Raw genomic sequence first — 141,549 nt, 5'->3', positions numbered from 1 at the left:
TATATTAGTTTTTTATGAAAAGTATGAAATAGAATTGTCCTTTTTGTCTTTTTTTGTCTTCTTTTTATAAAAAAAGATTTGTTGAAAGATGTTGAAGGAAATGGACCTATCAAATGCTTCGTCCAATAGATTCCTCCCTTTTTCAACCGAGATCTATATCTCCTCCTCTTTGGCCAATGAAAATTGTGGGATAATAGATTCCGATTAAAAAAAGATTGACTTATCTTATCCCTCAAATTCAGGGATTATGTGTGGCTCTCTCCATTATACCATTCTCTTTGACCCAATTGGTCTTATGAGACCTCACCTATCGAACCCAGCCCCGACGACCTACTGAGCTCTTTGATGAATACATTGTGAATCAAAACTTATTCCGTCACCTCATAATGGGTTCGGGTCCATGTAGGGTTGCACCCACTAGCTAGTCCAAATCCAACTCAACCAACCATCGTCCTAGGTGCATGTACACAATAAAATCTTTTTGGCCATTAATCTCATCTAAATTATCTTTACCTGGAAATTATAGCAAGGCTGGTCATGGGGCTAGTTGTATGCTCTCAACACATAATATTAGCATTAGCATGCATCTTTATACTCTCATCGATAATAATATACCATCCAACGTAGCATACCAAGAGCACAATAAAATTTATTATCAAATAAGTTTCGGTTGCTCACCATGAACCAATTCTACCATCTTTAGCAGCACAATATAATTTATGGCGCACATTTTCATAATGATGTCTCTTGAGAACCTTATGGTTACCAAAAACTCTCACTCCAATTTGACAATAACTCGGTAAACAAATTAACCATCAAATTTATACATAGTTTGATATTAAATCGAAACTCTCAAGTTCCACATTATTTGTGAAATTGCGCGCCACCATGTCAAAATAAAAGAAAAGAAACAAGAGTAGTAAGCCTTCTAAAATTAGGTGTTTTTAAGTGAAATAGAAAATTACCATGCAGCATGCTTGTCCGTTGCCAAACTGTAGTTAGAAATTAATTTCAACAACTTCAAATTTAAACTGGCATGATCCAAATCCAAGCTAGTGGACTAAAATACCCTCATTGTAGCAGCCAAATCCACACAACTAACCTGGCTATCTACAGGGAGAATGCAAGTAAAAAATGGCCACCTTTTACATTTTTTTTTTGTTTCCTTCTGAAAACCTAATTCTGAGGTCTGTATTTATGAGCTTTGGGGAGGGATGATGGTGGAAAAGGCAAAGCTTACCTCCTTTTGTCATTAGTGCTGGAGTCGGCAACTAGTGGCAACAGAGGAACAGCACATGCCACTAAGCCCCCCATCACAGAGAGGGAAGCCTATCACTTGCCATCGTTGCTTCCCATTGCACCCCTTCTTCGCCCACCTTTACTTCTCTCCCAGTTTCTATAGCTTTAATCCTCTGCGGCGATCTTCCGGTGGCTCCCAAGAGGAAATCCGCCGGCTTCGGATTGAGGTCAGGACCCATTTCCCCTTTCCTTTGACTCTCCTTCTCCTTCTTCGAGCTCTGATCTGAGGGGGTTGCTGGGTTGTTTCCGTTGTTCCGGGAGACTTATTGATGGGTTCTTTGATTCAAAGATGCTTTTTTTATCTTTTTTTTTTTTTTTTGGTGGGGGGGGGGGCATGGTTTCAGACTGATTTGGCAAGGTTGTGAATGTTAGATTTGGAATTTTTTTGTGAATTTGGAGCGTTTCGGGTTTGGATTATTGATTGGATTTTGTTAAATTTGATTTTTTTTTTTTGCTGTTGTTGTTGGTGAAATTTTCTTGGGGGGAGTCTTTTTTGATTATTTAAATTGTAGACAAGGTAACTTTTCTTTTTAATTTTATTTGATGGGGGTGTTTCTTTGAGGTGGGGAGTTCACTCCATGTCCCCTTTGCATTGCTTTATTCAGAGCTTTTTCTGAAGTCTCATGATGATCTACGAGCTCTTAAAGTTTCTTTATCGTATAAAATACGGCTTTAGAGTACTGTTTGCCCATTTCAAAATTGGCTTTTTTTCCTCCTCAGAGATTTTCTTTTCCGTCTGCTATATTTGTCCTGTACTAATTAATTCTAAAAGTACCCACTGGTTACTTTGAGACCTTTAGTACACAATTTGTTATCGGAATGGCTATTTTTTTTCCTGTCGTCATATGAGCTTAATCTCTTGAAACTAATACATGTATTTACATTATGGGTGTATGTTGTTTGCTTATTGGGTGCAGGCATGTATAAGAACCAGTTGCAGGAGCTTGCTCAGAGAAGCTGTTTCAACTTACCATCTTATGCATGTATCCGGGAGGGGCCGGATCATGCTCCAAGGTTCAAGGCGACAGTTAATTTTAATGGAGAGATCTTTGAGAGCCCGGCCTTCTGTTCCACGCTGAGGCAGGCAGAGCATGCCGCTGCCGAGGTAGCTCTGAATACCCTTTCAAAGAGGGGCCCTTCTAGATCGCTCGCTGCAAAAGTTCTGGTACACAAGAGATCTTATCCATTCTGTGAAACATTAAATGTTTTGGTGGCCTTTATCTTTCAGACTTTACCAAGGCTAGGTTGTTTCATGTATTGGAGAAGCAAAGTACCTATATCTATTTGGATTAATGGGAAAGTGGAGAGGCATAAGCATTAAATTTGGCTAATATCTTATGTTGTGCCATTCATGTTAAAATACACATGCAAATCAGAGATGCTTTTCTTTGATGACTATTTGTTACGAAACTTCCACCAATTCCCTTCTCGTTTCCCCCCTTGGTTGACATGAGTGCAGAGTTCAGTGAATCATACACTGTATACCTTCATTATCTGACTTGAGAGTGTCTTGAGATGCCATTGCTAGTTCATATTTATACTTGCTACTGCCATTTAAAAGGTGATGGAGATGCTTGGTTAGTCCATAAAGTCTCCCAGAGTCAGGCTATTTGTTTCTGTGGAAACCTGATTGTACCTGCAGGATAGAACATCTTGCCTTAGGCTAAAAATTTTCAGTGTAATGAAAACATATGGAGACAAAATGTAGTCAAGATGGATAAAATAGCCAAACTGAACTAAAATGTACTTTACTATTAGTTTCTTTCTGTCTCATACTGCTTAGGTAAACATTTCTGGTTTAAGTCAATGTTATCCATTTCATGTATTTAGATGCATTGTATTCATAAGATCTACAATCAAGATGCTTTCTTGCTATTCCAATTTGTGTTTTGTACCATGGAAGCTTTGATTCCCATTCAGAATACACTGCTTATTCTTGCTTCGGGCACACTTTGTTGATCTTTAGAATGTTTAGTTGATCTTTTAGGTCTGGAATGAAAACATGTTAGGTTTCTAGTGAGGCATATGGCCTAGACCTAATCTGTTAGATGATTGACCCAAATTCAGGGCTGATTTAAAACATGAATTGATTTGAAGGTGGCAAGTGTTTTGACTTTTGCAAAGAGTGGACTTAAAAAAAGAAAAAGAAAATGATTTGAAGATATATGAGGCCTATACATTTCATGGCAAGAACCTAATTTGATTAGTAAAATTGATTAGACACCTGGACCTGGACTTGACCTAGATCAACTCTAAATTAGGCTTGAATATGCCTAATGAGAGAGCATTTTGACAAATCTAACAGAAGATCAGGTTTTTTGAGATCATAATTGCATAATTATGGGTGTTGTCAGTTGCAAGCCATCCTCTTTGACTGGGTATGGATTGGTAGCAAATGTATGAGAAAACTTCATTTTTGTGGATTCCCTAAATGGACTAGCCACTAGTTGGCTAACTTATCCGAATATGAGTTTTTGTGGTAGACCTAGGGAACTAATTTCGGTATCAGCATTTGGGGACTGGTTAAAGAATATGGAAGGAGTAGTTCTGGTGTTTTCAGGTCGTTTTGACTATGGTGCTTGAAAGATCACAAATGGTCAAGCTTAGCAACTAGGCTTGAGCTCAGACATGGTTGATAGTTTTAACTGATTCAAGTTCACTTAGCTGAATTAAGATCCTAACTGGCTGGTGATGTAATAGGAAAGAACTAGAAAATGCTTAGATGGTTTGGGTTGCACTAGGAATACGATCAGGTTGTGTTGACTGTTAGGAAGGTGAGATCAGACTAAGAGGAAAACAGGATGGTTGCTTTTTGTGTCGTTGCATTCTTCATGATGCAACTAGGGTTTTTCTTATGTGGAACACATATTACATCTAACATCTTGTCCTTAGTGTGGCAGCAATGTTAAGTTACATGGTAACCATGTTTTTGAAGTTTCTTAGCAGGTGTTAGTAATTAATGGGGAATCCTGAAATCACACATGTTGAGGAAATGATGTTTGTTGCCTTATTGATTAGTCCATAAGAACAAATATGCTGTTTCATACCTGCAAATATATGAAGCCCATGGGACACCATACCTGTCCATAAGGTGCATATCATGTTGTACTGATACCCAACTAGTATGCAGGATGGGGAGTATCAAGTACCAGTAAACTGAACCAACCCCGGTATCAGGTGTACCAATATTATACCAAGATGGGACCGGTACAAGGTTCGGCAATAATTTTATGAACCTTGATAAAACCACTAATTTATGCTATCAGTTTATTCAGTTGATAGTTTGTGATGTCTGTGAGTGCATTTACATGTTTAGCTGCTGGTCTGAACATCCCTAATGTCAATTTTGCTGAATGTTTCTCAATGTGAGAGTGCCTTTCATTAAATAGAAAACTGTATAGAGATACATCCCTGATTTTGTGCTTCTACCAGCTATCATATCTCTCTAAATATGGGAAGATACATCCCTGATTTTATGCTATCATATCTCTCTAAATTTGGAAAGACACATCCCTGACTTTGTGCTCCTACTAGCTATCATATCTCTCTAAATATAAGAAGCTATTTACGGTAATTATTATACAGATGTGCACAGCTCTTACTTTACAAATATATGGATGTTTTGTGCGGCTAATATGTACATATAAACTGCTAACATGCGTGTGTCTAAAACCCTAATGGGCTGGGCCAGCACACACCCTAATGGGCTGGGCTAGCACACATGTCTATCATACTGACATCCCCCCTCAAATTGATGCTGGTTGATCAAGAAGCATCAATTTGCCAACTAGAAACTGATGACGTTGCCAGGTTATAGCCTTGGTAAACACATCAGCAATCTGAAGGTCAGTGGAAACATGCGGAAGAGAAATGACATGAGTATCCATAGCTTTCCGAATAGAATGGCAATTCACTTCGATGTGCTTGGTACGCTCATGTAAAACAGGATGTGTAGCAATCTGAATGACACTCGTGTTATCGGCATGGAGAGGAGTGGGATCAGAATGAGAAAATCCAAGCTCAGTTAGGAGCCCATGAAGCCATTCAATTTCGGATCAAGCAACAGACAGACATGATACTTTGACTCAGTCGAAGATTTGAAAACATGATCCTGCTTCTTACTTTTCAAAGATATTAAGAAATCTCTAAGAAACATACACCAACGCGTGACAGAGCAACGAGTATCAGGACATCCTGCCCAATCAAAATTATTAAAAGCAATAAGATGAATAGGAGAACCAGCAGGAAAGAACAATCGGCGATTAGGAGAGCCTCGAAGATACCGAATGATATGACGAACAGCGCCAAATGTGAATGTCGTGGGGATTGCATAAACTGCCTAACTTGCTGGACAATAAAAGAGATATTTGGCCGTGTAATAGTCAAATAATTCAAGTTGCCAACTAACGGCTGAAATCGAGTAGGATCAGGAAAAAGATCGCCCTCCTCACGACGATACTTAACATTTACTTCCATAGGAGTGTCCATAGAGGAAGAGTCCTGAAGACTAGCCAAAGCAACCAAATCCTACATATATTTGTGTTGATGCAAGAACACACTAGAAGGATCAGTATGAACCTCCAATCTCAAGAAGTATGTAAGAGGACCAAGGTCCTTCATATGAAAAGAGTCCTGGAGATGTTGCTGAAGGCGGGTAATCAACAAGGAATCTGTCCCTGTAATAACAATGTCATCTACATAAACAAAGAGGAGAACAATACCAAAGGATGTGTTGCAAAGAAACAAGGAGTCATATTGACTCTGCACAAAAGAGAAGCAAAGAAAGGTAGACCGGAACTTTTCAAACCATGCTCGGGGAGCCTTTTTCAAGCCATACAAAGACCTCTTCAACTTACAGACGTCGGAAGTAGATGTGGAGAGCAAACTAGGTGGAGGTGTCATGTAAATATCCTTCTTGAGATCACAATGGAGAAAAACATTTTTTACGTCCATTTGATGTAATGGCTAACCCTGTAAAGCAGCAATGGCAATAACTGCATGCATCGTAGTCATTTTCGCCACAGGAGCAAATGTCTCCTCATAGTCCATCCCATACTTCTGCTTGTTACCAAGAGCAACCAACTGTACCTTATAGCGATCCAGAGTCCCATCTGAACAAAACTTAACCGCATAAGCCCATTTACATCCAATGGGCTTAACAGTAGAGGGACAAGGAACAATGTCTTATGTATGATTCTCCTGAAGAGCCCAAAGTTTCTCTTGCATTGCCTTCTGCCAGCACTCATGCTTCACAGCCTATGAGTAACACGATGGAACTGAAATAGTGGATAAGCGTAGCATTGAGAGATGTTTGAGGAAAACCATACCAATCAGGAGGATGAGAGACTCTGGTAGTCGAGGAGCAGCCTGAACAGGGTGAGGTGGCGGATTGGTCTTGAGAAGGGGCAAAATCAGTCGACGTCGTTCATACACAAATTTAGGCTTGAACTGCTTAGGAGGAGGGGTCAAGTCATCAAAACTAGGAATAATAGAAACTGCAGGAGATGACTCAACATGAGTGGAAAAGAAATACTGAGTCTCAAAGAAGACAACATTTCGAGAAACACGAATTCTGTTAGAGCGTGGATCATAACAAACAAATTTTTTTTAAGAAACACTATAACCCATAAAGGCGCATTTTACAGATGGAGCAGAAAGTTTGTGGCCTTCATGAGAAGGCAAATGCACAAAACAAACACAGCCAAAAGTATGCAAATCATGATAACTAGGATGTTGATGGTAAAGACGATAATATGGAGAGTCGAGTTTTAACACCTGAGATAGCAATCTATTAATTAAATAAACTGCAATAGACAAAACCTCAACCCAGAATTTAGATGGAACAGAGACTCAAGTAATAAAGCTCGAACGACATCCAAAAGATGACGGTTCTTCCGTTCAGCCACGCTATTTTGCTGTGTATAAGGGCATGAGCGTTGTGAGACAATACATTTCTGATGCAAAAAATTATGAAACTCGCGAGACATATTTTTCACCAGAATCAGATTTGAACACTTTAATACTAGTAGAAAAGTGAGTTTCAACATATGGCAAAAAGGTCTGAAAAACAGAGAAGACCTCAGATTTAGAATGTAGAAAATAGGTGTAATGAACGTCACAAAGTACTTATAGTGAGCATGAGAAATAATAGGTGTAATGCCCCAAACATCACTATGAATAATATCAAAACATCTTTCTGCACGATTACCAAGAGAAGGAAAAGGACAAGTTTTACTCTTTCCTAATTTACATGTAGAACAATCAAAGAAAAGGCTATGAGAAGAAAATTGATCTGTATTGCCCAACAAATCAGAGTTCAACAAATGAGACAAAACAGTAGAATTTGGATGGCCTAAAAGTTTATGCCATACTTCACTGTTATTTTTAACAGTGGTACAAGCCAAAGATATGAAAGTAGGAACGGAAAAGTGTAGCGGAAACAGTCTCCCAACTTTAGGCCCCTTCGCAATTATCGTCTCCGACATCTGATCCTGCACAAGACAACCATTACGAGAAAAATGGACGTCACAGTTGTTATCCACCAATTAACCAAGCGAAATAAGACTAGAAGAAAGTCCAGGCGATACAAAAACATTTTGGAAAGATGAAGTAATATCCCTAACAATAGTAATAGGTAAATTGCTTCCATTAGCAATCTAAATATGTGATGAACTATGATGCGGACAAACATTTCTAAGCATATCAGATGAACTTGTCATATGATTTGATGCACCAGAATTAACAAACCAAGGCTGAAATGGTGTAGTACCCTTACCTTGCAACCCTAAGGCTGAAAAGGCCGAAACAATCATCTGCCACACTATTTCAGAAGTAAAAACAGCTGGTCCAGCAATCGTAGAAGTGCTGGTAGGCAATGTAGGAGTAAACTGATTGCTGGTCCCTGCTGAAGACTAACCATTTGGAGAAGAAGTGCTAGCCGTAGCCCGAAAAGTATTGGCTTGGCGGTTTTGAGGGCGAGTGGGGCACTCCTTGATGATGTGTCCTTGCTATTTACAGTAGTTGCAGAACCTTTTGTCACTATTGATAGCAATGTGTCCGTATTCTTTGTAGCTGTAGCACTGCACCATGCCCATATCCCTACCCTTCCCCTTCCCTTGAGCCGCATAAGCAACCGTAATAGCATTAGATGGCATCCTCTCTTGCTCGAAAGTAGCCTGTGTGAGAATACGCTGCTCTTCACGAAGTAATTCTCCAAAACAAACATCTAAGGATGGAGGAGGGTCATGGTTCATCAAATTGGAGCGAATAACCCCAAATTCAGGTCGCAACTTCATCAAAAACTGATCTCTCTTGCTTTGCTCGTGAACTACCTGAATAGTAGAGAGAGATTCGGCGGGTACCTTAGCATATACAATGTCAAAAAATTCTGTCTATAAGTTCTGAAAGCCAAGTAGTCCTGGATGGGAGATTGCCCTTGAGAGTAACTAGCAATCTCATACTCCAACTAAAAGCGTCTTGTTGTATTGTCCTGATTGTAAACCATTTTAAATAATCCCATATGGTTTTGGCAGTCTTATATGGCCTCAGATTAAGAACAATAAGAGGGTCAACAGATCCTAATATCCAGGTCATCGCCCGACCATCTTTGATCTTCCATTGAGCCAGCTTTGTAGGATCTGTAGGGGTTGGATCACTTCCATCTATATGACCGCACAAAACCTTCCTTATGACAAATATTTGAAACTGAAATTCTCAGGCAGAATAGTTCTTATCAGTGAATCGAACACTGAAAGCATCAGAATTGCTTGCAGACATGGTGAAAGAATGTCGTCAATTCACAACACAGCAGCACAGGAATAACACAAGGATTTTCAAACAGCACAACACCAAGAAAACCAGAAAATCCGAAAGACCAAGAGCACCAGAAAACACGTTGCAATAGATCCAGAAATCTAGAAAACACGCTGCAGAGAAAGCCGAAACTCAAGAGCCCTAGATATCTAGGACTAAACACCAAAGAAAGCCAAGAAAACCAGAAAACTTAAAGAGCACAAATGGCTCTGATACCATATCAATTTTGCTGAATGTCTCTCAATGTGAGAGTGCCTTTCATTAATTAGAAAACTGTATAGAGATACATCCCTGATTTTGTGCTCCTACCAGCTATCATATCTCTCTAAATATGGGAAGCTATTTACGGTAATTATTATACAGATGTGTACAGCTCTTACTTTACAAATATATGGCTGTTTTTTGTGGCTAATATGTGCATGTAAACTGCTAACATGCGCGTGTCTAAAACCCTAATGGGCTGGGCTAGCACACACCCTAACCGACTGGGTTAGCACACACGTCTATCATACTGACACCTAACAGTAAAAAAATCTCATATTTTCATATTGATATATGTTTTGCATGAGCCTGCATGCACAGTTGCACATGATTCTGTTGCTTAAATGGAAGCTGGTGTCTTAGGCAAAAATTAGTCATATGGTATTTCTTGGATGGGAAGAGATGGAATGGTCTTGTGATGTTTATTAGAAGCAAAGACAAACTTTTCCTTGGTAAGAATTTTGTGTGAGCCATGAAAATTAACAAGGTGGTATGGTAAGAGAAGCACTCTTTTTCAGATTTCAATAGATTGGTGACAGAGTTCTCATCACTTATATAATACTAGTGCACATTAATATAACTTTTCTGTGAATGCATATCATTGACAAAAAACAATATTTGGTATAACTTAAACAATTGATAAATTTTGATTTACTAGTAAATGGAGCTGTTGCATTAAACAAAGAAATGTGGTTCTTTTGTGTTGATTGTTTTGTAGGTCTTAGGCATTATATAAGTTTATTTTGGCTGAAAAGATGGCCCTTGTTTGCAAAATTAATTATTAATCAGCTCAGAACAGATGAACTTTGATAATTATAGGACACCCTCCTACCTCTCTCTCAATATTAGAAAGTCTGAATTGTGTGCATATGGGAAATGTTCTGTAGAGGAGGCAGACATTACTGTGAAAATTCAGAAAAATAAAAAAATAAACTTTTGCATCTTTATACATTTCCAATTGATAGAAAGGTTTGAATATGTTGAACTTTTGTAGTGATAGTAGAATGGCTTGGAGTATTTGGTATAAGGTTGGTATAACACAAATAACACTTGCTCTCTTCTTTCATGTGACTCATTACCTGTGTGGTCACATGGCATGCTTCTGGAGTAATTAATCCTTACGGTTTTAAATTGATGGTAAATTATGTGCTGTAACTTTAATGCTGTCTTACTTGAGGAGTTAAAAATGAATTATGATTGTCTATCAATGTTAGCATGGTGGTTTTTCTTTTGCTTTAAACATTTTAAAATATGGTCTAAAATGGTGAGGGTTATTAAACTTTTACACTAAAAAATAAATTACGTAAAAGCTTTATCTTGGTTTCTTGATAAACAATTAAAAGAAGGAAAAGAAAACTAGTCGCCAACGTCTCATCTTGAGTAAGATGGGGTAGAATCACCTCTCAAAGAATAGTTATTGAATAAGATTCATATATACTCAACATTTAGCATGTTTTTCTGGCTTGCTTTAAATTCCTGGGTTAGTGAATGTGTTGCTGGTCATATATGCTGTATATTCACCGATATTTCCCTTTAGCTGACTTTAGCACTCTTTGTAATGTTATTGTTCTTCTGGACATCATTTTTCATAAAGCGCCTACTTTCTTCTGCTGGTATTGCATGTTTTTTGTTGTGCTTGGTTTTTTAGAAATCTAATGTTCTATATTTAGGCATTCAATGATAAAGAATGGAAATACTGATGAGATTATTAGTCATGTCATGAGGCCTCTGCTTGAAAATTTCACACTAATATCATTCTTCATGGTTGATGGTCCATTCATTTTGTTGCTTTGATTACAGGATGAGACTGGTATTTACAAGAATTTACTTCAAGAAACAGCTCATAGAGCTGGGTTGAAATTGCCTGTTTATACCACTATTCGATCTGGACCGGGTCATACACCTGTCTTCACATGCACAGTCGAGCTTGCAGGAATGAGCTTCACTGGCGATCCTGCCAAGACTAAGAAGCAGGCTCAGAAGAATGCTGCCATGGCTGCCTGGTCTGCATTGAAGAAATGTGAGGATACCTCTCCTTTCTCATATTACTCTTTTATTTCCTTGTGACACTAACATTCATATGCCTCCGAATATTTATGCAAATAATAACAGAATCAACCAAGCTATATGAAAGGTAATAGCAATAGCTTGTGACAATAATTTAAATTTATCTGAAAAAATGGTTGATATTTGATAAGCTTTTTTTGCCTTGTGAACAGCTGGACCACTGTTGCTAGTCTCACTCTAAGACATTATTATACTTACAAAGTCTTACCATATTATATTGTGACGTGCATCAACGTTTCTATGCATTACTATTTTTGGAGTATGTGGGCTCATGAGTTTTTGGTTTGATTTATTTCTACACTTCGTCTTTCTTTTTGGTTTGAGTTTTTCTCGTGAGGATACCAACTTAAAGCTCTTATTTTGATTCGTTTTATGCAGAAATATCTCAAAACTGCTCAGAGTACAGATATCATTATCCATTATCTCACCACCACCAAAACAATGTCCATTTGTTCTGTCATTTTATTTCACTTGCACGCACAAATATTTCATATTTAAACACTCAATTAGTTTTTCTTCCTGTTACTAATTTTTCTAGTTTATATTTTCTTATTCAATTGTCATCAAGAATAGGCTTATGTTTAATTGTACAAAGTGTCAGGTCCGTTATGCCTATTGACGCTGACCTGACCTTAATTAGTTTTGTTGTTCAAAACAACAGCAACAATATATATATATATATATATATATATATATATATATATATATATATATATATATATATATATCAATTTTACTATAAAACCTGAAAACTTTGAGTGGCTGCATTTGTAAGGCTTCTGGTCATCTTTGTATCCGTCTCCACATTGTTTGACTCCCTCCCTCCTCTCTTTTAAATCCCATTAGAAGCTGCAAGCCTCAATCTGCTAGATGCAGCCCATCAAGTGGCATATCTGTGATTACTCAATGCAATCAGGACTTCTTCCATCATCCCATCATGACTAAGCTGTAATTTGCATCCAATGGACTCATTTCCTCACTTCTTTTATGCATCATACTGCAGCCTGCATCCCTCTTTTCAGCAAACGAAAACTCCTCATGGGACGATTAAAATGTTTTGTAAGCAAAAGTAAGACATGCCTGGGATAGGCTCTTTAACCATCCCTATGCTTCAACATGCATTGGATATGCTGAACCCTACTCATACAAGCAACCGCATGCTTGAGCGGTAGATAAAAACTTGTGCAGAATTGTATAATTCCAAGTGCACCTCTAAAAGCTAAAATGGGTCTGGACTCCAAGAGACTCAATTTCCACCCCTTTCAACTCATAAGATTTGCTAGCAATCCTGTTTGGATTCTAACTAGTTTTTCGCCCACCCCTTTCTAGACTAAACCTTAAATGAAAAAAGCAATTTTGTCATGCTACGTATGGCTAACCAATCTATATGACATGACGTCCCGACATCTCAAAAAGTGGTCATGTATGGGTTGATCCATCAGCAAATTTTGAAGGGATAAATCCACCTTCCATAATGGTTTTGAATTAATGGAAACATGCTTAGGTATAATCCTATTGGTATTCTTCTTTATTTGGATAATAAAAATAATCCTATGAGGATTTGGTCAGAATGTGTTCTGGTAGATAGTTAAGATTAGGAAACAGACTCTAACTAGCATTTTTACATATAATAGGTACATAATGGATTCTTCTTATTATAAATTTGAATTATACTGTCTGTAATAATTCGTCAGTCTTTATTGTTCAATTCTACTGTGCAGTGCCACATTTGGGCTCATCATCATCGTCATCATCATCGCCAACATTGGAACATGAGGGCAATGACGAACACGAACAGGTCACTATTGCTCGTGCACTTGCAAGTTTGCATCAGCCGCAAGGAAACAAGTTGAATTTTCAAAATGACCGTCGGCGTAATCGGCGGAGGCCAACTCCTATCCGAAAAGATATGCATCCAGCAGCCAATATATCTTTCTATCCGATGCCTTTTCAGGGTTGGACATACCCGAGTTTTTCACCAGAATCAGCAATGTACCAAATGTGGCAGCAAGCACAAGCATCTCAACAACAGACACACTTGTTGGCAGTACCAGCTCCCTCACATCCCATTAATCCTAGATTTATCCCAACTCTACGGTCCATATATCAGCCAACTCAAAGACAATTCTTCCCATCATTTGACCAAGATTCTGTTAGTTCTGTCCCTTGCTTCACAGAATCTGCTCCTGTCCTGCCAGCGTACTTCTCAGACTATTCTGTATCTGTTCCACCTAAAAGTCAGTCCCAGGTGACCATACAAGAGATACAGGAGGAGCAAAACCAAGGGGAAGGGAAGGAATGGCTCAATCTCCCATCGGAAGCAGCAGTGTTCTCTTCATTTGATATTTCAGATTCTAATCTTCCAGTGGATGATGCTGGTCTTGTGCCAAAAGTTCAGGAGCCACCTGAAGATAAGGAAGGAAACAGTTCTCATGGAAGCACAGAAGTAACCCCTGAGATAGAAACCAATATTGCTCCTGGCTTTAAGCCAGTCGTGACTACTTCAAACCCATCAATGATTCAAGATTCCACAGATGTTGCAAAGATTCAGGAAAGTCAGCAGGTGGAGAGAAGCCAAATGAAACCATTCGAATGGGTGCCTGGGGCATCAATCTGGCCTGGGCCATCAACTCCAAACCATCCTCCAAATTTGCAACAGAACGTCAATTCCTTCAACCCTACCCTGTCTGCCCTTGGAGTCCATCATCCGTCATCAAGGAGTTCTTCCAGTCTTCCCAGGGGAACTAGGCCGCCTCTTATCGCAGCTCCAGTGGCAGCAAGAACTGCGGTTTCGGTACGATCATCGGGTCCCAGAGCTGAAGCATTGAGACCTCGAGTCCGGTCACTGGCTGCCCCTGTGACGATCAGAACTGCTGTTCCTGTGTGTTCAGCAAGGCCTGCAGCAGTAAATCCCAGCACTGAGGTGCCTCGCGCCAGGTTCATGGCACCTGCCGTCCATGTCAGGTCTGTCATACCAGTCTGTTCGGCCCCACCATCAAGAAAACCTGACTCAAGCCAAATGGGTACCCAGGAGCCAGAAGGCATTGCAGCAGTGAATTCAGAATTTGGTAAGCTTCAGATATGAGCAAAAGTTTTGGATTATTTAGCTAGACTTTGTAGGCCTACCCATTTGGTGGGTGTCTGCCTCACCGCCTTGTAAAACTTTTTAATAGATAGCTTGGTCTATGGGAATGTTATGGGGTTGTGCTACCAATCTGTGAGCTCAATGCATTCATTTGCACTACTAGAGTTAAGAAAATAAACAAACAATTCCATTTAGAGTGTATCAAAAATATTTTCTTTTGTGATTAAGGAAAGATGTCTGATTGGACGGGGCCATTCACTGAAAGTTTGGTGGCCTTTGTCGCCAAGAAGGTTGTTTCTAGTTGTCAAAAATGACTATCTACTTGACAATGTTTATGAGCTTGAAATTTGATTATTCTATTTCCGAACCTCCTGAGATGATTTTATTGTACTTTCTATCTCTCACTTCACTTGATGACTACCCATAGTGGAGTATCTTAGAATTATGGTGATGGGTTTTAATTCTGATCACCAAACTTTTCATTAGTTGTAGAGTATGGAAAGATTTTGAGAAGATACCGGATGGTTGAGCAACTTTTATGTTATTTCTGTCTCTGCTGTATTACTGGGTCCTTGCAAGCCACTTTGACCTGGTTCCCTAGCTATACTTTCATTTGTTATACTGTGTAATTGTATATATTTGATTGTATGGGTAGATGTGGTCTCATCACAAGCAATATGTGTTTGATTTGGAAGCAAGAATATTTGTAACGACAATGGATGCTAGTGGCTAATCCTGGTGGAAGAATGTTTTGATGGTGCCTATCTATATCTAGATAGATAGATGTAGATAGATAGATACAGATAGATAAATATATGTATGTATGTATATATGTATTTGTATGTGGATGAATTTGATCATTTCAGCATCATTTGCTTTTTCCATTTATTACTTGCGATTAGGATTGGAAATTGGATCGAGTCAGGTTTGGGCTAGGCTCAAAAGAGTTTACACTGGGTTTGGGCTTAAATATAAAGCATGTTTATTTTTTGGGTCAGGCTCGGGTATGTCATTGAAACGGCCAGGGCCTGAGTTAGAACAAAACCCGAAACAGAGTTTGAATTTAGGCCCGAATGAATTTATTTTTATATATTGTCATTTAAAGAGAATAATGAGGAAGTAAATGATAAATTAAAATGTGTTTAGCTAAGAATAATATATCATGTATTATTTTCTTATGTTATAGGAGAGAGCCTAATTTTTAATCAGATCATTTACTTGTGAAGCAAAATTAAGAAATATTAAACTTCAATCGGGCCAGACCTATTTTTGGCTCAAATGGATAATTCGGGCTTAAACCTGAATTATCTAAAAATTTTCGACCTAAGTTCAGCACGAACCTCAAAAATATTCGGGCCGAGTTCAGGTAGGGGCATGGCCTGACGCGCCCCACTTCCAGCCTTGCAGGCGATTATGATCTGATCGCAACAATGCACCAAATTCATTCAAGTGAAAAAAGTTATTTAATGGATGGTTGTGATTTCATTGCATGCATACCACATGATGCTCTAATTGTACAATAAAACAGCCTCTATCAGATAACACCAAATAATGCCTTTCCATTTTATTAATGCTATGCACCTCCTTATTGGTTATATATACGCTGAGCATTGCTCATCCCATTCTACAGTCCAAATAGTGATTAAGTGAAACAAATTATAGCTAGGAAAAAAAGAAAAGAAAAGAAAAGAAGAGAAAAGAAACTGTGCATTAGTTAAGATGGAAGGCTCACCTCGAGAAGGAAGAAAGAGAAAAAGACCGATATCTTCCTCCAAAGACTTTGGAAAAATAAGTTTTGCTACAATTTACGTGTTCAAAGCCCAATTTTGCTGCAAGGAGTTCAGCGGCAGAAATTTTGGTAACATTTTCTTTAGTCGTGCTGTATTGGATGCCTGATAGGAATTTCCTAGGTGGGAGTTTTGAATGCAATCACAAAATTGATAATAATTCTTTTTAGCTATCAAGGGGGTTGAAAAAAATCCGTATCTCGCATAAAAGGGCTGGTTCGGTGGTTATCAATTGGATCCTTGACCTGTTTAATTATCTAAGACCACCCAAACACACACCAATATGGGGCCTAAATGCATGGGGTCCTCGCAACCACTCTCTCTCTCTCTCTCTTTTTTTCTCACAGTTTAAGATCTAGCATTGTCGAAAAAATATCAAATCAAAAATATAAACACCATGCATATTCAGATATATAGTTGTATGCAGAATTCTCAATCGCACTTTCAAAATCCTATGGGCGGAGATTGGATGAGTAGTGTGCACCATTGGATTACTATACTATGACTGAGTCAACTATTTTTTTCTAATGTCTTCTTTGTAATGATAATGATGGTAGTCAGTCAAGATTGATCTGTTAGACGAATAGTCAGCTCATGATTAGCCTTAGCAAGACATCCTCTAGCTGCATATATAGTATTTTTTTTTTTTCCTTTAACGGGTTCTTCATACAATGCGCATACGAATACACCCAAGAAAATAAAAAAACACAAGCTCGCGGAGTGCCAGTGGTAGCTCCTCCTCTCCTGACCACAGGATGTATCCTGAGTGGTGGGCCGCATAGGCAGCCACTCAGTCAGCCGCCCCGTTGGCCTCTCTAAATACATGCTTGGCCTCGAAGGCCACCCCATCCCTCACAATCATCCCAATGTCCCGGATTAGGGGGTGGTCCGTGCTCTCACCACTCGAACCCCTCCGAATTTACCCCAATGACCGTAGCCGAATCGTCCTCCAGAATGATTGAACCGGCCTGCAGCACCTGCCTGTTAGATGTATGCCTTAGAAGCCAATCTGACGGACACATTAATAATTCTGGGACATAAATTTGTACTTGACTTTATTATTATTGAATAATAAATGGGCATCTTTTCATTCATATTGTTTATGTGTCTATGAATCGTCCAAGAAATTAATAAGATGATGATACATATTCTCAAGAGTTGAGAATTTGAGCCATGTATCATTGGTGATTAATTTCTAAATGCTCCTGATCAATGGATCATCACAAGGACGGTGATCGATCCGATCAGTGCACAGATCGCTTTCCTTATGGATGGACGAGACTCGAGTCCACAGTATAGGAATACTGAAGTGATGGTACAGGTGCTTGTTAGAGAACAAGGGTACTGAGCGTGACCAAGACAAGAAGTCACTTGGATGTCTATCCACTCGTCAGTGACTTGCTTGTGTTGCAGTAGTGTGACTGGTCCTTTGACCTGCGGTGCTTCGCCTATTCACAGTGAGGTTATTGTAGTTTGACTGTACATATACATGGTCTCTAGTCATATAGGTCCTTGTTGTGTAGATTGGCTGCAGTAGGTTCACTGTAGGAGTAGGGTATGCACTTACATGGAATCTATCGACTTTGATGGAAGAGGAGTGATCCTATGTGATTTATTAGACTGAGTTCTAAGACCTTGTCCAGGGTAGTAATATAAAGTGGAGAAAGAGTTTTCCACTATCGAACTCAAGTCGAATAAATCTAGACATATGACAGACAACGGGGTTTGACGAGTTATCCATGACCTCCGGTCTGTAGGGATCCACGATAGAAGGACTGTATCATACGACAACTGCACCTAGAGGTTCATCATTCTATTCTGCTGGGTAGCCACTACATACTGCTAGGTGTCACTGGTGGATGGTGAGACTCACAGGGATCATCTCGATGGTCGATAATCCTTGGTGAGTTGAGTTGGAATTGTTTCAACCCATTGAAAGGAGTTTTCAATGATATTGTGATAGAGATTGCAATATATCTCACTACCAGTCAGAATAGAACCTATGAGGTCACACATATTAGAAGTATTGACCGATCCGATGGTTGAATTGTGATTAAGAATCACATATGATCAATTAGATTGATAAATTGAAAACCCGCTAAGAGTTAGTGGTTAGAAGATGGAATAATTACAATCGGATTGCAATTTAATTTAATTAATTGGACTTGATCATGAGTCCTACTTGGAGTGGGATTCATGAAGTTCTAATTGGATTAGGATTTCAAATTAAATTAGAGTCCTACTTGGAATAGGATTTCTAAAGTCCTAATTGTCTTAGGGCTGAAATTTGAACAAGTCCTGATTAAATTAGGATTTTCTCAAGTCCTAATTAATTTTAATTTTAATCTAATTAATTAAATGACTCCTAATTGGATTAGGATTGAAGAGTTCAATAGAGTCATGATTCAATTAAATTCTAATTGGATTAGGATTTGGAGGAATTGAATTGGGTTCATCTAATCCTTTTTAGAAAAGGATTGAGTCTCGGCTAAACCCACCCCACTTAATGTGATTAAGTGGGGTGTGAGAATAGAGGGGAGAAGAAAAGGAGGGGGGCTACGCCCCTCCTTGCTTGCCACATAAGGGATAAGAATGAGTTCCTAAAAAATAGGAACTCATCTTTATCCCTTAGCATTTCAAAAGGACCTCTTGATTTTGGCCAGCATTCATGGGTTTTTCTTGGTAATTCATGGCAGCAAGCACTCTCCTCTCATTCCTCTCTTCAGCCACAAGAACAAGGGAAGAAACCAAGGGCGACGTGATCTCTTTCTTCTTCTTCTTTTGGTTCTAGCGCAAGAAAAAGTAAAAGGCTGTGAAGAGCCTTCGTTTCTTCTTCCTTGACACTTCCTTCTTCTTCCTCCTCTCAAGGCAATCAAAGGTTGATTCAAAGGAGAGGACTTCAGCCATCCATAGCCTTCTCTGCAAGGGAGCTAGCACCCCGGGGAGATCCAAAGGCTTCGATCGACTCACCACTTCGTGTGGATACTTGTAGAGGCTGGACGCGTGTGCGGCTTCCATTGAGCCATCATCAAATACCACGTAAATCAGATTTGCGGAGACCATCTATCCGCACAAGATGAAGATTTGATCTTCTTAATCATGATTTTAAAATGATTTAATAAGAATTTAATCCTGATCTATCTACAAAAGGTTTTAAAATACGTTCATGCGATGAACGCGATATGCACATGTCTTTCCGCTGCATATCTGAAAATTTTTGAATTTTCAGCGGCATGTGACAGATCCTAACACTGCCGTGCATGGCGAAGACCTGCCCAGGAAACTCACAACTCTACCCCTAGAACTAATATGTCGAACAACTGGCAGCCGCCCGCTGCTACTGCCATGGAGTGAGGGTCCCGTATAACAAAGTCTGCACTGCCTCGCATACCTCCATTCAGCATTGACCCGTCAAAGTTGACCGTGAAAAAGCTCGGAGGTGGGGGCTTCTAGGTGAAAAACACCGTCCGAGGAGCTGTCTGAGCAGAGAGGGAACCTCAGATATCCCGAGTTATCAAGGGTATATCTGAAGGGAGGGTGGGTCTGAACTCCATCGCCAGTACTCGAGCGATCTCCACAACAAACCTCGGCGACATCCTATGCTCGCCGAAGGTGCGAGCGTTTCTTGCCAGGCCGTGCAAGTCGCTCTGATGGCCTCTTGACATGTCCAAGAACTGGCCAACCACTGTCGTATCATCTGTAGGAAAAATGGCCTCTCACGCCAAGCCTCCTCTGGGATCCCTATCCACTGCCATGTCGATCTCGCCTATGTGCACTAGAATAGCACATAGTCCACTGACTCCTCTGCACCGCAAGCCCCGCACTTCGCAGGGATCCACATATATAGTGTTCAAGGGTTGGTTTAGAAGCCATTTTATAGTAATTTAGGGCTCCACCTAAAAAAACGGATGTTAAGTTTTTCGTTGGATCTTTGGCTTTCTTTAAGCATCTAAGACGCATAAACCACCCTAATGCACAGCCATGTGGGTTTAGACTGAGGTTCCCATGGATCCTTACATCCATATAACAAAGTAAATAAATAATCATGAAAGAAAACTATTAAATTAAGATAGTTGTTACTGAAAATTATGTAAAATCAATTAAATTGATGAAGGCCTTGCAAAGCTTAAGACATACTATGTACTATCTTTCCTATTTTAAGATGCAGTACTTTTAAATTTGGAGAATATTCTATCATGATTTTATCTGTCATTTTCTTGTTGGACATACCTTTTCACTTGTCTATAATATATAATTAATTTCTTATAAAATTGTAATCCTTATTAAACTATTTCAGATATTTGAATTTCATTAATTTAGGGTGGAAAAAGAAAAACAAAATCTTGAACTTAGGTAAAAGGAAAAAGAAACTAACTGGTTCAAATTCCTATTTTTTAGAGAGGAAAGTTTTTGGTGCCTGATTTTTCACTCTCTTTTGAACCTAGAATGAGTATAATATCTCTTTATTGAGCATTATAATTAAAAAAATATGACAAATATAATATTTTTCTTTTAAATTTTTGTATATAATATAAATAAAATCTATACCTAAATATTTCTTGGACATGTATTCGGTTGCTACTCATTAAAGAAATAACAAATCATCCAAACTTTTGTACAAATTTTTCGACAGTTTTCTTAAGTTAAAACAAGCTTGAACTACTTTGTGGTATTAGCACACTAGCACCATCATAGAATTTGATCGTCTACGTAAACAGAAACTTAAAACCTATGAATTGAGAAATTTATAAGAAAAAATTAACTCTTTTTATTTCACTCTGAAAACTGGCTGCCCATAACTTCACTTGTATGCAACATATTATTCGAAATTACAAGTAACATTGCGATAAGTTTACTTGTAAGTGTATCTATCTAGTTTGTCTACAATAATCGTAGATATAGCAATCGATTTTTTTTCTAAAGTATTACAATTAAAATTGTAAATGCTGTTACTATATTTGCTTGTTTGTTGCTGAAAAAGGTGTGGTAACTATAAGTAACTAAGTTTTAGTTTATCCCCTCCTGAAACTATAAATGTGATATTCTATCATGTGATAATAGAATATCATATTATTATAATGTATATAATATACTATAATTACAATATAGCAAGGTACAAAATTATCATAAAATTATCTACCATTGTTCAATATATAGGAGAATTTATCATTGTAGTGTACTCTTCATTAAATTATGCTAATATGCTGTACCTAAATTATGCAAAATACTAATTTACTATGTACTATATAATATTATCTTTTACTTCAATAATTGGTCTTTCTCCGTTTTCCTTCTCATATCTCATTTGTATTGCCTTTCTCCTGGGCATCTGTTCCCAGAATTAGAATAGAAATAAAAATTAAAATGGAAATCAGATATTCTCGAGTGTTTCATTTATAACCGAAATAGAAATTAGAATCGGAATGAAATTTGAATATTAGGAATAGATAGTGATTAGATTTTAGAAGATTGGGCTATTCTAATTCTCTCTAGAACCGGAATTAAAATTGGGACCTTCCCAACTAAACAGCTGGAACAGAAATCACTTATTTCTATTTTTATTGCAGAGTCAGATTCTTCCCAACCAAATACACCCTAAGTGCAAACTAAATAACATAGTTAGATGCCTCTATCCAAATACAACCAAATATTTATTTGCTTTAGTTGTTGATATATATGTAATAGAATTTGAAATGCAATCATAACTTGAGAGATTGCCGTATTATTTTAATTTATGAGGGGTGGCAACTAGTGTCTAAACCTCCTCTCTATTGTATTAGCTTTCAAGAACAATCATTGTAATATAACTCCATGGCATGAGCCGGAACTCTGTATCATGAATCCACTGGAGGGGTAAATCGGATGATTTAAATTAACTGAAGGATGTCTAATTTAAGGATTTATCTGTCTTTATATATATATATATATATATATATATATATATATATGTGTGTGTGTGTGTGTGTGTGTGTGTGTGTGTGTGTGTACACACACACGTAGGGTTAACTTATTTCTCTTTAAACTAACGGTGTGATTCTCTCCTCCACACAGTATCTCTCAATCCCTGTGGCGACTCACACCTGTATATATCCTGCCGGCCGCCTCGTTCTATAAAAGCCCTCCTCCCCCACCCTCTAAAACCCTTAAACCCGACACATCCGACGCCGCCTCCTCTCTTCGCCGCTCCCACCCGACCTCCAAAGATTTTTCCCGACGAGTGGTAGGAGCTTTCTCTCTCGTCTCGATAGCCCTAAAGATCAGACCTTGATCTACTGGTTCGGCTCCAAATTTCGGATTTGTGCTATTTTTCCGCTTAGTTCACAAAATCCTTTTTTGTTCGCCCCCTTTTTCCTCGTCGGTTTCTGTTGATTGAAGAGGGCGGTGATAATTTCGTATTAAGTTTATGTTTTGGATGGAATCGATTTATTTTACCTTATTGTGCACTTTTTTTTGGTTTGTCTGATTTTTAGGTGCCAGGTGATTGAGCGGAGTAAGAAATGCTGGTGCTTTTCGAGACTCCTGCGGGCTTCGCCCTGTTCAAAGTTCTGGATGAGGGGAAGCTCTCCAAAGTTGAAGTACTGAGCCTATTTCTCCTTCCATTGTTTAATAATGTTGTTTTTCTAATGGATCATTGTTGGAGTTCAGATTTTTCATGTTGTGTTTCTGCTTCTTTTTACCTCCAGGACTTGTGGAAGGAGTTTGCGACATCTGAATCAGCTAGACAGGTCACTTATTCTGTTCATGCAATTCCTCTTGCTGCCTGTTTAATTATTTGGGCTATTTTCTTTCTGAGAAAACCCCAACACTGGGAAAGTACCAAAATTTAGAATTTGGATGACGCTGAAATTTAATTGGAGTATTATAGATCTGGCATCTCTATGATTTGTATTTTGTACTGTGCACGGATTTTAATAGGATGTAGATGTCGAATGAAATTTCATGGAATTACAAACTGCATGCTGTGGAAGAAGCTTTCTTTTTGTAATATTAACCTTTTAACGATTATTTGGTTTTAGTGTTTTTGTAGAAATTTCTTTTTTGATTAATCTCTTTATCTTTTACTTGATGAATGATGGGCATCTTTTCTTTGTACAATATATAGCTAAAATTCCTTTGTCATGCATTTCTTGTGAAGCCAATTGAGTGCTCTTAGTCTCTCTCAAAAACATAAAAGAGTTAATAGATGCTTCCATGTCTTTCGTGAAAGATATTGCTGTTGTCATCTGAAATGACATGTCCATATTTGATGGGGTGTTCGAAGTGTTGCTATACTTTCTTAATTTTCTGTAGCACCTTTGTTTCCTATACGAATCACTCTTGTCCAACGTTTCCTTGCAGTAACTTTTTTAAAATTTAGTTTTCATGCTTTATAAAAGCATGTCTTGACAATAAAAAAAATATGCCCAACAGAAACATGTGTGAAATATGTAGCCATACTAGTGACTGAAATGCAGAATTGTGGGAGATTTTGTTGAAGAATCATAGTAAGATATTTGGTACACCTGAAGTTTGTTAGTTATAATTTTATGCCCAATTGAAAGAGAACATTGAATTAGTTAAAAGTTTGAGGGGAACTATGTCACCAAGGTTCTTTAAATAGTGGCCAGGGAGGGTGGGTTTGAAGGAGAAGGGAAGGAGAAGGAGGGCAGAGTGGAAGGAAACTAAGGAGAGGAGAACATTGAATTAGTTAAAAGTTTGAGGGGAACTATGTCACACAAGTTTCTTTAAAAAGCGGCTAGGGAGGGCGGGGTTAAAGGAGAAGGGAAGGCGGGCAGAGTGTATGGAAACTAAGGAGAGGAGATGAGCTTGAGGAGGACAAGAGGAGATGGGGTGGTGAAGTTATTTATGCTGTATATATGTTGTAGTGCTTGACTTGCATATGCTGGCTGACTTGGATGTATGAGCGGCCCAATATACCTCTTTGTAGAGCAGTGACATTGCTGAATGCCTCTGGATGTTTCCCATGTTTATGAAGCCAATAATAAGCAAGCATCCTTTTCAAGAAAGGAAAATTACTTGCAAAATTTGAATGTATGTTTCAAACATGGATCACTATGCTTAAACCAAGGTTCGTCGAACTGGTACCGAGAATCATACCGATCGGCGACCAGTACGGTTCGGTACCGGTTCGAATCGGATAGAACCATTCGAACCGGATGGAACCGTTTTGTTCCGTCAATTTTCGGCCAGTTCTGGCCAGTTTCTGCTGGTTCCGGCCCTAGGGGGCCGAAATCATTTTCTATTGGAGAATCGACTCGGTTGGAGATCAGGTCCGCTCGGTGCGGGTTGAACTGGCCGGTTCGGCTCGGTTCAGCAATTATTGGCTTAAACACAAAGAGATGTTTGCATCTAAACTTTCTATAATTTGCCATAGCTCTCCTGCTAGTTATCAGGCTTGAAATTTCTGTATGTATGTCTGTATGTTTGTACTTATGTCTCTGTGTGTATGTATGTCTGTGTGTGTCTGTGCATGTATGTATGTTTGTGTGTATGTATGTATGTATGCATTTGTGTATGTATGTAGGTATGTGTATGTCTGTGTATATATGTATGTGTACGTATTTTTGTACAAGCACATATGAACCCCCTCTTGGTCTTTTTTCCCCCTCCTAACCTCCTCTTTCTAGTCTATAAAAAGATAAAAAAGGATAGTTTATCTTAAAAAGATATAAAAAAATACATCATAGGACGGAGATGCTTGCACTATTCAGCCTTGTGAAGTGCGAAGCATCCCCGTGCAAGAAGCCTAAGATGGAAGCTAAGAGACATACTCTTTATAATAGATATACTTTCTCTTGGCTTGGCTCTTGCTATGTGCTGTTACATGAATGAACGTATAGAAAGTCTATATTAAAAACTGGAGCTTATTTATGAAGTTTTCATTTTTTTTTTGTTTTTTCTGAGTTTTTACTGATTTTGATGAAATTTCTGAATATTTGCCACTATTCATATACTCCATTTTTTTTGGCAAATGTATGATGAATTTTCTTCAAAAAAAAACAATGCTTCTCCTTTTCATTGAGCACCCTCCTTTTTTTTGACTTTTGAAACTTTAATTTATTTTCTCCTAATTTGTTCCCATGTTTCAAGCTACTCTCCTTGGCGAACTAATCCAAATCCTGGATATCATGCCATGCTTTTTAATTATATTTCACTGTTGAAGTGGATACTGAAGAAAATGATTTAATGTTATCTTAAATGTCCAAAATGGTTCTGACATTGTCGTGAGATTATCTTTAATTTGTAAATGAGTTTAAATATTAGTGGGATTAGATTTATTTATGAATCATAATATAATGAATTCAGTCTTGAGCTAACTATGGTACTGACTTAAAATTAATAATGCTGCATTTAGTTTTCTAACTAAGTTGAACAGATAAGTTAATGGATCCTGTTTGTCTAAAATCAGTGCTCCATGTGGGGTTCTAGTGAGAATCTCATATAATAATTTGCCACATAGTTGCCACCATTTTTGGACTAAAGGGAATCCCCTATACTGCGTCTAATATATAACCTGTTACTTCAAGTAATCGCACGTGGAACAGCAGTAACTACCTAGATTCCCTTTTTAACCGATGTTCCTTTTATTAATTATTTAGTTGGTATGACCGAAAAAACACCTTTAGTTATCTTTATTTTGTATGACTTTTCTTTTTCCTCATTGGTATTCAATAAGATTTTGGTTATTGCATCTTCAACAGGTGGTAAAATTGAAGGCATTCAGTAAATTTGAGAACACTGCAGAAGCTCTATCAGCAGCAACCTTGTTGATTGATGGCAAGCCAAGCAAGGGTCTCCGCAAGTTTCTGCGTGCTCACTGTGATGGCGAAACGTTAGCTGTGGCCGATTCCAAACTTGGAAATGCAATAAAAGAAAAACTGGTTAGCTATATTTTAGCGACCACAGTATTTATACTTGATCTTTTTTTTAATGTATAATTGTTTTTTTTTTTTTTGAATTACAGAAAATAGATTGCCTTCACAGCAATGCTGTCATGGAGCTGATGAGGGGATTGAGAAGCCAACTGACGGAACTCATATCAGGGTTGGCTGTGCAGGATTTGGCTCCAATGAGTTTAGGGTTGTCGCACAGCCTATCTAGATACAAGCTAAAGTTCAGCCCTGATAAAGTAAATTCCTTTTTTTTATGCCTTTCAGTCTCTTTGCCATATCTCTGAGTCCAAATAAATGTGTCTGTAGTATATACTTCAGCATTTAACTTAAGAGTATAAGCTTATTGATTTATCCCACAATGGGAATGTTCGACTTGGATCCAAATATTTAAACCAACCAGATCTAGTTGCCTAAGGTGGTAGCCAACAATCAATGATTGGCCTAGTTTCACAAGTTATAACCACAGCTGAATTCATTTCCTAGCATATTAATAGAACTTCTGTTTGAACTTAGCTTGTGTTTTCAGGTAATAAAAGTTTTTTAACTGATTTATATGTAAAGATAAAAAATGACTGGTTAAGTTAGAGGTCGAGGATTTTGTGCATCAGGAAAGAAGTACCTGTAAGAAAAAGATGTGACTGCAAAAAGAGTCTGCTTTTGGGACCAGACATTATAATGGCATAATTCATGCTTGAAGGCAAAGATAACATTCAAATTTGTAAAAGAAAAATTGTAAGTTGTTTTGAGTTGTTCATTTAGTATGATGTGATTTTGAGTCATTTTATGACAGGAAAAGGCTTGGATGATGATGGTGGTGGAATTAGACTCCTATTATCATGCTTGATCCCTGCATTTGAGAAAAAATATACTTTTAAGAGAGTTTCAGCCAGACAAAGCTGTACTTTTAATAGAAAACCAATGACTTAAGCTTCTCATATTTCATTCTGGGTTTTGCTGTATTGTTCAAAATGAGTTAAGTTAGGGGCAATTCTCTCTCTCTCTCTCTCTCTCTCTCACTCACTCACTCTTGGTAAGGGGCAATCTTTTCTAAAATCTAAAAAAAAGCATGAAAATAAATATTTCAATGGAATAGGCTGGTGATAATTTGACCGAATTTTCTTTTGTTTGGCATGGTGGCCTTTATGTTCTTTTACTCCAAACTTTGGTTTTTGTTAACATCGTAAGCTTTTGAACCTTCCTAGGTCTCATCAATTCTGGATGGAAGCATGAAAATCTTCGTAGCAAGCACTGACATCCTGATGTTTTTTCATTTTGGCTGATTTACTAAAGTTGTTGAACTTATCCTATTATCCTCATCTCTGCTCCTTATTACTGCTATACATGTCTGGCACGATTTATCTTATTATCCTCATCTCTGCTCCTTATCCTTATCCTATTTTTTTTTAAAATGGGTGACTGCTGAACCATTATTCTATGAAAAGGCAAATGCTGGATCCTGGAGGATGCTTTGTTTGCATATTATATATGTATCTTTTATTTTTATTTAAATGAATTTAGGACTCTGTTATAAGGATGTAACTGGTATGTTGGTTCTCTCTCCAGGTTGATACAATGATTATTCAAGCAATTGGCTTGTTGGACGATCTTGACAAAGAGCTCAATACTTATGCCATGAGAGTTCGTGAATGGTATGGCTGGCATTTTCCTGAGCTTGCTAAAATTATACAGGACAATATTCAGTATGCAAAGGCTGTGAAGCTGATGGGCTGTCGTGCTAATGCAGTAAACCTTGATTTCTCTGAGGTATTTCATCTTGGCCTCCTACATCATCAGCAAATGATTTTTTTAACTGCCACTGATATAATATTCCTCATTTCAACAGATATTGTCAGAGGAGGTTGAGACAGAGCTGAAGGCATCTGCAGAAATATCCATGGGAACTGAAGTCAGTGACCTAGACTTAGCGAATATCAAAGACCTATGTGACCAAGTACTTTCTCTTTCAGAGTATAGAGCTCAATTGTATGACTACCTGAGAAGCAGAATGAATACCATTGCACCAAACTTGACAGCCCTTGTTGGGGAATTAGTTGGAGCTCGTCTTATAGCTCATGGTGGCAGTTTGTTGAATTTGGCAAAGCAACCTGGAAGCACAGTTCAGATTCTTGGTGCAGAGAAGGTGTGTTTTACTTTTGATTTCTTATGTGAGATGAATCTTCTTTTAAAATTTGTGTCAAGGGAATCTTTTAGATAAAATTTATCTAGTTTCTTTTATTGCATATATACAAATAGTAGGATTTGCCTCATTTGATGCTTTAGGTTATCTGAAAGTCTTATATTTATTCGATACAAAATCGTGGACTTGTACTTTTCCATTTTTACTGACAATAAATTTTATCTTTCAAGTTCAAAGATGTTACACAAAATTTTGTTGCAAGATTAACCAATATTCTACATTTATGATAAATATCTTGATGAGCATGGAAAATAAGGACCTTTAGAGTGATTATAAAGAAGGATTTGGATACCAAATACAAACACTCGCTATTTGGTTGGTAATTTAGAATTTTCCTATGAAAACTTTTATGTTTGAACTATCTCTAGAAAAGGATGGCTCAGTGCACAAGACTTCCGCTATTGTAGGTCAGATATACGCAGCCTTACCCTGTCTAGGGAGGTCAGATATGCGCAGCCTTACCCTATGTGTGGAGAAGTTGTTTTCGTGTTCCGAACCTCTGACCTCTAGATCATAATGGAGCACCTTACCATTGTGCCAAGTCTCACCCTCTACTCTTTTTGTATTTTTTATGATAACCCTAATATGGCAATAGGGTCGAAACCTTGAGTAGAAAAGCTTTGGGCAAGGACGTATGAAGATGGAATAGCAACTTGCGTTTTTTATTCAAACTTGTTAAGCTTTTCCAAAGGAGTTTTATGTGCATTACTTCCTCGATCATTTGGAAACTAGATTTCAAGTATATGTTGCAGATATTTATTTTTCAGTCTCCATGAATTGGTTATTTGCTACTGTTAATCAGAGAAACTCAAAGATATTCTTTGTTGACGCTTGCAGAGTAGAGGAGAATGTGAAGTATCTAATGGATCATTAAAAAAGGACATCAAAAATTTAGGGGAATGTTTATAAGATTTTTTAGATGTTTTAGATGTCTGGATCATTGAACACCCACTTAGATGTTGACGCTTGTGCACTTTTTCCCTTATGAGATTGCATGACATGAAAAATCTATATGTTGATGTCTCTTTTTATGGATCTCCGAGGAAGAATTTGTTACTTATTGACCCAGTGAATTAAGGCATGAAGTTGAACAGCAGCATGAGTCCAAGAATAGGTCATTAAAGTGGACAGTAGTCTGTCCTACAAATGCAGCAGCTATAAGATTGGCTTGTAAGAGGACATGATTTGAATCTTAATGCAAGATCAAGACCATTGCACGGTTCAAAGAAAGCATCAAAAGCATCCAAATTGGAATGGGGATACCATGATAAATTTATTTCTCTGCCCAATAGCGGTTTTTGGGTGCAAAAAATTATTCTATTATTTGGATTCTTACATCCTTAAATATCGGTAGAAGTTTGTTTATAGTGTTATTTGGTGTTCAGGGTTACTTCTGATCAAATAAGAACAGATGAATTTTAACCAAATTGTCCTGATTTTTCTGTTTACTTGGTACAAGACTTAATCATGTTTCTCGCTTTCACAGTATAGGTGACACCGATGTTTTGTACATTTGTCATAAACATGCTAGCAACAAAAAGCTTGGAATAGAACCTTGAGATCAACTTCAATATAATTTCTGTCATGAATGTTTGATTGGTATCTTGTGTTAGGCAGGAAGTTCAGGTTCTAAAATGGTATCCCAGCTTATTGTTTCTCCTTGTTTTGGATTCCAGTAGATAGAGCGTGGAAATTGGAGGTAATACAGAGAAACTTTTTGTGGTAAATGGAAATATGGGAAAATATAGGTGATTTCCAGCAAGGGCGTTCAAGAAAGTTGTACACATAAAGGGCTAAGGACATTTGGAATTACAAAGATGAGGAAATTAGATTTCTTTTAATTTGTTTCTTTTGAGGCGCTTAATGCTTCTTTTAGATATTGACAAGCAGAAAACACATTATTAGTGAAAGTAGTACAGCATATGGACCAAGTTAACTTGTGAGGAAACCGTTTATATTGAATTTAGATGTTGACAGAGATATTAACCTGGTTTAGTTGTGTCGAGACAACTAGTACTCTCTTTTGTCAAGTGTTCAGATTATGTATTGCAATAAGAGCTGGGAAAAGAAGAATGCATACTCTTTAGGAGCCACGACTTGTAATGAATATTTCAGTACAACGTAAAAAACAAAAGAACGCGGGCAGGTAAGGATTAAGACATTGGTTCAAGTTGGGCTTTCTTGCTGAATATTTTGGTGGGTGTAGGAACAAGGATTCTGCTGCCTGGTGCTGCATTACTGTTTCTCTGTATCTGGAGTAACATGATATCCTTTCTCCAATTATATGTCGGCAAAAAAGCAAAAGAAATTCGGTGTTTACAGGACTGTGGCTTCCAATGTCTATTTTTAATAATAGGTCAATTTTACTATGTTTTGCACATGCATCATCACAATAGACTATCATATATGTCCACTTTATCGATATGAATATGTCTGCATGATTTCAAACTCAGGCACTTTTTAGAGCTCTGAAGACAAAGCATGCTACACCAAAATATGGTCTTATCTTCCATGCATCCTTAATTGGTCAAGCAGCTCCAAGATTCAAGGGAAAGATTTCTCGTTCCCTCGCTGCAAAGACAGCACTGGCCGTGAGATATGATGCCCTTGGTGATAGTCAAGACAACACTATGGGATTAGAGAATCGTGCCAAGGTAATAAATATCTCTGATACTATTGCTACTATTTTTTCACGTGTAACCATGAAATCCCTGAAAACACTTGCATCCATATACATTTGAATAGCTTGAAGCTCGCTTGAGGGTTCTTGAGGGCAGAGAACTGGGTCGTTCTGCTGGGTCGTCAAAAGGCAAGCCCAAGATTGAAGTTTATGACAAAGACCGGAAGAAAGGTGCAGGAGCATTGATTACTGCTGCCAAGGTATGCATCATTTAGTCAGACGAATCTGTTCTTTAAATAGGTTTTCCATCATTGATGCATCAAAACTTCTGGCACCAGCTTGTTCTAATTCTTGTTTTCTGGGTTTGCAGACGTACAATCCATCATCTGATTTAGTACTTGGAGGAACCATTGAACCATCTGGTGAGCAGGAAAGAGCACCTTCAAAGAAGAGGAAGCATGAAGATGTGGAACCAACATCTGCTGGGGAGGCTCCTGTCCGAGAAGGAGAAGGGGATGATGAAGAGAAAAAGCAGAAAAAAAAGAAGAAAAGGAAAGTTGTGGTAGAGAGCACCAAGTTGGAAAATAATGACCAGGTTCCTGGAGCAGCAGCAGAAGAGCCAGCTAAGAAGAAGAAGAAAAAGAAAACTGAAGCTCAAGGCAGTGAAGTGGAGAATCAGGGTCAGACTGATGTACCAGAAGCTGATCAGGTCCCTGACACAAAAGAAAAGAAGAAGAAGAAGAAGAAGAAGCATACTGAAGCACACGAGGAACCAGAAGCTGAAATGCAAAGCAAGAAAAAGAAGAAAAAAGAGAGAAAGGGCGAGTGATGCATTGGAGGGAGAATGCTGTTCATCGTGATACTGAAGGTTAAGGCCTGATGCAGTTTTTGCCTCGTTGATATAGGTTTCATGGTGACAAGATTCAGAGTAATTGTCTTCTTTCGTTAGTTTTGTCGGCTTGAATTAGTAGTGTCTACGATGTTCATTTCAGTTCTGACCAGCATGATCTGCCAGAGATGCACCAGGCATTGTTACGCCAACTCCTTATGCACACCCATTAAATGTTCGTGAAATCAAAGTCGAGAGAGATCAGATATTGTCGGATTGTTTCTGTAGGAAGTTTGGTTCAATCATCTACTGTCTAGTTCATTCATACTCTGGGCAGGAATTGATTTTAAAGTATCTGTTTATGTTAGACATGATAAAAGTCATTTTCCAATGGACTATCCTATAAAAAACAGTTTAATTCAAACTTTGCTAATTTTGTGGAAATTTGCCCTTCAATGGGACCTGTAACTAAGAATGGAGCAGAAACACTGTTCATCATCCCTGCTGGATTTTACAATACCTGCTCTTCTAATACATGAGGTCCTGAAGGCCTTCTGTAAGCTATCATGACAAATTTTTCTCTCTTCACGCAATATCTTGGCAACATTTCCACTCACTTTTGCAGTGCTTATTACAGAGGCTAAATTTCAAAAACTAGCAATGAAGAAAAAAAGAGGAAATTTTTCATCCGCTGCCTTCTGGTTGTCGGGGCTGATCTGCTAGACTATGCTTTATTTCTCAGCTGCCCCTTAATTTGCACAGCTTGTGATCTTATCCTGCAAAATATAATTAGAATACTGCACTAATTCAAGCTTTTATCCATAACCATCTTACTAAGCCGGTACAACAAAGCAGTGTCATCTACAGATAAAGCAAAACAGAGTTTCCTTGGCAAAGGACAGTACCATGGAAGCCAAGCGGAGAAGCCAAAGCAGCATTCAGTAACAGTGGGGACGGCACGCCACGTATCTACAACGCCGTCGTGGTTTGCATGGTTTGAAGCAGACGGCCATGATCGTCAAGGCAATGACCAAAACCGCGATCAGCCATATGGGATTAAATCCTCCTCCATCATCATCGTTAGATTGCGTGCAGCAAAGACTTCCCATGATGTTTGTGTATTTGTGTGTGTGTGAGACACACACAGAGAGAGAGAGAGAGAGAGAGAGAGAGAGAGAGAGAGAGAGAGAGAGATGGTGCTTATTAAGAAGCAGAAGAAGAAGAGAGATAGATGGTGCTTATTAAGAAGAAGAAGAAGTAGAAGAAGAATCATATCGATGATGACTTCTGGTCAATCAGTTCTATAAAAATGGAAGTAGTTAAAGCATCACTATCTACTACTAGGCTGGAATAGAAGAGCATGTGGTGGTTTCAAGACTCTTACCTGGCAGTCATAGGTTTTAATCATTAATTTATTCTCCTTGTGCTTTGGATTTTCCTGCCTGATTTGCTTTCATTGCCTGTCTAAATGGATGCTGAAAAAAAATGCACTAAATTCGGCATCTGCCACCATTCCAAGTCAAGTCTACGAGGAAGCTGTGAAGCTCCTCTGGTTTCTTATTCCCGTGATTCAGAAGTTTAATCCAAGGAAGGCCTGCCACTCACCAAACTTGGAAGTCACGACGCTATGAATTCCAAGCAGACCGCACTATGTCTTCGTCCCCACTTCTCACTCACCCACCAAGCTGGTGTCAATTTGTTAATGGAGGAGCCTGTCATGCGGGCACATGGTCCTTCTCTCCCAGTCCAGTCATAATTGAAGCAATGAGTTGGTTCCATGATGAGATTATCTCCCTCATCATGGCTTCTACTTTTATTTTTGAAAAATAAAATGGGGTTTTTTAAATCCACTGCAGAGATTCAGATCTGCCTTCCATAGCAGTGAATTATCAGCTCTTGTGGTTCTGTGGATGTAGTTAGCAGCAGACTTTTTCTCATCTGCAGGAAAGTTAGACAAGGTAAATTAGCATGAAGCCAGCACATTGTTCTTCTAATTCTTCTTCTTTTTTCTTTTTTTTTTTTAACCCATCATATGTTTCTATCAAATTTTCTTTGGGTAGATTCAAAACTAGCTTTAGGAATGTTAATAAACATGGTTCTCAAGATGGAAATAGAAAATATGATGCAGCAAGAGCTTGTTCCTCCTTTTCTGAAAAAGAAATTAAGAAGATAGTGCAACCAACTTTAAAGTGTGAAGCACGCATCCATTTCTGGTGTTTTTTTGCCTATATATATATATATATTTCCAGCAATTCTATAAGATTGGCTTGCTAAAGAGGAATTATGACATCATTAGAAGGATTAGAGTCAAAAACCAGTTCCCATAATTTTTTCAAGAAAAAAAATTCATTTCATAATAATTGCCCCAGCATAATGCATGAGGAGAATGGTGCTAGTAGCTTTCAGCATCAAAAAAAAAAAAAGTTGGAATCATATTCAAACCATACAGCAATTAGCTTAATTTCCTTTCAACAGTAGAAAAGGCCCGTTTAATTGTGTACCTATAGATCACTCAAACCGAAGATTGACGACAAATTAATTAATTTCTGAAAGTTTCCTTTGCCCTCAGTAACTACACATTGGAAAAAAATAACATGAGAGGAACAAGGAACTCTTCAGAAGACTAGTATGTCTGCCCCTTCAAGTCAACATTATTTGTCTTCGACTAGGAGGTGTCCAATTGGTGAAAATTTTCTTTCAAGTGGCTGAAATCTCTTGCCAACCGAATAGATAACTCCCCCTCCAAGATTCTACAGCTGAACCAACCCCCTCTTGGGAAATAATAATCCAAGTCCATGTGAAACAAACCTAAACATACAGTTAATACAACTTACCAATGAGCTGGCCCAGAAAGGGAATCTGGAAAGGAAAACCAACAAATCTAGAACCAAAGGAGTCACTCGTGATGAGCTATTTAAAGAAATCTTTCGCTGTATGGCCTCTGAAGCTTCTGCGAATATATTTTCTTTGAGTTTTCACGGAGGAACCGTGAACAGCTCTTTGCCTTTTTGGCTTCACCTGAGGATGAAGGTAGTAGAACAGGAGCCGCAAAGATTAGATCACAGTCTTTCTATATGCGTCTTCGTTGTTCAAGCGAAACTCACTTTCTAATAGCGAATGAATGTAGCTTGGGCAGAGGCGGTCGGTGGCCTAAGAAAAACCCTACCAACGGATTAGGATGAAATCAAAAATGTTGCGCAAAGCATGTAGATCCCAAGTAAGGTCTAAGTTTGTCTAATAAGTTTGAGATAGCAAGTTTGTCTCCTAGGTAATGAAACATTTAATGTATGACCACATGCCAACCTAGTGGATGAGTCAAAGAATTCCAACTTGTTGGGCTTGTGCGGAGTCGAAGAGGTATGCATGTGGTGGTGATGGTCAAGATGCAAAACTCTTGAAGTAGTTGTTTATGCTGTTAGGGCAAAATTGGACATTGCATCAAGGGCCAACTTGAGTATTCCTGTGCTCTGCAAGCAACTTGATCTAGCCCTTTGGTTAGTGATTGGACATCATTTTTGATACAGTGTTGGTTAAATGATTGGAAGCCCTATTAGCTAATTAAATGCCAGATTCTTGATTGTTTTGATGTAATTTCTATTTTCTACCTTTGCCAAGTCTTGTTATTCTAGTGTGTGGAAATATCCGAGAGGTGGAGTAGGATGTGACATGATGGGCCTCGTTGATCCTTTTGTTTTCTTTGATTTTTGTTTTCTATGATTTTTATGAAACTATATATGCCCATAGTTAAAAAATAGGCTAGTTTCCATTTTTTTTATAAAAAAAAAAGGAATTTATGTAATGAAATAAGTATCTATAATATTGTATATGTTTTTCTAGATATAGTTACAAACCCAGCAATGTCACCTAAAATGTCAAACAATAAACAAGACTTATGATACCATATTTTCCTTCAGTGAGCAATTGTATTATTATGTTCTTTGAGATTAACAATAAGAAAGATAATAAATTTGGAGTCATTTTTTAGCTTAATTAAATTAATTCTTTGAAAGTAATATTATCTATCCAAAATTGTTTATCTTGTCATACTTTGGTAATTCGACAAAAATATCTCAATCAATATGATAATATTGCGGGAGACATTCTGGTTACTATTTGCTATTATTCTTAATTATGCTGCAATGGATAATTATAGCTATTATAGCCCAAGAAAAGGAAAATATGCTACATAAATAGATTTTTTGATGCTTCATAGGTTGATTGCAGTTCCTTACAACATTTAATGGCAAATAATAGTTTGCTCAAGAGTCATGAGAAACATGATTGCTAACTAAAATAAAATTCATGTTGAGAGGAGAATTCTTACATCATTTCGTGCCACTGTCCTTATCTTACTCACAAAACACATTCATCATAGGTACAAGGGTTGTAGATAAGGCCCAATGCTACTTGAACTTTGCTTTTGTATGATGCTTAAGGTATTTCTATAGCTTCTACATGATGTGTCTCCAGGTTTCTCAGGCATGCAGGGTCCATCTGACTAATCGAAGGTATTGGTAGCTCCCCATGCCTTCATAATCTGAGGAATCTGCATTTCATTGATGACTCCCTCTTATTCTGTGCAGGGAGGAGAGAAAGTACCATAGCCATGAAGTCCATTTTGCTTGCATTTGAGGAGGCATCAGGTTGAACATTACTTTTCATGAACGCTCGGTAATTTGCTTCAACATTGCTGAAGCTCCCTTGCCACTCTATTGAATTGCAGAAAAGGAAGTTTGCCTTTCATATATCTCCGCCTACCACTTCATGATACGAAACTACTGAAAGAGTGTTGGTTGCCGGTCTTTCTTATAGAGAAAGCGAGTAAGCGTCTTTCTTCTTGGAAAGGTAGATTACTCTCGATTGGTGGCCGAATCTATCTTATTAATGCAGTGCTCACAGCCCTTCCTTCTTATTTCATATCAGTCTTCAAATTTCCAGAGTCTTTAATTTGGAAGGGGAGAGAGAATATCAATGGCTTTCACTGCATAGCTAATTGGAATACAATATGCCAGGACAAGAGAGAAGGTGGGTTGGGCATCAAAAGCCTAAAGAATCTAAATCTCTCTCTTCTCGCTAAATGGACGTGGAAGCTGCTTGAAAGCCCTGACCGCTCTATGGCAAGTGAAACTTCTTGGAGGAGACTCACAAAGACTGCTTACTATTCTAGATGTCATCTTGGCACGCAAACTAAGAGAAGGCTTTCCGTAACGTCCCCCATCTGAAGGGACGCTTGGATCTACCTAATACCTATCGCCTCTCTTTCTTAGGATCTGTACCTCAGGGCTATGAAGTAGGAGGCCCTATTTGGGAGAGCTGTTGTTGGCAGTAAAGCTTTTAGAAGTAGAGCTTTCTGAAGTAGAACTTTTATAAAAAGCTGTTTGCTGTTTGGTAACTACATTTTTAAAGTGTTGTGGCACTTTAAAATGTGTTTGATAAACAAATTGAGAAAGCACTTTTGTATGGCAAAATTACCATAAACGACATTGCATAGTATTATACAACAGAGCATAATAAAATATAATATATATTAATATATAAATATATGATATAGTATAGTATTACTTTACTGTAATATAATATTATTATAATATAGTAATATAATATTGTATACTATAGCATAATAATTTAATATAATATTAAATTATTTAACATAACATATCAATGTATTATGATATAATGTAATATAATATTATATTTATAGTATAATACAATAATAAAGGTACAAAATATTATAATTATTAGCATACATTAATTTTCCATTATATAACATAATATTAAATTGTTTAACATAACATATTAATGTATTATAATATAATGTAATATAATATTATATTTATAGTATAATACAATAATAAATGTATAAAATATTATAATTATTAGTGTAAATTAATTTTTCATAATATAACATAATATTAAATTATTTAACATAACATATTAATGTATTATGATATAATATAATATTATATTATATTTATAGTATAATATAATAATAAAGGTATAAAATAATAATAAGAAATAAGAATACCTTTTTTTGCACAAAAGGGAGTTCTTTGTTAGGGCTTTAGCAGATTTTTAGGTTTATAAAGGGACAAAGTATGTAATTGTTATATTTTATTATGGATATTTTGGTCAAAAAAATAGCTTTCCGACAAAGCTCAAAATAGCTTTTTCGGAAAGCTCTAAAATAGAGCTTCTTCCGAAATTTTTACCAAACACCCTTTTTTATCCAAAAAGTGCTTTTGGAGGGCCAGAAAGTACTTTTTGGCCCTCCAAAAGCTCCCCCAACCGGGCCGAAGTCATCTATAACTGCCCTTTGGAGCCATGGAGGGAGGGTTCCGACGATCAGAGTCGGGGCCACTTTGTCCCGCCCAAATTTGGAGCATGATTTTATGCATGGAAAGTATGACCATTTGAAAATTAGTAAGAAGTAGAAGACTTACTCTTTCATCTTAAGCCGTCAAACTTCACTAGGCAATTCAATTACCCTATTAAAAATATCAAAAGCAGGATTAACTTCTATTCGAATTAAAATAAATAAGAAAGAAGACGGTTAGTTGGATGATAGTGTTCGGCGGTTTCGGATGGATCAGGCCTAAGTGATTCGATCAACAAATATAGGGTATGGACTCGATCGAGGCTAAGGTTAATCAATATGGTTTATGAATGAAGGTTTCAAAAACATTCAACAGGGCCTAGATGATCGGTTCAGTAGGTAGCCCGAGCACCAAGACAGATCAGGGCTCTTTACAGGGTCAACTCGAGTTCATAGATCATGTCGATAGACCCGATACTGGGTTTCTTGGACATTCTAGAGAGAGAAAATAGAGAAAAAGTGGAGAAAGAAGAGAGAAAACATGAGAGAGGAAGAGGGGGATGGTTCTCTCTCTCCTCCTCCTCTTCTTTCTTTCTTTCTTTCGTTTTTGGTAAATAGGGGAGAAAGGGAAGGTGAGAAAGTTAAATAGGCGAGGTCTTCGAGTCCTAGACAAATTCGGATTGCAAGTCGGTCAATGGACCGGGCCCTCACATTCTTTCCCTCTTAATAGAGTTTTGTCCTCAAAACTTAACGTTCCTTAATTCTTAAACAAATGGAGGTACTTAGTCTTTAATCTAACATTCCATCATGCTTTCGCTGCACAACTTTGATCTAACAAACTCTTTTCTACACTCATCCTATGCCTAACATTATGAATTCTAAACTTAAGCTTAAGTTCTATGGCTAGACTTTATGTATTACCTAGGATCAAACCTATTGCTCTAATACTATAATTGTCACACCCCAGATCCGACGCCTGATTTTATGCATGAAAGACATGATCATTCAAAAATTAGTAAGGAGTAAAAGGCTTACTTGCCGCTTTCATCTTAAGCTATCAAAATTCACTAGGCAATTCATTTACCTTATTAAAAATATGAAAAAGCAAGATTAACTTCTATTCGAATTAAAATAAATAAGAAAGGAGATGGTTGGTCGGGTGACAGTATTCGGCTTTTTCGGGTGTGAGGATGATAGTGTTATTTTGATGATTAACAAGCAATTATCTAGAGTATGTTATAAGTTAAATTGATACTTCATTTATAAGACTATTATTCTCAGGATATTTGTATAAAGTGATATAGATACATTTCATTGTTTATTTGAATGAATCTAACCTTGAGATGCAGCAAAGTGTGGATTGAGTCGACCCAAAGGATGATTGGGTCGACCCCGGCACATCAAGAAATTATTTGGCACACTTCTGCAAAAATAGCACAGATGAACAGTGAGTTGGGTCGACCCAAGGAAAGTATGAGTCGACCCAAACATCAAGATCCTCAAAACAAGACAGAACAATGGTTCTCTGGATTCACTGAGAGGGTCGACCCAACAAGTAGTTGAGTCGACCCAAGCTTGAGTCGACCCAAACCCTGAGAGGATCGACCCAAAGGCAAGACAGAAAAGAAGAGAGAAAATGGTTCTCTGGAATTACTGAGAGGGTCGACCCAAGAAGAAGTTGAGTCGACCCAAGTGAACTTTGAGTCGACCCAAAGAATGGTTGGGTCGACCCAAGGGAAGGAAGGCTGAATTTCAAGTTTCTGTGTTTTCTGAGAGAGTCGACCCAAGGAATGTTTGAGTCGACCCAAGTGAAAGTTGGGTCGACCCAAGGACAGGTTGAGCCGACCCAAGCACGGGCTGAAGCATAACGGCTAGTTCTGCAGATGTACTTTTTGTCCTTCCCAAAGTCAGTAACGGCTAGTTTTTGAATTCTAACCATTGGGGCTTGTCCAATGGATGTAGGAGACTATTTAAAGTGGCACTATTCATCAGATAGAACAACTTTTGAAAGGAATATCAAAGAGTACACAAGAAAACAAAAGTGCCCTAATCTTCTTCATCCAAGTACTTCATTCAAGAATCAAAGAAAGGGGTTGAGCAGATTCAAAGAGTCATCAAGAGCTCCATCCTCCCTTGTAGAGTGAAGCATCCTTGACAAAGAAGAGAGAAGCCACTTCAAAGCGATAAATATTTTCTATACTCTTCTTTGTAGTTTATATTGTTTCATTTGCTTATTTAGGAGTTTAAATCTTCTTTCTTTATTTGTTAAACAACTTGTAAAGGTTGGTTGGTGAGCCCGGAAAACCAACGGAGTAGGTTGATTGGTGAACCCGGAAAACCAATTGTAAAGGTTCGTTGGTGAGCCCGTAAAACCAACAAAGGTTTTTGGTGAACCCGGAAAACCAAAGTGTAAAGGTTCGTTGGTGAGCCCGTAAAACCAACAAAGGTTTTTGGATTGTGAGCCCGGAAAACAATCCAACTGTAATCCGCGAGATTATAGTGAATTTCCAAGGGGTCGCTTGGGGAGTGGACGTAGGTGCTAAGGAGAGCACCGAACCACTATACTTTGTGTTGTTTGTGTTGTGATTTGCTTTAACTTACTAACCATCTATTTGACTTGAGTAAGATAGTTTAAATTTAAAAGAAACCAATTCACCCCCCCCCCTCTTGGCTTGTCACCTTGGGTAACAAGTGGTATCAGAGCAAGGTGCTCTAATAGTACTCATTGATCTCACAATCAAGAGTTAAAGATCATGACAACCCAAGTGGGATGTTCTATGAGTGAGGGGCAATCCACAAATAGACCACCTCTATTTAATGGCACAAACTACACATATTGGAAAGTTAGAATGAGGATATTCATTCAAGCTTTAGACTATGAACTATGGCAAATCATCACTAGAGGACCTCACACACCCACACTCAACATAGAGGGCACTATCATACCCAAACCAGAAATGGATTGGAATGAAAGTGATAGAAGATTAGCACAGTTAAATGCAAAAGCTATAAATATACTTTACTGCTCATTAGATGTAAATAAATTTAATAGAATATCTACTTGCACTACTGCCAAAGAAATTTGGGACAGCCTTGAGGTCACACATGAAGGGACCAATCAAGTTAAGGAGTCAAAGATAAACATATTAGTACACAAGTATGAATTGTTTAAAATGGAATCTACTGAGTCCATAACTGATATGTTTACTCGTTTTACTGACATTATAAATGGGCTTAAGAGTTTAGGAAAGTCTTACTCTAACTCTGATTTGGTGCGAAAAATTCTCAGGTCTCTACCAAGGAATTGGGAGGCCAAGGTAACTGCTATTCAAGAAGCAAAGGACCTCAACACACTGCAGTTAGAGAAGCTTCTAGGATCACTCATGACCCATGAGTTGACAATGAGGCAAAATTCAGAAGATGAGGTCAAGAGAAGAAAGCCCATTGCCCTAAAGACTACCACCCCTAAACAACTAATTGAATCAGAAGATTCAGATGATGATGAAGAAATCGATGAAGAAGGGATGGTTGTGCTTGGGAGAAAATTCAGAAAATTTATGAGAGGTAAGAATAGGTTCCATAAAAAGAAACCCTTCCTTAAAGGTAACTCAAGCAAAGAAAAGGGTAAGGACAAAGAAAAGGAAAAAGAAACTCCCATTTGCTATGAGTGTAACAAACCCGGGCATTATAAGATAGATTGCCCAGATTTGAAGTGGATGGCAAGAAAATTGAAAAAGAAGAATTTCATGGCTGAATGGAGTGAAGTGAGGAATCAAGTTCGGAGGAGGAAGATCATCAAGAGACGGCCCAAATGTGTCATATGGCCAATGACGATGAGGTAGATTCTGAACTTGACTGTGATTTTACTGTTGATGAATTACATGATGCATTCTTAGAACTCATGGAAGAACTATAAGAAACTAATTAATAGAAATAAAGTTCTAAAAGAAGAAAATCAATCTCTTATTAAGGACAAGTTAAAACTGTCTCATACCTGTGAAACTTTGAGTAGGAAACTTACAAATGAAACCAAGGATTTAATTGCTGAAAATATCAAGCTAAAAGAAAATGTTGAAAAATATAAATCCTTGGTAGATAAATTTACACTTAGTTCTACCAAATTAAATATAATTCTTGATAGCCAAAAAAGCTGTATATGATAATGCTGGTTTAGGATATAGAACAAATAGGAAACAAAAATTCTTAAAGAATATTTTTGTAAAAGCTAAAAGTGAAAATATTACTTGTTATTGCTGCAATAAGTTAGGACATAGAGCATATGAATGTAACTTTAGAAAGTCCGGTCAAAACAAATCAAGTTATAATCAAAAGATTAAATTCAAGAAAGTTTGGGTTCCAAAAGGAACATGGAGTACTAACCCTAAAGGACCCAACTTAGTTTGGGTACCTAAAGTTTCTTCTTGATCTTGATTGCAGGTGTGTCTTACAGCTGATAAAGTGGAAAAAATGATGGTATCTAGATAGCGGCTGTTCAAGACACATGACCGGTGACGTAGATCAATTTGTTACCTTGGAATCAAAGAAAGGTGGAGTAGTAACCTATGGAGACAATGGTAAAGGGCATATCATTGGAAAGGGTAAAATTTTCATTGCTCCATCTATTTTTATAGAAAATGTCTTATTAGTTAAGGGTTTGAAACATAACCTTCTTAGTATAAGTCAATTTTGTGATAAAGGGTTTAAAGTTACATTTGAAGCATCTGTATGCATAATCACTAATCCTAAAGATAATAGCATTGTACTTGTAGGACAAAGGTAAAGAAATATTTACTTAGTAGATCTTCATGAGTTAGGCAGAAAAATGGTTTATACTTAATTACTAATGAAGAAAAGAAAAATGAAACTAGTTGGCTTTGGCATCGAAGATTAGGACATGCTAGTATGGAATTAATATCAAAACTAGTTAAGAAGGAATTAATAAAAGATGTGCCAAAATTGATCTTTGAAAAGGACAAAATATGTGGACCATGTTCATTGGGAAAACAAACTAAATCATCTTTCAAATCGAAGAATGTAGTATCAACAACTAGACCATTTGAACTCATACACATGGATTTATTTGGACCTACTAGAACTACAAGTCTAGGAGGGAAGAAATATGGACTAGTTATTGTTGATGATTTTTCAAGGTATACATGGGTTTCATTTTTGGCACATAAGAATGAAGCATTTTCAGAATTTTTGAAACTATATAATAATATCATAAATAAAAAAAACTCACCTTAGTAGCAATTCGAAGTGATCATGGTACGGAATTTGAAAATCAACACTTTGAAGAATTTTGCACTAAAAATGGAATATCACATCAATTTTCAGCACCTAGAACGCCTCAACAAAATGGGGTTGTTGAAAGATAAAATAGGACATTGGCAGAAATGGCACGCACAATGTTGTGTGAGTCAAATCTTCCAAAGTACTTTTGGGCTGAAGCTATAAACACTGCTTGCCATATTCTAAATCGAGTTTTAATACGACCTATAACCAAGAAAACTCCTTATGAACTCTGGAAGAATAAGAAACCAACTGCTAAATATCTTAAAGTTTTTGGATGTAGATGTTTCATCTTAAACAATGGCAAGGAGGATCTAAGTAAATTTGATGCCAAGTCAGATGAAGGTATCTTCTTAGGATACTCCACATCTAGCAGGGCATACAAAGTATTCAATAAAAGAACCTTAGTAGTGGAAGAGTCAGTCAATATTATATTTGATGAGTCTGATAGTGAGTCTGCTAGGAAAGAAAATATTGTTGATGATGATACAGGAATTATCGACTTTGAAAAGTTGAATATTGATGACGTGCCAAATCAAGATAAGGGAGATGATAGCGTGCCACCACAATCCCAAAACTTGCCAAAGGAATGGAGGTATGCATATGGACATCCTAAAGACTTAATCATTGGTGATCCATCTCAAGGGGTAAGAACTCGATCATCTCTTATGAATTTAAATGATTATCTTGCTTTCGTTTCACAATTAGAACCTAAGACTTATGAAGAAGCTGAAAAAGATACTAACTGGATAAATGCCATGCAAGAAGAATTAAATCAATTCAAAAGAAGTAATGTATGGACATTAACTGAAAGGCCAAAGCATAATTCAGTAATTGGAACAAAATGGATATTTAGAAATAAATTAGATGAAAATGGATTAGTTATAAGAAATAAGGCTAGACTTGTAGCTAAGGGATACAATCAAGAAGAAGGAATAGATTTTGATGAGACATTTGCTCCTGTAGCTAGATTAGAGGCTATTAGATTACTTCTAGCATTTGCATGTTTCATGGATTTCAAATTATATCAAATGGATGTGAAGAGTGCATTCTTAAATGGTTTTATTGAGGAGGAAGTATATGTAGAACAACCTCCAGGTTTTGAGAATCATGAATTGCCAAATCATGTCTTTAAACTACATAAGGCATTATATGGATTAAAGCAAGCACCTAGGGCTTGGTATGATCGATTAAGCAAATTTCTGCTTAATAATGACTTTAGTAGAGGAAATATAGATAAAACTCTATTTCTCAAAAGAAAGGACAAAAATCTATTAGTGGTACAAATATATGTAGATGACATAATCTTTGGTGCCACAAATGATACTCTTTGCAAAGAATTTGCTGATTTAATGCATGGAGAATTTGAAATGAGTTTGATGGAAGAACTAAGCTTCTTTCTAGGATTACAAATCAAACAAACTAAAGAAGACATTTTCATTCATCAAACTAAGTATACAAAGAAAATACTAAAGAAGTTTGGGAATGAAAATCATAAGGGAGTAGGCACTCCAATGAATCCTACTAGCAAGCTAGACAAGGATGAAAAAGGGAAGAGTATTGATATCAAGCTCTATAGAGGACTAATTGGATCCTTGCTCTATCTTACTGCTAGTAGACCCGACATCGTATTTAGTGTAGGAATATGTGCTAGATACCAATCGGATCCTAAGGAGTCACATTTAAGTGCTGTTAAGAGAATCCTTAGATATTTAAGAGGAACTACCAATATAGGGCTATGGTACTCAAGGGACTCCTGTCTAAATTTGCTTGCGTATTCAGATGCTGATTTTGCCGGATGCAAATTAGATAGGAAGAGCACAAGTGGCACATGTCAATTCTTAGGAAATAACTTAGTATCATGGTTTAGCAAAAAGCAGAATTCAGTGGCACTGTCCACAGCTGAAGCTGAATATATAGCTGCTGGTAGTTGTTGTGCTCAAGTATTATGGCTTAAGCAACAACTAGAGGACTATGGAGTTAAACTAGATAATATTCCTATTAAGTGTGATAATACTAGTGCCATCAATCTTACTAAAAATCCAGTTCAGCACTCTAAAGCCAAACACATAGAAATAAGGTACCATTTTATTAGGGATCATGTGCAAAATGGAAATATATGTATTGAGCATATATGCACTGAAAAACAATTAGCCGACATATTTACGAAACCATTGAGTGAAGATAGATTCTGCATGCTAAGAAGGGAATTAGGCATATGTGATCCTTTTTATTGAAGAAATATAAAAAAGGGAGCTAGTAGTCTCATGATACATTCTTCCAATTTCTAAAATCCCATGAAACATGAGTCAAATTTGTTATCTAGAGATTCCTTACTCATGTATCATTGTCCCATAAAGAGTTTACAAGGATTGGAAGCAAGAAAAATTCTTAGAAGCAAAAAGGAAGAGAAAAGAAACAATTCTGCACTTGGGTCGACCCAACCCAAAATAGGGTCGACCCAACGTTGAGTCGACCCAAGAAAAATCTTGAGTCGACCCAACGTCGGGACCCCACTGTTAAAAGGGGACCCGAGAGCATTGTTAGGGCACTGTTTGCCCTTGTCCTCTTCTGAATACTCTAATCCCCACTCTCCAAACTCCTCCAAACAGTAGATTACCTTGAGATCTTAGAGAAATGGGACCCAAAAGAGCCGTAGCCAAGAGATCCGGAAGAGTCACACGGATCCAATGGGAGGAAAGGCAACCTACGGAGCCATCTACCGTGTCTCCACGACGTGAGGCACGTGCGGAGGCCCCTCCTCCTCCTTCCCCCTCAGTGATACTTGCAAGATTTGCGGGGAGACCGGTTACAACGGGGAGAAGGATCCATTCCGAGTTCTTTGATCAAGAAGGGTTTCGGTTGAGGGAATGGATCCAAAGGCAAGGTTGGGAGTATCTTTGCTCCCTAGACGTGATGATCTACCCCGGATTGGTTCAGGAGTTCTATGCCTTCCTCAAAACTGGTATGGGAGGGCTTGTTTCGGAAGTTCGAGGGGTTCGAGTTCGAGTTTCCGAGGAGAGCTTGAGTGAGCTACTTCATCTACCCTGCGTAGGAGCCACTCCGGAAAAGCCTGAAAACAAAATGAGAGCTCTACAGTTGATCATGGAAAATGAGAACTTCGACTTTTCCGCGAAGGTAATAGCTAGTTCTCTTACTGCTGAAATGAGATTACTGCTCAGTATAATAAATAGAATCTTATTTCCAAAGACCGGGAGATTCGATCTCATCACAGAGCGAGATCTAGCAGTGATGGAGTGTATGATTCAGGGGATTCCCCTAAATCTTCCGGCCATGATACTGAGACAGATGAGGAAGGTGATGTGCAACTCCAGGGTATCACTACCTTATGGTATGATACTCGCCTTGATTTTTCGACAGCACGGTTTAGCTCTCGAGGAGGAGGCATCCAAGAGTCTGCATCATACTGACACATACACTGCACGGACACTTATACGCATGGGATATGAGAAAGTGAACGGGCAGTGGATTCACACTGGAGCAGGCATTCAGGGTGAGGCACCAGAGGGAGATGCACCAGAGGATGAGGAGCATATGGATCATCCTACTGCACCTTCAGAGGCTGGACCATCATCATCCGTTCCTCCGAGAGATACGGATGAGTTCTGGAGCAGGATGACTGAGCTCATGTCAGCTCAGGCGAGGACTATCACTGACGGGCTGACGAGCCGATTGGACGCCCGATTGGACGTCATGTCTGCTGAGATCAGTAATCTGAGGCAGCAGATAGGAGCACTCCGGAGAGAGAGAGAGACCCATGGACCATCTGTGCCACAGGCTGCTGAGTCAGAGATTTCGGCACAGAGTCATCCAGCTCGTCGTGCTCCACGCCAGACACAGTCTCACCAGGCTCGACTTCCCCTCGCCACGTACACTAGGAGGATGAGGACTAGATCCCAGCCGTTAGAGTCTCCCTAGGCTGATCTTAGCATCTATGTTTAGAGCCTAGGCTAGATATCTAGTTCTCATATGTATTTTGCTTTTATCATGTATCTTTAAACCTTGATTCAGGAACATTGTATCTGTTTTTGTTTTTGGCATGAATGTATGAAAATATTCCTATTTTGATCAATGAAGTTTGAAGTTTGGTATTTATTGCTTCTTTCCCATGTATCTTTTTGATGATAACAAAAAGGGGGAGAAGTAAAGAAAGAGTATTTATTTTAGGAGAAGTAAAGATCTTAGGGGAGAAGTAAAGATATTGTTTAGAGTAAATAAAGTAACAAAAAGGGGAGAACTAAAGATATCTTTAGAGTAAGTAAAGAAAGAATAATAAGAGCAAAAGTAAAGAAAGTTAAAGAAAGGAGAAATAAAGAAAAAGAAATAAGAAGTTATGCAAAGAAAGAGAAATAAGAACTTATGCAAAAAAAGAGAAATAATTGGGCAAACAAATTGAAAATCATATAAGAAAGCTTATACATCTAAGGGGGAGCAATTTGTAACAATGAAAATCATCAAATCAAAAATTTCTATCAAATTTCAGAATTTGGCACATATAATTTCAGAATTTGGCACGCACCTCTCGCACCCCGATACATAACCTGAAACTCATATTTTATCTCAAATTTTTGAAGTTTCATCGTTAATGAATTATAAATGAAAGGGGGAGCAATTCAAAAAGTCAAATTGGCAACATTTAAATGAAATAGGGGGAGATTTCACTCTTATATATGAAAAGCTGAAATTCAGCAAGTTAAGCCCTTTCAAAAACTGATCTTAAAGACAAGTATCAATAGGCTCATACTCTTTATTTTGTAATCATCAAAAAGGGGGAGATTGAGGATGATAGTGTTATTTTGATGATTAACAAGCAATTATCTAGAGTATGTTATAAGTTAAATTGATACTTCATTTATAAGACTATTATTCTCAGGATATTTGTATAAAGTGATATAGATACATTTCATTGTTTATTTGAATGAATCTAATCTTGAGATGCAGCAAAGTGTGGATTGAGTCGACCCAAAGGATGATTGGGTCGACCCCGGCACATCAAGAAATCATTTGGCACACTTCTGCAAAAATAGCATAGATGAACAGTGAGTTGGGTCGACCCAAGGAAAGCATGAGTCGACCCAAACATCAAGATCCTCAAAACAAGACAGAACAATGGTTCTCTGCATTCACTGAGAGGGTCGACCCAAGAAGTAGTTGAGTCGACCCAAGCTTGAGTCGACCCAAACCCTGAAAGGGTCGACCCAAAGGCAAGACAGAAAAGAAGAGAGAAAATGGTTCTCTGGAATTACTGAGAGGGTCGACCCAAGAAGAAGTTGAGTCGACCCAAGTGAACTTTGAGTCGACCCAAAGAATGGTTGGGTCGACCCAAGGGAAGGAAGGCTGAATTTCAAGTTTCTGTATTTTCTGAGAGAGTCGACCTAAGGAATGTTTGAGTCGACCCAAGTGAAAGTTGGGTCGACCCAAGGACAGGTTGAGCCGACCCAAGCACGGGCTGAAGCATAACGGCTAGTTCTGCAGATGTACTTTTTGTCCTTCCCAAAGTCAGTAACGGCTAGTTTTTGAATTCTAACCATTGGGGCTTGTCCAATGGATGTAGGAGACTATTTAAAGTGGCACTATTCATCAGATAGAACAACTTTTGAAAGGAATATCAAAGAGTATACAAGAAAACAAAAGTGCCCTAATCTTCTTCATCCAAGTGCTTCATTCAAGAATCAAAGAAAGGGGTTGAGCAGATTCAAAGAGTCATCAAGAGCTCCATCCTCCCTTGTAGAGTGAAGCATCCTTGACAAAGAAGAGAGAAGCCACTTCAAAGCGATAAATATTTTCTATACTCTTCTTTGTAGTTTATATTGTTTCATTTGCTCATTTAGGAGTTTAAATCTTCTTTCTTTATTTGTTAAACAACTTGTAAAGGTTGGTTGGTGAGCCCGGAAAACCAACGGAGTAGGTTGATTGGTGAACCCGGAAAACCAATTGTAAAGGTTCGTTGGTGAGCCCGTAAAACCAACAAAGGTTTTTGGTGAACCCGGAAAACCAAAGTGTAAAGGTTCGTTGGTGAGCCCGTAAAACCAACAAAGGTTTTTGAATTGTGAGCCCGGAAAACAATCCAACTGTAATCCGCGAGATTATAGTGAATTTCCAAGGGGTCGCTTGGGGAGTGGACGTAGGTGCTAAGGAGAGCACCGAACCACTATACTTTGTGTTGTTTGTGTTGTGATTTGCTTTAGCTTACTAACCATCCATTTGACTTGAGTAAGATAGTTTAAATTTAAAAGAAACCAATTCACCCCCCCTTCTTGGCTTGTCACCTTGGGCAACAGGGTGGATCAGGCCTAAGTGATTCGATCCACAAATCATAAGGCACGGGCTCGATCGAGGCCAAGGCTAATCAATATGGTTTATCAATCAAGGTTTCAAAAACATTTAACAGGCTAGAGTGATGGTCCAGTTGGCAGCTCGAGCACCAAGACGGATCAAGCCCCTTTACATGGGTCAACTCGAGTTCGTAGATCAGGTCGATAGGACCCGATACTGAGTTTCTTGGACATTCTAGAGAGAGAAAGTGGAGAGAAGAGAGAGAGAGAAAACGGTTGGTCGGTGACAATGTTCAGCGGTTCCAAGTGGGTCAGGCCTAAGTGATTCGATCAACAAATCATAAAAAATGAACTCGATCGAGGCCAAGGTCAATCAATATGGTTTATCAATGAAGATTTCAAGGACATTCAATAGGGCTTGGATGATCGGTCCACTAGATAGCCCAAGCACCAGAATGGATCAGGGCCCTTTACAAAGGGTCAACTTGGGTTCGTAGATCAGGTCGACATGTGCCGATACTGGGTTTCTTGGACATTCTAGAGAGAGAAAATAGAGAGACAAAGTAAGAGAGAAGAGAGAGAAATCAAGAGAGAGAGTAGAGAGAAAATATGAGAGAGAAAGAGAGGGATGGTTCTCTCTCTCCTCCTCCTCCTCTTCTTCTTCTTTCTCTCTTTCTTTCTTTCTTTCTTTCTTTCTCGGTAAATAGGGGAGAAAGGGAAGGTGGGGAGGTTAAATAGGCGAGGTCTCCACGTCTTAGATGAACTTGGTTGCCCTGGGAGTTCTCGATTCTTGCCGGATACAGAGGAGAAAGGAGTTGAGTCTTCTTCTTCTGTTGCTTCATGCCAGAGAGCCCAATGGGACCTTGGGCCTAGCCTCTTCAGGCTGGCCCATTGGCCCCGGTCAATGGACCGAGCCCTCGCACACTCTCCCTTACTTCAGCATTGATTGTTCTTCACAAGACTCACCACTCCTTTTCTATGGGGCTTACTCTATGTTTAGCTAAATGCTCTTTGGGCCATAAGGATCTTTCCTCTAGACTATCTCCCCTTCTGCTGCAGCCTTATCTTTTGCTCTATCATCCTTCTCCACATCCTTTGTAATTAGTAGTACATTCTCTATAAATAAATAGAGGGAAGTTTCTCACTTCCTCCAATTTCCATCCAAAAAAAAAATCTTCATAACTTTTTACATTCAATTTGTATTTTAAAAATGTAATGGCTGTCCATCGAAATTCTACTAGGACTCTTGAACACACTGCTGTAGCATGTGGAATCCTCAATTCCACAAGATGCTTGTTTATCTCTAAGTATAGCTTAGTGCCAAAATTATTTAGTAAACTCCACACAAACGCAGTTGGCAGCAGGATAGTGGAGCATTAACCATTGTCCTAAATTTTTTGTATCTCATAGTGGTGCTATACCACACAGATCCTATGTGAATCAGAGGCAAGACAGAATTAATTAAGAAGAAAGCATGTTTGGCTTGCACCATGCGATCCATGTAATTTTCTTCCGAACACCCGAATCTTGCAATCACTACTCCTGAAATTGGAGGCGACACTCAGAAATGTGCAATATTTACCAAGCCACAATGGTGATTTAAGTTTTTTCATGCCTACTTATGGGTCATCCAATAAAAGCATAGATCAGATCTGACTTGTGTGATATATTATGTAGTCCTTGTCTATTGCCTCTCCTTTCATGCTAGCAATGGTGGTTCATTATATATTAGATGCATAGTAGGAAAAAAGTCTCTACTAACTGAGATCAAGCATGGTGCGCTTGGCTCAAGTTCAGCTCATTTTGTAAAAGCTCGAACACATCTTATTTTTGTAAACAACTCATTTAAGAGATCCTGTAAGAACTTAATATCTTTCAAAATTATCATTTTTCATTTCCAGATGATTATACAGACTATACCTTAATTCAAGAGTTCAAATTATATAAGTTATAATATATAATAATTAATATATATATATGATAAATAAAAATATTAAATATATGATTTAATATATATTATATGTAAATTATTTATATATTTATATTGTGAGATTAATGAAGATAACTCGAGCAAGCGAAGTCTAGTCGTAGCTTGGCCCACTTGCTGATTGGTCAAGCCGGACTTGATTTGAATTCTGAGCCCAAGAGTTGGATAAGAACAACTCGCTCCGATCCTGTAGGACCAAGTGTATTTCTCTTTCTACTACGTAGGACTTGTACAAACTTACGGTGCATATGATAGAGAGATTAACACCAAGGGCTGCAGCTAAAGCTCCCTAATAAACAAACAAGAGTAATTAATTTCTCCTCGTGCTTGCATGGTAAATTAATAGATAGCCAAAGACATTAATAAACACCGAAACAAGTGCAACCCTTCGTAGAAGTTGCAAGACTTCTCCTATCAGCTACTTCTTTCACGATGAGTTTGAAGCAATTGAATTGCTATCACTGATCGCAAAGATCCAATCTAAGAGAGATCCAATATGTCTGCCTAAGATAAGATTTTCTTCTTTGATTTTCTTTTTTCTTTAAAGCAAAACAGTCGAGAAACAGCTTTTCATTTGAACAGATCCATATTAAGATAGTTTACGTCACCACAAAAAGTACCTCGATTTATCAATACAAAGCATAGCTAGTCATAGACACACTCCGAGGGGGAATAACGGTACTCTTGCTTGAGGTCACGGACAGTGACACTGGGATAGCTGGATTGGCTTGTTTGATGCTTCTTAAATGATGGATGGCCTTGCACGTCAAAGGATTGGTTCGGTAGACTAAGTCTGGTCAAGAAGAAGATAAGGAGAGCCTAATTAGTTATGATATTTAAGAAAATATTATTCTAATATTTTGCTTCTTATGCTTGTAAAGCCTTTGCTGGATCAAGCTACTGGCAGATTTAACTTCTAATCACATGCATTCTCTCAAAGAAAGGGGGCATGACTTCCGAGAAAACTGGAATTTAAACGAGCAGTTGTGATCGAGGAACATATTTTTTTTGATAAATTCCAAGGGAATGATGTTTTGAAAGAAATTTGATAAATTACCGCTTGCAATTTATCAAAAAAAAAGAAAAGAAACATAGCAAAATTCTATTTTTCATGATAAATAGCAAAGGAAAATGCAACCTAGGTGGCTTGATGGTATTGTAATGGTAGTTGCATCTTACCCACCAACTAGTGTAGAGTTAACTCCTTGATGCAATGGAACCTTCTCCAAGCTTTTGCAATCCACCAATGAAAATCAACAATAGCATGGTTTAAGTGCCAATACACATAGATATGTGTCCTGCAGATATGTAAGTTCAAGATATTTGTAGAGTATACCAAAGACATCAATAGCATCCAAGGCATGAGCAAGCATATGCATTTTCCCTTCTATCTCATGGTATACTTGCTTCTTAAGGTGCAGTTGCTGGCCATCCTAAAAGAGTATTTTACTGCGAAGCATGTATACCGTGAAGCCAATGGGGCTACGGATTGAGTGGCTGCTTATGTAGCCTGTCACTCCGGCGGCATCCTGTGGGTTGGAGATGGAGAGTTGCCCTTCGTACTCCGAGGTATCCTATTTTTTGACTTTATTGGGTGTATCCGTACTCGTCAGGTATGATCCACCCGTCCTAGCAAAAAAAAAAAAGAAGAGTATTTTACTCCTCAAAAACCACAATCCACTTTCTACCATGTTGTGTTCGAAACTGGGGAGATTGACTGCCGCACAACTGAAAAACATGTTTGTAAAAATAAATAAAAAGAACAAGAAGAAGCAATATTAACAACTACCAGAACTATGACAATAATAATTCTGACAAGTGTACCAACCGTCCAAGTCAGTAAAAATCTCTTGTTTTGGTACAGCAGATCCGAGTTTGTTCCTGCCCTCATTTTGATATTCAGCTTGGTTTCCATCCGTCCAAGTTCTCAAAAAAGTTGTAATAGTGATGACAGTAACAATAAAACAAGTGGTAAAGAAGAATGCAATCTGTGACAAGATCATAACTGTAACAAGTCTTACTAGTGAATCATCTAGGGATCAAAATTAGATGCATGGAGTGAACCCATACAAATAGGCCGCGTTGCTTGCGAGCCCATAACCTAGCTTTAAAAGATTCTCTGTTGAAGAGGCCTATTGTTTCCTCTTGTTAGGATGGTCAACTAATAATATACGTTGCGGAGTGAACTTATTGGCGTTAGTTTGTTGGCAGAATCCCAAGCAAACCGCCCTCTGGTCTTCTATTAACCATAAAATCAAAAGCCATATCGATCTCTCTTTCTCCACCTTCTTCCAAACCGTTTAAACCCGTTTTTATATTTTTCTCTCTTATATCTTCTCTTTTCACGAACGCGAATCTTTTCTCTCTTATTTGCTTCTGCTTTCAAGAGCACCATGGAGGAAACAGACCGAAAAGGAAAGAATGGCGATAACTCGAAAGCATTCGAAGACGGCGATCCTCTTGCCCTCTGCCTCTCTCCTCCGTCCTGCCGCCCTAATCCTCCAACCCCACCCCCTCCCCTTCCCCCCCCTTCCCCCGGGCCATCACAGCACTCCTTCCCTCCCCCTCCTCCCCCGCCGCCACCTCTTCTTCTCCCCGACTTCATCTCCGTCCCCTCCTCCGCCGCCTCCGCCGTCGCCGTAGCAGCCGACCCCCCTGCCCGCCCCCTCCGCGCCCGCCGCAAACACTCCCAGGGCCCCCGCGGCGCCCACAAGTCCGACACCGTCCCACCTCCCTTTTCTTGGGCAACCACTCGCCGCGCCACCGTCCACTCCCTCAACCATCTTCTCTCTCGGAACATCAAGAACATCTACGGCGACGCACAGTGCAAGCGCTGCGAGGCCTCCCAGGTCATCTCCTACGATCTTGTATCCAAGTTCAACGAGGTGGCAGCGTTCATCCGGGCGCGGAAGCATTGGATGCATGACCGCGCGCCGGCTGAGTGGATGACCCCGGCGTTCCCGGATTGCCGGTCCTGCGGGCAGCCCAACTGCATGCGCCCAGTGGTGGCGGCCAAGAAACGATCTATCAACTGGCTGTTCATGCTGTTAGGCCAAACCCTAGGATGTTGCACCCTGGATCAACTCAAGTACTTTTGCAAGCACACCAAGAACCACCGCACCGGGGCCAAGGACCGCATCCTCTACCTCACCTACCTTGGACTCTGCAAGCAGCTCGATCCTGCTGGACCCTTTGATCGGTGATCGGTCTCTCCAATCCACCAATGGATGATCATTGGCTGCTGTTTTTCGTGTTCTTTTCTTTTCTTCTTTTGGCATACCTAAAGCCAGAACAATTATTCAGGGTTGGATTTTGCTTGCCGATAGAGTTGAAACACAAAATCTCTTCTTGGTGGCGTTGATATGATGCTAATGCTCTTCTCTTCTTTGTGCAGTAAGTGGTATATACCTAGGATTAGAGAACAAAGGGAGAGCAGAACGTGACATGTTGCACCTCGTTGTATCTTCTGCTTCCTTTCTTTCTTATGGAGTTACTTATGAAACTATACTCCTACTATTAATTACTTGTTATTAAGAGTATAGGTGATAGGCGTCGCTTCTAGTGCCGTTACCATCAGTGGAAATGAAGCTTCTTTGAATGTGATAAGTGAGATCTTGGTTAGTTGAGATGGAAGAAAAATAATCATTTTTGAATCGTTCATACTTTTTCAAATATGATATCTCTCTTGATATATTAGTAGAGATTTATAGATGCGACTTTCAAACATTTGCAATGCAAGAATTATACGTCTATTCATGTTTTCGACATTATTTTTCATATTTTCATTAAGCATATATGCATTTTCAAGACTGACTAGAATGAAAGCATATGCTCGGCAGAAATTATAATAACAAATTTGCTTTGAGGAATAATTAGATCTCCTGCATGGTTTCAAATGCTTGGTTCATGATGAAATTCCAACGTACAACCTTGGAAGGACTGACTCTGGTTACTTCTATGCTTTAAATCATCTCTTTTTGTATATATAATCATCAAGTTATTTCAACACTGGATCCTGATACAAATATTTTTTTGGCGTAATATGGTACAATATAAGATTTTCTCCTAACACAAATAAAGGAACTGTGACATATGCAGATACATAATATCTATATATGTGCAGGAATAACAGGTTAAAAATGGATCAGCAATTGTTTTATTTAAATGGAAAGTCTGTGTGTTTACGTACACGAGTCCATATTAATTCCTTGTAAATTTTTGTTGGGTTTTCTTTCTTCCTTTTGAATCTTGAATGCATTTTTCTTATTATTTCTCTAGAAGTATTGTGCATCATAGTTTATATAAGACAATTTAAGTGCTCTATAAGACCAATTATTTACTAGTTCCTTACACTTCTATTCACCATAGAATATGTCCTACGAAATTAAAAATACTAAATATCACATAAATGTCTTGCATTGTTTTGTAAAAGTATATAATAGAAACAAATACAAGTTACATAGTAATGATATATTTGAGTACATATATAGCACTGGTTGATTAAATCCATCATTCCAACTTATATGAAAATCATTTTAAAAAAATGAAGTTTTTGATATGTAACTTGCATATTAAGGTAAATCATGATTCTCATGACTCATAGGATATATATGACAACCAATTCAATCATTTAGGGCATGTTTCAGCTATCCATTGTTGGATTAGGATGCCCATTTGTGCATAATAGCCCATGTCAATCTAATAGCCCCTCCAGCCCGAATCCTATGGAAGAAAAAAAAAAGATGATGTTTATGTTCTTCTTTCTAGCATGGGGCTTGATATTGTCCTGATAGTTATAATCTGGGACTTTGGACTGGTCAATAGTCCCAATTCTTGTAGGATATTCCTTGAGGAATGGCCAAATAGACCTTTAGAGTTGATTTAATGAAACAATATAAAGTTGAGAAATTTCTAAATTACAATGATTTACGTATCATGTTTTATGAAGTTAATAAACACTCAGACACATAATTTGATCATATTACTTTTGACTATTTTCTGTCCAACTTTTTTGAATGAGTGATGGTTAATAACTAACTCCTACATGGGAACTAATCTGCATAAATATAATCACTTTAAAGAAAGAGATTTTATATTGCTCACATAAGAAAGAGCCAAAATCAATCTGTTCTTCATGGTTAACAAGATTTTCCATGCATGTACAGCAAAGACTACCGTCCATCTCTCTTTCCATGCATGACTAAGAATCTTTCTTTGGATTTCTTTTACAATTTTTCAAGATGACTTTAGCAACTAATTCTAAGGATTTCATCGTTTCCAGGATTTAGTTTATTTTTTTTTTCATTTGGGAAAAATGGAGAAGAATAGATCATCCATGTTTTTTTGGTGAATTTCTCAGATTATAGGGGGCTGGGGAAGATCAGTAATTGTTTCATTGGTTTTTTAGCTAATTAGATTCCTTCTTTTTGAGTGTGTGTTTTTTAAGCCGGTTTGGGGGATCTATGGTAGAATAGTGTGAACTTTTATGGCAAATCGAACGTCCGATTCGAGAAATTAAATCTCACTGTGAGGAAATTTTTAGGTTTGTGGCAATAATGGAAGTCATTTGATTGCTGAATTTTGTAACGTTACATGTTGATGGATAGAGCAACAACTTAAGCTAGAATTAGCTTTAGAACCTGGGAGCAAAAATAGATGAAATTTAGTGCTGCTGTTTTTCGTGTTCTTTTCTTTTCTTCTTTTGGCATATCTAAAGCCAGAACAATTATTCAGGGTTAGATTTTACTTGTCGATAGAGTTGAAACACAAAATCTTGAATGCAACTACTTGGATATCTGAATTGGAACATCCATTAAAATCTAAGCAATGGCTGCTGCAAACAGCATGCTGGGGTAATCCAAAATCTGAAGATCCGCCATTCGTTTTTTGCATTCATGAGAAGAACTATTTTCTGCCTAATATTAGAGAGAGAAAGAAAGCCGAAAAGGAGTTCACTTTTCCAAGTTTTATTATAACTTTAATCATCAAATCCATTCAATGACATTTACTCGAAACTTGGAACGAAACAGCAAAAGAACCACCTCAGTCTGTTTGCCTCAAAGTTTTGGAGTTATCCATCCTCTTCCCTAAAGGACCATCAGTGCCTGGAAATTGAAATATCCATTTCAATTGAAAGGCCTGCAGAAAGAGGATTGCAACTTTTACAGGGAAATGAAATAAAAAAAAGTAGGTACTTGCCCGTAAAACCCTGGAGCTTCTTGTTAAATTGTCCACTTTGGTTCAGAAAATCTATTATTTCTTGCCTGCAGAAAGGAAACGAGTGGATAACGAACAAACCAGTAATATGCGACCATGATAATAACTACAATAATCCATTTGGCAGGGAACAGATACATATATAATGGCATGCTCCGACAAGTTTTATATTATGAATATGGATGACGAAGCAAAGTATGGGAACCTGGAGAGAGGATGATTGTCACAGCCCAGGAAAATTCTACCCCGAAACTTATTTTGCATGACGGTAATCAAGAGGGAAGCAGCCTCCTGTTAAAAAAAGATCCCTACACTTGGTCTTGGGGACAGAGACAGCGAATATATGAATGTTAGATTTGATTTCAAAGTTCAAAACAATCAAGAAAAGAATTTAAAACAATCAGGCACGAATCAATCCTATAATCCCAATCCTGAAATATGAAACATGCTTAAACTGTTTATATTTTAAATTAAGAAAACTTACTGTCATAACGCAACAGGAAAGTACAGAAAAAATCTGAAAAGAACCATGCAAGAAAACAACTTCTTTATGCATTGATTTTTGCTCTACTTTGGGGAAAATGTGCCAGTCTGTCCCTATTTAATCTATAGCAATATTGTACAAATGACTAAAAAATAAAAAGCATAAATAACCAGCATTATTTTAGATTATAATCATCAGAACAATACCATAATTTGCAGAACCACTGTAACAAAGAAGGTTGTGACCTCACAGTAAATAAGATTTAGTATATGATATCTGGAAGTATCATAAAACAAATAAAACAACATAAACATTAGAAATAACCAGCACTGTTTCAGATATTACATCATAACCAACAACAAAACATTGATTTATAAAACTACTGATACCAAGAAGGCTGTAACCTCGTAATGAATAAGATTTAGTATATGATCTGGATGGGCATTAACAGATCCTTTCTTTAACCAATAAACATGGGCACCTCTATCTGCTTTGTGTCATCGGCTAAGAAAATAATGTCAAATGGTTGTTGCTTTCGTGATTTCTTGTTCGCACACATGCATGCCTGCCTCATAATATAGCCAATAACCAAGGTTCGCAATACCAGTTTCAAAATCCTTACCGGTACCATATTTGCATAGTGTCAGTACAGGTTGGCTCAGTGTGCTGCACTTAGTACACCCCCCATACCAAGTATCGGCTTGGCACCAATATGGCATGGGGCAATATGCACCGATATGACGAACCTTAGCCGATAGTATTATGTAAGGATATATATAAAGCCCTGCTAGCCTTGGAATGCATCCCCCAGCTTCCAGAGTTGTATTTTCTGCTTTTAGAAGTACATCTGTCCGAGGATTTGTACCAATCGGCACAATTGGACTATCCTACATGAAAGTGAATAAGAGAGAATAAGAAATTTGTGACATTCCACAAATGAATGCTAGAAAACTGCAGAAGAAAGGCATATAACTCAAGGCGATACGTGGATATGAAAGTTTTAAGTGCAAGATTGGAACTACTCATCATCACTTAAGAAAAGAAACGATCTCTAGTTTTAAAGGAGATACATTTATTTGTCAAAAAATAAAAAGAAAATCCATTAACCAAACACGAAGGTTGGATCAAAGTTTTTCAAATAGTAAATGAAAATTATGTTTCATTGGATCTCAAAAACATATAGAGCCTTACTTTTGTAGAAATCAATTTACATCCTAATACACTGTTATACTCCTGCTTCAAACAATGAACTCAAAAGTCAATGAAACTTCAACTTCCAAGTTTACCACCAAAAAAAAAAAAAACAATAGACCAACCTAGATCTAGTAGCACTTGACAAGGCCATATTGAAAAAATAATTACTATCAATTAAGTTTACTATCATGAGTTCACTCAATTATTGCAGTTTAGCCAACACTACAGGAGAAAAGATTGAAGCATCAAATTATTAAAGAAATGTCATTTGCATTACAATGAAAGTGAAACAAATATGTTAACATCAGAGCAATGTGTTTATATGAGATGTTACACCTCATTGCAAAAACCATTATCACTGCAATCATATGCAGCAGTACTTGATGTGAACAGGAAAGAACCTTCATGATGCCGGACAGCAAGGAAGAGGGAGAAGGAAAAAGAAAAGAAAGGGGAGGAAGGGAACTAGGCTTCACGCCTAGCTCTTGCTCTTGGCTTCACACTAGAGCTAAAAGAAAGAGAACCAATTTTTCATTCATAGCATACCACCTACAAATGTATGGTCCAACATATATATATATATATATATATATATATATATATATATATATATATATATATATATATATATATATATAGGACCTAAAATGCAAAAAGGCCCCTACAAAGAAGCTAATCTCACAAAGACCCTGAAAGATAAAAAAAAAACTTAAATAAGCCCAAAGGCTATCAAAATTAAACAAAAATTATTCTAACCACAACGAAACTAGCTGAACCATTCTCCTGCGGTGACTGTAGACCTGAGTGACGGGTGATCTGGTATTGGTATCCGCACCACTTCACCACTCCAGTTTGATCTGCCAATCTGCATATTTCTTAAAACCCAAACATGCATGTCTTCAAATCATGACACTGTCTTACTGTATGTCTTACTGTATCTCTGGATTCACAAGGCAAAAACCTAACAGATTAGATAGCTAAACATGTAATTAGCTTTGGAGCTATGATTAGGCAATACTTGCTCATGTTTTCTTTTTTTACAAATTAATTTATTTTTCCAAAATTCTTATAGTATAGAATTCCCTTTGGATAGTTGGCTTTTCTCAAAGTCTCTGTGCCTTGAAATTGGCATTTTCAAGGAGAGCGAGAAAGAAACATGAATAGTGTATCTCATAAAAGATAATATATCAGATAGGTAACTAGTTCAATTATCTTTACAAGGATTTGAATGAACCTGTCACCAGGGGCGGCCCAATACATTTGGAGGCCTAAGATGAATCCAATGAATGAGACCTTTTTTTTAATAATATTTTTTTAATAAATATAAAATATTAAAAAAATGATATGAAAATGGATAGCTATCAAGTACACTATTTCAACAAAGGTACATGAATCTAACAAAGATAGGCCAGAAATCTTTTTAATTTAATATTATTTTTGAATGGAAATGCAGAAAAGTAATTATCCTAAAAGAAGGGCTTAACTGAGATAATGCTTGGCAATTTTGTTTATCATGTCAAGCAAGAGCGGAATAGGAAAAGGTCATCCCATGGCACTTCATGGTCAAGGTAAAGAAAAGAATTTCTCCAGGAGCTTCTCTATAAGAGAAAGTAGGGGCATTATGGGAAATTGACTCCATCTAATTAATAAAAGTCCCATCCCTCCATCTCCCCTTCAAGTGAGTACCCAAGCAGCAACCGCAACATCACAGCACAGCAGCCATTCAACCCCCTCCCTCCTTCTCTCTCTACCACCCAAGAGGGGAGAAGAAACCGAGAGGAGAAAATTAAAAGAATCTCCACCCTCCAAGAAGTCCATTTCCAATCCCCCTTTCTTCCTGATGGCCCAGCTGGATCAGGAGTAATGTGAGGGAAGGAAAACCAAGACCAAAACCAAACAAGAGAAGGGATGAAAGGTAAGAGTGGCTTCAGGCGTGTATCAAGCCAACTAAATCCCTCCTCTCTCTCTCTCTCTCTCTCCATCCAAAACAAAACTACCGTCCCCAACTTCCTAAATTTCCCCTCTGCAGGCCAAGAAACTCTCCACCTCCCTTCCATCAAGGGGGAAGACTCGTAGCCAGCTCATCCCGTTTTATATGGGGCCTTTGCTCCCTTTTGGTCACGGTCCCTCCCTCCCTCCCTCTCTCTCTCTCTCTCTCTCTCTTCACCTTCCGGGGGCCTTCCGTTGGCCCGGGGCCTTAGGCGACCGCCTCAGTCGCCTAAAGCTCGGGCCGGCCCTGCCTGTCACCATGTTTCAGCTACCATACGACCAAGTACACCTGGCCCTACAATCACTAAATCATTCGCCCCGACAACACCAGGTTGTGATACCTTCACTCCCGCATCATGAGATGTTCCTCCATTCATCAAAGCAAAAGTGGACTTTCACAATCCTTCAAATCAGTCATCTCTGACAGTTTATAATGTTGAACATGTATAATAATTAAAGTTTTGAAATTCCATAGCATGCAACAGCTCTAACGCAAGAAAAGTCTCGATTATATCCAGTAATGAGATCAGATACTAAAATTTCCTGATTGCTAATTCAAAATTAATAATTGCAGCACCCAGAAAATAAACTTCAAGATTTCATTAAAATCAAGTGCTTATTCATGACATAGACACTAAATTTAATTCCATATAAAAGGTGTTTTGCTGATTAGCAAAAAACCAAACGATTTTGTCCCAATCTGGCTTTATTAGATTATTTCCACCCCGAATCTATTTTAATACACAAGGACTCTAAGACAAAATTAAGATGGAAGATAGAGGGAGTCAGTGGAGTCTGTTTTACTTGAGTTGCAAAGCTAGCAACGCAAAGCATGAGGTGCGTACTCATACGTCTTTTGTGGCAATCTACAGGCAGGAGGGCAAAGGATTATGGGGTAGAGTCAAGTCAAAGCAGCGGTTCTCTTTCTGCTATCTTCCCTGAAGGGCCTATGGGACTGATTTTTTTTATTTTTGAGGAAATTTTTTTTCTTTTTCTTTCTTCTTCTTTTTTTGGATTTGGACGTGCATGTTTTCCTACATGTGATTCGTTGGAGGCCCAACGATGATAAAAAAACAAAAAACAAAAAACAAAACCAATGCATGGGAATGAGCTTGCCGCAGCATGAAGCTACGATTATCGCCGGGCACACGACCATGCAAACTCTCCCTCCCTCGTTATAGTTGACTTGCACCCAAAAAAAGGATGAGCGCCCATTCATGATCCGGATCCTACTCGATATTGGTCTCTTATTGAGAAGCCCGTACGAGTAAAAAGGATTGGGATGAATATTGGACCTAGCTAGAAGCCATTTGTCCAGAACTTTTAGTCCAAAAGCTTAAAATATTGTGTCTTACACTACCTAAATTCAAATGTATTGAAAATCAATAAATTTGATTAAAGCAATCTCTCTCAATCCTCTTATATGGAAAAGAATGTTCTGATTGATGGAAAGCATAATTTCTTATCTATTTATAAATGTGAAAGGGTTAGATGCTTAAGCATCTTTTCGTTGAATGCATCCATTCACATAATCCATCCATTCATCAAGAGTTGTGTTACTAGGAATTACTATTAGATCAGGATGCACCTCTACACTTCTTTTTAAGATACTGTTAGAGATATGTCCGTAGAATTTCCTTAAAATTTTAAGAGAGGATAGAGATAAAGATAGAAAATTAAATCTTATCTATTTAGAAAACTAAATTATTTGGGAGTCTAAGATAAATTTTTATATTTAACTAGGTTTATGTTTTGATAAATATCTAAATACGAATTTCTAAAATTTCAAAATTTTGAATTAAATATTTTATTAATAAACCAACATAGCATGTGGCCTCTAGCATCATGAATATCAAAACCATAGCAGGATCCATAGCAGGAACTCCTTATTTTTAATGCATGGTAAGAATGTAACTAATTAAGGAGGCTTAATCTAGACCGACTTTGCTCAATTTTAAATTAGAAATAGTTTTGAGCTTTAAGCTGAGATCAAGCTTGGCTCATTCCTTATTCTAAATACGTTCTATTATTTGTTTAGTATTTCTCATTTTTAATTTTACATTGTATTTCTCTCTTTCCATATTTATTTTCAATCTGATATTTTATTTTATTCTTTGCTGTTACAATAGTATTTATTCTTTAATTTCTATTTTTTTATTTTTCACTTTATTTTCTTTTGCACTATTTTGTGTTTTGTATTTTGTATTTTCCATATTTTTATTTCATTTTTGATTCAAAGCATTTTATTTTGGTGTTGATTTTTATATTTCATTTTTTGTACAAAATTTAATTATTTTTAACTTTTTAACACCATGTTTGTATCTTTGCTTCTCTTTATTTTCTTTTTCAGTTTCTAAATGTGCATGGACATGCACACACATATAACCCGGCATTTTAGATATTAAATAGCATTCGTTATTGTTCATAATATAATCTTGAATATCTTGCATTTTGCGGTATTAGCACATCCAATCTCTTCTCATATTTAATAAGTATCTCTAATTAACTCAAAACTTGAAAAAGAGAAAATATGCTTAACTTATGCTAAGCAACTACTTCTTTATAACAAAATACAATATGCTTAATGTAGACTAAAGTTTAGTTTCTTTATAAAATTGATACATGATATCATGTAGACTTCCATTAATACGGAAACAACAAAACCTACAGTGATATAGAATAAGGTACGCCACTAAATTCAATTGGTTAAAAATAGAAGCTACTTTTCTATTTCAAAGATCCTATAGCACTGCTAGTATATTCTTTAGTCGTTTCCATATGTTTGATTGAGGGGCTTGTCTCATACTGATGCTCTATGACAAATTTTATGTAAGATACCGGCATTATTAGTTTAAATGATTGACAAAAAATGAACTAGAATAACTTAAGAACTCATCTTAAAGATTGCCCTAACGACCTTCTCAAGATGATGCTCTTATCATTATTAATTGAAGTGTCAACTTTTGATTGGATTTCAATTAAGCTTTTCATAACAACAGATATTTCCGAGTGTAAATTGCACATAATTCTATTTTATAACATTAAAACCTTAGATTCTATCATTTATGTCTCATTAAAATGAATCTTTGCCACTCCTATGAAAACAAAAAGGGAGACTAAACTAATTCTTTCAATTATCATCAATGAATAAAAACATGAATTTTAACCATAAAGCCAGAAGAAAGCGATGAGCACAATACACCAGTAGTGTGGTGAATGAGTAAGAGAAAAATCTTGAAGAATTCTAAAATACAAGATTAGAAAGTTAGTTGATCAGTAACTTAATTAATTTAAAATTAATTTCTGTTAATTGATCATTAAGAATACAATATGCCATTATTTGTAATTAATGGAGCAATTTTCTCAACAAATGCTTTCCAAGGAATTCATTCATTAAGGTTTCTCCTTTGGAAAACCAAAGTTTATACTTAATCAACATTTATTAATTTCTTAACATAAACTAATATAATAATATCAGGATATTCGTTCCAATCAATCCCCCAAAGCGTGGCCAGCACCCATTGGTCCACCTCTCATTATTATTGCCAAGTAAGCCCAGCGATGTGGGCCCAAAAGCCGGAATCTACCGTCCAAGCTCTCACTTTCCTCCCTTCAATCCCCTTTTCCTCTCTTGCTCCTCTCTCCAGGGTATTATATACCCCTCAGCCGCCTTCCTTTCCCTGCTCCGTCCTCTATCCCTCGGTCTCTTCTCACTTCTCTCCAACTCGCTCTCGTCGTCTTCCTCGCATTAGATCTGCTCCGCGAGGCATCATACCGCATGGAATCCCTTCACCGCCCGCTGCGCTCACCGCCCCTTTCTTTCTTCCTTTTTACCGCCTTCTCTGCTCCATTCGGGCCAATCGCTCGAACTCATCTTCTTTCCCGTACCAAAAGAGTAAAACCATCCTAAAAAAAATTGGAGTGAGAGAGAGAGAGAGGGGGGAAGAAGAAGAAGAGGAGACCGAACTCTAAATCTAGGGTTCCCAAGTTGGCCGGAACTCCGATCCCGCTCCGAGCCCCGGCGGCGATGAGCTGATGAGCAATGGGCTGCGCCTTCGGCAAAGACGCGTCCCCTGCCCCCTCCTCCGCCTCCGTCAGGCGGAAGAAGGAGCGGACCGCGCGCCCCGTCGCCTCCGACCGCAAGTCCCAGGCCGCCCTCTCCAAGATCGAGACCGCCGTCGTCGATGCCCCTGCTGCCGCCGCCGCGGTCCGGGCGGAGAAGGCGGAGCGCCTGGCCGGGGAGCGGCCCCACGGGCGGCGGCGGCAGCGGGCCGATCCTAGGCTTGGCAACCCCCCGGGGCATATACACGGCGAGCGGGTCGCCGCCGGGTGGCCTTCCTGGCTCTCCATCGTCGCCGGAGAGGCTATCAAGGGGTGGACGCCCCGCCGGGCCGATACCTTCGAGAAGCTCGCGAAGGCAAGCATCTTTTTTTGCTTCCACCGCCACTTTTTCTTGGTTTCCTTTTTGTGGTTTTGTTACTAAAGATAGCATCTTTCTTGTGCATTAGATTGGGCAAGGGACTTATAGTAATGTTTACAAGGCTAGAGACACATTATCGGGTAAAATTGTGGCATTGAAGAAGGTCCCTTTTTCACCAAAAAAAAAAAAAAAAAAAAAGGTCCGTTTCGATAATTTGGAGCCGGAGAGCGTGAAATTTATGGCCAGAGAGATCATCATACTGCGACGGTTGGATCACCCCAATGTAGTGAAATTGGAGGGTTTAGTGACCTCCAGGATGTCTTGTAGTTTGTATCTGGTTTTTGAATACATGGAGCATGACTTGGCTGGTCTTGCTGCCAGCCCTGGAATCAAGTTTACAGAACCTCAGGTTGAATTTTCATGCACTTCCAGTTCAATTATATTTAAAAACTGTGATCTTTATGCAAATTTCTATCTAACATTTCTGTTTTTGGGCAGGTAAAATGTTTTATGCATCAGTTGCTCTCAGGGCTTGAGCACTGTCACAATAGGGGTGTGCTGCACCGTGACATTAAGGGATCAAATCTTCTAATTGATAATGGTGGGATGCTTAAGATTGCAGACTTTGGGTTGGCGACCATCTTTGATCCCAACGACAAGCATCCTATGACTAGCCGGGTGGTCACACTTTGGTATAGGCCCCCTGAGCTTCTGTTGGGTGCAAATGATTATGGTGTGGGTGTAGACCTCTGGAGTGCAGGCTGCATTCTTGCAGAATTGCTGGCTGGGAAGCCTATAATGCCAGGGCGAACTGAGGTAACTTCTACGCCCTGGAACATTGACTGTTTCCATATGGAACTTTCCAACTGCTTTGAGCCAGAGGGTTCACCTGTCTTAATTACATTCTCGTTTTCATTTGTTAAGCAAAATTGGCGCTATTTTATGTATTTTGTGTAAATGGTCTGATTTGTTTGGCTCAGGTTCAGTGTGTGTTAACTGGGGAGACCCTGGACCTTAGCTGACTTCCTTTATTACTCAAGTAATATTGTTACACTGACAATCTGGTTCACCAAAGGATTATATTCACATTACATCGTTGATCTTGCTCATGTATTATTTTCTTCTTGAAAAATATTCCACTAAATTGTCAACCTCTAAAATTATGCCCTGAGGGTGATCAATCTGCCTAACTAAATTCCTGGTTTCATATTCACATGCACATGCCCATCAGAAGTATTACTTAGAACTCACAGATATGAGATGGTGCTGGATCTTGGCAATGAAACTTCATATTAGATACAATTTATAATTCTATAACTGCCTTTCTGCATATTTGGTCAAGAATCATCCTGCAGAGGCGCTTGCTAGCACATGTATCTATTGCTAATGCAGATTAGCCTAACCATTTTTATATTTATTAGGTTGAACAGCTCTGCATAAGATTTTCAAGCTGTGTGGCTCCCCCTCAGAAGAATACTGGAAGAAGTCAAAGTTGCCCCATGCTACAATTTTTAAACCCCAACAGCCATATAAACGCTGCCTAAAAGAGACATTTAAAGATTTCCCACCATCATCATTGCCATTAATTGAAACTCTTCTTACAATTGACCCAGCTGAACGTCAAACTGCATGCCACTGCTGCCTTAAGAAGTGAGGTAAGTTTTCTGTTTGTTAAACCTTCTTAATCTTGTTACATCTCTTTTGTACTCATGCTTCACGTTTGGTCTTATCCTAGGATATATCGCTGGAAAAAAGTATTAAAGTGTCTCATTGTCACCTTACCATCATTTATGTTGTAATAATGGAATTTTACATTCTGCAAAAAGGATTGCTATTTAACTTTTGATATATACTTTTTGGCCCTTCTCAGTGCTATCGGTAAACATTCTACAGGGTTGCTTTGTCTATATCTTTATGGAACAAGCCACTCTGATTTGATAGGCGGGTATCTTTGACCATGAATTTTGGCTTCTTTGGAGTAAATTGTTACCATTCATATAAAATTCACATTGAAAGTAGTTTCAAGAATTCAGGTATCACATGCAGGCTTAGTGCTGGTACAGCATGTGCTGTGCCATGCCAGTGCTTGGCATGCATTGGCATAGGAGCATTCCAAGTACTACCATGCAACCAATATTGTGCCAGTGTTCTGTGCTAGTAAGGACTAGATCATTATGTATTTTCTCATGCCATGCCGTGCCATTGCGTGCTGAACTGACCAGCACTTATATCTATGATTTCAAGATAAAGCTGTGTTGTGTCATTATTTTTGAACACTAGCTTGTGTTTACTCTGTCTTTCAAATTAGCTAGACATAAACCCAATCAAAACACCTAGTATCCATTTTCCTTCTTCCCTTATTCTTTTCTGTCAATCTTCGATCTGCTTCTCTTCTCATCTTTCCACTATTAAGAATAACTAGCCTATCTTCATCCTTTTTCTCTGTACTCTTTTCTTGTTTGATTCCTTTTCTTATCTTTCCCCTTTCCTGTCTACTTTGTTTCTCCATCGATCTCTTTTTTTTAAAAGATATTTCTAGTCACAACAGTGGTATTGATTGCAGCAAGTTTCTATCTGGTCTCTTTTTATCGATCTCCTGCTTCCTTCTCCTCCCTTCCTCTTTTATTTTTGATGGAACTCTGCGGCTATTGAGTGCGGCAAATTTCTGTTAGTCTCTTTATTGATCTCCCTCCTCCTCCTCCTCCTTAGTCTGGCCCAAGTAGATTGATATGTAAGCATGCTGAGTATAACTCTTTGATTTTTGCCACATAGAGAGACAAATATAGCAAGAACAAGAACTGTGATATAGTTTCTTCCACTTATTGTGAGTTGAATATCGAAAAGTGGAACTGATAAACCCAGAATTTCCTTATTTAAACTGGACATTTGTCACTTTCATGTCCTTGTATGTGTCAATATAGGAAAGTTTTCTTGCATGTTCCAGGTTTAGAAGTAAAGAGATTTTAAATAAAAAAATTACACCAAAGAAGAGTTTGAAATTATTATGTGATTCTTTTCAAGTATTTATAAGGGGATGCTGCTTGTTGGAAAGTCTTCTTGGTGCAGGTTGATAGGGGCACAAATCATTTGAAACATTGTTTTTTGATCTCAAATATGTTTTGTTTGCCTATACTCCACTAAAGAGGGGTGCTTCAATTTATGTAGAAGGTTGTCAAAAAAGGGCAAAGATCTAAAGTAACATGAACGTTGTGTGGTAAGATGCGGACTTGTGGAAAACTTCAAGATAATATTAGAAGTAGCCCTAAAGAGGAATACTTTAGCAAATCCATTCAATGACATTTACTCGGACACTTGGAATGAAACAGCAAAAGAACCACCTCAGTCTGTTTGCCTCAAAATTCTGGAGTTATCCTTCCTCTTCCCTAAAGGACCATCAGTGCCTGGAAATTGGAATATCCATTTCAATTGAAAGGCCTGCAGAAAGAGGATTGCAACTTTTACAGGGAAATGAAATAAAAAAAAGTAGGTACTTGCCCGTAAAACCCTGGAACTTCTTGTTAAATTTTCCACTTTGGTTCACAAAATCTATTATTTCTTGCCTGCAGAAAGGAAACGAGGGGATAATGAACAAACCAGCAATATGTGACCATGATAATAACTACAATAATCCATTTGGCAGGGAACCGATACATATATAATGGCATGCTCCAACAAGTTTTATATTATGAATATGGATGACGAAGCAAAGTATGGGAACCTGGAGAGAGGATGATTGTCACAGTCCAGGAAAATTCTACCTCGAAACTTATTTTGCATGACGGTAATCAAGAGGGAAAAAGCATCCTGTTAAAAAAAGATCCCTACACTTGGGTCATGGGGACAGAGAAACTGAATATATGAATGCTCCGATCCTGTAGGACCAAGTGTATTTCTCTTTCCACTACGTAGGACTTGTACAAACTTACGGTGCATATGACGGAGAGATTAACACCAAGGACTGCAGATATAGCTCCCTAATAAACAAACAAGAGTAATTAATTTTTCCTCGTGCTTGCATGGCAAATTAATAGACAGCCAAAGATATTAATAAACTCCGAAACAAGTGCGACCCTTCCTAGAAGTTGCATAACTTCTCCTACCAGCTACTTCTTTCACGATGAGTTTGAAGCAATTGAATTGCTATCACGGATCGCAAAGATCCAATCTAAGAATCGTGTGCAATCTAAGAGAGATCCAATATGTCTGCCTAAGATAAGATTTTCTTCTTTCTTTAAAGCAAAACAGTCGAGAAACAACTTTAATTTGAACAGATCCACGTTAAGATAGTTTACGTCACCATATAAACTACCTCGATTTATCAATACAAAGCACAGCTAGTCATAGACAAACTCTAAGAGAGCACGGCACTAGTTTGTTGGTAGAATCCCAAGCAAACCGCCCTCTGGTCTCCTATTAAACATAAAATCAAAAGCCATATTTATCCCTCCTCCTTTAGTTGGTTAGTTTCTGAATTTAAGATATCCTTTCAGATTTCGAACTTCAAAATAAATATCCCCTCCCTTACCAAGTCTCTCCTACGGCACTAGTTTATTTGAACTTCAAAATGGATTTCCTCCCTTCTCTCTTTCCTCCTCGTCTCTATCCCTTCCTTTTTTTTCTGCTATCTCTTCCTCTTTTTTTTCTTTGTATTCGTGACTCCTTTTCCAACAATAGCAATCGTTTCGTATTCTCTCTCTTTCTCCACCTTCTTCCAAACCAACGCCAATCTTTCTTTCTCTCTTATTTGCTTCTGTTTTCCAGAACACCATGGGGGAAAGAGACCGAAAAAGGAAGAATGTTGATGACTCGAAAGCCTTCGAAGACGACGATCCTCTTGCCCTCTGCCTCTCTCCTCCCTCCCGCCGCCCTAATCCTCTAACCCCACACCCTCCCCTTTCCCCCCCTTCCCCCGGGCCACCACAGCACTCCTTCCCTCCCCCTCCTCCCCCGCTGCCACCTCTTCTTCTCCCCGACTTCATCTCCGTCCCCTCCTCCGCCGCGTCCGCTCCCTCCGCCGCCGCCGCCGCAGCCGCCAACCCCCCTGCCCGTCCCCTCCGCGCCCGCCGCAACCCCTCCAAGGCCCCCCGCGGCGCCCACAAGTCGGACACCGTCGCACCTCCCTTCTCTTGGGCAACCGATCTCCGCGCCACCGTCCACTCCCTCAACCACCTTCTCTCTCAGAACATCACGAATATCACCGGCGAGGCCCAGTGCAAGCGCTGCGAGGCCTCCCAGGTCATCTCCTACGATCTCGTATCCAAGTTCAACGAGGTGGCGGCGTTCATCCGGGCGAGGAAGCATTGGATGCATGACCGCGCGCCAGCCGAGTGGATGACCCCGGCATTCCCGGATTGCCGGTCCTGCGGGCAGCCCAACTGCATGCGCCCAGTGGTGGCGGCCAAGAAACGATCTATCAACTGGCTGTTCATGCTGTTAGGCCAAACCCTGGGATGTTGCACCCTGGATCAACTCAAGTACTTCTGCAAGCACACCAAGAACCACCGCACCGGGGCCAAGGACCGCGTCCTCTACCTCACCTACCTTGCACTCTGCAAGCAGCTCCATCCAGCTGGACCCTTTGAGCGGTGATCGGTCTCTCCGATCTACCGATCAATGATCATCGGCTGTCTGTCTGTCGATCCATCTCTTCTTGGTGGTGTTTGATATGATGCTCATGCTCCTCTTCCTTGTGCAGTAAGTTTGTCGTCGCGGTACGTAGGATTAGAGAACAAAGGGAGAGCAAAACGTGACATGTTGCGCCTCGTTGTATCTTCTGTTAATTACTTGTTATTTAAAGAGTAATAGATGGCTCTAAGCAAAAAAAAAAGAGTAATAGATGATAGGCGTCGCTTCTAGTGCCATTACCACCAGAAGACTTCTTTGAATGTGTAAGTGAGATCTTGGTTAGTTGAGATGGAAAAAAAATAATCATTTTTGAATCGTTCCTACTTTTTCAAATATGATGTCTCTCTTGATATATATACTAGTAGAGATTTATAGAGGCAGCTTTCAAACATTTGCAAAGCAAGAATGATAGATCTATTCATGTTTTCGACATTATTTTTCATGTTTTCATGAAGCATATATACATTTTCAAGACTAACTAGAATGAATGCATATGCTCGATAGAAATTATAATAACAAATTTGCTTTGAGGAATAATTAGATCTCTTACACGGTTTCAAATTCTTGGTTCATGATGAAATTCTGATGTACGACTTTGGAATGACTGATTCTGCTTACTTCTATGCTTTAAATCATCTCTTTTTGTATATATAATCATCAAGTTATTTCAACACTAGACCCTGATACAAATATTTATTTGGCATAATATGGTACAATATAAGATTTTTTTCGAACACAAATGAAGGAACTGTCACATATGCGGATACATAATATCTGCGTATGTGCAGGTATAACAGGTTAAAAATGGATCAGCAAATATTTTATTTAAATGGAAAGTCTATGTGCGTAGATACACGAGTCCATATTAGTTCCTTGTGATTTTTGTTGGGTTTTCTTTAGCAGTATTGTGCATCATAGTTTATGTAAGATAATTTAAGTGCTCTATAAGCCCAATTATAATTAGTAACTAGTCCCTTACACTTCTATTCAACATAGAATATGGTCCCGCAAAATTAAAAATACTAAATATCACATCAATGTCTTGCAATGTTTTGTAAAACTATATAATAAAAACATAGTAATGATATATTCGAGTACATAGCACTGGTCGATTAAATCCATCATTCCCACTTATATGGCATTCCTTAAAAAAAATGAAGTTTTTGATATATAACTTGCATATTAAGGTAAATCATGATTCTCATGACTCATAGGATATATCGCAACCAATTCAATCATTTAGGGCACGTTTCTACTATATTCATTGCTGGATTAGGAAGCCCATTTGTGCATAATAGCCCATGTCAATCTAACACCCCCTCCAGCCCGAATCATCCTATAGGAGGGAAAAAAGATGATGTTCATGTTCTTATTTCTAGCATGGTGCAGATATGGTCCTGATAGTTAGACTGTAAACCGGTCAATAGTCCCAATTCTTGCCGGATATTCCTAGAGGAATGGCCAAACAGACCCTTAATGTTGATTAATTGAAACAATCAATAATTGATAAATTTCTAAAGTACAATGATTTACTTACAGTTAAAAACTAATTCCTATCTAGGAACTAGTTTTGCATAAATATAATTACTTTAGAAAAAGAGATTTCATATTGCACACATACCAAAAAGCTAAAATTATCCTGTCCTTCATGGTTAACTAGACTTTCCGTGTATGTTCAGCAAAGACTACCCTTTAGCTCTCTTTCCATGCACGACTAAGAATTCTACTTTGTATTTCTTTTACAACTTAAGATGATTTGGCAACTAAAATCGAAAATTCTCTATAATTCAAAATTAGATCTTTATGGAAATCTAGATTGAGCTTTTCGATTCCGTAAAGCTCTACAATTTACCACATCAACCTGGTCAGGCTCTATGGATTTTGCTTTGAAACAACAGTCAAAGCTCTGGTGCATGAATACATGGAGAATGGATCACTCGATGGATACTTGTTCAATGAAAATAGCAATTGGGACTGCTAAGGGAATTAGGTACTTGCATGAAGGGTGGAAGCAAAGGATATATTACAGTATGACATAAAGCCAGGCGATGCTCTTCTCGCTGCAAACTTCTCTCACAACCCTTGCTATAGTTGCCATTGCCTGTGACTCACAATTGTCATATTATAAAGTCTCTACCAACTGAGATCAAGCATGGTGCGCTTGGCTCAAGTTCAGCTCATTTTGTAAAAGCTCGAACACATTTTATTTTTGTAAACAACTCATTTAAGAGATCCTGTAAGAACTTAATGTCTTTCAATATTATCATTTTTCATTTCAAGATTATTATACGGACTATACCTTAATTCAAGAGTTCAAATTATATATATAAGTTATAATATATAATAATTATTATATATATAATAAATAAAAATATTAAATATATGATTTAATATATATTATATGTAAATTATTTATATATTTATATTGTGAGATTAATGAAGATAACTCAAGCAAGCGAAGTCTAGTCATACCTTGGCCCACTTGCTAATTGGTCAAGCCGAACTTGATTTGAATTCTAAGCCCAAGAGTTGGCTAAGAACAACTCGCTTCAACCCTGTAGGACTAAGTGTATTTCTCTTTCCACTATGTAGGACTTGTACAAATTTACTGTAACAACCCAGGACCTCACCCAAAATGACTAGCCAGAAGTTACTATTTGGGTTCCTTGATCTTGTATAAATACCAAAGATCTACCCAACGAATAACCGATGTGGGACTAAACACACGCCCGCACGGGTCCTCACATACTCCCCCCATTCAAGCCCTGACGTCCTCGTCAGGCTAAAGATACAAATTCATTCAAATCTAATCACAAACACCACGATCGGCTTATGGTTAGCCCCAACGGATTCGTGCTGCAGTGTCCCCTAGTCCACATAGATTATGGGTCGGATCCGCTCTGATACCATTTGCAACAACCCAGGACCTCACCCAAAATGTCTAGCCGGAAGTTACTATTTGGGCTCCTTGATCCTATATAAATATCCAAGATCTACCCAGCGAATAATCGATGTGGGACGAAACACACGCTCGTACGGGTCCTCACACTTTTGCTCTATCATCCTTCTCCACATCCTTTGTAATTATTAGTACATTCTCCATAAATAAATAGGGGGAAGTTTCTCATTTCCTCCAATTTCCATCAAAAAAAAAATCTTCATAACTTTTTACATTCGGTTTGTATTTTAAAAACCTAATGCATGGTTGTCTATCGAAATTCTATAAGGACTCTTGAACGCACTGCTATAGCATGTGGAATCCTCAATTCCACAAGATACTTTTTTATCTCTAAGGATAGGTTAGTGCCAAAATTATTTTGTAAACTCCAGACAAACGCAATTGGCAGTAGGATAGTGGGAGCATTAACTATTGTCCTATATTTTTTGTATCTCATAGTGGTGCTATACCGGATAGGTCCTATGCAAATCAGAGGCAAGACAGAATTAATTAAGAAGAAAGCATGTTTGGCTCGCACCATGCGATCCATGTAATTTTCTTCCGAACACCCGAATCTTGTAATCACTACTCCTGAAATTGGAGGTGACACTTAGAAATGTACAATATTTACTATGCCACAATGGTGATTTAGGCTTTTTCATTTCTACTTAAGGGTCATCCAATAAAAGCATAGATCAGATCTGACTTGTACAATATATTATGTAGTCCTTGTCAATTGCCTTTCCTTTCATGCTAGCAACGGTGGTTCATTATATATTAGATGCATAGTAGAAATAAAGTCTCTACTAAATGAGATCAAGCATGGCGCGCTTGCCTCAAGTTTAGCTCATTTTGTAAAGGCTCGAACACATCTTATTTTTGTAAACAACTCATTTAAGAGATCCTGTAAGAACTTAATGTCTTTCAAAGTTATCATTTTTCATTTCAAGATGATTACACAGAGTATACCTTAACTCAAGAGTTCAAATTATATAAGTTATAATATATAATAATTAATATATATATGATAAATAAAAATATTAAAAATATGATTTAATATATATTATATGTAAATTATTTATATATTTATATTGTGAGATTAATGAAGATAACTCAAGCAAGCGAAGTCTAGTCGTAGCTTGGCCCACTCGCTAATTGGTCAAGCCGAACTTGATTTGAATTCTGAGCCCAAGAGTCGGCTAAGAACAACTCGCTCCAACCCTGTAGGACCAAGTGTATTTCTCTTTCCACTACGTAGGACTTGTACAAACCTACGGTGCACATAACAGAGAGATTAACACCAAAGACTGCAGATATAGCTTCCTAATAAACAAATAAAAGTAATTAATTGCTCCTCGTGCTTGCATGGCAAATTAATAGACAACCAAAGATATTAATAAACTCCGAAACAAGTGCGACCCTTCCTAGAAGTTGCATAACTTCTCCTACCAGCTACTTCTTTCACGATGAGTTTGAAGCAATTGAATTGCTATCACGGATCGCAAAGATCCAATCTAAGAATCGTGTGCAATCTAAGAGAGATCCAATATGTCTGCCTAAGATAAGATTTTCTTTTTTCTTTAAAGCAAAACAGTCGAGAAACAACTTTAATTTGAACAGATCCACGTTAAGATAGTTTACATCACCATATAAACTACCTCGATTTATCAATACAAAGCACAGCTAGTCATAGACAAACTCTAAGAGAGCACGGCGCTAGTTTTTTGGTAGAATCCCAAGCAAACCGCCCTCTGGTCTTCTATTAAACATAAAATCAAAAGCCATATTTATCCCTCCTCCTTTAGTTGGTTAGTTTCTGAATTTAAGATATCCTTTCAGATTTAGAACTTCAAAATAAATATCCCCTCCCTTACCAAGTCTCTCTTACGGCACTAGTTTATTTGAACTTCAAAATGGATTTCCTCCCTTCTCTCTTTCCTCCTCGTCTCTATCCCTTCCTTTTTTTTCTGCTATCACTTCCTTTTTTTTCTTTGTATTCGTGACTCCTTTTCCAACAATACCAATCGTTTCGTATTCTCTCTCTTTCTCCACCTTCTTCCAAACCAACGCCAATCTTTCTTTCTCTCTTATTTGCTTCTGTTTTCCAGAACACCATGGGGGAAAGAGACCGAAAAAGGAAGAATGCTGATGACTCGAAAGCCTTGGAAGACGACGATCCTCTTGCCCTCTGCCTCTCTCCTCCCTCCCGCCGCCCTAATCCTCTAACCCCACACCCGCCCCTTTCCCCCCCTTCCCCCGGGCCACCACAGCACTCCTTCCCTCCCCCTCCTCCCCCGCCGCCACCTCTTCTTCTCCCCGACTTCATCTCCGTCCCCTCCTCCGCCGCGTCCGCTCCCTCCGCCGCCGCCGCCGCCGCCGCAGCCGCCATCCCCCCTGCCCGCCACCCCCGCGCCCGCCGCAACCCCTCCAAGACCCCACGCGGCGCCCACAAGTCGGACACCGTCCCACCTCCCTTCTCTTGGGCAACCGATCGCCGCGCCACCGTCCACTCCCTCAACCACCTTCTCTCTCAGAACATCACGAACATCACCGGCGAGGCACAGTGCAAGCGCTGCGAGGCCTCCCAGGTCATCTCCTACGATCTCGTATCCAAGTTCAACGAGGTGGCGGCGTTCATCCGGGCGAGGAAGCATTGGATGCATGACCGCGCGCCGGCCGAGTGGATGACCCCGGCGTTCCCGGATTGCCGGTCCTGCGGGCAGCCCAACTGCATGCGCCCAGTGGTGGCGGCCAAGAAACGATCTATCAACTGGCTGTTCATGCTGTTAGGCCAAACCCTGGGATGTTGCACCCTGGATCAACTCAAGTACTTCTGCAAGCACACCAAGAACCACCGCACCGGCGCCAAGGACCGCGTCCTCTACCTCACCTACCTTGCACTCTGCAAGCAGCTCCATCCAGCTGGACCCTTTTGAGCGGTGATTGGTCTCTCTGATCTACCGATCGATGATCATCGGCTGTCTGTCTGTCGATCCATCTCTTCTTGGTGGTGTTTGATATGATGCTCATGCTCCTCTTCCTTGTGCAGTAAGTTTGTCGTCGCTTCTAGCTAGGGCCATTACCATCAGGAGGCTTCTTTGAAAGTGATAAGTGAGATCTTGGTTAGTTGAGATGGAAAAAAAAAATCATTTTTGAATCGTTCATACTTCTTCAAATATGATATCTCTCTTGATATACCAGTAGAGATATTTAGAGGTGGCTTTCAAACATTTGCAAAGCAGGAATGATAGATCTATTCATGTTTTTGACATTATTTTTCATGTTTTCATCTAGCATATATACATTTTCAAGACTGACTAGAATGAATGCATATGCTCCACGGAAATTTTAATAACAAATTTGCTTTGAGGAATAATTAGATCTCCTGCATGGTTATAAATGCTTGGTTCATGATGAAATTCCGATCTACAACCTTGGAAGGACTGATTCTGGTTACTTCTATGCTTTAAATCATCTCTTTTTGTATATATAATCATCAAATTATTTCAACACTACACCCTGATACAAATATTTATTTGGCATAATATGGTACAATATAAGATTTTTTCCGAACACAAATGAAGGAACTGTCACATATGCGGATACATAATATCTGCATAAAACATGCCTATGCAGGTATAATGGGTTAAAAATGGATCAACAAATATTTTATTTAAATGGAAAGTCTGTGTGTGCGCACGCGTCCATATTAATTCCTTGTGTTGGGGGTTTTCTTTCTCCCATTTGAATCTTGGATGCATATTTCTTATTATTTCTCTAGAAGTATTGTGCATCATAGTTTATATAAGACAATTTAAGTGCTCTATAAGCCCAATTAGTAACTGGTCCTTACACTTCTATTCACCATAGAATACGCCCTACGAAATTAAAAAGACTAAATATCACATAAATGTCTTGCATTGTTTTGTAAAAGGATATAATAGAAACAAATGCAAGTTACACAGTAATGATATATTCGAGTACATAGCACTGGTTGATTAAATCCATCATTCCCACTTATCTGACAATCATTAAAAAGAAGAAGTTTTTGATATATTACTTGCATATTAAGGTAAATTATGATTCTCATGGCTCAAAAGATATATGACAACCAATTCAATCATTTAGGGCACGTTTCCGCTATTCATTATTGGATTAGGAAGCCTATTTGTGCGTAATAGTCCATATCAATCTAACACCCCCTCCAGCTCGAATCCTATGGAAGGAAAAAAAAAAAGATGATGTTCATGTTCATCTTTCTAGCATGGGACTTGATAAAGTCCTGATAGTTATAAACTGAGACTTTAAACGCGTCAATCAATAGTCCCAATTCTTGTAGGATATTCCTAGAGGAATGGCCAAATAGACCGTTATAGTTGATTTAATGAAACAATCGATAATTAAGAAATTTCTAAATTACAATGATTTACGTACCATGTTTCATGAAGTTAATAAACACTCGAACGAATAGTTTGATCATATAATTTTTGACCATTTTCTGTCCAACTTTTTTGAATGAGTGATGGTTAATAACTAGCTCCTACATGGGAACTAATCTGCATAAATATAATTACTTTAAAGAAAGAGATTTGGCATTGCTCACATACCAAAGAGCCAAAATTATTCTGTTCCTCATGAGAGTTAACGAGACTTTCCATGCATGTACACCCAAGACTACCCTCTAGCTCTCTTTCCATGCATGACTAAGAATCTTTCTTTGGATTTCTTTTACAATTTTTCAAGATGACTTTAGCAACTAATTCTAAGGATTTTATCGCTTCCAGGATTTAGTTTATTTTTTTTCATGTGGGAAAAATGGAGAAGAATAGATCATCCGTGTTTTTTTGGTGAATTTCTCAGATTTTAGGGGGCTGGGGAAGATCAGTAATTGTTTCATTGGTTTTTTAGCTCATTAGATTCTTTCTTGTTGTGTGTGTGTGTGTTTTAAGCCAGTTTGGGGGATCAGTGGAAGAATAGTGTGAACTTTTATGGTAAATTGAACGTCCGATTCGAGACATTAAAGCTCACCATGAGGAAACTTTCAGTTTTGTGGCAATAATGGAAGTCATTTGACTGCTGAATTTTGTAACGTTACATATTGATGGATATAGCAACAACTTTAGTTAGAATTAGCTTTAGAACCTGGAAGCAAAAATAGATGAAATTTAGTGCTGCTGTTTTTCCTTTTCTTTTCTTTTCTTCTTTTGGCATACCTAAAGACAGAACAATTATTCAGGGTTAGATTTTACTTGTCGATAGAGTTGAAACACAAAATCTTGAATGCAACTACTTAGATATCTGGATTGGAACATCCATTAAAATCTAAGCATTGGCTGCTGCAAACAGCATGCTGGGGTAATCCAAAATCTGAAGATCCGCCATTCCTTTTTTGCATTCATGGGATGAACTATTTTCTGCCTTATATTGGAGCGGGAGAGCTTGAAATTTATGGCCAGAGAGATCATCATAGTGCGACGGTTGGATCACCCCAATGTAGTGAAATTGGAGGGTTTAGTGACCTCCAGGATGTCTTGTAGTTTGTATCTGGTGTTCGAATACATGGAGCATGACTTGGCTGGTCTTGCTGCCAGCCCTGGAATCAAGTTTACAGAACCTCAGGTTGAATTTTCATGCACTTCCAGTTCAATTATATTTAAAAACTGTGATCTTTATGCAAATTTCTATCTAACATTTCTATTTTTGGGCAGGTAAAATGTTTTATGCATCAGTTGCTCTCAGGACTTGAGCACTGTCACAATAGGGGTGTGCTGCACCGTGACATTAAGGGATCAAATCTTCTAATTGATAATGGTGGGATGCTTAAGATTGCAGACTTTGGGTTGGCGACCATCTTTGATCCCAACAACAAGCATCCTATGACTAGCCAGGTGGTCACACTTTGGTATAGGCCCCCTGAGCTTCTGTTGGGTGCAAATGATTATGGTGTGGGTGTAGACCTCTGGAGTGCAGGCTGCATTCTTGCAGAATTGCTGGCTGGGAAGCCTATAATGCCAGGGCGAACTGAGGTAACTTCTACGCCCTGGAACATTGACTGTTTCCATTATGGAACTTTCTAACTGCTTTGAGCCAGAGGGTTCACCTGTCTTAATTACATTCTCGTTTTCATTTGTTAAGCAAAATTGGCGCTATTTTATGTATTTTGTGTAAATGGTCTGATTTGTTTGGCTCAGGTTCAGTGTGTGTTAACTGGGGAGACCCTGGACCTTAGCTGACTTCCTTTATTACTCAAGTAATATTGTTACACTGACAATCTGGTTCACCAAAGGATTATATTCACATTACATCGTTGATCTTGCTCATGTATTATTTTCTTCTTGAAAAATATTCCTCTAAATTGTCAACCTCTAAAATTATGCCCTGAGGGTGATCAATCTGCCTAATTAAATTCCTGGTTTCATATTCACATGCACATGCACATCAGAAGTATTACTTAGAACTCACAGATATGAGATGGTGCTGGATCTTGGCAATGAAACTTCATATTAGATACAATTTATAATTCAAGAATCATCCTGCAGAGGCGCTTGCTAGCACATGTATCTTCGATCTGCTTCTCTTCTCATCTTTCCACTATTAAGAATAACTAGCCTATCTTCATCCTTTTTCTCTTTACTCTTTTCTTGTTTGATTCCTTTTCTTATCTTTCCCCTTTCCGGTCTACTTTGTTTATCCTTCCTCTTCCCTAAAGGACCATCAGTGCCTGGAAATTGAAATATATATCCATTTCAATTGAAAGGCCTGCAGAAAGAGGATTGCAACTTTTACAGGGAAATGAAATAAAAAAAAGTAGGTACTTGCCCGTAAAACCCTGGAACTTCTTGTTAAATTTTCCACTTTGGTTCACAAAATCTATTATTTCTTGCCTGCAGAAAGGAAACGAGGGGATAATGAACAAACCAGCAATATGTGACCATGATAATAACTACAATAATCCATTTGGCAGGGAACCGATACATATATAATGGCATGCTCCAACAAGTTTTATATTATGAATATGGATGACGAAGCAAAGTATGGGAACCTGGAGAGAGGATGATTGTCACAGTCCAGGAAAATTCTACCTCGAAACTTATTTTGCATGACGGTAATCAAGAGGGAAAAAGCATCCTGTTAAAAAAAGATCCCTACACTTGGGTCATGGGGACAGAGAAACTGAATATATGAATGCTCCGATCCTGTAGGACCAAGTGTATTTCTCTTTCCACTACGTAGGACTTGTACAAACTTACGGTGCATATGACGGAGAGATTAACACCAAGGACTGCAGATATAGCTCCCTAATAAACAAACAAGAGTAATTAATTTTTCCTCGTGCTTGCATGGCAAATTAATAGACAGCCAAAGATATTAATAAACTCCGAAACAAGTGCGACCCTTCCTAGAAGTTGCATAACTTCTCCTACCAGCTACTTCTTTCACGATGAGTTTGAAGCAATTGAATTGCTATCACGGATCGCAAAGATCCAATCTAAGAATCGTGTGCAATCTAAGAGAGATCCAATATGTCTGCCTAAGATAAGATTTTCTTCTTTCTTTAAAGCAAAACAGTCGAGAAACAACTTTAATTTGAACAGATCCACGTTAAGATAGTTTACGTCACCATATAAACTACCTCGATTTATCAATACAAAGCACAGCTAGTCATAGACAAACTCTAAGAGAGCACGGCACTAGTTTGTTGGTAGAATCCCAAGCAAACCGCCCTCTGGTCTCCTATTAAACATAAAATCAAAAGCCATATTTATCCCTCCTCCTTTAGTTGGTTAGTTTCTGAATTTAAGATATCCTTTCAGATTTCGAACTTCAAAATAAATATCCCCTCCCTTACCAAGTCTCTCCTACGGCACTAGTTTATTTGAACTTCAAAATGGATTTCCTCCCTTCTCTCTTTCCTCCTCGTCTCTATCCCTTCCTTTTTTTTCTGCTATCTCTTCCTCTTTTTTTTCTTTGTATTCGTGACTCCTTTTCCAACAATAGCAATCGTTTCGTATTCTCTCTCTTTCTCCACCTTCTTCCAAACCAACGCCAATCTTTCTTTCTCTCTTATTTGCTTCTGTTTTCCAGAACACCATGGGGGAAAGAGACCGAAAAAGGAAGAATGTTGATGACTCGAAAGCCTTCGAAGACGACGATCCTCTTGCCCTCTGCCTCTCTCCTCCCTCCCGCCGCCCTAATCCTCTAACCCCACACCCTCCCCTTTCCCCCCCTTCCCCCGGGCCACCACAGCACTCCTTCCCTCCCCCTCCTCCCCCGCTGCCACCTCTTCTTCTCCCCGACTTCATCTCCGTCCCCTCCTCCGCCGCGTCCGCTCCCTCCGCCGCCGCCGCCGCAGCCGCCAACCCCCCTGCCCGTCCCCTCCGCGCCCGCCGCAACCCCTCCAAGGCCCCCCGCGGCGCCCACAAGTCGGACACCGTCGCACCTCCCTTCTCTTGGGCAACCGATCTCCGCGCCACCGTCCACTCCCTCAACCACCTTCTCTCTCAGAACATCACGAATATCACCGGCGAGGCCCAGTGCAAGCGCTGCGAGGCCTCCCAGGTCATCTCCTACGATCTCGTATCCAAGTTCAACGAGGTGGCGGCGTTCATCCGGGCGAGGAAGCATTGGATGCATGACCGCGCGCCAGCCGAGTGGATGACCCCGGCATTCCCGGATTGCCGGTCCTGCGGGCAGCCCAACTGCATGCGCCCAGTGGTGGCGGCCAAGAAACGATCTATCAACTGGCTGTTCATGCTGTTAGGCCAAACCCTGGGATGTTGCACCCTGGATCAACTCAAGTACTTCTGCAAGCACACCAAGAACCACCGCACCGGGGCCAAGGACCGCGTCCTCTACCTCACCTACCTTGCACTCTGCAAGCAGCTCCATCCAGCTGGACCCTTTGAGCGGTGATCGGTCTCTCCGATCTACCGATCAATGATCATCGGCTGTCTGTCTGTCGATCCATCTCTTCTTGGTGGTGTTTGATATGATGCTCATGCTCCTCTTCCTTGTGCAGTAAGTTTGTCGTCGCGGTACGTAGGATTAGAGAACAAAGGGAGAGCAAAACGTGACATGTTGCGCCTCGTTGTATCTTCTGTTAATTACTTGTTATTTAAAGAGTAATAGATGGCTCTAAGCAAAAAAAAAAGAGTAATAGATGATAGGCGTCGCTTCTAGTGCCATTACCACCAGAAGACTTCTTTGAATGTGTAAGTGAGATCTTGGTTAGTTGAGATGGAAAAAAAATAATCATTTTTGAATCGTTCCTACTTTTTCAAATATGATGTCTCTCTTGATATATATACTAGTAGAGATTTATAGAGGCAGCTTTCAAACATTTGCAAAGCAAGAATGATAGATCTATTCATGTTTTCGACATTATTTTTCATGTTTTCATGAAGCATATATACATTTTCAAGACTAACTAGAATGAATGCATATGCTCGATAGAAATTATAATAACAAATTTGCTTTGAGGAATAATTAGATCTCTTACACGGTTTCAAATTCTTGGTTCATGATGAAATTCTGATGTACGACTTTGGAATGACTGATTCTGCTTACTTCTATGCTTTAAATCATCTCTTTTTGTATATATAATCATCAAGTTATTTCAACACTAGACCCTGATACAAATATTTATTTGGCATAATATGGTACAATATAAGATTTTTTTCGAACACAAATGAAGGAACTGTCACATATGCGGATACATAATATCTGCGTATGTGCAGGTATAACAGGTTAAAAATGGATCAGCAAATATTTTATTTAAATGGAAAGTCTATGTGCGTAGATACACGAGTCCATATTAGTTCCTTGTGATTTTTGTTGGGTTTTCTTTAGCAGTATTGTGCATCATAGTTTATGTAAGATAATTTAAGTGCTCTATAAGCCCAATTATAATTAGTAACTAGTCCCTTACACTTCTATTCAACATAGAATATGGTCCCGCAAAATTAAAAATACTAAATATCACATCAATGTCTTGCAATGTTTTGTAAAACTATATAATAAAAACATAGTAATGATATATTCGAGTACATAGCACTGGTCGATTAAATCCATCATTCCCACTTATATGGCATTCCTTAAAAAAAATGAAGTTTTTGATATATAACTTGCATATTAAGGTAAATCATGATTCTCATGACTCATAGGATATATCGCAACCAATTCAATCATTTAGGGCACGTTTCTACTATATTCATTGCTGGATTAGGAAGCCCATTTGTGCATAATAGCCCATGTCAATCTAACACCCCCTCCAGCCCGAATCATCCTATAGGAGGGAAAAAAGATGATGTTCATGTTCTTCTTTCAAGCATGGTGCAAATATAGTCCTGATAGTTAGACTGTAAACCGGTCAATAGTCCTAATTCTTGCCGGATATTCCTAGAGGAATGGCCAAACAGACCCTTAATGTTGATTAATTTAAACAATCAATAATTGACAAAGTTCTAAAGTACAATGATTTACTTACAGTTAAAAACTAATTCCTATATAGGAACTAGTTTTGCATAAATATAATTACTTTAGAAAAAGAGATTTCATATTGCACACATACCAAAAAGCCAAAATTAACCTGTCCTTCATGGTTAACTAGACTTTCTGTGTATGTACAGCAAAGACTACCCTTTAGCTCTCTTTCCATGCACGATTAAGAATTCTACTGTGGATTTCTTTTACAATTTAAGATGATTTAGCAACTAAAATCGAAAAGTCTCTATAATTCAAAATTATATGTTTATGGAAATCTAGATTGAGCTTTTCGATTCCATAAAGCTCTACAATTACCACATCAACCTGGTCAGGCTCTATGGATTTTGCTTTGAAACAACAGTCAAAGCTCTGGTGCATGAATACATGGAGAATGGATCTCTCAACCGATACTTGTTCAATGAAAATAGCAATTGGGACTGCTAAGGGAATTGGGTACTTGCATGAAGGGTGGAAGCAAAGGATATATTACATTATAACATAATGCCAGGCGATGCTCTTCTCGTTGCAAACTTCTCTCCCAACCCTTGCTATCGTTGCCAATGCCTGTGACTCACAATTGTCATATTATAAAGTCTCTACTAACTGAGATCAAGCATAGTGCGCTTTGCTCAAGTTCAGCTCGTTTTGTAAAAGCTCGAACACATGTTATTTATGTAAACAACTCATTTAAGAGATCCTGTAAGAACTTAATGTCTTTCAACATTATCATTTTTCATTTCAAGATTATTATACGGACTATACCTTACTTCTATGCTTTAAATCATCTCTTTTTGTATATATAATCAAGTTATTTCAATACTGGATCCTGATACAAATATTTATTTGGCATGATATGGTACAATATAAGATTTTCTCCTAACACAAATGAAGGAACTGTGACATATGCGGATACATAATATCTACGTATGTGCAGGTATAACAGGTTAAAAATGGATCAGCAAATATTTTATTTAAATGGAAAGTCTATGTGTGTACATACACGAGTCCATATTAGTGCCTTGTAATTTTTGTTGGGTTTTCTTTAGAAGTATTGTGCATCATAGTTTATATAAGATAATTTTAGTGCTATATAAGGCCAATAATAATTTGTAACTAGTCCATTACACTTCTATTCAACATAGAATATGGTCCTGCAAAATTAAAAATATTAAATATACCATCAATGTCTTGCATTGTTTTGTAAACTATATAATGGAAACATAGTAATGATATATTCAAGTACATAGCACAAGTCGATTAAAACCATCATTCCCACTTATATGACAATCATTAAAAAAAATGAAGTTTTTGATATATAACTTGCATATTAAGGTAAATCATGATTCTTATGACTCATAGGATATATTGCAACCAATTCAATCATTTAGGGCATGTTGGATTAGGAAGCCCATTTGTGCATAATAGCCCATGTCAATCTAACACCCCCTCCAGCCCGAATCATCCCATAGGAGGGAAAAAAGATGACGTTCATGTTCTTCTTTCAAGCATGGTGCAAATATAGTCCTGATAGTTAGACTATAAACCGGTCAATAGTCCTAATTCTTGCCGGATATTCCTTGAGGAATGGCCAAATAGACTCTTAATGTTGATTAATTTAAACAATCAATAATTGACAAAGTTCTAAAGTACAATGATTTACTTACAATTAAAAACTAATTCCTATATAGGAACTAGTTTTGCATTAATATAATTACTTTAGAAAAAGAGATTTCATATTAATAAAAGTAGGGTCATTATGGGAAATTCACTCCATCTAATTAATAAAAGTCTCATCCCACCATCTCCCCTTCAAGTGAGTACCCAAGCAGCAATCGCAACATCACAGCACAGCAGCCATTCAACCCCCTCCCTCCTTTTCTCTCTCTACCACCCAAGAGGGGAGAAGAAACCGAGAGGAGAAAACTAAAAAAATCTCCACCCTCCAAGAAGTCCATCTCCAATCCCCCTATCTTTCTTCCGGATGGCCCAGCTGGATCAGGAGTAATGTGAGGGAAGGAAAACCAAGACCAAAACCAAAAAAGAGAAGGGATGAAAGATAAGAGTGGCTTCAGGCGTCTATTAAGCCAACCAAATCCCTCCTCTCTCTCTCTCTCTCCCCACCCAAAACAAAACTACTGTCCCCAACATCCCAAATTGCCCCTCTGCAGGCCAGGAAACTCTCCACCTCCCTTCTGAAAGATAAGACTCGTAGCCAGCTCCTGATCCCGTTTTATATAGGGCTTTTGATTCCTTTTGGTCAGCCTCCGGGGGGCCTTCCATTGGCCTGGGGCCTTAGGCGACCGCCTCGGTCGCCTAGGGCTCGGGCCGGCCCTGAATGCATATGCTCCACAGAAATTTTAATAACAAATTTGCTTTGAGGAATAATTAGATCTCCTGCATGGTTATAAATGCTTGGTTCATGATGAAATTCCGATGTACAACCTTGGAAGGACTGATTCTGGTTACTTCTATGCTTTAAATCATCTCTTTTTGTATATATAATCATCAAGTTATTTCAACACTAGACCCTGATACAAATATTTATTTGGCATAATATGGTACAATATAAGATTTTTTCCGAACACAAATGAAGGAACTGTCACATATGCGGATACATAATATCTGCATAAAACATGCCTATGCAGGCATAATGGGTTAAAAATGGGGCAACAAATATTTTATTTAAATGGAAAGTCTGTGTGCGCACGCGTCCATATTAATTCCTTGTGTTGGGGGTTTTCTTTCTCCCATTTGAATCTTGGATGCATATTTCTTATTATTTCTCTAGAAGTATTGTCACTACAAGAAAAAGGAGCTTTGGCGACGCTTATAAGCGTCGGTAATTTTCTTTCCGACGCTTTTCAAAGCGTCACCAAAGCGTCGGCTATGTCGGAGTGGAAAAAAATTGCTGACGCATCTGAAAAGCGTCGCTAAAGTTATTTTTAGCGACGCTTTTAAGCGTCGCTAAAGTTATTTTTAGCGACGCTTAAAAGCGTCGCTAAAATTCCTCAACCAGTTTAATTAGCGACGCTTTAAAGCGTCGTCATAATTTTTTTTACAGAAAAAAAATATAAAAATACCCAAGAAAACCGCCGCCGTCGCCTCCTCTGCTGCGCCCGATCCGCCGCGGCCTTCGCCTGCTCCTCGGCGGGGAATCGCACGGTCATTCGCCCTCTTTGGGCGGCGGGTTGGCCGGGGGCTGGTCGGAGGCAGCAGCGGAGCCCTGTTGCTGCTGCTTCTTCTCCCACTTCGACTTCCTACAGAGAGAGAGAGAGAGAGAGAGAGAGAGAGAGAGGCGATGGGTCGTGGATGATCTGGAATCGTACCTGAATCCGATGTTGTGCGATGACCACCATTCTTCCTTTTCCTTGATTGTGCTGCACCAAAGCAGCAGAACTTTCTTCCCACACTACAAGAAAATACATATTCAGCGACTAAGATTCTAGTCGCCGAATAACCATATTTGGTCGCCGAAACCTTTTCGCGACTAGCATACCCTTCGTCGCCGAACCCTAGTCACTGAAAGGTTTTGGCGACCAATATTGTGTGGTCACCTAAGGTACACCAACAACGACCAACATTTGGTTGCCGAAGAAAATTATCAGCGACCAAATCTGTTGTCGCTAATTTCAACACCGACCAAATAGTTGGTCGTGGAAGGTTTGTCTTCCGCTACTAAAAAAATGGTCACTGAATGTCTATCTTCCCCCACCAATAGTTTGGTCGCAGAATGTATTTGAATGCATTGGCAACAAACATTTTTTAGTGGCAGAAAGTATTAACCTGTATTTAATTAACAATTCAAATTATAAGCTTAATATTTATTTTTGGGCTCGTTCCAAATTCTGTACAACCAACACAGCCTATCCAATATCCATATTGCACAATACATTTTCTCATCCAAATAGAAGTATACATAATGTTGGAGAATCCATAATCATTCATTATAAATATCATCATCTATAAGTCTAAAGTCAAGCATACCTATTAACCATACATCACAATGTTTCATCCATACCATATGTTAAGGTGATAATCATCACCAAACACATTAAAATATAAATTAAAAATTCCAAAAATATCTGATCTTGCTATTCATCCAAGTGCCTGCCTATACATCTCCTCTGATGTTAATTGCACACCGGATTGGGAAGATTCTTCTCGCAAGCTCAACATCTTTGACTGTCCATGCAAAGGTAACAACAGAATTAAATGTATATAACCTTACAAAAGCAGAAACTGATTTAAATAATTATTGAGATTTTAGATACCTACATGTTTCACGGCGCAAATAGGATCAATTCACTCTTTGTTCTTCTTGGTATGAGTTTTCTTATAGAATTCTGAAAATTCAAGATTTTCAGAACTATTAAACTCCAGCTGCAAAGTGTAATTTAGATTAGCATATAGCCACTACAAAATAAAAAAACTAGAATAACTGTCAGATCTACTTGCATAAAAGGATTCCAAAAATATACTTGCAGCAAACTAGAATAAAAAATCTACTTGCAGCAAATTGTCTATCTTACAATAGCCAAAACTATCCCATAGACTGTTTCACAGGCAGTTCACTAAAAATATAACCAGTACATACTCAAAAACATATTACCGGTATAATCATTGTTGTAACAAATGACCGAGATCCTGAACAATGATTGTACTCAAACCCAGCTGAGCCTTCTCCAAGTCTGATGGCTATAACCACAAAGACAAAATAAACAGAACAACATCATCTTTCCATGAAAACCCAGTATAACTTATAGCAGATATAAACTACTCAATCAGGTGACAAAAATCCAACCTTTAAGTCTTTAATGAACCTATCAAAGTGCAACCTGACACCATGAAGGAGCTCGAGAACAAACTCATTGCTCTGGCAAGGAATCTTGGTCACTTCCTGAGACCCAAACTTGGGCTCTGCAACGCCGAGGCTGAACTTAGCCTTCTTCCCCTCTTTTGGTTTCAGAAGGTTGATTTCCAAGAAGTTCCTCAACGCATCGGTCATGAGCCCTAGAAGCCCGCAACAAAATCGAATAAATTTAACTTCGAACCCCAAATGGGCAGCAGATGGGGGGGAAGGTAGGGTTCGGAGCTCACCTTCGGAGATGGCGCTGCATTGGTTCAGGGCATCGAGGGCGGAGGAGAAAGGGTGGAAGGCGACGAGCTTGACCACCTTGCCAAAGCGCGTGAGGTCGAGGACCGAGTTCCGGATGGCCTCGGTGTTCTGGCCGATCTCGTCGAGGCCGTACGCGTGGAAGAGGGTGTAGCCGGAGGCGGATTCAAAGAGGAGGTAGAGCGCCATCGCCCGACGGAGCGAGGCTTTGACGAGGAGAAGGTTGGAATTCTAGGGTTTCTCCTCCCTCTCCCCTCTGGTTTTCAGCTAGGGTTTTGGAGGCGCGAGGAAGGAGAAGTGGAGGTAGGGTTTTGAGGAGAAAGGGGAAGGGAGCTAGGTTTTTACGGGCCTCAGTTCTCCTCCCAGTTTCCCGCCAGGAATCTTTAACTCGATCAAGAAGGGGGTTGGGGGGGAGGGCGGGGGTTGGGGGGGAGGGCAGGGTTTGGGGTGGGGGGGGGGGGGGGGGGGGGGGGGGGGGGGGTGGGGGGGAGGGGGGGCGCGGGTTGAGGGGCGGCTGCAGGGTTTGGGGGAGGGGTGGGGGTGGGGGGGGGTGGGTGGTGGAGCGGCTCGTGAAACCGCTTCGTCGTGCAGGGGGTTTGGGATTTTTGTCGAAAATCGGAAAGGAAAGGCCAGCGGGCGTCCCACACAAGCACGTGGCGTCCACCAACACTAACCCTAGCACCCCACCCCACCCCACCCCTTCTTTTTTTTCTTCTTCTTTTTACCTATTTTTCTTTATGGCAGTTTGTCGTGTTCACATTTTTGCAAAGCAAAAAATGCATAGGCTTTTTCTAGACATAAGCATTCCATGGGCATTGATTCCGTTAAAATATAGGAATTATGATTAGAAACAATCTTGCTGTGTTTTGTGATTTGGGGGGCATGGTGTTTTGTGATTTTTTGGGGGGGGCGGGGGGGGGGGGGGTGCAAATTATTCAAAAATAATATTTTTAATATTTTTAGAATTAGAAATTAAATTTGGTGACGGAAATTTCTGTCAATAATCCGTCACTACCAAAAATAATTTTTTAAAAATTTATAAACACTTGGATTACAATTTGTGTGACGGCTGAATTTGTCACTGTCTGGTTGCAATTTTGGTTACCAGTTTTGTGACAGATACCCCGTCACTACGATGCAGACTAAGTTTTAGGGTCCATCCTACCCGCACATTCTGTGACCGGTCTGTCATTAATCTGTCACTAAGTTCATACTACGATGACTAAATTCCTATCTGTCACTACTCCATCACAAATAGTGACTGATAACGGGCCGTCACTAGTTTTCCGTCACTATATGCTTGTTTTCTGGTAGTGTGTTAAACGGCACCGTTTGAAAATAAACAGTTCTTTTTTTTGAACTTAGAAATTAGCATCTTACAGGGGCTAGTACAACATCGTTCGGTTTTACGGGAACCTTCCACTACCAAAAGTTTGGTCACTAAAAAACTCAAACTTTCTGCCCAATTTTTTCATTGGAAAAAGGCGCTATTCGTAAAAGTTTTCCTGGACTAATTTTTTTTTTAGTCGCTGGAGGTGAACCTTTAAGGACCAAAATTTAGTCGCCAAAAGTTTTACCTCCAGCCCGCGCGAAATATTGGACTCGTGCCAACTTGGTATTGCTTTTTCGCGACCAAATATGCATTTAGTCGGTGTATGACAATTATTCAGTAACTAACAAGAATGTTGGTCGCAGATAGCCTTATTTTCAGCGACCAAACTTTAGTCGCCAAACGTTTTACCTCCACCCCGCCAACTTGGTTTTGATTTTCCGCGACTAAATATGCATTTAGTCGGTGTAGGACAATCATTCAGTAACTAACAAGGATGTTGGTCGCAAATAGCTTATTTGCAGCGACCGCTATTCATTTAGTCGCCGAAAGTGGTCGCTGAAAGTGTATTTTCTTGTAGTGCCATCCGGGCATTTCTATACACTTCCATTCGCTTGCCAGAAGAGAAGAGAATTCGTTTTAGCTGAAGGTCGAGCGTCTTTGTCGCTTGGCATTTCTATACACTTCCATTCGCTTGCCAGAAGCCACCGAAAATTATATCATGGGAAACCGGACAAATCAAGAATCGTGAAGAAGAATTTCCAGAGAAAAGGCATCAGATGGAACATGGGGAGGACATAGATGTCGACAAAGAAGGAAGCCGAGCTCTGTGTCTTATGAGCTTAAGTATGATGATGATGATGATGAAGCACATGAACCGAGCAACGGAAAAAAGAATTGCGAGGAAGGAAACCAAACCTCTAATTTGGAGCTCGAGGGTGCAAGAGCTATCTGAAAATAGGGAAGCTCCCGCTCCTGCGGTCTCCGAGAAACGAGCGTATGGCCTGATCGACTCTGAACGCCTGTGCGTTTCTTCTTCTTCTTCTGAGAAGCTCCATCGAACTCCATCGACGCCGGAGAAGAAGGATCGGGGGCTTGGGTGGCCTGAGAAGGCATGAAGCCGACGCCGGAGAAGAGGGAGAAAGCTCCATCGAACTCCATCGACGCCGGAGAAGAGGGATCGGGGGCCTGGGTGGCCGCTCTCTCTCTCTCTCTCGCTTCTTGGAAGGAACCTAATCAAGAATCGGGAGGGGGTTTGAGGGATCGGGAGAGGGGAGGGGATTTGTAGAGAGGAGGGGGGAGGGGGCGAGCGGCGGAGAGAGAAGGGGAGGGGGGCGGCTGGATGGGTTAGGGATCGGGAGGAATTTGCAGGGAGGAGGGGAGGGGGGGATAATGGCCTCCGACGACGCTTTCTAAAGCGTCGTTGGGAGGAAAAAAATAAAAAAAAAAGGATTTTTGCTTCCGCCGACGCTTTTAAGCGTCGGCCCGAGCCACGGGGTGCGACGACGCTTACAAGCGTCAGTGGAAGCCAGACTTCCTGGGAGAAAAAAATAAAAAAAAAGGATTTTTGCTTCCGCCGACGCTTTTAAGCGTCGGCCCAAGCCACGGGGTGCGACAACGCTTATAAGCGTCGGCGGAAGCCAGACTTCAAAAAAAATTACCGACGCTTCTACTTAGCGTCGGCAGACAAAAGTCGGAAAAGATGGTTTTTTTTGTAGTGTGTGCATCATAGTTTATATAAACCAATTTAAGTGCTCTATAAGCCCAATTAGTAACTGGTCCTTACACTTCTATTCACCATAGAATACGGCCCTACGAAATTAAAAAGACTAAATATCACATAAATGTCTTGCATTGTTGTGTAAAAGGATATAATAGAAACATATGCAAGTTACACAGTATGATATATTCGAGTACATAGCACTGGTTGATTAAATCCATCATTCCCACTTATCTGACAATCATTAAAAAAAAGAAGTTTTTGATATATTACTTCCATATTAAGGTAAATTATGATTCTCATGACTCATAAGATATATGACAACCAATTCAATCATTTAGGGCATGTTTCCGCTATTCATTATTGGATTAGGAAGCCTATTTGTGCATAATAGTCCATGTCAATCTAACACCCCCTCCAGCTCGAATCCTATGGAAGGAACAAAAAAGATGATGTTCATGTTCATCTTTCTAGCATGGGACTTGATAAAGTCCTGATAGTTATAAACTGAGACTTTAAACGCGTCAATCAATAGTCCCAATTCTTGTAGGATATTCCTAGAGGAATGGCCAAATAGACCGTTATAGTTGATTTAATGAAACAATCGATAATTAAGAAATTTCTAAATTACAATGATTTACGTACCATGTTTCATGAAGTTAATAAACACTCGAACGAATAGTTTGATCATATAATTTTTGACCATTTTCTGTCCAACTTTTTTGAATGAGTGATGGTTAATAACTAGCTCCTACATGGGAACTAATCTGCATAAATATAATTACTTTAAAGAAAGAGATTTGGCATTGCTCACATACCAAAGAGCCAAAATTATTCTGTTCCTCATGATGGTTAACGAGACTTTCCATGCATGTACAACCAAGACTACCCTCTAGCTCTCTTTCCATGCATGACTAAGAATCTTTCTTTGGATTTCTTTTACAATTTTTCAAGATGACTTTAGCAACTAATTCTAAGGATTTTATCGCTTCCAGGATTTAGTTTATTTTTTTTCATGTGGGAAAAATGGAGAAGAATAGATCATCCGTGTTTTTTTGGTGAATTTCTCAGATTTTAGGGGGCTGGGGAAGATCAGTAATTGTTTCATTGGTTTTTTAGCTCATTAGATTCTTTCTTGTTGTGTGTGTGTGTGTGTTTTAAGCCAGTTTGGGGGATCAGTGGAAGAATAGTGTGAACTTTTATGGTAAATTGAACGTCCGATTCGAGACATTAAAGCTCACCATGAGGAAACTTTCAGTTTTGTGGCAATAATGGAAGTCATTTGACTGCTGAATTTTGTAACGTTACATATTGATGGATATAGCAACAACTTTAGTTAGAATTAGCTTTAGAACCTGGAAGCACAAATAGATGAAATTTAGTGCTGCTGTTTTTCCTTTTCTTTTCTTTTCTTCTTTTGGCATACCTAAAGACAGAACAATTATTCAGGGTTAGATTTTACTTGTCGATAGAGTTGAAACACAAAATCTTGAATGCAACTACTTAGATATCTGGATTGGAACATCCATTAAAATCTAAGCATTGGCTGCTGCAAACAGCATGCTGGGGTAATCCAAAATCTGAAGATCCGCCATTCCTTTTTTGCATTCATGGGATGAACTATTTTCTGCCTTATATTGGAGCGGGAGAGCTTGAAATTTATGGCCAGAGAGATCATCATAGTGCGACGGTTGGATCACCCCAATGTAGTGAAATTGGAGGGTTTAGTGACCTCCAGGATGTCTTGTAGTTTGTATCTGGTGTTCGAATACATGGAGCATGACTTGGCTGGTCTTGCTGCCAGCCCTGGAATCAAGTTTACAGAACCTCAGGTTGAATTTTCATGCACTTCCAGTTCAATTATATTTAAAAACTGTGATCTTTATGCAAATTTCTATCTAACATTTCTATTTTTGGGCAGGTAAAATGTTTTATGCATCAGTTGCTCTCAGGACTTGAGCACTGTCACAATAGGGGTGTGCTGCACCGTGACATTAAGGGATCAAATCTTCTAATTGATAATGGTGGGATGCTTAAGATTGCAGACTTTGGGTTGGCGACCATCTTTGATCCCAACAACAAGCATCCTATGACTAGCCAGGTGGTCACACTTTGGTATAGGCCCCCTGAGCTTCTGTTGGGTGCAAATGATTATGGTGTGGGTGTAGACCTCTGGAGTGCAGGCTGCATTCTTGCAGAATTGCTGGCTGGGAAGCCTATAATGCCAGGGCGAACTGAGGTAACTTCTACGCCCTGGAACATTGACTGTTTCCATTATGGAACTTTCTAACTGCTTTGAGCCAGAGGGTTCACCTGTCTTAATTACAATCTTGTTTTCATTTATTTTGTGTAATTGGTCTGATTTGTTTGTTTGGCTCAGGTTCAGTGTGTGTTAACTGGGGAGACCCTGGACCTTAGCTGACTTCCTTTATTACTCAAGTAATATTGTTACACTGACAATCTGGTTCACCAAAGGATTATATTCACATTACATCGTTGATCTTGCTCATGTATTATTTTCTTCTTGAAAAATATTCCTCTAAATTGTCAACCTCTAAAATTATGCCCTGAGGGTGATCAATCTGCCTAATTAAATTCCTGGTTTCATATTCACATGCACATGCACATCAGAAGTATTACTTAGAACTCACAGATATGAGATGGTGCTGGATCTTGGCAATGAAACTTCATATTAGATACAATTTATAATTCAAGAATCATCCTGCAGAGGCGCTTGCTAGCACATGTATCTTCGATCTGCTTCTCTTCTCATCTTTCCACTATTAAGAATAACTAGCCTATCTTCATCCTTTTTCTCTTTACTCTTTTCTTGTTTGATTCCTTTTCTTATCTTTCCCCTTTCCGGTCTACTTTGTTTCTCCATCAATTCTCTTTTTTTTAAAAGATATTTCTAGTCACAACAGTGGTATTGATTGCAGCAAGTTTCTATCTGGTCTCTTTTTATCGATCTCCTGCTTCCTTCTCCTCCCTTCCTCTTTTATTTTTGATGGAACTCTGCGGCTATTGAGTGCGGCAAATTTCTGTTGGTCTCTTTATTGATCTCCTTCCTCCTCCTCCTCCTCCTCCTCCTCCTCCTCCTCCTTAGTCTGGCCCAAGTAGATTGATATGTAAGCATGCTGAGTATAATTCTTTGATTTTTGCCACATAGAGAGACAAATATAGCAAGAACAAGAACTGTGATATAGTTTCTTCCACTTATCGTGAGTTGAATATCGAAAAGTGGAACTGATAAACCTAGAATTTTCTTATTTAAACTGGACATTTGTCATTTTCATGTCCTTGTATGTGTCAATATAGGAAAGTTTTCTTGCATGTTCGAGGTTTAGAAGTAAAAGATTTTTAAATAAAAAAATTACACCAAAGAAGTAAAAGATTTTTAAAAAACCCTTTAAACCCTAACGTTGAACGCCAATCTTTTTTCTCTCTTATTTGCTTCCATTTACAAGAACACCATGGAGGAAATAGAGAGAGAAAGTGAGAGAGAAGAGAGAGAAAGCAAGAGAGAGAATAGAGAGAAACATGAGAGAGAGAAAGAGAGGGATGGTTCTCTCTCTCCTCCTCCTCCTCTTCTTTTTCTTTTTTCTCTCTTTCTTTCTTTCTTTCTTTCGCGGTAAATAGGGGAGAAAGGGAAGGTGGGGAGGTTAAATAGGAGAGGTCTCCGAGTCTTAAACGAACTCAGATTCCCGTAGGAGTCCTCGATTCTTGCCGTACAGAGGAGAAAGAAGATGAGTCTTCTTCCTCTGTTGCTTCGTGCGAGAGAGCATGATGGGACCTTGGGCCTGGTCTCTTCGGGCCAGCCCACTGGCCCAACGAAAGTGCAGGCCGGTCAATGGATCGGGCCCTCGCACACTCTCCCTTATTTCAGCATTGATTGTTCTTTACAAGACTCTTCACTCCTTGGCTTACTCAATGTTTAGCTAAATCCTCTTTGGGCCATAAGGACTATCTCCCGTTCTGCTGCAGCTTTATCTTTTGCTCTGTCATCCTTCTCCACATCCTTTGTAACTATTAGTACATTCTCTATAAATGAATAGAGGGAAGCTTCTCACTTCCTCCATTTTCCATCAAAAAAAAAATCTTCATAACTTTTTACATTCAGTTTGTATTTTAAAAACTTAATGCATAGTTGTCCATCGAAATTCTACTAGGACTCTTGAAAACACTACTATAGCATGTGGAATCCTCAATTCCACAAGATACTTGTTTAACACTAAGTATAGGTTAGTGCCAAAATTATTTAGTAAACTCCACACAAACGCAGTTGGCAGCAGGATAGTGGGAGCATTAACCATTGTCCTAAATTTTTCGTATCTCATAGTCGTGCTATACCGGACAGGTCCTATGTGAATCAGAGGCAAGACAGAATTAATTAAGAAGAATGCATGTTTGGCTCCCACCATGCGATCCACGCAATTTTCTTCGGAACACTCGAATCTTGTAATCACTACTCCTGAAATTGGAGGCGACATTCAGAAATGTGCAATATTTACCAAGCCACAATGGTGATTTAAGCTTTTTCATGCCTACTTATGGGTCATCCAATAAAAGCATAGATCAGATCTTATGTATTAGTATGTAGTCCTTGTCTATTGCCTTTCCTTTCATGCTAGCAACGGTGGTTCATTATATATTAGATGCATAGTAGGAAAAAAGTCTCTACTAACTGAGATCAAGCATGGTGCGCTTGGCTCAAGTTCAGCTTATTTTGTAAAAGCTCGAACACATCTTATTTTTGTAAACAACTCATTTAAGAGATCCTGTAAGAACTTAATGTCTTTCAAAATTATCATTTTTCATTTCAAGATGATTATACAGACTACACCTTAATTCAAGAGTTCAAATTATATAAGTTATAATATATAATAATTAATATGTATATATATATGATGAATAAAAATATTAAATATATGATTTAATATATATTATATGTAAATTATTTATAAATTTATAGTGTGAGAATAATGAAGAAAACTCAAGCAAGCGAAGTCTAGTGGTAGCTTGGCGCACTTGCTAATTGGTCAAGCCGAACTTGATTTGAATTCTGAGCCCAAGAGTTGGCTAAGAACAAATCGCTCCAACCCTGTAGGACCAAGTGTATTTCTCTTTCCACTACGTAGGACTTGTACAAATTTACGGTGCACATGACAGAGAGATTAACACCAAGGACTGCAGCTAAAGCTCCCTAATAAACAAACAAGAGTAATTAATTTCTCCTTGTGCTTGCATGGCAAATTAATAGACAGCCAAAGATATTAATAAACTCCGAAACAAGTGCGACCCTTCATAGAAGTTGCATGACTTCTATCAGCTACTTCTTTCACGATGAGTTTGAAGCAATTGAATTGCTATCACGGAACGGTCGAGAAACAGCTTTTCATTTGAACAGATCCACGTTAAGATAGTTTACGCCACCACAAAAACTACCTCGATTTATCAATACAAAGCACAGCTAGTCATAGACACACTCCGAGAGGGAATAACGGTACTCTTGCTTGAGGTCACGGACAGTGGCTTGACACTAGGATAGCTGGATTGGCCTGTTTGATGCTGCTTAAATAATGGATGGCCTTGCACGTCAAAGGATTGGTTCGGTAGACTAAGTCTGGTCAAGAAGAAGATAAGGAGAGCCTAATTTAGTTATGATATTTTAGAAGATATTATTCTAATATTTTGCTTCTTATGCTTGTAAAGCCTTTGCTGAATCAAGCTACTAGCAGATTTACCTTTTAATCACATGCATTCTCTCAAAGAATGGGGCCGTGACTTCCAAGAAAACTGGAATTCAAACGAGCAGTTGTGACCAAGGAACATATTTTTGTTGATAAATTCCAAGGGAATGATGTTTTGAAAGAAATTTGATAAATTACCGCTTGCAATTTATCAAAAAAAGAAGAAGAAACATAGCAAAATTCTATTTTTCATGATAAATAGCGAAGGAAAACGCAGCCTAGGTGGCTTGATGGTATTGTAATGGTAGTTGCATCTTACCCACCAACTAGTGTAGAGTTAAGTACTCCTTGATAAATGGTCCAATGACAAGCAACTAAATCCTAACAAAAACTTGCTTAAACATTTTAAAAGCCAGCTGAGTAAATTCTATTTATGAGATATTAAAGTCGTCATGTCTGATTAAAGTAGCAACTTTAGTAAGACCGACCCTTTTGAATGGACTAATTCGTTATATTCATCTCAATCTGATCCCTTCTGCTTCATAATTTAATCAAAGGTCGATCAAACAGCTGGTCGAGCTCCTTGTCGACCCAAAAATAGTGTAAGGTCTTAATACTCCATCACACCCTTTCCCACGTGCCAGGTACAATGGAACCTTCTCCATGCCTCTGCAATCCACCAATGAAAATCAACAATAGCATGGTTTAAGTGCCAATACACATAGATATGTGTCATGCAGATATGTAAGTTCAAGATATTTGTAGAGTATACCAAAGACATCAATAGCATCCAAGGCATGAGCAAGCATATGCTTCTTCCCTTCTATCTCATGGTATGCTTGCTTCTTAAGGTGCAGTTGCTGACCATCCTAAAAGAGTATTTTACCGTGAAGCATGTATACTGTGAAGCCAATGGGGCTACGGATTGGGTGGCTGCTTATGTAGCCTGTCACTCCGACGGTACTCTATGGGCTGGAGATGGAGAGTTGCCCTTGGCACTCTGAGGTATCCTATTTTTTTGATTTTATTGGGTGTATCCATACTCGTCAAGTATGATCCACCCGTCCTAGCAAAAAAAAAAAAAGAAGAAGGGTATTTTACTCCTCAAAAACCACAATCCACTTTCTACCATGTTGTGTTCGAAACTGGGGAGATTGACTGCCCCACAACTGGAAAACATGTTTGTAAAAATAAATACAAAGAACAAGAAGAATCAATATTAGCAACTACTAGAAGTATGACAATAATAATTCTGACAACAAGGGTACCAACTGTCCAAGTCAGTAAAAATCTCTTGTTTTGGTACGGCAGACCTGAGTTTGTTCCTGCCCTCATTTTGATATTCAGTTTGGTTTCCATCCGTCCTAGTTCTCAAAAAAGTTGTAATACTCGTGACAGTAACAATAAAGAAGAATGCAATCTGTGACAAGATCATGACTGTAACACGTCTTACTAGTGAATCATCTAGGGATCAAAATTAGATGGAGTGAACCCATACAAATAGGCCGCATTGCTTGTGAGCCCATGACCTAGCTTGAAAAGATTCTCTGTTGAAGAGGCCTGTTCTTTCCTCTTGTTAGGGTGGTCAACTAATATGCGTTGCGGAGTGAACATATTGGCGCTAGTTTGTTTGCAGAATCCCAAGCAAACCGCCCTCTGGTCTTCTATTAAAACATAAAATCGAATGCCATGTCTATCCCTCCTCCTTTAGTTGGTTATTTTTTGAATTTAAGATATGCTTTCAGATTTCGAACTTCAAAATAAATATCCCCTCCCTTACCGATTCTCTCCTGCGGCACTAGTTTGTTCTCCCTTATCTCTTTCCTTCTCCTCTCTATCCCTTCCTTTTTTTTCTGTTCTCTCTTACTTTCTTTGGACTCTCTCTCTAACTTATTCCAAACCTCTTAAACTCTATCGCTCCAGAGTCCTTTTTTCTTTGAATCTCTCTTATTTCCTGACTCCTTTTCCAACAATACCAATCGTTTCGTACTCTCTCTCTTTCTCCATCTTCTTCCAAACCCTTTAAACCCTAACGTTGAACGCCAATCTTTTTTCTCTCTTATTTGCTTCTGTTTTCCAGAACACCATGGGGGAAAGAGACCGAAAAAGGAAGAATGCTGATGATTCGAAAGCCTTCGAAGACGACGATCCTCTTGCCCTCTGCCTCTCTCCTCCCTCCCGCCGCCCTAATCCTCTAACCCCACACCCTCCCCTTTCCCCCCCTTCCCCCGGGGCACCACAGCACTCCTTCCCTCCCCCTCCTCCCTCGCCGCCACTTCTTCTTCTCCCCGACTTCATCTCCGTCCCCTCCTCCGCCGCGTCCGCTCCCTCCGCCGCCGCCGCAGCCGCCAACCCCCCTGCCCGTCCCCTCCGCGCCCGCCGCAACCCCTCCAAGGCCCCCCGCGGCGCCCACAAGTCGGACACCGTCCCACCTCCCTTCTCTTGGGCAACCGATCGCCGCGCCACCGTCCACTCCCTCAACCACCTTCTCTCTCAGAACATCACGAACATCACCGGCGAGGCCCAGTGCAAGCGCTGCGAGGCCTCCCAGGTCATCTCCTACGATCTCGTATCCAAGTTCAACGAGGTGGCGGCGTTCATCCGGGCGAGGAAGCATTGGATGCATGACCGCGCGCCGGCCGAGTGGATGACCCCGGCGTTCCCGGATTGCCGGTCCTGCGGGCAGCCCAACTGCATGCGCCCAGTGGTGGTGGCCAAGAAACGATCCATCAACTGGCTGTTCATGCTGTTAAGCCAAACCCTAGGATGTTGCACCTTGGATCAACTCAAGTACTTCTGCAAGCACACCAAGAACCACCGCACCGGGGCCAAGGACCGCGTCCTCTACCTCACCTACCTTGCACTCTGCAAGCAGCTCGATCCAGCTGGACCCTTTTGAGCGGTGATCGGTCTCTCCGATCTACCGATCGATGATCATCGGCTGTCTGTGTGTCGATCCATCTCTTCTTGGTGGTGTTTGATATGATGCTCATGCTCCTCTTCCTTGTGCAGTAAGTTTGTCGTCGCGGTACGTAGGATTAAAGAACAAAGGGAGAGCAGAACGTGACATGTGGCGCCTCGTTTTATCTTCTATTAATTACTTGTTATTTAAAGAGTGTTAGATGACAGGCGTCACTTCTAGCTAGGGCCATTACCATCAGTAGGCTTCTTTGAAAGTGATAAGTGTGATCTTGGTTAGTTGAGATGGAAAAAAAAAAATCATTTTTGAATCGTTCATACTTCCTCAAATATGATATTTCTCTTGATATACCAGTAGAGATTTATAGAGGTGGCTTTCAAACATTTGCAAAGCAGGAATGATAGATCTATTCATGTTTTTGACATTATTTTTCATGTTTTCATCAAGCATATATACATTTTCAAGACTGACTAGAATGAATGCATATGCTCGATAGAAATTATAATAACATATTTGCTTTGAGGAATAATTAGATCTCCTGCACGGTTTCAAATTCCTGGTTCATGATGAAATTCCGATGTACAACTTTGGAATGACTGATTCTGCTTACTTTAATGCTTTAAATCATCTCTTTTTGTATATATAATCATCAAGTTATTTCAACATTGGACCCTGATATAAATATTTATTTGGCGTAATATGGTACAATATAAGATTTTTTCCGAACACAAATGAAGGAACTGTCGCATATGCAGATACATAAAATCTGCATAAATGCATGTATATGCAGGTATAATGGGTTAAAAATGGGTCAACAAATATTTTATTTGAATGGAAAGTCTGTGTGCGCGCATGGCATATTAATTCCTTGTGTTGGGGGTTTTCTTTCTCTCTTCTGAATCTTGGATGCATATTTCTTATTATTTATCTAGAAGTATTGTGCATTATAGTTTATAGAAGACAATTTAGGTGCTCTATAAGACCAATTATTTACTAGTCCCTTACACTTCTACTCACCATAGAATATGTCCTATGAAATTAAAAATACTAAATATCACGTAAATGTCTTGCATTGTTTTGTAAAAGTATATAATAGAAACATATACAAGTTACATAGTAATGATATATTTGAGTACATAGCACTGGTTGATTAAATCCACCATTTCCACTTACATGACAATCATTAAAAAAAATGAAGTTTTTGATGTATAACTTGCATATTAAGGTAAATCATGATTCTCATGACTCATAGGATATATGCCAACCAATTTAATCATTTAGGGCATGTTTCAGCTATCCATTGTTGGATTAGTAACCCATTTGTGCATAATAACCCATGTCAATCTAACACACCCTCGAGCCCAAATCCTATGGACGAAAAAAAGAGAGGATGATGTTAATGTTCTTCTTTCTAGAATGGAGCCTGATATTGTACTGATAGTTATAAACTGAGACTCTAATTGGACAGGTCAATAGTCCCAATTGTTGTAGGATATCCGTCGAGGAATGGCCCAGTAGACCCATAGAGTTGATTTAATGAAACAATGGATAATTGAATCCCACGGACTTACTCTAATCGTGATTTTGACTCTATTATGATACCTCCCTCTGTCGCAATAGAAATCGAGAATGGAGGTCTCCGTCTCAGTCTCGTGCCTTCATTCCGATTTTCTAAATTACAATGATTTACGTATCATGTTTTATGAAGTTAATAAATACTCGAACGCATAATTTGATCATATTACTTTTGACTATTTTTTTTCCAGATATTACATCATAATCATCAACAAAATATTGATTTATAAACCTACTGATACCAAGAAGGCTGTAACCTCATAATGAATAAGATTTAGTAAATGATCTGGACGAGCATCAACGGATGGATCCTTTCTTTAACCAATAAACATGAGCACCTCTATCTTTTTTGTGCCATTGGCTAGGAAAATAATGTCAAATGGTGCTTGCTTTCTTGATTGCTTGCATGTGTGCTTGCTTTCATGTTCGCATGCATGCATTCTTGCCTTATAATATAGCCAATAACCAAGGTTCGCAATACCAGTTTCAATATCATTACCGGTACCACGTTGGTATAATGTCAGTACAAGTCGGCTCAATATGCTGCACTTAGCACACCTCCCATACCAAGTATTGGTTTGGCACCAATATGGTATAGGGCAGTATGCACCGATATGACGAACCTTAGCCTATAGCATTATGTAAGGATATATAAAGCCCTGCTAGCCTTAGAATGCATCCCCCACCTTCCAGAGTTGCATTTTCTGCTTTTAGAAGTACATCTGTCCGAGGACTTGTACCAATTGGCACAACTCGACTATCCTACATGAAAGTGAATAAGAGAGAATAAGAAATTTATGACATTCCATAAATGAATGCTAGAAAACTGCAGAAGAAAGGCATATAACTCAAGGTGATACATAGATATGAAAGTTTTAAGTGCAAGATTAGAACTACTCATCATCACTTAAGAAAAGAAACGATCTCTATTTTTGAAGGAGATACAATAGATATAAAATTGTCAAAAAAAAGTTGCCCGTACAATTAGATTGGCATGTATTATCCACCAGTAAATTGTGAATCTTATGAAGGCACAGAAGCATGTTCATCAGTTCTCCACAAACTACTATGTCTGCCTGATTCTTTTACATCTACAATTACCCTAATCTAACAATTTAGCAACATTTACAGTTACCCAAGACTAGCATTCCATACATAATCAGTGGTGTCTGTCACTAAAAGACAGGTTGAAATTTCCTTTTCTAGGTTAGTATGTAAGACATCACCTGTAATGTCCGGGCCCACAACCTACTAGGCCCAATAAGAAATGGGCCCAGTTAAGGGTTTGGGCCCAAATTTCACAGTGGGCAGTGCTGTTATAATGTTTAAAAAAAAAAAAAAAAAAAACGAAGGGATAAGACCGACAGGGAAGGGTGACCCTCACCCCTGCTGGCAGCCGATGCCGGCGCACCGGAGATAGGGGGCGGCGGCCAGTCCCGGAGAGGGGAGGAATGGAGCGGATGGGACCTCTCAGAGGGGGGTCTCATCCTCTAAACAAATATTTAAGCCTCTGCCGGCAACCCCAAATCACAGACCCCCAAGAACACTGAACGAGAGAGAGAGCCGAAGCCCTGGAGCCGAAGGCGAAGGAGCCCTGAACTCCAAGAGGAAGGAGGGACTACCAGGGGGAAGAACTGCCCAACGGTAACCAGCAAAAAGCCAGGTAAGCCCCCTGCCTTCTCTCCCCCTGTTTTGTGCAAGACAACAAAGAAACAAAGAAAGAAGGGAGGAAGGGGACTGCTGGCAGACCAAGGGAGCGGCCGCGGGCATCTCGCAGTGCCGCCGGCTTCTCCCGGCATCTCTTCCCCGTGGGAGAAGAGAAGGCCGCCGCAGGCGCGGCCGTGGACGCCGCGAGCTCGGCCGTGGCACCGCCGACTGTGGCTCGACCCTCCCAAACCCCCCTTCTTCCTTCACAGGGGAAGAATGAAGAGAGGAAGAGAGAGGGTTTGGGAGTGAGAGAGAGAATATGGGGGGTTGGTGAAGGGAGGTTGAAGAAAAGACGAAGAATGAAAGAAAGAAAGGAAGAGGGAAAAGAAGAGAGGAAGAGGGGACTCATCCTCGTCGTCGTGTGCGGCGGCCGCCGGCTTCGGCCGCGAGCACCGTCGACGCAGGCGCGGCCGAGAGTGCCGCAGGCTCGGCCGGGGATGCCGCGGGGCTTGGCTGCGGACGCCGCCGGTCGTGGCCCGTCCCCCTCCGCTCGCCGTCCTCCCTTTCCGCTCGTCGTGCTCCCATCATCGGAGAAGAGAGGAAGGGGGAGATCGGGATGAAAGAGAAGGGAGGAGAGGAAGCTTCGGGAAGGAGAAGAAAAGAAGAAGGAGAAGAGAAGAAAAATGGAAGAAAAAGGGAAAAGAAAAAGAAAAGAAAAGAAAAGAAAAAAAAAAGAGAAGAGAAAAGAAAAGAGTGGGTTAATGGGTCGGAATCGGGTTCGGGTCCGAAACCCGTTAAGCCCAATAATAAGAAATTGATTTAGCCAATTGAACCTAAACCCGAGCCTAATTAAATTGGGCTAAGTCTGGACGAGCCCAAACTGCAAATTGGGTCAAATCCGAACCGAATTAAGCCCAAATTAATTTGGGTCCGAACCCAATTAAATTGAGTTAGTTCCAGCAGACCCAATCTGGTTTTAAATCGAACCCCAAAGGCTTCAAATTGGACTTGGGCTAAATCCTTGGATGGGATCCAAGCAAGTAAGTTCATAATATGATGAACTAAGAGATTTTATAATAAATAAATGGGGAATAATGTAATTCCTATTATGTTGTTTTAGGTGATTAAGGATTTGTCACCTGGACTTGAGCAATTTGGAAAGCGAATTGAAGTAAGTAATCTGCCTTAATCTTATCGTAGATCCTGTATTACGTTTTATAAGATGAACCAGAGTTTTTCATACAATTTGAATTGTATACATGATTTGTGAAGAGAGTAAGTAACTTGTTTTAATCTTGTTGTGAATCGTGTATGTAAGTAGCCTGCCCTAATCTTTATGGATCATACATGAAATTTAACATGTTATGCATGTACTGTAGGCTAAGAACGATATGTGTATCTGACATGCTCTAGTTACACAAGTTATGATGATATATGTTTGATATTCCGTTATGCCTACAAAATACTGGGATTACGTTACATGCTAAGATATGAGTTATGAAATATGAACATGAGTGGTACATGTCAGTCACATAATTCATAGTTGTGCACATATTATGTTTTCATAGCTCTTGTGATACATGCAAAATGAATGGAGTTCCATGTTATGATTTTTCTTAGCATGAGTGTAAAGAATGATAATGATTTGCTCTAGCTGCATATTGCTTGTAAGGGGGTACCTAAGAACTACTAATGCTACGGGCCGAATGCAACTGAGCCGGCCTTACCAGTGGCCGATAATGACTGAGCCAGCCCCGCCAGTGGCCGACTAATAACTGAGCAGGCCCCGCCAGTGACCATTAATGAATTCGCCGTAGCATTTATAAGGTACTACCTATACGGAGCATTATTTATGAACTCTTAAGAGCTACTGACCCGATGTAACTGAGCCGGCCTTGCCAGTGGCCGAGAATGACTGAGCCAGCCCCGCCAGTGGCCGCCTAATAACTGAGCCGGTCCCGCCAGTGGCCAAGAATGACTTCGCAGTAGCATCCGAGAGAATGGACCAAGGCATGCCGGGGGCACGGTTTCATATGCATACTTTATGAAAATGATATTTGAAGCATGATCATGAGGCTCGTTTCAGAGCCTGGGTATATGAGGCGGGTGCTTCCAAATCCTGCAGATGTGTTTTTGGGGAGAAGCAAAATCGGTGAGGGGTGAAGGACGCTTGCGTGAAGCCCCGAAACCGGCCAACATCTGGCAGGGGAGCCCCGTGTTTCCCCCTCATGTGGGCCCGATAGTCACGTACCCTGCGCAGGCGGGCCGTGACATTTATGAACGTGCTTGGCCAAAGCATACATTGTTTTACAACGGGTTTTTTTGAATATATCGTTATGAAATGTTGTATTTTGCTATAACCGCTATCTCCTTTAAATTGCATACATATTATGCCATGAAGATGATTAGATAAATATGCATGTCAGCTTCTCAAACCCTGCATAAACATGGTTACCGTTATGTTCGATCCGGTAAGATTATGTATGATTACTTACTGAGCCGTGTAGCTCATATCCGTTCGTTTACTTTTTCTTTCAGATCCTTACCACTGATAGCTGCCAGAGACACGTTAGTTTGGTATCAGGGCTTCTTTCTTTTGGGGTAAAGCAAGAATACTTTTGTGTACATAAACTACATAGAAGCTCTGTATTTGGGTACTGACCAGCATGTTGTACTAAGAATGCTTTCATATGAAAAGATTCGATTGGTTTGACTACCCTGTTACCCAGGTATGAGGCTGCGTGCTATTATGGGCGGTAGTCGGCAATAGCACGGCCGTGTCACGGATCCGGATCCGGGGCGTGACATCACCCTTAGCCAACATGTCTTCCATCTTGCTTCTTTTTGGCTGCACCCTCCCAAACTATGCATAGCCTGCATTCTTCCTTAGTTCCGGCCATAAGGACTTAAGGATTAACTCCAATCTATATTAAATGGACATGGTTTCATGTGTCAGGTGTGAATGTGTGTCTAAGCGTTATATCCTTTCAATATCTAAAAAATCCCTTCTTGGAGAAATGTTTGAGCGTCACATCAATGCTCATGTTTTAAGTATCAGGAGCAATTACTTGGGCTATATCAAAAGATCCAGGTAACACAAACTCCAACACGTACATACTCCTCAGGTTCCGCAATAGCTTAGGCAGGTTCATGCTCGGATATTTGCATGTAGACTTTGAAAGCCAACGATCAGACCAGTGAACTGAGACCTTCGTTATGGACCTTTCAAGAGGACATCTTGATGAAGGTCTAATGTCAAAATAATTGGCTGCTAATTTACCCAGTAATGTTCTAAAAGCATATATCTTCCTGCCTTCATATATCTAGGAAAAATACATCATATAAAAAACAGCTGCGTGGAAAAGATTATGAGGGACGAGGAACAATATATCAAGTTAAGCTTGTGGCCCAAGACAAAAAGGTTTACAGAAGAACTGTTGAAAACATGATGTGAAACTATTCTTTCTGTTAAATATGTTAGAGAACGGCCAAATCACATCCTAACCTCCACCAATCAAACTTTATAACAGAACAACATCAACATGATATGTAAGTACTATTCCTTTACTGCTAGATATATGTTACTAGCAGAAATATCATCTCCTACACTTGTAATACTCAATCTTTACCTGACATCACCAGGGTAATCTGCAGTTCAAGATGGAGGAGCACAGAATATAATGTACGGGAATTGTAGTTCCTCCCAGAGAAGGAAGAATCCCAACTTCTATCAATTCATCATGGTGATCTGTAGTCATTGTCTGTCCAAAAATTTGGCAACCTGGATTTTCCTGTTAACAGATCATAGGAAGAATATTTTATCACTCCAAAAAAAAATGTAATATAATTTTAATACTTATGAACTCATTGATTTATTTTATGTAAAAAATCACTTTGATAAATATATGAAACTTTTGCATTTTCTCAAAAATAAAAGAAAAAGGGTAAGTTTAGATGTCCAAAATTAAAATGCAATGGAGAATGTTGGGTGCACGAATCACTTGTCATGCTTGAAAGGGTGTATCCTGTCACTATTAGAATCTAGTATAAAATAACAGAAAAAAAATGTCGTCTCTAGACCAATCTGGTTCTCTGTTCCATGTTTAAGAAAAAGAATAAAGGAAAAAAATGAGCATTATACAATTTTAAGAATGAACTTTAATAGCATGTATATCGACAGCCGGTGCTCTCAATCTTAGTAGAATTTTAAATATAGATGTTGATAATCAAATATTATCCATCCGAGTTCCTTCTACTTGTTAGCTAATTAATTCAAATATTGTTAGAAAATGAAGCATAACATTTTTGCTTAGGGGAATTGATACTCAATTGTTGGATTTACAAGGTGAGATCAAAATAGGATGGCAGAAAGGATAAGAATAATTGTATGCAAGATTATGAATTGTACAAAACTACATCCCAAATCTTTCTATGCTGTTCTAGGTCTTCAAATCATGACACTGTCTTACTGTATGTCTTACTGTATCTCTGGATTCACAAGGCAAAAACCTAACAGATTAGTTAACTAAACATGTAATTAGCTTAGGAGTTATGATTAAGCTATAATTGCTCATGTTTTCTTTTTTACAAATTAATTTATTTTTTCAAAATTCTTATAGTATAGAATTCCCTTTAGACAGTTGGCTTTCCTCAGAATCTCTGTGCCTTGAAATTGGCATTTTCAAGGAGAGCGAGAAAGAAACATGAATAATGTATCTCATAAAAGATAATATATCAGATAGGTAACTAGTTCAATTATCTTTACAAGGATTTGAATGAACCTGTCGCCATGTTTCAGCTACCATACGACCAAGTACACCTGACCCTACAATCACTAAATCATTCTCCCGGACAACACCAGGTGATGATACCTTCACTCCCGCATCATGAGATGTTCCTCCATTCATCAAAGCAAAAGTGGACTTTCACAATCCTTCAAATCAGTCATCTCTGACAGTTTATAATGTTGAACATGTATAATAAAGTTTTGAAATTCCATAGAATGCAACAACTCTAATGCAAGAAAAGTCTCGATTATATCTGGTAATGCTATCAGATACTAAAATTTCCTGATTGCTATTTCAAAATTAATAATTGCAGCACCCAGAAAATAAACTTCAAGATTTCATTAAAATCAAGTGCTTATTCATGACATAGACACTAAATTTAATTCCATATTAAAGGTGTTTTTCTGATTAGCAAAAAACCAAACGATTTTGTCCCAATCTAGCTTTATTAGATTATTTCCACCCCGAATCTATTTTAATACACAAGGACTCTAAGACAAAATTAAGATGGAAGATGGAGGGATAATCTGGAATATTTTTGCCTAAGTTCTAACCAAAAATCATGGTCGCACTTTTTAGCTCAATCCAATGATATAGCAACTCTATTAGAAGTTTCCTAGCATCCCAGCAGCTAGAATCTTCAATATATAAAAGAAGAGTGAAATCCGATGAAGATCGCACTTCACCTCAAAAGTGAGTCACAAGACACTCGTATGGTAGAAAAGTAACAGTCTACACACATCCAAAGCAACCAAGTAATAAGTTCATGACATACAAAGTAGAGAAAAGATTCAGAGACCACCAATGTTTTTAAATAGAATTTTTTTACATGTATACCCTCCTAAATATATGAAATTACATGAATACCGTCATAGAATTACTATTTGCATGTATATCCTTCTTTTTTTTTCTTTTTTACATATGTACCCGTATCATTTAACGTCGTTAAAAAATAAATGACTAAAAATTAAAATGACATGCAGTGATTTCCTTCAGCAAGAGGAATTCCAGTAAGCTGGAAACAGCAACGTCGACTGGAGAAACCAAATTTCCATCTTTATCGAACCTTAGCCGATTTTCACCCCCATCTAAATCCAAATTTAATCTACTGCGGAGTCCTCATGATACACACTATACTAAGAAAAACAAAGAACTACACTGAAAGAACTATTATCAAATACAGTAATCGTATTCGAAAAAAAAGTAATTTAGCGCAAGTGGAATCCGTGGCCTCAACCATTCAAACCAGAATTCCACATTTAATCTACAGCAACGAAGACTAGAGAAACCAAAATTCCATATCTAAATCTAGCCTATTCTTACCTCTGTTTGAATCCAAAAACCCTAGCGAATGCATCAACAAACACAGCGATTCGAACACATAGTACCGAATTGAGGCGATGCTGACCAGTTGCTGCCTGAGAAGAGGCGGAGAGCGGCATCGAGATGTGAGAGCGTCGTCGTTCCTCGAGGTGGAAGCTGGAGTTTTGGGGGCGACTGAAGGGGTGAACTTTTCGAGGCCGAGATAGGAAGAAGGGGGCAGGAGAGCATAAAAGAAGAGGCAGCCTGGGGATTGGAGCCGTGAATTTTTTTCTTTTCCTTTTTTTTTTTGCGTAAGCCAGCCGCTCACAACACTCAGCACAAAACATATCTAACGCCAGCAACAAATGATCAAAAATACTAAAAAAAAATATTTTCAGAGTAGTGGGCTGCAAAGAAGGCGATCCAGTCGCTGTACTATTTGTCTTTCGAAAAACATGCGAAGCCCGAAATGATTCTAACTTCTCCACGAGTCGCCAAATATCCTTCGATGGAGACATAAGAGAGAGAAAGAAGGGCTTGGTTGATAGAGGATCAAATTTACCAATACGTCACGAAATGCTATGGTTCTTATATATGATTTCTTAATTTATTCAAAAATAATTCAAAATCTTTCTCTGTCTCAGCTTCTGGACTGACCTGAAAAGGTAAGGGCTACCCATTAGCACCGTGTACATAGTTGTTAAGATGAAGCTTCATTTGGTATTGATTCTAGACTAGACCGGAAATAGCCCAATGAAACTGACTTGCCTTCCTTTTCTTGGGTGAGTCAGTGGAGTCTGTTTTACTTGAGTTGCAAAGCTGGCAATGCAAAGCATGAGGGGCGTACTCATACGTCTTTTGTGGCAATCTGCAGGCAAGAGGACAAAGGATTACGAAGGAGAGTCAAGGCAAAGCAGCGGTTCTCTTTCTGCTATCTTCCCCCAAGGGCCTTTGGGACTGATTTTTTTTTTATTTTTGAGGAATTTTTTTTTCTTTTTCTTTCTTCTTTTTTTGGATTTGGACGCACATGTTTTCCTATGTGTGATTCGTTGGAGGCCCAACGATGATAAAAAAACAAAAAAAAAAAAACAAAACAAAACCAATGCATGGGAATGAGCTTGCCGCAGCGTGAAGCTACGATTGTCACCGGGCACACGACCATGCAAACTCTCCCTCCCTCGTCATAGTTGACTTGCACCCAAAAAAAGGATGAGCGCCCATTCATGATCCGGATCCTACTCGATATTGGTCTCTTATTGAGAAGCCCGTACGAGTAAAAAGGATTGGGATGAATATTAGACCTAGCTAGAAGCCATTTGTCCATAACTTTTAGTCCAAAAACTTAAAATATTGTGTCTTACACTACCTAAATTCAAATGTATTGAAAATCAATAAATTTGATTAAAGCAATCTCTCTCAATCCTCTTATATGGAAAAGAATGTTCTGATTGATGGAAAGCACAATTTCTTGTCTATTTATAAAAGTGAAAGGGTTAGATGCTTAAGCATCCTTTCGTTGAATGCATCCATTCACATAATCCATCCATTCATCAAGAGTTGTGTTACTTGGAATTACTATTAGATCAGGATGCACCTCTACGCTTCTTTTTAAGATACTGTTAGAGATATGTCCGTAGAATTTCCTTAAAAATTTAAGAGAGGATAGAGATAAACACTAAATTATTTGGGAGTTTAAGAAAAAATTTTATATTTAACTAGGTTTATGTTTTGATAAATATCTAATACGAATTTCTAAAATTTCAAATTATTGAATTAAATATTTTATTAATAAACCAACATAGCATGTGGCCTCTAGCATCATGAATATCAAAACCATAGCAGGATCCATAGCAGGAACTCCTTATTTTTAATGCATGGTAAGAATGTAACTAAAGGAGGCTTAATCTAGACCGACTTTGCTCAATTTTAAATTAGAAATAGTTTTGAGCTTTAAGCTGAGATCAAGCTTGGCTCATTCCTTATTCTAAATACGTTCTATTATTTGTTTAGTATTTCTCATTTTTAATTTTACATTGTATTTCTCTCTTTCCATATTTATTTTCAATCTGATATTTTATTTTATTCTTTACTGTTACATTAATATTTATTCTTTAATTTCTATTTTTTTCACTTTATTTTCTTTTGCACTATTTTGTGTTTCGTATTTTGTATTTTCCATATTTTTATTTCATTTTTGATTCAAAGCATTTTATTTTGGTGTTGATTTTTATATTTTATTTTTTGTACAAAATTTAATTATTTTTAACTTTTTAACACCATGTTTGTATCTTTGCTTCTCTTTATTTTCTTTTTCAGTTTCTAAATGTGCATGGACATGCACACACATATAACCCGGCATTTTAGATATTAAATAGCATTCGTTATTGTTCATAATATAATCTTGATTATCTTCCATTTTGCCATATTAGCACATCCAATCTCTTCTCATATTTAATAAGTATCTCTAATTAACTCAAAATTTGAAAAAGAGAAAATATGCTTAACTTATGCTAAGCAACTACTTCTCTATAACAAAATACAATATGCTTAATGTAGACTAAAGTTTAGTTTCTTTATAAAATTGATACATGATATCATGTAGACTTCCATTAATATGGAAACAACAAAACCTACAGTGATATAGAATAAGGTACGCCACTAAATTCAATTGGTTAAAAATAGAAGCTACTTTTCTATTTCAAAGATCCTATAGCACTGCTAGTATATTCTTTAGTCGTTTCCATATGTTTGATTGAGGGGCTTGTCTCATACTGATGCTCTATGACAAATTTTATGTAAGATACCGGCATTATTAGTTTAAATGATTGACAAAAAATGAATAGAATAACTTAAGAACTCATCTTAAAGATTGCCCCAACGACCTTCTCAAGATGATGCTCTTATCATTATTAATTGAAGTGCCAACTTTTGATTGGATTTCCTTTTCATAACAACAGATATTTCCTAGTGTAAATAGCATATAATTCTATTTTATAACATTAAAAACTTAGATTCAGTTGAAATCACCACTTTTCCTAAAAGCTTAAGCTCATCTTTTAGATTTATTTATATATTTTATATTTTCTTATACTCCCCCTCACATTTGGGCCGGACTTTTTTTTTAATGGGCGAGCCCAACATGTGAAATTTTTTAATAATGGGGTTAAAGAGTGCAGATACAGGGTTTGAACTCAGGACCTCTGCTCTGATACCATGTTAAAATCACAACTTTTCCTAAAAACTTAAGCTTGTAAGATGAGGTAGATTTATTTATATATTTTATATTTTCTTACAGATTCTACCATTTATGTCTCATTAAAATGAATCTTTGCCACTCCTATGAAAACAAAAAGGGAGGCTAAACTAATTCTTTCAGTTATCATCAATGAATAAAAATATGAATTGTAAACATAAAGCCAGAAGAAAGGGATGAGCACAATACACCAGTAATGTGGTGAATCAGTGAGAGAAAAATCTTGAAGGATTCTAATACAAGATTAGGAAGTTAGTTGATCAGTAACATGATTAATTTAAAATTAATTTCTGCTAATTGATCATTAAGAATACAATATGCCATTATTTGTAATTAATGGAGCAATTTTCTCAACAAATGCTTTCCAAGTAGAGTTGATCAAAATCCGGGCCGGGCCGGGCTCTACAACAAAAATTAGGCCCGATGGCTATGCCCAGGCTCGGTCCGGCCCGACTGTCGGGCTTAAATTTTTGTTTAGGCCCGATCCGACTTTATAAATCTGGTTCTAGGCCCGTCTAGCTCGGCTCGACCCGATAGGCCCGACCCGACAGGCCCAATTTTTTCTTTGTTTGGAATCTGGAAATGGGCCAGAATGGCCCGACCAGGCTTGGCCTGATTTTTTTAGTCGGGCCGCTTTTCTTGCCCAGACCCGACCCATGGGTCTTTTTTTTAATGCCCAAGCCCGAAAAATTTCGGGCCGGGCTGGGCGGCCAAAAGGCTCGTGATCAGTTCTATTTCTGAGGAATTCGTTTCCTCTATGGAAAACCAAAGTTTATACTTAAACAACATTTATTAATTTCCTAACATAGACGAATATAATAATATCAGGATATTCCTTCCAATCAATCCCCCAAAGCGTGGCCAACACCCATTGGTCCACCTCTCATTATTATTGCCAAGTAAGCCCAGCGATGTGGGCCCAAAAGCCCGAATCTACCGTCCAAGCTCTCACTTTCCTCCCTTCAATCCCCTTTTCCTCTCTTGCTCCTCTCCCAGGGTATTATATACCCCTCAGCCGCCTTCCTTTCCCTGCTCTGTCCTCTATCCCTCAGTCTCCTCTCACTTCTCTCCAACTCGCTCTCGTCGTCTTCCTCGCATTAGATATGCTCCGCGAGGCAACATACCGTATGGAATCCCTTCACCGCCCGCTAAGCTCACCGCACCTTTCTTTCTTCCTTTTTACCGCCTTCTCTCCTCCATCCCCACCAATCGCTCGAACTCATCTTCTTTCCCGTACCAAAAGAGTAAAACCATCTAAAAAAAATTGGAGTGAGTGAGAGAGAGGGGAACAAGAAGAAGAGGAGACCGAACTCTAAATCTAGGGTTCCCAATTTGGCCGGAACTCTGATCCCGCTCCGAGCCCCGGCAGCAATGAGCTGATGAGCAATGGGCTGCGCCTTCGGCAAAGACGCGTCCCCCGCCCCCTCCTCCGCCTCCGTCAGGCGGAAGAAGGAGCGGACCGCGCGCCCCGTCGCCTCCGACCGCAAGTCCCAGGCCGCCCTCTCCAAGATCGAGACCGCCGTCGTCGATGCCCCTCCTGCCGCCGCAGCAGTCCGGGCGGAGAAGGCGGAGCGCCTGGCCGGGGAGCGGCCCCAGGGGCGGCGGCGGCAGCGGGCCGATCCTAGGCTGGGCAACCCCCCGGCGCATATACACGGCGAGCAGGTCGCCGCCGGGTGGCCTTCCTGGCTCTCCATCGTCGCCGGAGAGGCCATCAAGGGGTGGACGCCCCGCCGGGCCGATACCTTCGAGAAGCTCGCGAAGGCAAGCATCTTTTTTTGCTTCCACCGCCACTTTTTCTTGGTTTCCTTTTTGTGATTTTGTTGCTAAAGATAGCATCTTTCTTGTGCATTAGATTGGGCAAGGGACTTATAGTAATGTTTACAAGGCTAGAGACACATTATCAGGTAAAATTGTGGCATTGAAGAAGGTCCGGTTCGATAATTTGGAGCCGGAGAGCGTGAAATTTATGGCCAGAGAGATCATCATATTGCGGCGGTTGGATCACCCCAATGTAGTGAAATTGGAGGGTTTAGTGACCTCCAGGATGTCTTGTAGTTTGTATCTGGTGTTCGAATACATGGAGCATGACTTGGCTGGTCTTGCTGCCAGCCCTGGAATCATGTTTACGGAACCTCAGGTTGAATTCATGCACTTCCAGTTCAGTTATATTTAAAAACTGTGATCTTTATGCAAATTTCTATCTAACATTTCTGTTTTTGAGCAGGTAAAGTGTTTTATGTATCAGTTGCTCTCAGGACTTGAGCACTGTCACAATAGGGGTGTGCTGCACCGTGACATTAAGGGATCAAATCTTCTAATTGATAATGGTGGGATGCTTAAGATTGCAGACTTTGGGTTGGCGACTATCTTTGATCCTAACAACAAGCATCCTATGACTAGCCGGGTGGTCACACTTTGGTATAGGCCCCCAGAGCTTCTGTTGGGTGCAAATGATTATGGTGTGGGTGTAGACCTCTGGAGTGCAGGCTGCATTCTAGCAGAATTGCTGGCTGGGAAGCCTATAATGCCAGGGCGAACTGAGGTAACTTCTACGCCCTGGAACATTGACTGTTTCCATATGGAACTTTCCAACTGCTTTGAGCCAGAGGGTTCACCTGTCTTCATTACATTCTTGTTTTCATTTATTAAGCAAAATTGGCGCTATTTTATGTATTTTGTGTGATTGGTCTGATTTGTTTGGTTCAGGTTCAGTGTGTGTTAACTGGGGAGACCCTGGACCTTAGCTGACTTCCTTTACCACTCAAGTAATATTGTTACACTGACAATCTGGTTCACCAAGGATTATATTCACATTACATCGTTGATCTTGCTCATGTATTATTTTCTTCTTGAAAAATATTCCACTAAATTGTCAACCTCTAAAATTATGTCCTGAGGGTGATCAATCTACCTAATTAAATTCCTGGTTTCATATTCACATGCACATGCACATGCACATGCACATCAGAAGTATTACTTAGAACTCACAGATATGAGATGGTGCTGGATCTTGGCAATGAAACTTCATATTAGATACAATTTATAATTCTATAACTGCCTTTCTGCATATTTGGTCTAGAATCACCCTGCAGAGGCGCTTGCTAGCACATGTATCTGTTGCCAATGCAGATTAGCTTAACCATTTTTTACATTTATTAGGTTGAACAGCTGCATAAGATTTTCAAGCTGTGTGGCTCCCCCTCAGAAGAATACTGGAAGAAGTCAAAGTTGCCCCATGCTACAATTTTTAAACCCCAACAGCCATATAAACGCTGCATAAAAGAGACATTTAAAGATTTCCCACCATCATCATTGCCATTAATTGAAACTCTTCTTACAATTGACCCAGCTGATCGTCAAACTGCCACTGCTGCCTTAAGAAGTGAGGTAAGTTATCTGTTTGTCAAACCTTCTTAATCTTGTTACATCTCTTTTGTACTTATGCTTCACGTTTGGTCTTATCCTAGGATGTATCGCTGGAAAAAAGTATTAAAGTGTCTCGTTGTCACCTTACCGTCATTTATGTTGTAATAATGTAATTTTACATTCTGCAAAAAGGATTGCTATTTAACTTTTGATATATACTTTTTGGCCCTTCTCATTGCTATCGGTAAACATTCTACAGGGTTGCTTTGTCTATATCTTTATGGCACAAGTCACTCTGATTTGATAGGCGGGTATCTTTGACCATGAATTTTGGCTTCTTTGGAGTAAATTGTTACTATTCATATAAAATACACATTGAGAGTAGTTTCAAGGATTCAGGTATCACATGCAGGCTTAGTGCTGGTACAGCATGTGCTGTGCCATGCCAGTGCTTGGCATGCATTGGCATAGGAGCATTCCAAGTACTGCCATGCAACCAATATTGTGCCAGTGTTCTGTGCTAGAAGGACTAGATCATTATGTATTTTCTCATGCCATTGCGTGCTGAACTGACCAGCACTTATATCTATGATTTCAAGATAAAGCTGTGTTGTGTCATTATTTTTGAACACTAGCTTGTGTTTACTCTGTCTTTCAAATTAGCTAGACATAAACCCAATCAAAACACCTAGTATCCATTTTCCTTCTTCCCTTATTCTATTCTGTCAATCTTCGATCTGCTTCTCTTCTCATCTTTCCACTATCAAGAATAACTAGCCTATCTTCATCCTTTTTCTCTGTACTATTTTCTTGTTTGATTCCTTTTCTTATTTTTCCCCTTTCCTGTCTACTTTGTTTCTCCATCAATTCTCTTTTTTTTTAAAAGATATTTCTAGTCACAACAGTGGTATTGATTGCAGCAAGTTTCTATCTGGTCTCTTTTTATTGATCTCCTGCTTCCTTCTTCTCCCTTCCTCTTTTATTTTTGATGGAACTCTGCGGCTATTGAGTGCGGCAAATTTCTGTTGTCTCTTTATTGATCTCCTTCCTCCTCCTCCTCCTCCTCCTCCTCCTTAGTCTGGCCCAAGTAGATTGATATGTAAGCATGCTGAGTATAACTCTTTGATTTTTGCCATATAGAGAGACAAATATAGCAAGAACAAGAACTGTGATATAGTTTCTTCCACTTATCGTGAGTTGAATAGCGAAAAGTGGAACTGATAAACCCAGAATTTCCTTATTTAAACTGGACATTTGTCACTTTCATGTCCTTGTATGTGTCAATATAGGAAAGTTTTCTTGCATGTTCCAGGTTTAGAAGTAAGAGATTTTTAAATAAAAAAATAACACCAAAGAAGAGTTTGAAATTATCATGTGATTCTTTTCAAGTATTTATAAGGGGATGCTGCTTGTTGGAAAGTCTTCTTGGTGCAGGTTGATAGGGGCACAAATCATTTGAAACATTGTTTTTTGATCTCAAATATGTTTTGTTTTCCTATGCTCCACTAAAGAGGGGTGCTTCAATTTATGTAGAAGGTTGTCAAAAAAGGGCAAAGATCTAAAGTAACATGAACGTTGTGTGGTAAGATGTGGACTTGTGGAAAACTTCAAGATAATATTAGAAGTAGCCCTAAAGAGGAATACTTGGCAAATGAGTTTCTATAAAACCAATCTGAGATAGTTGAGATAAGGCTGGATGATTTCAGCATTACCCATTAATATCTACCTCTTTGCAACAACTAAAAACAAAGAACTATAGTTAGAAGAAAAGTAAGTTTACTTGTTTTTGCGAGTTTAGAACACATGATCAAGTTGGAGCATGAAGGAGAGCATCCAACTTGCACTTAGAACTTCAGGGCAAAATTCATTTTCTGAAACCTTGCCAATAGTGTCACTGCATGTATCATTTTGCAATTTTAAGTGGTATTAGTGAACCACAATTATTGAATGTGAGGTTCCATGTGTGTTTAGTCTCACATTAGTTGTATGCGAGGGAGATTTTGGGTACTTAGATGGGGCCAAGGAACTCAAATAACAGCTTTTGGCTAGCCCTTTTCGAGGAGGTCCTATGTAGTTACAAGTGGTATCAGAGCTAATCCAGCCCACGATCTATATGGATGGGGGGGACATTGCAACACAGAGTCATTTTTAGACTGACCATAGTGATTGTGACGTTTATGATTTGATTTGATTAGATGTGGATCCTTAGCTTGGCGAGGATGCTAAGGCTTAAATAGGGATAATATGTGAGGACTTGTGCAACTGTATATTTAGTGCCACATTGTCTGTGCATTGGGGAGATCTTCAGTATTTAGACAAGGCCAAAAAACCCAAATAACAACTTCTAGATAGCACTATTGGGTGAACTTTTGGGTTGTTGCATAAAATAGTGGATTCTGTTCACGATGCAACATTCTGGAAAGTTTTTCACCATTGATATCCAAAGTTTTAATTCATGCATTACAATCCCTACTTTGTCTAAGTGTACCCTTGCTTTGAGCTTGTTGTTCTATTTGCAATAATACACCAAAAGCTTAAAAAATGAGCTGTTCTGAATTTCTTCCATTAGATTCTTTTGCTAATATATTGATTTATTATTGCAATAGGCAATCATAAAAACTGATTTTTGAAAACAAGCTTTACAAGAGTGGCTGTGTGGGAATTGCCTACAACTATGCATGGAATCCTTTTGAAAATACTTTGACTTTCAGAAGGCGAGTCCATGTCAAAGCTGGTGGGCTTTTACTTGCTTTCAGACGTGAATATTTTGATGTAAGTGCCTTGCTATAGGTTCAAAAGAGAACAGTTACAAGGCACCTTTTGGAGCTGTCATGTTGCATTACTTGAGATATTGGTTGATGAGGAGGCTATGAGCACACAGTATGAGCATTAGATTAGAATGCTGATGTGATGTGTAGTAAAATTAGTTTGGATGAACTTGGACATGAATACATGAGTATATAAGGTGTTTAATTGTAGACTAATATAAAATATTAATGTGCAGTGATGACGAGAAGAGGTTCTTTGATGAAGTTTTCTTGGATTTGTCTGACTCACAAATTGTATGTTAATCTGTACAGTACATCATGCAAATCAAATGTCAAGCTTGAGCTATTCCACATTCTTCTTTTACAAATCATACTAGGATATTTTCTGCTCAGAAAATTAGCTATTGATGTTCAGCTACCCTTTTCAGTATAAGATTATTTCCATGATCTGTGCTTTTGCTTTTGTAGTTCTTCACAACCGAGCCTCATGCATGCGAGCCTTCAAGCTTGCCAAAATATCCTCCAAGCAAGGAGATGGATGCTAAACTAAGGGATGAAGAAGCCAGAAGGTTGTTAATCAGGATATTGTTTACTCTTCAGTTTATGTGACATATGCCTCTATATATTTTGGCAGCACTGCATAATCCTTTTCTAGTTAAACTAGCTCTGTTTTGATTTTCATTATGAAATGCAAAATTGTTTTCAATTTAAGATAAAATTAAAGATTTTATTCCAATGCTTAAAAGAATCAGTGCTTCAGTTTGTTCAATTAGATGCATAATGAAAGAAAATGTTGTAAGAAAAGTTCTTTTAAGTTTCCATGTTACATTATCTTCAGGAATCTATTTAACTCACCTGGTTGATTATTACCATAAACATTATCCATGTTCAAACTCACAATGGTTAAGAGGTAGCACCTCTTGTTCAACAGTGATGGAACCATTCAATAGCTTGGGACCTTGAGAGTGAACCATCAGAAATTTGGTTAATCAGTATGCTTGCACTTGTTTGCAATTAATGATAGGGCATCCAAATCTCTTGTAAAAAGCCCTGGAAACTATAAATTGTATCTTTTGGTGACCTCTATCATACGTATTATATAGATGTAAAATTAGGTAGTGGGCGCGCTATGCTACTATGCTAAAAATACATGATGGAACATTTAAATAAGGAATCCACTGTATTGATTGTGATCTACATGTGTTAAAGCATGTCATAATCATCATAATCATCAATCCTTTTCCCAGCCATTTAAGGTCAGCTTTAGAGGTCCTTATTAGCCAAGTATTCCTATTTAGGGTCATCTCTGATGTTAGTCCAAGTTTCTTTCTTCCCTACAACCTCCGTCTCTGTTACCTTAGGTCTTTTGCTCCTTGCTAGAACAATGGATTCCCTAATATTCATGCCTATCAAATTTGGATCCTTTTCGTAGTTACTTGCATGTTTTTATGATCAGCTGTCAACTTGATATCGGTCCTCTACCTTTCTCATCCTAGTTTGGGATTGTCCATGTCAGTGTTAGATGCATTAAAACATGTGTAGGCTAAAAATCAGAATATTTTGATTCTTATTTCACAGCAAAATATTGTCATATGATTAAAACCTTTCAGTTTAGCTCTCACTTGATGCATAAGTTATAAAGTGTTCTTTTTTTTTTTTTGGATCTACATCAACTGTTGGTGTAGATTTCCAATTTAGAGTGCTCTTCCTTGAGTTTGAATTGTTAATTCTTTTACCAAAGATCGAAAATTGAATGTGTGGTCCATCTCTCTCTCTCTACATATATATATGTATGCATGCTTGTGTGTGTGCATCATATGTTTGTTTGTGTTGCAGCATCACTTTCATGTTCATTGGTTACATCTCTTTGAAAATTGCAAATATCTTGCATATTGATAATTGTGAATCAATGGCTGTAGAACTTTTACAATTGTTTTTTAATATATATGTAGCATATCCAAATTAATACACGTCGTGTAGGTTGAGAGCTCCCGGAAGGGCCAATGCTGATGGAGTTAAGAAGGCACGCCCACGTGATCGAGCTGCCAAGGCAGTTCCTGCTCCAGAGGCTAATGCTGAAATCCAAGCAAACCTTGATGTATGTCAAACTAACTGTGGCTTCAACTGCTCTATTGTGATTTCATTTCTTTAATCAAGCAAACATTTTTCTCTCCAGTATGCTAAGCATTTAACATTATCTTTCTTTGTGGTTCTGATTAAAACTTTTGTTTATGCTTAACACTCTGTATGGTCAAAACATCTTTTTAATCCCAGACAAATATTAGCAATGGTGGTTTAGAACCTGTCTGGGTCAATGTTAGCTTCTTTATAGTTTTAATTGGGATTTAAATGAAAAAGTCTCCTTTTGTGGTAGGACCGTACAGATTTTTTAGCCTTGTACAATCATGTTTAGGATGTCAAAATTGTGTATTACTCTGCTAGAGGGTAAACATGTCGAATGTAGTAATATAAGCAATTGGCCACGGCCTCTACCCACCACTGAAGAAAACTTGCATCGAGGTGCATGTCCATATGAATGACAACTTTATGTAGGCATGCATTATCTCTAAAATTCCTGTCCCCCCTCATGTTCATGATGGATTAAACACTGCATATTTGTGTTATATGTACCTGAAAATCAAATTTTGGGATGCCACAATAACGCAACAAGGGCAATCAGGCAAAGGCATGTTTTGTTTCATTTGAAGTTGGTGATAGATACCATATGTCTTCACTCATGCAGTATATGAGTATATGGTGCATCATATGTATTTCACAAACTTTTAAAGATTGTTTTTTCTTATTAATAAGAAAATATTTAATTAAATGTTGCATAATATGCTTACCAATTAAATTTTTTTCTCAAAATGTTGATTTTTTTTCAGAATTTGACAAAACATGGTATTATTGTATGCTCGATGATTTCGCTCTTGCCAACAATCTAACAGGGATCCTCTGGCTAAAACCAGCAAAAGTCTGCCTAGTTCTTGTCACTAATTGCAATATCTGCTTGGTTGAAAAATTGTAATTCAATAAAAGATGAATCTGTTATTGCTTATGATTAGTCTTACCAATTATAGTATTGCTCGAGCTTTTTATTACATTCATTTATTTATTTATTTATTGGCTACAAGGCTTAATTACCTTTGTTTGTAATGAGGAAGCATATATATGATCTACCTTCTTTTCATTGCTTGTCTTCTATTCATTTTGTTGATATTTGGTAATCTGACCAATGATCACTGCAAGCTGCCTGTTTTATGTTCTTGATCATTTTCCAATTGCCATGATGTGGAAAGATGAATTACTGCTTCAGAATGAGCCATCTTGGATAATTATTAAGTTTCTACTGAAACAATAATCTTTTTATTCTTTTCCTTGTGCATAAATTTCTTGGATGCATGCTAGTCTGGACCGCTAACTTGCTGTTTCTTGGTATATTTGTGAGAGCATCTCACTGATGCTTACGGCAATTGTCAACTGCCGTACTCATATTATACTTCTATCAATGGTTGCTTTCTTCACTGATGGACAATGTATAGAGGAAATGGTAGTCAGTCTGGTGGACAAGTTCTGTCCATGGGGTGGTTTCTCATTTCTGTATTTTATCTAACTATGTTGGTGCAGTTTCTGAAATTATGCTAATGTTTCTTTCTTACAAAATGAATGAATTACTGAAGAAATTTTTTTTTATTACTAACAGAGACGGCGCCTAATCACACATGCAAATGCAAAGAGCAAGAGCGAAAAGTTCCCTCCACCGCACGAAGATGGAGTGCTTGGTTACCCATTAGGTTCTCCACATCATATGGATCCTATCTTTGATCCACCGGAGGCTTCATTCAGCACAGTGTTCCCCTACCAGAAAGGAAGTGTAACAACATGGTCCGGACCATTGGTCGACCCTGCTACTGTTGGCCATCCAAGGCGAAAGAAGCAGACTGCAGGTGATACCCGCATTCCTGTTCACTCAAAACAACTTGCTGGTGCACATGGCTCTAGGGAAATGCAGGACAAGGTCAGTACTCAAGTCAGATAGAATCCGTGAAAACTAGAATCTGTTTGACGCGATCTGGATTAGTTTCCTGAGGTGCAACTTCTGCGTAATGATCCTTTGATGGTTGGAAAGCCTGTTTATTGGATGGAGAGGTAAAAGTCCTTTTCCTTTTTTTCATCCGCCTTCCTAGTTTTCCATTCCTGTTCAATTTTTGGATGGTTAGCCTTGGTATATAGGGCTGGAGAAAATCTTCCATTACCATGTATATTTGATTTTTATTTTTCTGATTTTTTCTTGCGTATCACAACCTGAATGCTGGCTAGGTTATTTGAATCAAATAAATATTATGGTATCCTGTCATCCATTTGTAATTTATTCTTGCCAACATTTTTGCCATTTGAGATCTCTGAGATGTTAGTCTAGTCTCAGAATTTAGTGTTGTTGACTGTAATAGTGTGAATAACCCTGGTCTAAAATGGCAGCAGATACTATGCGAACGTCAGCTGGTTGTGTGCTAGTGTTTTAGCGAACCTAAATCTGTGGTTAATCAGGAGTATTCTTTTGTTGTCCTAGTGACCTAATTAGAGGTATATTCACAACATGCTGTGAGCTCTCTCCACCATCTAATGTTATTGAATAATCTCCTCCAAATAATAAGGAAGCTATCACTAGGTAAACAGCATCCTCATGCCAAATTTGCATGATATGTTTTTTTGTTAAAAAAAGAAAAAAGCCAAGTTCCCTATAACTGTATGTTCACTTGAAATATGGTGATATCTTGCTATTTGCTCTTTACAATTCAACTTTTCGTGGTAATCAAACTCCCCTTGAACACTAGTGCATGTCTAACATTTGTAGTCATCAGATCATGTAGTTGGGACTCCAGCGCTTGCATGACTTAATGTTTGCTAGCCTTCAAATTATCACATCTCAAAGAATGAAAATTCCTTTACTTTTTGTTAAATGCCTTGCATGTCTGGCTCTGGTTGCAGGTTTGCGGTAAGATGCTCTTCTCTTGCAATTTTATTGATTGGGTGATTGATTGATTGCATGGATTTTTAGCTAAATTATGTTGTCCTCTAAGGTAAGGGCCTAAGGACACGAGAATTCTCAGCGGCGCGGTCAGCCTAGAGATGGTAGGCATGTATAGCGTCTTGGCCTATTATCTTACTTTAGACAGTGGGGCTTAAAATCAGACTAGATACGGATCGGATTCTAGCATATCTATATCCATATTTATTTTGTTTAACGAATATAGATACGGATACAGATGTTAGTCAGATGTAAAAGTTTATATTTATATTTATTTTAAGCAGATACAAATATAAATCAAATACTAGAAAGACGTATGTAAATACGGATATAAGTCAGATAATTAAAATTTATGGTCACATAATCAAAGATATTATTAAGTAGATAATAAATCAAGTTAATAGCATGTTAATAAAATCCTTTATTGCTCTTAAAAGTTAACGGGTGCTATATAAAATTAAACAAGATTATAAATAAAATCATATATTAACGGGTGCTATATAAAATTAAATAAGATTTAAATAAAATTAAATATTTGGATATAGATCTTGTCTATCTATATTCATATCTATTTTTTTTATGAATATAATACGGATACGGATGTCAATCGGATGCTCAGATTTTCATTTGTATCCGGATAGATTACGAAATAAAAATGGATCCGAATGAATATTATCTAATTCTCTTTCCCCCCAGTGGATAATGATAACAACAACAACTCCAATCTCTATATTGCTTCGTGCTGAGAATTCAGAGTTCAATCCAATTCACCCCCTCATCTTGGAAGCAATCAAGGCCTGGAGGGAGATATCTTAATATTTGGTTACTAAGTCCACATCTTATTAAAGGACTTGTATACGATACATGCCGTACAGATTATATTGTTCGCTTATTCCTATTCTTGATCTGCTTTGCAATCATAGCATGATGTCTGAAATACAATGGTTCCGTGAGCTGCTGAAAAATTCACTGTCACAATACAAAGATCCCACAGAAAAAATGAATTAGTAAATAAAATGATTTCTAGATCACAACAGGTGTCCAGCATGCACGAAATATGCGTTACGTGATAACCTGCAATGCGTTACTAAATTCATGAGGACCTGCAAAACCTAAATGATTACGACATTTTTCATTAAGAAAAGGACACAAACCTCACCTTCCGTGCAGGCTATAAATTGGGACACACCCTGGGAAACACAACAATCCAAGAGGCTGCTATTTGGTCTTCATAACCAGTTTTCAGGCACGGCAGCCATGGATGCTGCCTGTCTCTTTTCCATGCTTGGCCGGTGACAGCAGCAGTAGCTGCAACTCAGCGCTGCTCCTCATTAAGAACCAGAGTTCGGATCCTATTATCCCTCGTCTGGGTTTGAAGCGGACTCGGCGTCAAGATGGAAGTGAATAAATCTGAAGCAATGCCGGAACCATCACAAGAGAGTGCTCTGGTTCCTCCCACGGCCAACGAAAAGTTTGCTTGCCAGAGAGCAAGGTGGGCGATCTGCACTTGCAACGCAATATGATTTCCTTTTTTTTTTTTTGTTTTTTTTTTTGATTTGTCTGTTGTCTGCTAACATATATAGTCTGTCCAACTTAGGCAATCGTTGTGAGAAAGAGGATGGAAGAAGATTATTGTATTTCAAAACCGGCTTGTGAAGTATGTAACCAGAAGATCTCTGTAACGGATTCTCTTTGTTTGAATATGTATTATGAATTTGCCTTTGATTTCTTGAGGTGTTGAGTTTTCATCCCAGATAGAACTAAATTAAATTGCAAAGAACAAGTGCCGAGCATAAGAAATTCGCATAAAAGCTCTGGCAACGGTGGTGAATTACACGATATCTCAACCTTTGACCAGAAAAAATGATATTGAACATAGAAGATCAATAGGGTCCATAATATATGTATTGTATTGGGTTTGCATCTAGGGCAATCTATTCTTGAAATGTCAATTATTAGGGGGTGGCGGTCGAGTCCAGTCAGGTCGGATATGGGCCAAGTTGGATGTAGGTTGCATCAAAAATCTATCAAAATCCAGAGAAAAATCTAAACCTTTTATTAAATAGTGTTAGAAAAAGGAAGAACGGAAGCTGGAAACAGGGGAGAAGAGCAGAAGCTGGAACATAGGGGAGAGGAAAAGGCTGATTTCATTCCTTTTTTCTTACTTCATCACAGTACAGATTGGTGGTATTCATACATATTCGAGCTGGATTAAAGTGTAACTAATCTAGCAATTAAGCAATGTAAATTGTAACTGAATGTAACTAATCTAAAATTCAAAAAGATGAAGCTTCTGGACCATGGAGTTCTGAGTTAGTTTCAACTGGTTTCCGTTTCAATAGTTACTGTTATAAAACATTTAAACCGTTTGAAACGTTATGGCTATTTGAATTGAGATAGCCATTAGAGTTCTCATGGGAAGAGGCTGTGTTGCTGGGAAGAGAGGTTCTGGTGTCTTGAGACTCCCCCTTAAGATGGGCATGGATGTTCAACGTGCCCACTTGAATAGCAAGAAATGAAAGGAGGTAGCAAACAGAGCTTTTGTGAATATATCTGCCAATTGAAATTTTGAGCCAATATAAATTGGATTAATAACTTCTGCTATAACCTTTTTTCTGATAAAGCGGCAATCCAGTTCTATGTGTTTGGTCCTTTCATGGAAGATTGGGTTCTTTGTGATGTGAAGAGTCGCTTGATAATCATAATACTCCAGTGCCGGTTGTGCATACTGTATCTTGAACTCCTTTAGCAGGAAAAGTAGTCAGACAACTTTGCAACTGGTGTGAGTTAAGGCCCGATACTCTGCTTCTGCAGAGGATCGTGATACAGTGGCTTTTTTCTTGGTCTTCTAGCTGACCAATGAGTCTCCAATGAAGATGCAAAAACTAGTGACAAATCTCCTTGTTTTGGGACATGCTACCCAATCTGAATCATTATATGCTTTGAGATGAAAAGGAGATTGAGAGGAAAACAATATACCTTGGCATATAGAGCCTTTCAAGTATCTCAAAATTCTGGGAGCTGCATGTAGATGGATTTGTGTTGGTTTATCCATGAACTGGGTGAGGACATTCATGGCATATGTTATATCTGGCCTTGTAATTGTTAGGTAAATGAGTTTGCCAACCAATCTTCTGTAACTTGTGACATCAACCAATGAATCTTTGGATGAATGTGATAATTTGTGATTGATTTCCATTAGAGTTGTGACTGATTTGCTGCTGAGAAATCCAGTATCCTTTAGAATTTCGAGAGTATACTTCCTTTGACATAAGTGAATGCTAGCAGCCGATCTTGCAATTTCCAATCTCAAAAAGAATTTCAGAGTTCCCAAGTCTTTTATCTTGAATTAAGTATGAAGATATGCCTTGATTGAATCAATTGCTGGTCAAACTATTGCTGCCCATAATGATATCATCTACATAGACTATTAAGATCTACAAACCCATGCTCATCATCTCTTCTGAATATGGAGTAATCAGATTTTGATTTCTGAAAAACCAATGGCAGTAAGAGAAGAGGAGAATTTTGAGTACCACTGCTAGAAGCTTGTTTTAGACCATAAATGGGATTTGTGTAGTTTGCAAACCAAATTCTTGTTAGATGACTCCCCTTAATCTGAAAACTCGGAGGTAATTTCATATATATTTCTTCAATCTAACTCCCCATGAAGGAATGCATTATGAACATCTATTGTCCCAAATGCCAATCATGCATTGCTACTAGGCAAGAAACACCCTAATGGTTTGTGAGTTTTGCAACAGGACTAAAGGTCTCTTGGTAATCAAATTCTTCTCTTTGTGTATAGCCCTTAGCCACCAATCTAGCTTTTGTATCTTTCAATTGTTTTATCTGATTTAAGCTTGGTATTGTAAACATACTTGCACCCTATAGCTTTCTTCACCGGAGGTAAAGAAGTAATGGGTCCAAGTTTCATTTTCCTCTGGAGCTTTTATTTCAGCTCTCATTGCATCTTTCCAATGCTGAGAAGTCATAGCCTCGGTATGTATTTTGGGTTCTTTGATCAAAGAGAGGGGAGTGTGTAGGCTTTGTGGGATGATGAAAGATTTCATAAGATAGATGCTTGTGTAGAGGGTGGAAGGTGGAACATAAGCTTGGGTGTTCAGCAGTTGCATTTGTGGCTAACTTGCGATGGTAATCCTTCAAATAGCTCGATGGAACTCTGATTCTATTGGATCTTCTAAGGGAAAATATCAGTGTTGTGATGTTCATCCTGTGATGGTGGCTCATTTGGAATGGTTAAGTCTACAGAACTGGATGCTGGAGAGTTGGAAGAATGACTCATTTCTGTTTGGATGAATTGACTTGGTAAGTATATGTCTGGTAAGGCTGGTGGTAAGGCCAGTTTTGATGGAGTTTGATGAAGTTTCAGGTTCTTCTGCACTGGAACTTTGAAAAGGAAAAGTGGATTCATAGAAGATAACATCTTTGGAAATGATACATGACTGAGCTTCTAAGTCATAGACTTTGTATCCCTTAATCCCTGCTAGATACTCAAGAAAAATGCCTTTGCTAGCTCTGAGACTGAGCTTAGTTCCATTGTGTTTGAGTGTGGAAACAAAACACAAACATCTAAATACTCTTAAATGGGTATAAGAAGGAACGGAGCCAATATATGGAGATTTGTTTTGAGAGTAGGAGTGGGTATTTGATTAATTAGATAAGTAGCTATTAGGACAGCATCTCCCCAGAATTTTATTGGAACTAAACCTTGGAAGAGAAGGGCTCTAGCAATAGTGAGTAGATGCTCGTGTTTTCTTTCCACTATACCATTTGTTGTGGAGTGTAAACACAAGTTTTTTTATGTATAATTTCCTTGGAACTATAGAACTCGGGCCTATGAAATTCCATGCATTATCAGTTCTAATTTGCTTCACCTTGGCATTGAATTGGGTTTGAACCAAGTGAATGAAAGTTTGCATAAGATATCTAGCTTCAGATTTGAACTTCATGAGATATACCCAAGTTACTCGGCTATAATCACCAACTATGGTTAGGAAATAGTGATGACCTTGAATGGATGCTTGAGAATAAGAGCCCCATATGTCACAATGTATTAAATCCAAATGGAGAAGAAGTAACAGAGTTACTCATATGAAATGGTTTTCTTTTTTGCTTGGCTAACTGACAATGTTTGTACATTGCATTGGCTTATTTTCTTTTACATCAGAGACATGAGATTGAATTAAATTCAATCGATGGTTGGATAAGTGTCCAGTCTAAAATGCCAAAGATCAAAGGAATGTTCGGCTTTAGCATGAAGAACCTGACTTTTGGAAAATGAAGTATGCTTGCAAGTCCAATCATCATCCATGAAGAGGGGTATTGTATAAAAACACTATTTTTCCAAGAAAATAAGACATAAGGAAGCATCATGGGTGAGTTTACTGGCCAAGAGAAGATTAAAGATAAAGAAAGGTTACATCACAAAATATTTGTGAGTGTTAGATGTTCTGATAGTTTCACATTCTAATATGAGTCACTCTTGCCTTAGTTCCATTCAACATCTGAACATGTGCATGTGTTTTCAGAAATTATGGATGTAAGAAAGAAAATGGAGCAAACCATGTGGCCAGTGGCTCCTGTGTCAATTATTATGGAGTTTCTTGTTCTTTGACTATTTAGAATTCTGATTGATGATAGAGAGTGTTGAAGCAATAATGATGGAAGTGCAGGGGAGAGTAGTACCTGCCATGTTGGCATGGGAGTGAGTGTTTAATGATTCTGTGGATGGCTTGGTCATCAGGGAAGGTGAGTCATTTGACTTAGGTTAATGAAGCATCTGAGCTTTGAAATGATCAATGAGTTGCTGCATTTGAGCTTGAGTGAGCACTGTCTGAGATGAGATTGGCTTCTTTTCTTGGCTCTGAATGATTGCTTGATTTGCTGAAATTTGTTTGAAGGAATACTGTTGGGATTTCCAAATTTGATTTTGGTAAATTTGAAGTTGGGTGGAAATTCTATCAGCCTATAGCATTTCTCTTTAGTGTGTCCCAATTTTTCCACAATGATAACATACTAATTCAGACTTTTCTCTCTTTTTTGTATGTGCCACAGAAAATGTAGAGGATTCAGAGGTAGGAAGCATTAATATACGTGCTTGCTTTTGCCTCTCCTCTTGTAAAACTAATGAGAAGGTTTTATTTAAAGAGGGCATAGGGCTCATAAGAATTATCTGACCTCTTATACTATCATATGAATCATTCAGTCCCATTAAGAATTTGAACACATAATCCTTCTGTTGGGCTTCATTGACAGTTTCCACTGCATTACATGTACAATGTCAACAAGTACACAAGGGCAGTGGTCTAAGTTGTGTAATTCTTCTCAAATGGCATTGAGTTGAGTGAAAACAATCATTACTGATTGGGTTCCCCTGCATAACGGAGATAAGTTGTTGTTGAAGTTGGTATATCCTCACATTATCCGGTTGTGCAAACCGGGTTTTTAGCTTTTTCATACTTCCTTTGCAAAATTTAATATACAAAACATTGGATGCGATTTTTCTTGAAATAGAATTCAGAATCCATGAAAGGATCAAAATTATTGCATCTCAACCATGATAGAGTAAAGAGGACTGGTTGATTCTGGGTAGGGAATAGTTCCATTCAGGAAATTCCAGCTTATTCTTGATGAAAATGGCCAATGTAAAGGATCTGTCCATGAGAGATAGTTGGATCCAGTTAAGGAGGAGTGATCACCACAGTGTTAGCACACTGTGGTGAAGGAAAAATGGACTATTTGGATCTTCGGAGGGAGAAGGGATGTGAGTTGGAGTTGTAGGTAGGGGATGCATGAGCTGAAGATTCTCCATCTGCCATTTTAGAACAATCCTAAGACAAAAAGGAATGACTAATAAAACTTACTGCATCTTTAAGGAGGAAGAAAAAGAAGCTTGATTTAAAATTCTAGCACCCGCTTTGATACCATGTTAGAAAGGAAGAACGGAAGCTGGAAAACAGGGGAGAAGAACGGAAGATGGAAAACAGGGAAGAAGAAAAGGCTGATTTCATTCCTTTTTCTTACTTCATCACAGTACAGATTGGTGGTATTTATACATATTTGAGCTGGATTAAAATGTAACTAATCTAGCTATTAAGCAATGTAAATTGTAACTGAATGTAACTAATCTAAAATTCAAAAAGATGTATGAAACTTCCGGATCATGGAGTTCTGAGTTAGTTCAACTAGTTCTGTTTCAACAGTTATTGTTATGAAACATTTAACCGTTTGAAACATTATGGCTATTTGAATTGAGATAGCCGTTGGAGTTCTCATGAGGCTGCATTGCTGGGAAGAGAGGTTCTGGTGTCATGAGAAATAGGCAATGCAGCCTATATCGGTGTCTTGAGAAACAGCAATGCAACCTATATAACCTATTTAATAAATAACTTTCAAATAGGTCAAAATCTGGAGGGATGGATGAATCTTTTATTAAATAGGTAATAAAACATACATAATCTATTTAATAGTGAGTTGGATCAAGTTAAATAAGTTAAACGGATCTTATCTAGATTAACTGAGTTTTAAACCAATTAGATAAGTCTTAAATGGATTAATGAGTAAAAGTCCAATACCCTACTACTTGCTAACCTACTATTTTTGTAACCTCGGCGTCAAGCATTGATTTGTTTGCAACGTCTTTCGAAAGCCAAGATCTCGCAGGTGGTCAAGACTGAGATAAACCGTGATAACTGTTTATCTCAATCGTCATGGGAGGCAAAATTTTGGAAGATCTAATCTTTTTCTCGAGGTCCCATGTCGAGATCTCCATTGATATCTAGAAATCAGATATCGAGATCTCTGCTGATAACAAGAATTCAGATATCGATATCTGTGCTGATATCCAGAAATCTCATCAAAATATCTATGAACGGAGATATCAGATCTAGGCCGATATCTTGTACCATATCAAGATCCCGGCGATGGGAATGTGGTTAAACTCATCTAAATTTCTGATTTAGACGGTCCATTATTATTTTGTTGATAAATAGTCCCATCATTAACTTTCAGTCATAAGTTTTTTAAAAGATCTAATGTAAAGTATGCAATACAACTCATCAACTTTCTGAGCTGCTTATTCTTGTGATATTTACTCCCTAATTTACTAATATCTTCTGCAAGAGTATACCAGATTCCTGATGTACCAAAAAAACATAAAAAAAGGAGTATACCAGACTCGAAACCGTAATGGGATCGGAGACAGATGGAAGCGAAACGTTTGTTGCTTTTCCATATAAATTTCCCAATGGAATTATATACGATTTATATACATGGCGGCAGATGGCCATTTATACAAATGTTAGACACGGAGAGCTTTGCAGAGCCTCTATCATATATATTATATATATATATATATATATATATATATATATATAGCATATTGCCTTAATATTTGGTTACTAAATCTACATTTAGTTAATGTGTGGTCTATAAAAATAAGGTGTTCATTTGTTCCAATCTTTGATTTGTCATGCAATCGTAAACTTCATTGGAGCAATAAAGGAAGGTATATATGAAACTCCCAAATTTTGATTAGTTATTTGAGAACTCTGTGACTAAATGGAAAATTCAACCAATTTCAGATTTTGCAAAAGTAATTGATGATCAATTAAAACATTGATGTTATTAGTGGTAGGAATTTTTTTTAACTTGTACCTTGCGTCTAATATGAATGGCTTACGCGTTACTAAATTTATTGCTGCAATAAACCTATGCGTTACTAAACTCATTGCAATATGACCTGTCATAATATGAAAAACTACTATGATTATTATAAAACTTGCACCTGGCGTCTAATATGCATAGTTTATGTGTTACTAAATTTGCTACTGCAGTAGACGTATGTGTTACTAAATTCGTTGCAATCATAACGTGAAAAAATTACTATGGTTATTATAAAAATCTTACCTTGTGTCTAGTCCGAATGATTTATGCGTTACTAAATTTATTGTTGCAGCAAACCTTTGTGTCACTAAATTTATTGCAATATGACCTGTCATAATTGAGAATTGTATACCTTGTGTCTAATATGCATGGTTTATGCATTACTAAATTTGTTGCTGCACTAGACCTGTGCCTTACTAAATTCATTACAATGTGATCCGTCATAATGTGAAAAATTACTATGGCTATTAATTCTATTGCTGCAGTAGACCTATGCCTTACCAAATTCATTTCAATATAACCTAGCACAACGTGACAAGTTACTACGGCTATTATAAAACTCGTACCTTGCTTCGAGTATGCATGGTTTAAGCGTTACAAAATTTATTATTGCAGCAGTCCTATACGTTACTAATTAAATACATTGCAGTATATATATATGATACTCATTGCTATAACAGGACTTAAACCCAGCTATAAACTGGAAACACAAAAATTAGGGTTCTTGCTAGGTCAAGATTGTCTGTCGACTCGGTCTCCGTCTCAAAGATCGCAGACACGGATGTTGCGAGCCTGTCTCTCTTCCCATGTTCGGGTGGTGACAGCAGCAGCATGCAACTCCATGCTGTTCCTTACTGAGAACCAGGGTTCAATCCTAATTATTTGGAGGGGGCGAAGGAGGTGCTCAAGGCACGGAGGAGCACGCATGTCGTCAGAGACGAGCTCACACTCGTGGCAGTGAAGGTGAGCAACTGATAGAAGAGGGACGAGAGTGAGGGGTTGCTGGCTGATGCCGCCTCCAACTCGAACCCTTAAAATTCCCATCTCTTGCCGCCAGACTGTCTATTGAGCTCGTTTCATTATCGACAATGAGTGAACCACCACCCTTGCAGAAGTAAGACTCCTTGATAAGGGTGATCCAGGGTTCAATATATGGCATGTCGCAGGCCACGCATGAAACAAGCCTCGCCCACTTCTCGGTGGCAGTGATGGTGGTGGTGGAGGCCATGACTAACGGTGGTTGTGGTGGTTGACGGGTTGGTAGTGGTTCGGAGGCCATTGGGCAAAATAAGTGGTACCGTATGTGGTGGAACATGCATGCACTGTACCCTGTGAACTTGATTGGTTAGGCACTTAGGCTCAGGTTGCCCATTGGAACCTGAACACAGGTCAACTACAGCCTCGAGCCTCTTCTTGGAGAGTCAGGTTGCTGGAGCCTGGAGTGTTGATTTATGTTTAGTGTATTGTTTTAAGTGGTCAGTTATTACTACGTATGTATTTTTCCTTTTTTGTTGGGATGTCTGTTACTTATTGGTTTAGTCTTCCTACCATGTTATAGCAGTTATGAAACGTGGGCTATGTTATTGCTTTCAGTTTTATTTTTCAGTTCTCTGTAAGGCTATTTAACAACCAAGTTTGTTATTCAATATGATTGAGACGATTTTCTTCAATATGTGCAAATTCTTCAATCTATATTTCTTCACAATTGGTATCAGAGCCCCATTATAGGGGCCTGATTATTAGAAGCAGCAGTCTTCTACAAGTGTTTTTTTTTTAAGTTGAAGGATGACGACAGAGAGTTCGTTTGTACAGCCAGCCGTTCCAAAGTTTGATGGGTATTATAATCATTGGGCGATGCTCGTGGAGAACTTCTTGCGATCAAAGGAGTATTGGGGGCCGGTGGAAAATGGAGTTCCTGCAGCAGCATAAGCTGTTGTTCTCACTGATGCACAGAGCAAGCATATTGACGACCAACAGTTGAAAGATTTGAAAGCTAAGAACTATCTATTTAAGGCATTAGATCGTTCTATTCTGGAGACAATTCTCAACAAGAAATCTGCAAAGGATATCTGGGACTCCATGAAGCAGAAATATCAAGGCACCACACGAGTGAAACGTGGAAACTTGCAAGTTCTTGGAAAGGAATTTTAAGTTCTTCACATGAAGGATGGAGAAACTGTGAATGACTATTTCGCTCGCACTCTTACCATAGCCAACAAGATGAAAGAAAATGGAGAAGATAAGGGAAGTACTGCTATTTGTTGAAAATTTTTTAAGATCCATGACTTCAAAATTTGACTATGTTGTCTGCCCTATTGAGGAGTCTAAAGATATCAATACTTTAACTATTGATGATTTGCAGAGCAGTCTAAGATATCGATACTTTAACTATTGATGAGTTGCAGAGCAGTTCAATTGTACATGAACAACGCATGAGTTCACATGTTGAAGAAGAGCAGGCTCTGAAGATCACTCATTCCTCGGAAGGAAGAGGTCGTGGTCGTGGAAACTACAGAGGAAGAGGAAAAGAAAGAGGACGCAACAACAGGTCCTTTGATAAGGCCACAATCGAGTGTTACAACTGTCACAAGCTAGGACACTTTGCATGGGAATGTCCAAACAAGAACACAGAAGCAAATTATGCAGAGAATCAGGAAGAAATGTTGTTGATGGCATATGTGGATACCAACAAAGTCAGTCGAGAAGACATGTGGTTTTTGATTCTGATTGCAGCAATCACATGTGTGGCACAAAAATTATTTCTCAGACTTTGATGGTATTTTTCGAGACTCTGTGAAGCTTGGCAACAATACAAGCATGGCTGTGTTGGGAAAGGAAAATGTTAGGTTGCAAGTAAATGGTCTGATACAGATCATTACAGTGTGTTTTATGTACCTGAATTGAAGACTAATTTGCTAAGTATTGGACAGCTGCAAGAAAATGGACTTACTATTTTGTTTCAGCATGGCAAATGTAAAGTGTTTCATTCTCAGAAAGGTTTGATTATGGATACGAAAATAACTTCCAATAGAATGTTTGTTCTGCATGCTATATCCCAGCCTATAGCATCCACTTGTTTTAATACAAACACTGAAGACATTGAACAGCTTTGGCACTATCGATATGGACATTTGAGTTTTACAAGATTGAAGACTCTTCAACAAAAAGAAATGGTGAATGGTTTGCCGAATCTCAAATCTCCTTCGAAGCTGTGCAAAGATTGTTTGACAGAGAAATAACACAGGAACTCATTTCCTAAGAAGACCACCTGGAGAGCTGCAGAAATTCTTCAATTGGTGCATGCAGACATTTGTGGACCAATTAAGCCCATCTCTAACAGCAAGAAAAGGTACCTACTCACTTTCACTGATGATTTTAGTAGAAAAATATGGGTTTTTTTTGGTGGAAAAATCAGAAGCTTTTGTTTTTTTTTCAAAAGTTTTAAGACTCATGTTGAGAAGGAAACAAACTATTTTCTGAGAAGTCTAAGCACTGATCGAGGAGGCGAGTTTACATCCCAGGAATTTGTCAATTTCTGTGATAAAAATGGTATACGGCGACAATTAACGGCTGCATATACGCCACAACAGAATGTAGTTGCGGAACGGAAGAATAGAAAAATTATGAACATGGCTCGATGTATGCTTTAGCAAAGAGAATTCCAAAGTCCTGGCCAGAAGCAGTTAACTGGACTGTACATGTTTTGAATCGAAGTCCCACTTTTGCAGTGTTAAATAAGACTCAGAAGAAGCTTGGAGTAAAATTAAGCCTTCAGTTGATTATTTTAGAGTATTTGGATGTATTTCTCATGTCCATGTGCCTGACAATAGAAGAATTAAACTCGATGATAAGAGTTTCAGTTGTGTTTATTGGGAGTTAGTGAAGAATCAAAGGCTTATAGATTGTATGATCCTATTTCAAAAGATCATAATTAGTAGGGATGTTGTATTTGAGGAAGACAAGCACTGGGACTGGGATAAGAAGTATGAGGAAGTTACTATATGTGATTTAGAATGGGTGATTGTGAAGAAGAAGCAACTAAGAATGAGGAAAAAGTGAAACTTATTCTGATCCTAATATAGAAGACAATGCAATAGACAGTGCAGTTGAATTAATGCTGAAGATACTGGGACAGATCTTTAATTCAGAACACGGATACCCCTCAACACTCGAGTGCAACCAGAAATCGAAGGGCATCTGTTTGGATGAGAAATTATGAAACAGGAGAGGGACTTTCTGAGAGAAAATGGAGGGGAACTTGCCATGTTTACAGCTGCTGATCCCATTCATTTTGAAGAATTTGTAAAAGTGAAAAATGGAGAACAGCATGATATGGAAATGGAGCAAAAACAAAAATGAGACTTGGGAATTAACAGAATTACCTTATGGGAGGAAGACAATTGGAGTAAAGTGGGTGTATAAGACTAAGTTGAATGAATGGGAGAAATAGAAAAGCACAAGCTCGGTTATGCAAGGGTTGCACAAAATATGGAGTAGACTTACTGAAGTGTTTGCACCGTGGCACGGGGACAATCATTTGGTATGAGTAGCACTTGCGGCTGTATCAAGAAATGCTGAGAGCAGTAGCAATGCAGAGTTAGTCGCTCGGAAATTGAGATATGAAGGTCGCCATCAGGCAGATGTTGGCGGGTTGAAGCGCCAACAATTTTGCAGTCTCAGCTTGAGCTTTTCATCTATGTTACAACGATTTCTTCCTCCTTAGGTAAATAACTATGTATTTGATGACTTTACATAATTATCACTTATTTGCATAAGTTAATGATTTTCATATTCCTAACTTTTAAAGTTTCTTTTTTTTTGTTGTAGATTCATGATACTTCAACAGCTCGTAGAGATGATGATGGCGCTAAATCCGATCCCTGATATTTTTAGACTGTTTTTAAGGAGTTTATATATCTTTTTATATTTTTCAAAGAACATTGTAACTCTAACTTATTAATCATATATGACAATATGAATGTTTTGAATGATCTGAATATTTGTGTTGATATAAATGTAATGCAGGTTCATATTGGCGTAAATGTTGATTTATGATATGCATGTGTTTTTCTAATAATTTTTTTTTTAAAAAAAATCCCACTCCCGACGCTTTAAAGCGTCGTTAAAAACAAAACTTGGCATGGGTTTCTCCGACGCTTATAAGCGTCGGCAAAAAATCAACAATTATAGCGCCACGCAAAGTGGTAGTCTATGCCGACGCTAAATCGCGTCGGCAAAGGATCTACACCGACGCTTTAAAAAGCGTCGGTAAATACAAGGTTTTGCCGACGCTTTCCTTTCGCGTCGGCAAAAACCTTTCCCACTCAGGCATCGTCGACGCGTTTACAACGCTTGCTCTGGCGTCGGCGGGGTTTTTGCCGACGCTAATAAGCGTCGGTAAAGGCCATGAAAAGCGCCGGTAAAAGTTACTATTCTGTAGTGGTAGTAGCACTTGCGGCTCAAAGAAGGTGGTTTATTTATCAACTAGATGTGAAATCTGCCTTTTTGCTGGTGAATTGAATGAAGAAGTTTTTGTAAAACAGCCTTGCGGTTATGTACAGAAAGAAAGTGAGCAAAACTTTACAAGCTAAGAAAGGCACTTTATGGACTAACAAGCACCCGTGCTTGGTACAGTCGTATAGAAGCCTATTTATGAAAGAAATCTTTGAGAAATGTGATGAGCACACTCTGTTCATCAAGAATAACAAGGAAGGTAAAGTCTTGATTGTAAGCTTGTATGTGGATGATCTAATCTTTACCGGAAATGATGAATCAATGTTTAAAGAGTTTAAACATTCAATGAAGCATGAGTTTGATATGACTGACTTTGGCAAGATGAGATACTTTTTTGGCCTTGACGTGTTGCAAAAGTCTGATGGTATTTTTATTAGTCAAAAGAAATATGCTTTGGAAGTACTGCACAGGTTTGGAATGGATAAGAGTAACTCTGTTTTCAATCCTATCGATCCTGGTTGTAAACTTAGGAAAGATGAAGGAGTTAAAGTTGATAAGACTTACTATAAGCAGAATATAGGTAGTCTCATGTATCTCACTGCTACATGACCAGACTTAATGTTTATAGTAAGTATGATTAGTAGGTATATGGAGAATCCTACTGAGTTACACATGCAGGCAGCAAAAAGAGTGATGCGATATCTGAAAGGAACTTTTGATTTCGGGGATTTTCTATAGGAAGGGAGGAGATGATGAACTTATTGCTTATACTGACAGTGATTATGCTAGAGATTTAGAAGACATGTATTATTCAGTGTGATAGCAGCTCTGCTATCAAGCTCTCAAGGAATCCAATGATGCATGATCGAAGCAAACACATTGATGTGCCTTTCCTTTTTCTTCGAGATCTTACCAAGGATGGAACTGTGGAATTGGTACATTGTGATATACAAGATCAGTTAGCTGACATAATGACGAAGCCACTCAAGCGAAACACTTTTGTCAAGCTGCGAGAACATCTGGGAATCTGTTCTGAAACTACTGTAAACTGAAGCTTGTAGCATTCAGTTTAAGGGAGGAAATGTTGATTTATGTTTAGTGTATTGTTTTAAGTGGTCAGTTATTACCACGTATGTGTTTTTCCTTTTTTGTTGGGATGCCTATTACTTGTTGATTTAGTCTTCCTACCACGTTATAGCAATTATGAAACGTGGGCTATGTTATTGCTTTCAGTTTTTTTTTTTCAGTTCTATGTAAGGCTATTTAACAACCAAGTTTGTTATTTAATATGATTGAGACGATTTCCTCCAATATTCTAGCTGTGCAAATTCTTCAATCTATATTTCTTCACATGGAGAGCATCCTTCATGCCTCCGTGACAAGGTTCAGACCACACCATCCATCGTTAGCCGCCGAGTGTTTTCTTGCCGGGGTCGGCCAGCACTACCAACTTCTTGCACTGCCTCTTAATGTATTCAGATCGAAATGTAATTTAGTGTGTAAGCAAGATATCTATAATGTATACTCATTTTATAAACACGTACTGATTTGTTTTAGGTTTCATTTGGACTTTGGTTATTCGATTTTTTTCCTGCTGAACATCAAACCTACCCTTCCCATTATCATTTGGTGTCATGCTTTCGATCCTATATATCATATCTCCAATTGATAGGAAGCGTATCCTGAATTTCATTTTCATAGTTTTGATCCATATGAAAGATTTATATTATTTATCGGTGACAAAAAGAAAGAGAAAAGTCTACACTTTGCCACCTTGAGCTTGGGAATGCGGTACAGCCAGTACAATTTTGTATATAA

The 141,549-nt window shown here is 38.7% G+C and overlaps 13 protein-coding genes and 3 long non-coding RNA genes across 21 annotated transcripts; 12 read left to right on the top strand and 4 right to left on the bottom strand.

The window, feature by feature from the left end:
• Positions 1-1,206: 1,206 nt before the first annotated feature.
• Positions 1,207-14,891, top strand: LOC103713992 (double-stranded RNA-binding protein 2-like). The gene is made up of 4 exons (XM_008801075.4): positions 1,207-1,466; positions 2,217-2,464; positions 11,173-11,392; positions 13,161-14,891. The coding sequence occupies exons 2-4, from the start codon at positions 2,219-2,221 to the stop codon at positions 14,522-14,524; spliced, it is 1,830 nt and encodes a 609-aa protein (XP_008799297.2). The 5' UTR covers positions 1,207-1,466; positions 2,217-2,218; the 3' UTR covers positions 14,525-14,891.
• Positions 14,892-22,433: 7,542 nt separating this feature from the next.
• On the top strand, positions 22,434-32,274 carry LOC103713994 (probable nucleolar protein 5-1). Of its 2 annotated transcripts, none has more exons than XM_008801077.4 (10): positions 22,434-22,531; positions 22,782-22,886; positions 22,995-23,036; positions 26,013-26,192; positions 26,276-26,440; positions 27,768-27,968; positions 28,048-28,344; positions 30,855-31,055; positions 31,147-31,281; positions 31,392-32,274. In XM_008801077.4, exons 2-10 carry the CDS (start codon positions 22,809-22,811, stop codon positions 31,848-31,850), a joined length of 1,758 nt encoding a protein of 585 aa, XP_008799299.2. In that variant the 5' UTR covers positions 22,434-22,531; positions 22,782-22,808; the 3' UTR covers positions 31,851-32,274. The 2 variants fall into 2 exon arrangements, with proteins under 2 accessions (XP_008799299.2, XP_008799300.2); XM_008801078.3 differs by having other exon boundaries at positions 22,444-22,586.
• A 9-nt stretch (positions 32,275-32,283) lies between these two features.
• LOC103713993 lies at positions 32,284-33,062 on the bottom strand. Its single transcript, XR_605137.4, has 2 exons — positions 32,756-33,062; positions 32,284-32,626 (listed from the first exon to the last, which is right to left on the bottom strand). It is a non-coding gene; the product is annotated as an uncharacterized LOC103713993 (long non-coding RNA).
• Positions 33,063-54,131: 21,069 nt separating this feature from the next.
• Positions 54,132-54,941, top strand: LOC120104258 (wiskott-Aldrich syndrome protein family member 2-like). The gene has a single exon (XM_039115121.1). The coding sequence runs from the start codon at positions 54,132-54,134 to the stop codon at positions 54,939-54,941; it is 810 nt and encodes a 269-aa protein (XP_038971049.1).
• Positions 54,942-57,673: 2,732 nt separating this feature from the next.
• On the bottom strand, positions 57,674-62,064 carry LOC120104256. The gene is made up of 8 exons (XM_039115117.1): positions 61,880-62,064; positions 60,136-60,140; positions 59,969-60,033; positions 59,217-59,325; positions 58,843-58,934; positions 58,160-58,245; positions 57,937-58,001; positions 57,674-57,842 (listed from the first exon to the last, which is right to left on the bottom strand). Exons 1-8 carry the CDS (start codon positions 61,996-61,998, stop codon positions 57,781-57,783), a joined length of 603 nt encoding a protein of 200 aa, XP_038971045.1. The 5' UTR covers positions 61,999-62,064; the 3' UTR covers positions 57,674-57,780.
• A 3,409-nt stretch (positions 62,065-65,473) lies between these two features.
• LOC103714007 (probable serine/threonine-protein kinase At1g54610) lies at positions 65,474-67,979 on the top strand. 3 transcript variants are annotated; one of them, XM_039125033.1, is made up of 5 exons: positions 65,474-66,038; positions 66,130-66,450; positions 66,540-66,857; positions 67,022-67,028; positions 67,472-67,933. In XM_039125033.1, exons 1-5 carry the CDS (start codon positions 65,664-65,666, stop codon positions 67,693-67,695), a joined length of 1,245 nt encoding a protein of 414 aa, XP_038980961.1. In that variant the 5' UTR covers positions 65,474-65,663; the 3' UTR covers positions 67,696-67,933. The 3 variants fall into 3 exon arrangements, 2 of the variants coding, with proteins under 2 accessions (XP_038980961.1, XP_038980960.1); XR_005511241.1 differs by lacking the exon at positions 67,022-67,028 and having other exon boundaries at positions 65,483-66,038; positions 67,463-67,696; positions 67,777-67,979; XM_039125032.1 differs by lacking the exon at positions 67,022-67,028 and having other exon boundaries at positions 65,483-66,038; positions 67,463-67,933.
• Positions 67,980-70,808: 2,829 nt separating this feature from the next.
• Positions 70,809-71,932, top strand: LOC120104255 (wiskott-Aldrich syndrome protein family member 2-like). Its single transcript, XM_039115115.1, has one exon. The coding sequence runs from the start codon at positions 70,809-70,811 to the stop codon at positions 71,628-71,630; it is 822 nt and encodes a 273-aa protein (XP_038971043.1). The 3' UTR covers positions 71,631-71,932.
• Positions 71,933-76,718: 4,786 nt separating this feature from the next.
• LOC120104253 (wiskott-Aldrich syndrome protein family member 2-like) lies at positions 76,719-77,642 on the top strand. Its single transcript, XM_039115112.1, has one exon. The coding sequence runs from the start codon at positions 76,719-76,721 to the stop codon at positions 77,538-77,540; it is 822 nt and encodes a 273-aa protein (XP_038971040.1). The 3' UTR covers positions 77,541-77,642.
• A 2,387-nt stretch (positions 77,643-80,029) lies between these two features.
• Positions 80,030-81,142, top strand: LOC120110313 (probable serine/threonine-protein kinase At1g54610). Its single transcript, XM_039125027.1, has 3 exons — positions 80,030-80,223; positions 80,313-80,630; positions 80,796-81,142. Exons 1-3 carry the CDS (start codon positions 80,053-80,055, stop codon positions 80,835-80,837), a joined length of 531 nt encoding a protein of 176 aa, XP_038980955.1. The 5' UTR covers positions 80,030-80,052; the 3' UTR covers positions 80,838-81,142.
• Positions 81,143-82,695: 1,553 nt separating this feature from the next.
• LOC120104252 (wiskott-Aldrich syndrome protein family member 2-like) lies at positions 82,696-83,819 on the top strand. The gene has a single exon (XM_039115110.1). The coding sequence runs from the start codon at positions 82,696-82,698 to the stop codon at positions 83,515-83,517; it is 822 nt and encodes a 273-aa protein (XP_038971038.1). The 3' UTR covers positions 83,518-83,819.
• A 5,183-nt stretch (positions 83,820-89,002) lies between these two features.
• Positions 89,003-90,619, bottom strand: LOC120110310 (nucleolar protein 56-like). Of its 2 annotated transcripts, none has more exons than XM_039125021.1 (5): positions 90,187-90,619; positions 89,891-90,099; positions 89,699-89,784; positions 89,365-89,469; positions 89,003-89,271 (listed from the first exon to the last, which is right to left on the bottom strand). In XM_039125021.1, exons 1-3 carry the CDS (start codon positions 90,389-90,391, stop codon positions 89,707-89,709), a joined length of 492 nt encoding a protein of 163 aa, XP_038980949.1. In that variant the 5' UTR covers positions 90,392-90,619; the 3' UTR covers positions 89,003-89,271; positions 89,365-89,469; positions 89,699-89,706. The 2 variants fall into 2 exon arrangements, with proteins under 2 accessions (XP_038980949.1, XP_038980950.1); XM_039125022.1 differs by having other exon boundaries at positions 89,010-89,271; positions 89,361-89,469.
• Positions 90,620-94,888: 4,269 nt separating this feature from the next.
• Positions 94,889-95,979, top strand: LOC103700619 (probable serine/threonine-protein kinase At1g54610). Its single transcript, XM_039125020.1, has 3 exons — positions 94,889-95,084; positions 95,174-95,491; positions 95,633-95,979. The coding sequence occupies exons 1-3, from the start codon at positions 94,914-94,916 to the stop codon at positions 95,672-95,674; spliced, it is 531 nt and encodes a 176-aa protein (XP_038980948.1). The 5' UTR covers positions 94,889-94,913; the 3' UTR covers positions 95,675-95,979.
• A 5,049-nt stretch (positions 95,980-101,028) lies between these two features.
• LOC103714010 (wiskott-Aldrich syndrome protein family member 2-like) lies at positions 101,029-101,841 on the top strand. Its single transcript, XM_008801109.2, has one exon. The coding sequence runs from the start codon at positions 101,029-101,031 to the stop codon at positions 101,839-101,841; it is 813 nt and encodes a 270-aa protein (XP_008799331.2).
• Positions 101,842-103,701: 1,860 nt separating this feature from the next.
• LOC120110311 lies at positions 103,702-111,472 on the bottom strand. 2 transcript variants are annotated; one of them, XR_005511239.1, is made up of 3 exons: positions 111,195-111,472; positions 108,714-108,875; positions 103,702-104,199 (listed from the first exon to the last, which is right to left on the bottom strand). It is a non-coding gene; the product is annotated as an uncharacterized LOC120110311 (long non-coding RNA). The 2 variants fall into 2 exon arrangements; XR_005511238.1 differs by lacking the exon at positions 103,702-104,199 and having other exon boundaries at positions 108,407-108,875.
• A 4,170-nt stretch (positions 111,473-115,642) lies between these two features.
• On the top strand, positions 115,643-124,928 carry LOC103714006 (probable serine/threonine-protein kinase At1g54610). The gene is made up of 7 exons (XM_039125016.1): positions 115,643-116,187; positions 116,279-116,563; positions 116,651-116,968; positions 117,586-117,813; positions 121,029-121,129; positions 122,541-122,658; positions 124,264-124,928. The coding sequence occupies exons 1-7, from the start codon at positions 115,813-115,815 to the stop codon at positions 124,597-124,599; spliced, it is 1,761 nt and encodes a 586-aa protein (XP_038980944.1). The 5' UTR covers positions 115,643-115,812; the 3' UTR covers positions 124,600-124,928.
• Positions 124,929-126,366: 1,438 nt separating this feature from the next.
• Positions 126,367-127,317, top strand: LOC113463174. The gene is made up of 2 exons (XR_003386929.2): positions 126,367-127,081; positions 127,187-127,317. It is a non-coding gene; the product is annotated as an uncharacterized LOC113463174 (long non-coding RNA).
• The last annotated feature ends 14,232 nt before the right edge of the window (positions 127,318-141,549 follow it).

This window comes from Phoenix dactylifera, chromosome 1 (genome assembly GCF_009389715.1).
Source record: "Phoenix dactylifera cultivar Barhee BC4 chromosome 1, palm_55x_up_171113_PBpolish2nd_filt_p, whole genome shotgun sequence".
Lineage (NCBI taxonomy): Eukaryota > Viridiplantae > Streptophyta > Magnoliopsida > Arecales > Arecaceae > Phoenix > Phoenix dactylifera.
This window is presented reverse-complemented; position numbering and strand designations above follow the sequence as displayed.

Bases quoted from the DNA above. Each gene is read 5' to 3' on its own strand.
- LOC103713992 (XM_008801075.4), top strand. From the start codon at position 2,219: ATGTATAAGAACCAGTTGCAGGAGCTTGCTCAGAGAAGCTGTTTCAAC. The intron at 2,465-11,172 runs GTACACAAGAGA...CTTTGATTACAG, and splicing joins CGCTCGCTGCAAAAGTTCTG to GATGAGACTGGTATTTACAA. The intron at 11,393-13,160 runs GTGAGGATACCT...TCTACTGTGCAG, and splicing joins CTGGTCTGCATTGAAGAAAT to TGCCACATTTGGGCTCATCA.
- LOC103713994 (XM_008801077.4), top strand. From the start codon at position 22,809: ATGCTGGTGCTTTTCGAGACTCCTGCGGGCTTCGCCCTGTTCAAAGTT. The intron at 28,345-30,854 runs GTGTGTTTTACT...TTTCAAACTCAG, and splicing joins AGATTCTTGGTGCAGAGAAG to GCACTTTTTAGAGCTCTGAA. The intron at 31,056-31,146 runs GTAATAAATATC...ACATTTGAATAG, and splicing joins GATTAGAGAATCGTGCCAAG to CTTGAAGCTCGCTTGAGGGT.
- LOC120104258 (XM_039115121.1), top strand. From the start codon at position 54,132: ATGGAGGAAACAGACCGAAAAGGAAAGAATGGCGATAACTCGAAAGCA.
- LOC120104256 (XM_039115117.1), bottom strand. From the start codon at position 61,998: ATGAATGGAGGAACATCTCATGATGCGGGAGTGAAGGTATCACAACCT. The intron at 58,935-59,216 runs ATATATATCCTT...TTAGCCGATGAC, and splicing joins TCCAAGGCTAGCAGGGCTTT to ACAAAGCAGATAGAGGTGCC. The intron at 57,843-57,936 runs GCAAGTACCTAC...TTCAATTTCCAG, and splicing joins GAAGCTCCAGGGTTTTACGG to GCACTGATGGTCCTTTAGGG.
- LOC103714007 (XM_039125033.1), top strand. From the start codon at position 65,664: ATGGGCTGCGCCTTCGGCAAAGACGCGTCCCCTGCCCCCTCCTCCGCC. The intron at 66,039-66,129 runs GCAAGCATCTTT...CTTGTGCATTAG, and splicing joins CCTTCGAGAAGCTCGCGAAG to ATTGGGCAAGGGACTTATAG. The intron at 66,451-66,539 runs GTTGAATTTTCA...GTTTTTGGGCAG, and splicing joins TCAAGTTTACAGAACCTCAG to GTAAAATGTTTTATGCATCA.
- LOC120104255 (XM_039115115.1), top strand. From the start codon at position 70,809: ATGGGGGAAAGAGACCGAAAAAGGAAGAATGTTGATGACTCGAAAGCC.
- LOC120104253 (XM_039115112.1), top strand. From the start codon at position 76,719: ATGGGGGAAAGAGACCGAAAAAGGAAGAATGCTGATGACTCGAAAGCC.
- LOC120110313 (XM_039125027.1), top strand. From the start codon at position 80,053: ATGGCCAGAGAGATCATCATAGTGCGACGGTTGGATCACCCCAATGTA. The intron at 80,224-80,312 runs GTTGAATTTTCA...ATTTTTGGGCAG, and splicing joins TCAAGTTTACAGAACCTCAG to GTAAAATGTTTTATGCATCA. The intron at 80,631-80,795 runs GTAACTTCTACG...TGTTTGGCTCAG, and splicing joins TAATGCCAGGGCGAACTGAG to GTTCAGTGTGTGTTAACTGG.
- LOC120104252 (XM_039115110.1), top strand. From the start codon at position 82,696: ATGGGGGAAAGAGACCGAAAAAGGAAGAATGTTGATGACTCGAAAGCC.
- LOC120110310 (XM_039125021.1), bottom strand. From the start codon at position 90,391: ATGGCGCTCTACCTCCTCTTTGAATCCGCCTCCGGCTACACCCTCTTC. The intron at 90,100-90,186 runs GTGAGCTCCGAA...GCGGGCTTCTAG, and splicing joins ATGCAGCGCCATCTCCGAAG to GGCTCATGACCGATGCGTTG. The intron at 89,785-89,890 runs GTTGGATTTTTG...TTGTGGTTATAG, and splicing joins GGTTCATTAAAGACTTAAAG to CCATCAGACTTGGAGAAGGC.
- LOC103700619 (XM_039125020.1), top strand. From the start codon at position 94,914: ATGGCCAGAGAGATCATCATAGTGCGACGGTTGGATCACCCCAATGTA. The intron at 95,085-95,173 runs GTTGAATTTTCA...ATTTTTGGGCAG, and splicing joins TCAAGTTTACAGAACCTCAG to GTAAAATGTTTTATGCATCA. The intron at 95,492-95,632 runs GTAACTTCTACG...TGTTTGGCTCAG, and splicing joins TAATGCCAGGGCGAACTGAG to GTTCAGTGTGTGTTAACTGG.
- LOC103714010 (XM_008801109.2), top strand. From the start codon at position 101,029: ATGGGGGAAAGAGACCGAAAAAGGAAGAATGCTGATGATTCGAAAGCC.
- LOC103714006 (XM_039125016.1), top strand. From the start codon at position 115,813: ATGGGCTGCGCCTTCGGCAAAGACGCGTCCCCCGCCCCCTCCTCCGCC. The intron at 116,188-116,278 runs GCAAGCATCTTT...CTTGTGCATTAG, and splicing joins CCTTCGAGAAGCTCGCGAAG to ATTGGGCAAGGGACTTATAG. The intron at 122,659-124,263 runs GTATGTCAAACT...TATTACTAACAG, and splicing joins AAATCCAAGCAAACCTTGAT to AGACGGCGCCTAATCACACA.